Source organism: Trichoplusia ni, chromosome 14 (genome assembly GCF_003590095.1).
Source record: "Trichoplusia ni isolate ovarian cell line Hi5 chromosome 14, tn1, whole genome shotgun sequence".
NCBI lineage: Eukaryota > Metazoa > Arthropoda > Insecta > Lepidoptera > Noctuidae > Trichoplusia > Trichoplusia ni.
In genome coordinates this window covers 767,435-911,613 of record NC_039491.1, presented here as the reverse complement: position 1 = coordinate 911,613, position 144,179 = coordinate 767,435, and the positions used below count along the sequence as shown (strand labels likewise).

Here is a 144,179-nt window from a genome sequence, read left to right as displayed (position 1 = left end):
TAATATATATAAATCTCGTGGCGCAATGTTTGTCCTCAATGGACTCCTAAACCACTTAACCGATTATAATAAAATTCGCGCACCATGTGCAGTTCGATCCAACTTGAGAGATAGGATAGTTTAAATCTCAAGTTATAGTCACAATTTCTTCTAACCACGCGGACGAAGTCGCGGGCAACAGCTAGTATAATTTTATTATCCCAATTGAAAACTCAATTTACAATAACGTAGAATCATACTTCTTTATATGTATTTTCCTAACCTTAATTCTTTCATGACAGTGCACTGCTGCCGTCACAGCGGCAAGTAGCGATGATCAGCGAGATGATACACTCAGCGTCCTTGATCCACGATGACGTCATCGACCAGAGTGATTTCCGCCGCGGCAAGCCCTCCGTCAACGTGCTCTGGAATCACAAGAAGGTAAATAATACAGTTTTAGTTCAAATGCTGGCAACATTAACGATACAAAGAAATTAACCTTACTAAGGCCCGATACATACGACATATTTTCTATACAAAAGCTGTCAAAACGTCAAACATATTCGTTGAATAAAAGTTATCTGGCGATTGAAAAATCGGCCCTTAGTGTGATGTACTTGTCTATATATGATAAACCAGATTACCATGTGTTTTATCAATTTTATATTTTACTTAGTGTAGAACTAAAACTACTTACTTACTAACTACTAACTTGCGTTTTTCGTCCGCGTAAAAATGTGAAAAATTTGCATAAATATTTAACAATGTTGGCAAAACCAATGGAAAAACATCAAGGTGTTGCCAACTTTGAATCAATTTTGCATAAGTCCGTGTGTAAAGTGGCCTAGCTACTCTGTTTCTTAACTCTTAATAAGGTACCAACAAGAAACTCGCTTGATTTTCCCAGATTTATGTAGTACAATAGTGATAGTTCAGTTGAAATTTGTTAATCGATTTTATCTCACGAGAACTCGACACAGGGTACCTCTTATTCGAGTTGATTAAAGCCGATTAAAACGGGAAACGAAAAGCTTAGTTGGTTTAACAGATTGTTAATAAAAACTGTTATAATAAGTAGGTCTTTAAAATGAAAAGCAATCAGTGTAGGATTATGTATCATGTTGAGCAAAGCAACAGTTATTGACGGCAAAAACTAATTTGTGTGAAGGTATTGCGATATGTAATACAAATTGCTAAAAGAGCAATTGTTGCTTTTGCCAGCATATCACGATCGAACTTTAAAATCAGTTGGGAATGCGAATCTCGTTTGAATAGTATAAGCTATTGGGTTTTCCTTGAAGCGACATACCGTCTAGTTACCATGAGGCCGTGACTCTGAACCCTAAGCTTTCTGTTCACGTTTTCCGTAAGCGTTTGTATAAAACGATCGATATTTATCGATATATTATCCAATACAGATCACTAGCCTATTAAAATACCCGAGCTCCTGAAGCAACACACATATTATGTTGTTCCTCGTAACCGGCCTCGTAGAATACAAATGATGCGGTATTTATGGATGTGATCGTCCTATGACACTATTATAGTATGTTGTATGTAGATTGACGCCAATTCTCCCTATCTACGTGGGCGTACATTTGAATTAGGCTAATTAGTATACACAACGATTACCGCATCAATCATATTTCTGGTCGAGTAAACTATAACTCTATTAACATGTTTACATTTGTAATTGTTAAATTATATAGATATAAGAATTTACATTCATTTGTCGTATAAATTATACCTAAATACACTTGACCACAACTGGTTGGTTAAAATTAGTTTTGTTTGGTTAAACAGGTGAAGGAATCCATCCGTGACATACACGTGATTTTATTATCAGGAGAATATAATCGAATATTGATGGAAGCAAATTGAATTGTAGAGATTTTATTCAAACAGTTTTACGGAGATAAAATCGTACTTAATCATTTAGTGTCGCGTCCATCAGGAAATTCCAATCGTGATGTGAATACAATCAGTGATTAGTAAGATGATTATTTTAATGTTTTCGAGGCTCGCTGCATGTCAATACCGAGACATACAACCTTGTCAATATAATATACTGTTAATAGAATGATCAGTGTGTTAGTAGGTAGCCTATTGTTGGGATAAACCGATCCCCTGATTGTTATGTGCGCCGCGTCCCCGCGAGCACGATCCGAATGGAAAGTGCAAATGGGTTGTGTTCTAGGAGCGGCTTTGTCTTGACTGTCGTTATGCCTGTTGCTAGGCGCTGCCGAATATTAATCGATTACGTGCGTCACTATTATATTACTGCGCTCGAATTATTTTGAGCAAAAAACACCAACGTTTCTAACTGACTCTACATTCCTTATCGCATCGTCTTGATACAAATAGAGCTTTTTTGTTCGATCTGCGTTAGCAATATTACTATTCGCCTTTGTATGCTTCTTATTGTGTTTTGGGCGGCTGTCTGGTGTCGGCGTATCTAGGTTAAGATCACGATTCACGCCATCCATTACGTGTTCATTAAACTCTTACTAATACCACTCGCTCATACATAAATATATATATTTACAAGGTCAAGCTTTCAACGTATGTCTTAATTCTGTAAAATATTAATTTCGTAATCGTACATTATTTTAAGCTTTCGACTGTTTTACTGAACTAATAATAGTTTTAGAATTCACCAAACAGACGAAAAAAATCTTAGACGAGTGTTGACTTTAGCAATATTGGTTTAAGCCTTAAGTCGGCACACATTATTTACCCATTTGTTGCGCAAATATTGAACTACGTAGATACACGTTCGTCATATTCAATTTCGTTTTCATCGTCTGTAGAAAGCTGCGGGGTGACATACTTCGGATATATTAATTGATGAAATCATTAAAGGGTAGCGTATAACTGGAGCGTTACTTTCCTCTTTACAGACTGTTTGACTTGCTTTTGAATTAAAACAAATAAGTCCGAAAAAATAATCTTATAAAAACTTAATCATATTATCAAGTATCGCAAAAAAACTTAAGAGCAAACATACAATATTGATCTCAAATCGAGCATGTTTGTAGACAAACATTTTTATAATCTACAGATATATTTACACATGAAACCTGTTCGTAGTTGGCCTACATATTTCGATGTTATAGAACCTCGAGTGGTTCCAGGTTGTTGCCCTAAAGATGGAAATTAATTCAAACGGTGGGAAGTAGTCCGAGACTGTATCGCGACTATCGAGATAAAAACTTGCGACCGATGTACACCAGTCACCACAACTGGTATTTTCTTTCACTTTATGAATGGCCGAGAGGTACAAACTAGTTTACATTTATTGTATGTTTATCTTGATTTAGTTTATTACTTACACGTGTTTTAGTTTTATACCTATAAATGAATATGATAACAAATCAAATACACAAACAATTTGAAATGACTTGTTAAATACGTAAATTCTTGGACGCAAGTTAAACGAATCTCACATCGAATGATTCTTTTTTGTAATCTCGGCACCTGTTCAAGCGCAGTGGGTCGGAGGCGCGCGAGTCGCGACCCTCGGTGAAAGTACCTCGCGGCTACATCACACGACTCTATACCGGCTTCTTGGTCATGACTCGCGTCGTACCATATTTATCACACTACACAACAACTTGACTAATTTTAATCGAGTGTTTGTGGGCGGCTGACAGTAAAACTTTACGATTGTCTATAAATAAACAACAATAATTATTCACAGATAAAACAGGCAATATTAAGTTGCAGGTTTAAGCTTAATATTATTGTGAAGGACACAAAAGTATCGAGTTTTTGTCTATTTGCCAGATGAGTTTGAATGTTGTTCCACATTGATTGAGAGGCCACACAAGCCAGCGTTGAATGATGCTTGTAACACGATCATTGTGAAATATTTCCCTCTTTAAATGAATATATTTGTTATAGCTATTATGGCTGCTAGATTGGTCAAGGTAATTTTCGTAAGCATTGTCACAACAGTACTAATATTAGGATTGGTTCTCGACGTCATCCCAAACATTTTAAAAGGAATACAGATTGGTTGGGTTTTTAAGTTTCATAGTTATTCCATATACATAATTTACAAGAAGTAAAGTATGTGATCTGAATGGATATAATCGTAGAACAAAGAGTTTGAACAATTTAGTGAATGCCTTGAATCTCGTCGGTCTACGGTTACTGAATGTGTATATTGCATTGTACATGAGCGGTTATTACATCTACTTGTAAGCAGCGTGCGTTTGGCGTCGTCCTTCACGGACTAAATGCCTATCCTGCGATTACATCTTCCGGCGGCGTAATCTTCAGTGTGAAACGTTTTATGAATCGACAATGCATATCGCACGGTGTGTTCTTCATCTAATGGGCTGTCGATGGCGAGAATGTCCCATTAAACACGCCGCGTTGTGCAATTTAGGTCGGCACGACCTTTGCCTCTTATTCACTTTTTAATAGCCGATTTCATTATTTAGATTTATTATATTAATAACTAAATGATGGGATTAAAAATAATATGCTTTAATTATATTGAGAAATAAGGTTTTAAGAACCGAGTCATCAAACTATTAATAAAGTGGAATATTTATATTTTCCAAGGTGCGCATCATCGTTGCAGACAGTTTTAGGTCATTAAACCTGTGCGACTGTTTGTGTGCATAGATATTAGCGGATGTTGTCACAGTTCGCTAAGACTAGTCTGAGATCTGATAACCTGTATTTGAGTTATATAATTTAAACATCTCGATGTTAGCTTTGGCAGGTGCCGCCCGTGCCTACCATATATGTCCGTACATACAATTCGTGTAAACATTGTATGATGGTAACAGGGCGCGCCTGTTTGTATTTAATTCATTTACGACCATGTTGCTGTGCACGGATGTGGAATATTTACATTGCATTACGTGAACAAATTGACAGATAATTTGTTTAGTTTTGATAACGTCTTTGTGTCAATGAATCCGTATACGGATTTAGACGTATTATGTAACCGACAAAGCTTATGACAAAGGTCCTTATTCGGTCAACGACCGGTGCATTCCCGCTGCCTAACAAATATGTATGTATTCCTGTTCTATAAGAGAATGGTTATTGTATATTTGTTCGACAATAGGCAGGTCTTCAACAACGTCAGCGGCGAATTTCCGATTCCTATCGTATCTGCGACCATTGTTCAGAATATGTCGCGAACCTTATTGTTCACCTTGTCTGCTGTGCTAAGGAATGACGAGTTTAAATGCGGAGCGTACGCGCTCGGAATTTATGTAAAATATTTTTAATATTGCACATTCCAAAACGTCTGGCAGTATGTTAACATCCCACTGCGATGTTTATAAGTTACAGCATTCAGTAGGCGGATGCTTCTCTTGGGCAACAATCAAGCGAACGATCAAGCCACCTGTCCGATTTAATTATATTCAAATTCGTCGCTCGTGGTGACTGATCGACTATATAAAAGGCACGTCTCTTAGTCTTCAGTATTTAGATAATCTATGAGATTTTTTCTTGTCTGTATATTAGATATTTGTCCTGAGGTATCCATTTTGATGATGGTTTTTCATTTGAAATCACCTGGTGTTTAAGAAAAGCAGAAAATCGAAATTCACATTAAAGCTTTTAAATAAATATTCCGAATTTTAACCATCAAAACCTTGATCCAACAAAGGACTCGCTTGGACGCCGGTCGCTTTCACCGGTCCGGAGTTATTCGTATGAGGGGCGCGGGGGGCGGGGGCGGGTCCAGACATCTATCAACACCGCGGATGTGAGCTCGGATGAAAACCTTCCATTTACTTGATACTCTTTGCCACGAATACTTAAAAGCATCTGAACTTCAGGACATTTTAAATAATCTATCGATATTATTCTCTACAAACTGGTCGTTATTTTATATTTCAAAAACAAACTCCGCTGATGAAGTTTTCCATGTTAAGCGATCCTTTGTCTTTCGGTAATCGATAATCAAATGAATGTTAGTACGCATTACATTGTTATCTCAATTTTAATCAATGAACAAGGTTAACAGATTAATTATCGCGTGCAGTCTGCCTACTAATCTAACAAAGTTGTGGATTACGTAACTGCTGTCATTCCCGACAGTGCTTTATGAGGTGTTATAATTGACCACTTATTTATTGTATTCTACTAATCATTTGCACGTCTATCAGTTCTTGTACTTTTAAGTCAAACCTAGTAAGTGTACAATTTCAGAGTTCTTTGCCAACCAGCAAGTACAAAATTGTTATCTCTGGAAATGGGAACTGGCTTGTAACGATTCTCAGACGAAATTTGAGTCAGATTAGGCAATGCCTAATTGCGAGGTATTGTGAAGCCTGAAGCCTAGTTTATCTATTCAGTCTAGCAATCAGTGCCAAACTTGGAAGTGCGTTATCTAGCCGTGTCGAGAACAAAAGATGAATACGTTGCGCTACATTTTAGGCTTAGCAATTATCATTGTACTATAGAAATTGAAAAAAAAAAAATAACATCGCGACCATGTTTACTGTAATGAATATGTCCTATGGCTATGCTAGTGTCGCAAAACGCCAGCCAGCTGCACGGAACATATATAGTGCACAAGCGTGTGCGCGAGCACAGGTGCACTGTCTGTTCCCTTACTCTCATAGCTCGAATGGACGGCAACACGACACGACCGGAGACAAATCAGAAACAAGACCCTCGATTTTAACGTGCTTTCCGAACATTTAATATGTGAATTTTAGTCCTAAAATTGCACATTTTAAAATTGGATACGTGCTTTTAAATCGAACTGGAGAACTCTGTTTTCCCCTGAGATCTTACCACTAAGCTATCACAGCTTAAAATAATTATGATGTCTGCAAATGACGACCCATTGTCATTTAATTGTACATACGTACCAATTTAACTTATTAAGTGTTTAAAAAACATGGCGATTTTTAACGACCGACTGCTTTTGCCCCTTTTAGGTCACGCAATTTCAAACAGCCTATAATTTTTGCGGTGATTAATGAATTGATGTCGAACGCCTTTGTGTATTCAGGTATTTACTTAGTGCTACGTTTAAAAAATAGAAAAGAGGTTAATGGCAAACTTGACAATAAAAAGCACTAGAATCTTGGTGCAACACATTCCGAACTATACCGCGGTACGTGCCGCCGCGTCACGTGTGAAGATGTTTAGCGAATTGCATAAGAACTTTAAAAGAGTAACCTTTGGACTGTATAAGGCCGCGTTTTATTTGGATTTCTAGCGAGAGATCTGCTTTAAAACTCAATATAATAGCTTCATTTATGCCATTTTCAAGAGGAATATCGTTTAAATGGTTTGTTAAAATTCGTCCGAAAACGCAGTTTACTGTTTTTCGTAAAAAAAAAATCATGATTTGCAATAACAGCAATACTTTATATACATCACTGCGAAATGTACCTTTTTTGGCTGTTCTCAAAATTGCAAACTCCAAAATTATGAGTCTTATCAGTCAGTTTCTTTTTATTAATGTGACTTTTCCATCTTCTAAATCTTATCTCAATATATACTTTTTCCTTGTCTTCGTTTTAAAATGTTCGCTTGACTATTTCTCTATTAAACTAATTCAGAATTCATTCCTTAATGTCCATATATTGAATTATGCAGACGCTGTAACAAGGAAATACAAATAACAAAGAAGATATAAAAAAACACTTTAAAAAGAATAAAAGTTTTGTAATTTTTTACTCAAAAATTCAACTAAAAAGTCTTATCAATTTCAGTAGCATCTTTAAGGTCGTCTAGTTAGTAACATCTTGTTGCACGTGACTGTCCCAACCAGTGCGGCACGCCTTGGTCTGGAGGTCACTCGCGTCCCTTGTGCTAAGCGCTAATTATGATTCCCATGAGCTTCAATTTATTGTTTAATTGTTTTGATCGCTTAACATATCAAGGGTAAAATCAGCGATACAAGCGTATGTACCAAAGGGACAAGCTATTTGTTTGTAGGGATCACACCTCTTAAACGAACTTGAATTTCTTATTCACATTGAGTTCATGAAAAGTGCAGTGGGTCGACAAAAGTCGATATATAAAATATTGTCTAAAAATCCACGTAAAGTTCGGTTTCGTTACGTACATGTATGTTCGAACCTTAGATATGATAATTTCATGAAACCTGATGCTTTTGGGGTCAATTGATTAATTAGTAATTCAATGAACCATGTATTGTGCAAGATTATCATTATCAGCAATTGAAATTTGTAGATGAATCACAAGATTTTGCACTTATCAATAGGATATAGACGTTGGGGGTACTCTTATCAACAACATTTATATAGTATAATATATTTACGCCTTTGCGCGTAACAAGAATAATAAAATGAAAACGAAAATCGCGTATGTAAATCAGAACGAATATTAAGTATCATTTTATAGTGTAACGTTACGAAAATCTTGTAAATTGATTTACTATGAAAGCTCGTGAAGTTTAAAGGTAAAGTCTTAAAGCCAAAGGTTATGGAGGAGCTATAAAGCTACGGCCTTCGTACTCTACCGTGATACTATAGGTCATTCAACCCAAGCCGATTAAATCTTATAAGCCGCATCCCTATTTGATCTCGACTCGACTCCGTGAGTAACGTCCTGCTAGTTTTTGTATTCAAATTACTATCTCGGTAAGGTCAGCCCGCCGCGTAATGTATTTTTTATTCAACTTTAGATTCGTGTCAAGAAAGCCTATAATTTAATTTCGTAAGAAAATTGTTCCGTCATTTTTATGGTAAATGATGATAAAATCTTATTGATATAGCCAATGTGTCAAAATTAATTTATATTAAACGCGTTACTGATTCTGAATAAGTTAGTTACGAACATCGTATGCAAATGCGTTGATGTCTTTTCTACTGCGCACATTTGAAGACGTAAGCTGATTTCAAGAGTTACTTATGTTATTCACAATTTCGCGGTCAGACGCAGTCTAGACATCTCTGGTTCAATCTTTTAATATTTATGCATTTTAATGAATCTTTTATTTACATGATTGAGAAACTGAACTATTACTTTCTATCAGTTATCATCGTATGACCCAATGATCGGACGAAAGCAAAATTCGTCCAACACTTTCCTCAAGTGACCTACCGCGGTGTGTGTTAAAGAGTGTAAAGTAAAAACTGGTCTTGGTAACTGTACTTTGCGGGGAGCGGCGTGTGGGCGCGGGGGGATGTAGGTCGGACGCGCGACCACGCTGCAAGCCCGCGTCCGCTCCCGCGCCCCAACCACACTCGTGATTACACCTTAATACCGATATTTATACAAGATTGCAACAAACGCTTAGCCTTAGAACAGTACAATTGCCCAAACTTAATAAATAAACCGACGATTTCATTACGTAATTCAAAGTTTACATTTCTTATACTAAGGCGGGTATAGCTCGCTAGACCGAACAGCCTTGATGGCACTAAGTCAAGGTCGTAGCATTTACCCCTTCTTAGTGGACCCAGTTTGCTTATACTTTGGGTAATGATAATAAACTGCAGCTTTGTGAACTTATACTATTTTAATGAATAAGTTTAACGGAATGACGAATGAAACTGGTAAACGAAGGACGCTGCACCATATCTGAGATTTGTCGGAAGTAATTCAACATTACCTCAATCACGTTGTTTTTTTTTGTGGAATATGGAAATGAATGTTACAAGAATGTCATCTTCTTGGTAACAGTCGCGAAGCTTCAGACACTACACTGCAGTTGATTCATTATACGCAGGTTACACACTTGGTGATTATTGCAAAAACCGGATTTTGTCGTGTACACGTGTCCAGCAGGTATGTCGAAACGATGGCCCACTCGACGACCACTAATCGCCACTAGATGCCGACGGTTTCGAAACCACCGGACCTTCCACTCACTCGATACGAAATACCGATCAACTTTAATACGAACGTGTATCGATCTCATTGATCGCTAGCGGCAACAGATTTATCTAAATTGTAACTCATAAAACGTCAAGATTTTGTACCATAAAAACACATAACCAGGGTGGTAATTCTTACCAAATTCCTCATTTTTAATGAGAATTTGCCATATAATTATCAACAATCATTGCAAATTATAGTTTGAAATATTATTAACTTGGACACAAGGTACTATTATTATGATTATTAATTACTAATGTAGGCCATGTAAACCCGTAAACGTTAGTATTAAAGTGCGCTCAGCGCGACTTTTGGTGGGCGATCTCCGCGCGAGTGTCGCGACGAGGATGAGGGGGGAGTCAAGGCCGGCCGCGTGACATAGATCCCGCCACATTCACCTTCCGTCCGCCGCCAGCCGCCGTCGCCACCACCACCTGCCCACTGTCAAGGCCTCCTTGCGAAATGCAACCGACTGCATACATCTAGTTACACGAGATCCGCTTCGAGAGATAATGTTGCAATTATCCGACAGATTCCGATGATGGCCTTCGTTTACCGCCCAGGACAATTAATATCCTATAAGTAAAATATAAATTACCAAGTTGTATGATCCCCATGGCAGATACTTCCGTAATCAATGAGTATTGCTACGACTTGCATTTACCTTATTCGCCGCGGTTATTTCCCTCGGGTGATAAGTTGCCATACATGGGATGGGTTCAGTGCCGACGACCCGGAAATTTTTCGACATCAAGTAAATTACTTTTTAATTATTTGTCGCATCACTGAACCCGGAAAACTTACTCTGATCGGGGTAATCGACACGAAGATACCTTGAGAAGGGACTTTACACTTATTGCAGAACCTGAATGTGGCCGTGGAATGTCATGGTTTTAAATAGCTATGGATATTTCATAGCGTATCTTGGTCTTGAGGTCGTGGATCAAGAGCATGGGTGCAATGTTAAGTGTCGTCTCGGAGTTTAGTGATTCAGGCGAGGTGCGAACTTGCATTACAATGTATGGGTGTAAATGAATTACAGAATAGAAACTACAACACATTCGGAATTAAGTTGGCGTGAAATCGTAGAGATTTTTCTGGTAAATTATTCATGTGGCTCACGGTGGGCAGACTTTCAACGTGTTCTTGTGAAAGCCTTTCACTCTTATCATGGAACTTGCATATACGCTTGTACACACACATTGACAAATCTGAACGTTAAACATAATATTTAAAAACATGTTCTAAGGATTCTCAAAAGACATGTTGCTGGTGCTAAGATTGTAATCGTCAAATAATCTTTATAAATGCAGTTACAACAACTCTTAATAATAATATTTTCCTGTAATAAATGCAATGAAACATGGAACTAGTTCACGGATGTGAGTGTCATGACACATTGCACGCGTGTCGTCGGTGCAGTTACACCGGTCCGGTCCGCGCACGTAACGGATGCGTTTTTAGCCCGGTTAGTGTACAGAAAGTGTGCTAACGCGCACCGATTTGCGCAACCAAGCGCATACGATACGCGCGGCCAATCCCGCATGTAGTCCCGTTGCTTACGTGTTACGGAAAATCGTACTAATGAAGATTAAAAAACTTAAATTACTTACTAGTGTTAATGATAGCAAAATAATCACCCCAATCAACTGCAAGCAAGCCATACCATCGGCATTTTCAAGTACAGCTTTATAACTGTGCCGATACAAAGTATTAATCTAGACTCTATACTAATATATAAAGCTGAAGAGTTTGTTTGTTTGTTTGTTTGAACGCGCTAATCTCAGGAACTACTGGTCCAAATTGAAAAAATCTTTGTGTTGAATAGACCATTCATCGAGTAAGGCTTTAGGCTATAAACCATCACGCTGCGACTGATAGGAGCTAAGATACAATAGAAAATGTGCAGGGGGGGAAAAAACAGGGCAGGTATGAAACATAACTTATATCTTCTGCCCACGGGGAAGTCGCGGGCAACAACTAGTTAATTATATTATATTTGAAAAGATTGGATAAGGTTTATGTTCAGTTGCATAACAAGCTATCATAATAAATAATCAATAGGCATTATTAGGTACTATTTACAACTGGTACTAGGCCGAATTTTCACCTGTTACGTGCACAGATGCACACCCATAGAATGTTAGAAGAGAATTACGTAAAATCAAGGTGTGACACTCGATTGTGAAGCTGAGGCTGACGAGGGAGGGATGGGTACGTCACCTGCGAGCAAAGATACTGCAATCAATAACTAAATTTATATGTGGATATAGCAGGTGTTCCACTTGAACCACAAATGAACATAACAGTAAATGAATTTTAAAAAATCATAAAGGTGTCAGGAAACTTAACGATACTAGGAATTTGTTCTGTCTAAAGTTTAGCCATAAACACACCACACCGAGGTAAACTCTTATAACATTCTAATGCGCGAATATAGAAAAGCGTTCATGTTCAGACAACATCGCAATTGTAAGCTACTACACCAAAAATCACAGGAACTTTACTGTCGTGGACGTCGACTTAGCGAAGCTATCAAAACAAACAGCCGGTTTCTGCGAATCGAAATTAGACGAGACTTTGACCCTCGAGCATTTAGTAAGTCTTTGTAGGTATAAATCGCGTGAACGTAAACATCGATTGGATGCTATCGATATCTATGCTATCGATACTCCCCCATTTGAGGTTTTCTGTGAAACCGAACTATTATTTATTTATTTACCTATCTCCACCCATATATATAATACAATTTAATAATACCGGTATTAAGATGTCCTACTGCTAGGAACATAACTCTTCCGTGTAGGGAAAGTTTGAGCATTGATCACCACACTTGCTCCCTGCGGTCTGGAGACTTCAGCTTCGAATATTTCAATCTAAGTTTCCTGATGACAGCGATGAAATCTCATCAAGTAAACGATAATAATTGTTATATAGCCCCAATTAACAAATATTAGTGTGTCATCAGCTCCAAACCGGACTCGTCGCCGGATGCCTTCATTCATGCCACCTTATGGAAATACGAATCGCGTCATCGTCCGACCACTTTCACATTTTTTGATTTCCTCTACTTAGATGGCAGCGAGGTTTTTGCGCCGAATATCACTAGGTGGTCAAGGACATCGCTATCATTATATGTGAATGTGTAATGCCTTGCAAAGGTGAAGCTACAAGTGAGATTCGGAGTTTTTAAGATTTAACGCTCAAACTGTCTATGCTTAAATTCAACTACTCGTTAATATATGTATACCATTCCAAAATTTAATTACATTTAGCATTGGCCAATTATAGCGACCGACATTTTAGGGCTTATTTGACTCTATTAAAATAGCCCAGTCTAGACAATTACAACGAAAACAACTACTGCCTACTGTGTAATGTAAAGAATACTTACAACTTTACTTTTTAATTACCTACTCGCGTTTGATTGCATAAAACTCTTGTGATTTCTATCGTGACTAGCGGTTATACTAATTTTCAATCAGTCACGTAACTAGAACAGTAATTGTTAGAGTCTACTCTAAATTAATTTACTATTCAAAACTTGATACACTCTACCGTACAATACGTACGTACTTACAGTAAGCGTGGCAGTGTCCGGCTATGCATATGGCAGTGGTAGAGCATACGAAAATCAACCATACTGTATGGAATGAAAGTGCTGTCAATGTCAGTGTTGCCGATGATATGCGGCGACTGTAGGTACGGCGGTGCTCGTTGAACCCGGCTGGGCCGGCCCCGGCCCGGCCACTGGATGTAGGCTGACAAGTGTCCACTGCTTTAATGAGAGGCGGGCTGCGGTCCCAGCGCGGGCCGCGCGGTCCCGCTCGCCCACTGCCGGCGAAACGTCCGCGCCGCGCGACGCCATTAGTATGCGACCGAACACCGCATCACAACTTTCTCGACATTCTTGCCAACAACTGGAGAAATGAGCGCCATCGATACATTTATAGCAATCTATGTTATTTACCACGCTGATTTATTTTAATGTTTAACGATTCCAATTTCTTTGGACTAATATCCTTGTGTTATCGTCAAAACACAGTGCTAATCCATAAGGAAAATGAGTTACTAGTAAATTAGCATTATTTTCTTGACGGTTGTAAACTTGATATATTTTTTATGAACAATATAAATTAATTCCGTGAGGAGAAAGTTGGGTTTATACGAGATTATCAAAACAATTTTATTTAACTTTGTGTACAAACTGTCATGGAAGGTTTTACGGTCTTACCTGTACTTGTCACACAATCACATTTCTTCACATATGACATGTACTTTCCCCGCACGCTACTTAGGTGCACCTAGCGCGCATAGTACACTATCTAATAAACCAGTCTAACCAGACGTATGTTTGTTATTATTTAGCAACCTTCAAAACAGAAGTAGATAGAATATTTTGTGATTTGAAAACTTAAGTGAAAAGAATTTAAATTATTTAGCACTAGTAAATTGAATTTAATCCTTTGGAGATTGATGAAAAACTACATTTCTTTTTTAATGAAGTTGATCTGTTATGCACCTTTGAAATCGTTTGTGTCAAGGAACACATCTGGTCAAATTAACAAGCACAAGTGTCAATATCTAGTGTCACTTGTTTTGTTGTAGACTGTAATTAAATAGCACTAGCTGACACTTTCCCATGCACGCTATGACCCTAGTCACGCGAGTCGATGCTGGACGTAGATATAATAAGTATCCAATACAAACGCTAATTAAATCCGTATCTAGCTCAGATCTCTATATTATTTTTAAATATTGTTATGATATAATGATAAACCAACCTTGTCATTAGATTAGATATAATTTAATACGCATGGAAGTTAAAATTACGCTTACTTTTATATAAAATCAATATTATTACTTTAAAATCTTATAGCGCCGATTTCAAATGTTTGGGAAACTTTTTAGTTAAGAAGTACCTAATCAAGGAACGTTTCGGTTCAATAAATTTATATTCTATTAATACCTCTATAGATATAGATTTAGCTAAAACATATTTATGAAAATCGATATGGTTTCGATTCAGCTAGTCTAATATCTGTGATAACGAATGATGAGTGTGGCGAAGACTTATGATATTAAATTTTTGTAAAAACTTTATGACACGCCACATATCCGTCTCTTAGGAACTAGAAGATGTTCTATATTATACTGATGACTATCTGTTTCTTGTTTTCAGGTGGCGATGGCCGGCGACTTCATCCTCGCCGTGGCGTCGATGATGATAGCTCGCTTGCGCAGCGATGACGTCACACTCGTACTTAGCCAGGTACTATATGGTTATCACAACATTTAATCGTTCTTATAAGATGTCAAACTTTGATTCACATCTAATCTAAATACGCGAAATCATTGCTAAACCAATAATGATAGAACTTACGTTCTTAAGTCGCAAGAAAGCCCATTTTTGCCGCAATAATCTACAAACCGGACAATAAAACGTAGAAACGTAAACGTAAAAGCTTTTATCATTCAACGTATAATCTATAATACATGATACGTAGAGTTAGTTAACACATAAAAATTGTGAAGCGCTCACGAAACCAAAAATATAAAACTATTGTTAAACATTTTATGTTGCAATGAAAAAATATAAATGTGATGATTTATTACAACATTTAATAGCTGAATATACAATTATTTGATGACATACGATGAAATGCTCATCACAATATACATACATGTATGATTGCGTTTCATCATCACTAAGGCACTCATTGAGCGTCAACAGTAGTACAGCCGCGATCATTACTTTAATGTAACCTTTTCAATGTTCGTGAGCGCACGCCTGCTATTGGGGTCGAATGTTCGGCTAGAATATTCATTAAATCTATTCATCCTGTCGGCCTTCTTAAATGCGATACGGTGGAACTTCGAAATTGTTGTATTAGTTATGTTAAACAAGTATTTTTATAATAAAGTGTTCGGTTTGGTCTCCCGCAGTGAGCCAACGTTGGTTACCTATTCAATTTGTTTCTTGTCTGGATATTAGCCCGGCGGGGTGGTTTTTAGAACATTAATATTATCGATTCTGTTAACCTGAGCGCAGGCTTCATATTCTCAGTTGACCGGACTAGTAGAGCATGTTTACAGTAACCAGAGCTTGTCCTGCGCATGCGTTCACATATATAAAACTAGCTGTTGCTCGCGACTTTGTCCGCGTGGTTATGTAAATAGAATTTGGGATTTTTTAAATGGGATTGACTGTTTAAGAGATAATTTTCTTCCTGTATTCGTATTATATTTCACTACTACTCTGCTTCTATAACTTATATTGTGATGATATATTATATTTAGCCTTCCTAAATGTATGGGCTATCTAACACGCAATAATTTTTCAATCGTACTAGGTCGTATCGCTTTTGACAATAAGACCGTCATTGTACCCTAACATTGTATGTATTAAGAATCACTGCCGCAATTCCATGGTGGTCAATAAAAAATATTCTTATCTAATCTAGGATGACCTGAGACTAGCACCTTCAAACAAACTGACATACAAAAACTCTTTTGCTTTATAATGTATGTAGATTTTTATTTAATTAAAATCTATCAAATCGATCAATTTGATTACATAGTTTTATTTATAATTAAACGCTATAAGCAATCAGCATCAACATTATGAATTACGATCACATTTAGACGTATGATAGGTTTATTAGAAAGATATTTTGCAAACACTCAGTTACAACATACAAACGTGGCCTTAAAATATAAGATGATTCAAATAGCTGCTTAATTACTCGATAGATAAATAAACATCCAATATGTGCATCATTTAAGACACGAATGTGCAACTGACTGTAATAAGCAGAGGTGTTAATTAATAGCGTAAATATATATTAAGTCTTTGACTCTCGCACTAAGAAGTTTAAGCCTTGATTTCCGAGGGTTTCGGAATCGTTTAAGTCACATGCAAAGACACCCAGAGTCAGAACAAGCGTTAGTGGATCACACAAATGCTTGTTCTAAACATAGATGCATTCGTTTTGGCGTAGTGACCTCTACCAATCAGTACCCGTTCAGACATAGAGAGACAATTCAGACAGAGAAAATAGTCGTGGTAGCATTCCAGTTTTGGTCACGGATTTGTATGCACAAGGTTATGCAAGTGCAAGCAAGTGCCAGTGTGACTTATTTAAAGTTAGATGTACTTTTTAAAACTATTTCAAGTTATCTACTACTGACAAATGGTCGATGAAAAATGTTTTGTTGAAATTACAAATACTGGAATCTACAATCGACAACCTCCCATGAGTAAGCGTGGGTGATAAATGTCTTACTCCATTGACAATTGACAACAACAAGATGAACCTATTAGAATTGAAAAATATACTTCCCCTTAAGCCCTGCACAGCCCTAAATCAATTGCTACAACAGACAACGATTGATTTATACCTGACTTCACACATATTAGATATAGTTTAATAGCTATAATCGTGTTAATACGAAAATATAAATTAGAACGAAGGCTAACAGATTTATTGTAGAAATCGTGTTTGAATCTGCAATGATACATACATAAATAATATTCGCGTCGATTTCGGCAACTGCACGATAGATAGGGTATAATGAATTTTAAAAGTAAAGTAAGGTGTTTAATATTTTGACTATCTCATTGCTGTTTAGTACAGAGTTCATTCCTTATCATTGCCGTGACTTGCACGTTTGTAAAACCCTCCGAGATACAAGAATTAAATTCCTTTGTCCGGAAGCCGTTTTTTGACCAAAATAATAACTATGAAATATTAAATTATTTGGTCACAGTTCAGTATCGCGTCTATATCCAATAACTGTGAATACACACCCCTCCTATTATTTTACAAAGTCTCGTCTTGCATTGGTCCTCATTCTAACATGTATGATGATATTATATTATGGTGTTACTTTCCAGGTGGTGACAGACCTCGTACAGGGCGAGTTCATGCAACTGGGCAGCAAGGAGACAGAGAACGAGCGGTTCGCACATTACCTCACAAAGACTTACAGGAAGACGGCCTCTCTCATCGCCAACTCAGTCAAAGCGGTAATACTCTTATATTATTAGTATTTGTTGGTACGTGACGGTAATTGCGTCATTATGCTAAAACTATGAGGAAACAACGCGGAATGAATGACCGAACGAATGTCCGCCTCGTTTACAAGACTTATTATGACCTATACACACGTCGTCTATTATTTTAGTGAATTTATTAGCATTTACTTGAATAACTAATTATTATTTTTATGTAGCTCTGTTTTAACTGAGCTGACAAAACGTTTCATGCTTAATTAGGTTTAATAAAACTTGCTGCTGTTGTTATACTACGCCTAATGAAATGAATCAGTGTCAATATGTAATGATTATTTTAAGAGCGTGCGACTTTACTGCGAGACTGTACTTAAAATAATGTAATAACTAATAAAGTGCTCATTTTCTGATGTTAATTTGTATTTTTATGGTTACTAACTTACTGTTGACTTATGGCCATTCATTATAGTCTTATAATATTAACATTTGAAATATTCAATAGAAAAAAGAGACAGAGAAAAAACATTACTGATTAAAATAAGCTAATTTAAATTCAAGGAAATTTTAAAAAAGAAATTTCGTTCCTTAGGCTAAAATGTAATCATGGACTTGTAAATTGAACTTACCAGTTTAATACCCCTCTGTTTAAGAGTCAAAACATATTTCTGCAGTTTTTTTTTCAATTTAGTTATAATGCCAGTGTAAGTGTCCTTTACTTTTACATATGACATGTATACAATGGTTGTTAAACAAAATAAAAAAATAGGAATAAAATATGTTTAAGGAAACATAAACATGATATTATTTTGTCCACTAGGTGGCGCTGCTGAGCGGCGCGGACGAGAGCACGTGCGAGGTGGCCTTCCAGTACGGGCGCAACCTCGGGCTCAGCTTCCAGCTGGTGGACGACCTGCTGGACTTCGTGTCGTCCGCGCAGGCCATGGGCAAGCCCACCGCCGCCGACCTCAAGCTCGGCCTCGCCACCGCTCCCGTGCTCTTCGCATGCGAAAAGGTAAATGCTAATCCCTACTAATATTATAAATGCGAAAGTAGTAAGCTTTCACGTCTAAACCATTGAACTGATTTTAATGAAATTTGGTACAGAGATAGAGTTGACCTTGAGAAAGAACATAGGACAGTTTTTATCGCGGACTCTTGAAGAGTTCTCTTGGAAAAGCCATATAACCAACCTCGACGCGGGCGAAAAGCTAGTGTTCTTATAATTAAGAATATGTAATTAAACCACACGGTACTAAAGGTCAGAACGAAGCAATTTATTTGTAAGCTATCCTTTATGATTGCCTACATGTTTTGCAATCTAGGATTTGGGTCTTTCTCTTAAAACAGTATTATATTTTTTCTAGATAAAAATAATTATAAGCTAAAGACGCCCATAAAGAAAGTTATTCCTTCCAAAACTTGCAAAGACATTCAAGGCGAAAAATAATTTTAGTTGAAATAAAAATGTACTCTACTGAACTCACTTTGCAAAAACATTTAAATACACTATTCACCTTCCGACAGACCATTTTTGGCGTTAGATACATTTGGCAAACAAAAAAGTATTCGAAACCTTGACTTAAATTTCGCTAACCTACAAACAGAATACCTGAGATCAATTTTAACATACTTGGAATTCCTCAGAGCGTGATGTGGGTAGCTAGCAGTTACTAAATAGAACCGGTTGCCCTACCCCAACATACTCTCGCCGTAACGGGTTAACACTTGCGCAAATTTTTGCCCAACATATGTGGACATTGCTTATTTAATCTCTATTGCAAAAAAATAAACATCAATCGTTATCCGACTGCTGCAAATTTATATTTGTAATTTATGCGTTTTTATTAATCTAGTTTTGACTTAGTGACGACTTTTATTGCAAATTTAAGTCCAGTAAAACTGGATTTTATTCAGCAAGCTTTTACTCAATATTGTATTTTCACATTACTATCATGAGCGTTCTATAAAAGCCTAGGTAATTGACTGATCATGTTTAGAGATATGTTGAAGGTGGTACATTAAAGACTATGTTCCTATTAAGACACCTGTGCGCATCGATTTAAAAAGTGACTTAGCAATGACGGCACCTTTATAATATTTACAATTAATTAGCGGATTTAATATACTTTCGTTAATAGTAAAACTTTCTCTTTTTCAATAATTTTCATGTGTTTATTTGTTATTTCGCTGTTTAGAATGCATTGTTATATGAAGTAATGTGTGTGGTTCCCGGCAGTACCCCGAGCTGAACCCGATGATCATGCGGCGGTTCCAAGAGGCGGGCGACGTGCAGAAGGCGTACGAGCTGGTGCACCTGTCGCGCGGGCTGGAGCAGACGCGCTTCCTGGCGCGGCAGCACGGCGCGGAGGCGGCGCGCCTGGCGCAGCAGCTGGCGCGCTCGCCCTACCAGCGCGCGCTGCAGCTCACCACCGACCTCGTGCTCAACAGGATCAAGTAGGGCCGCTCGGGGCCCCGACGATATACAACATGGACGTTTTATTTTTAATGTGTGTTTGACGAGCTGCGCCCGCCCGCCGCCGCTCGACTTGTGACCGAATGAACTGCGAGTGAACGGATCGCGTGAGTGAACAGTGCGAGAGTGAACGACGGGAGTGATGTGAGCCGACACGGCGACATGTATCGTAGATATTATACGTCAAGCTATACCATGTGCCCTGATTATTATACATAATAAATTCCATTACATACAACTTAAACTACATTATGTAAATTGTTATTATATTATTGTAATCAGTCGAACTGATTGTCAAATAATTATATATTACATATTGTTAGTATATATATTCTATAGTATTTTTATATATTTGTTTTTCGTGTCCTTCACTTGTGTGACCTGATTTATTTTAAGATGATTTCTGTGAGTATTGTGAAGCAGTAGGTGCCGGAGTATCGACGAGGCTGCGACACCGCCAGCTCGTTACCAAATACTGTACATACATACATGTGTACTGTAATATAGATATACTGAACTGTTTGTATGTTTGTATCGTGCAATCTTGAAGTATGTGTAGAGATAGAAAGTACCTGTGTTTACTGCACAACATGCTATCGACGACCATCACAATATTGCTTACCCTATCGTTCTCATGAGTTGGTGTTCGTTCGTTTCTTACTGTATGTATTTTATGATGTGTAAATACTGAGAGTCATTGGATAAGTTACCCGTGTTTTATCTTCAAAACCAATTACCTCAATTTCTTTAGAGTACACGTTACATACTAGAGGTGTATGTTTTATTCTGACCTAGAGTTAAATTGTAAGTTTATGAGGCCACACCACATGTAACGGCAGAATGTTGACGTCGTTAGCAAATTATTAAAAATCTGTTAGCCAATTAGTACATATTACAATTGTAAATAATACTAACAATATTATATATTCAATGTAACAGATTATATTATAAAAGAAATATCAGAGTATCGAAAAGAAATGCACCATAAGCGCAGTATTCTTAATACTTTTTCTTGAAATTATTATATTTAACAAAATATTAGTCATTAATAAGGTAATATAGTGTAAGGCCGACACAAGGACTGACCCCATGAAGTAGACTCCGAGCAATGATCGAGACCGTTCATAATGAGTGAGGAATACCGAGCACTGGACCCGGTAGAGTGGTCGCAACTGATTCACCGTAGAATGACCGTAGAATGCGTTTCCTTTGTGCGTTCGAGCCGTCCGATTACCGATTAATAACCGCTTCGAGCCTATTGTTCGTGAATATCGTGTTAAGTGAGGTTCTCACGCAGCCTGCGCCCGGTGATTGTACTGCTCTCGATCAGGAACTGCCGCGACTACCGCGCTGCGTGCGATGTATCGTTATTGCGTATTGGAAACGCTCTGTAATGGACGAAATGATTTCATACCTTGGTCGTTGTGTCAGCCAATACAATTAGCGGAAAAGGAGGTGTATGTTTTTTTGTACATTAAAAATGTTAAAAAATGGGAGTCAATGAAGTTTATTTATATGTATGTAGACATACTTTTCATAGGTCATAATATGTTTGTAAATATTATTATTCTGTAAAATGGTAAATCATGAATAATTTTTAATATAAACATTAGTTACAAAGTATTGTTTTATTTTAATGTTTTACTGGTACAAAATACCTTTCATCATAAATAAACTTTGCATACATAAAATCTGGCAGTCAATCAAGCAACAGAACGCTCACTTCCTTATAAGCAAAAAACTAACCTATTTCCTACCCTATTGATATCGGTTATTTGGGTGAAGAACACCCTTTAACCTAATCAAAAATATAGGTCGGCATTGATCACGTCACGCAAGGACGCGCACAAATGATTACCGTGTTTGCGACCTTGAAGGAGCTCATAAAATGACAACATTTAGCAACGATTTATTTGTGACCCATTTCCGCACGCATGGAACCCTGCAAGTAATGTATATGAATGAATGCAATGGGAACCAGCGCTGCGTGTCTGCGGCAATCGATCGGCCCGCGCCCGGCACCGCCAGGACCAACCGAATGCCAACTGAAAAATGACATGAAAAATGTATACGACCTACTGCACTATACAACAATGTAGGCGAAATGCTTAAAGCCCTACAAGCTAAAATGAACCTTATTGTGTATCATTTAATCGGCAACTCACTTGGTTCTTCGAAAGTGAACTTTATCGCGTTTTAATTACATTGTAGCAGCACCTAATGGTTTGAACACGTGTTCCCGGTTCATAAGAATAGTTTTTCAAAGTAAACTATCATAATATGATACAGATATGTATCGGAATTTTATTGCTTTAGAATGTTTATGCGCCTGATGTCTCCGTATTTTATTACCTTCGCGAAAATATTTGCTCGGGTATTTTGTGAAGGAATGTTACCGACTCAATTTGTAATTTTATGTTAGAAAGATAACCTGTTATGCATTAGGGACTAGGGACCTGTGTTTTAGTAACTCACTTTGCTTCGTGGGTTTACTAGCCACTCAGAAAGGCGCTATGAAAAGTCTGAGAATTGGCGAGTTCCAAGAATACATTTTTTCGGTTCCATTTTTCACTACCCCTGATCATGTTTTAAAGCCACTGTGCTGACACTAAGCGCTAAGGTAACTGCAAAGCTACAGTTGAAGTTATAAAAACTTTGCCCACTAATGGTCTCTATCGGAACAAAGAACCAGTTCAATTTGTTTCACATATAGACATATATCGATGGAAAACATTTAAGCAGTATGACCTACTTACAGCCTATTTCTATACCCCTTTAGTCACAGTACACTTAATAACTACGATGATTTGCAAAACGCTGAAAGTAATATAAGCATCAGTAACATTCTAGGCGTTTAATAGTGGTAACGTGTACTTACAAACTTGAATTATTACTGATTTTGTGACATTTATCTAATGGACCAGTTCACGAATAGTATAACATAGACTGAAAATTAATTAACTGAGGCTAAAGACAGATATTGATTCGACAAAAAGAAAAAATAGAGTCAAAAGGCTGTACGGACACGAGTGAGACCCGCTAAATACGTACCATCCCTGCTTCCTAAATTATATTATAATATCTGAGGTAAGATAAGTTATCTCTGTACTTAGATAATGCCATAATTGTGGTATTCCTAGTTAAGTATACTTAAAATTGGAAGGAATATATTTATATTATTATAACGAGTATAAACTTCGAAAACATTAGAAACACGATCTCCGAAAAATGTTATGGAAAAGGCTTTTTAGTGGCTAGTGTCACTCATGGTTACGTATGGGAACGAAACCTTACCCATCAAAATTGGTTTAGATTGTGAACTTGTGACACTAACTTGAGTACTTACAATTTGATGATTGAGTAGTTTCATTGGTACCTGGTGTATAAAGTTAGATAATAAAGGAACGTTGCTGATAATTTATTTATTCATTCAATATGATTAGGCACAACCATTTGAGTCAACTTCTGGCAGATATATCTCTGTGTCTAGCCCAAATCAATAAACTGTCCAACTATAATTTCACTTGTATTTCCATAAAATAGGCTTAATTCTACAAGGTTACCGAAAATTCCTAAACAATAATTCATTTTTATGTCGTACAGGCCGTCCTAGTGTGCGAGTCACATGCGCACAGTATCTGAATTCACCTTCGTGTGTGTAAGTTTCAGTGTGTGAGTTTGCAAGTTATTTTTGCGCGAATTTGCGGAGGGCTTAACATTTGTAGGTCAGTACCTTTTCTGTTTCGTAGTAGTCCTGACCGTGTAATTGTAGTTAGTTTCAATTTTAGTTCCTTTTGTGTCTTTGAGATAAAACATAGTGTGCATTAGTGATTTAAGTGGGTAGGTAGCACTTGTGACAATTAATGATCAGCCTTTTTCACCCTTAATTAACTTCCGTAAAATGGGTTGAATAGAGGCTTTTTCGGGGTCGATAGAATCACAGTTTTGGACGAGGAAGGAGACAAAAATAAAATAATTATATGAAAATTAAGCATTAAATAAAGAAATTGTATCAAAACAGTTTTCATGGAAGCAAACGCGTGCAAACTTCAGAACAAAACACTGTCATTTCACCTCTTGAAACTCTATTCACCTCGTTTTACAGTGCGAAAATCTATCTGTTATTAATAACTAACATTAAACAGAATTTTTCAACGATGTGAATTATTTTTTAAATTTTGCTTTCTTTACTTAGCATATTCTTACACGAATAGCCAATAAAGATAAATAAACAATCAATGCGAAACAAACAAGGAAGTAAAAATAAAGACGATCAAACAAATTTTGCAGGCTTATTACAATAAACATCAATAACCAATATAATGTTTAAACAAAACGCAGTAAATAAAATGAAAACTCATATAAAATATTACCAAAAGGTATATAAGAAACGATGAAAATGAAGTGCTAAATGTAAAGGGCCACGAAAGCGCGCGTTTCAGTTGTTTCAGCCGAAAGTTTGCGAGTCGCGGGTCGCTTTCAGTGGTAGGCGGTAGCCTGTTTGCGTCATCCACATCAACAATGATCTCCTTCTCATTTTGTACCATTCTCCCAGCGTTTTTCCTCATAAGAATTTGTTTCATACTAAGTTACGTGAAGGCCTAATATCTCTGTTGGATAAAGTGAAACTATCGGCGAAATGTTTACTTTACCCTCACGGCCGTTGCGTAGGTAAGATATCTTTTTATGATATGTGGACAAAAGTCGCGGTTTCCTATAACCTGTTTTAATACAAACATGTGATGTAATGTATAATTTCTTGGAATTTAGTATGGAGAGAGTGAATTAGACAATTTTTATTGAATTGATTCGATTGTTTTACTGTTGTTTTATTGTTTAACTGAAATTATCTTGTTTGTGAAAAAAATGAAATATACATCTAACTAGAAATTTAAGTAAGCTTTTCGTTATATTTTTTATTTATATTTATGGTAGGTAGATAAGTCATAGTTTAGCGCAGACTTTAAATTTTTTGATAACCGCGGCTCAGGCTCTACCCTGCCTTCTCTGGTATTAGATACCGCACAATGCTTAGTTAATAATAACTGTTTTATTCTATGATTTTTGTATTCGAAGAAAATATTATAAATCAAATAGGGTGCAATAAAAAATGAATGCAAACAAGATTTTCATGACTTAACCTCATTTGGTGGAACCAAACAATAAAACCTAATGGATTTAAAGAATCAAATTATGTTTTAACTACATACAAAGTGTATTGAATACACAAATTATTTTTTAAACTTCATAGTTTACCGATATAGTACAATCGATATTTCGTGCAGTAGTTTTGATAGTACCATTGTTCTTACGGCTATGAACCATCAATATTTCAGTGGGTGTAATCGAGCCTTAGGCTTTCATAAATAACTAAACTTGAAGGTCGATAGACGTACTTATATCCAGTTAACTTATAGTATCATAGAATAATTGATTTCATTACGTTTAGTATCGTAACTACGCAAGGGTTTCAAATTGAACTTCTTAATAAGTGATGGTTAAATAATTATAATGGATTTGTGGTCTCTTGCTCCAGGAAAATGGTAAATTATTTATACTTCATAGTGGTTTTTATATGCATGTCTTTATCTCTAAATTGTGTAATTGAGTGTAATTTATAGAAAAGGCTAGACGGGTAAGATGAAGATGACTGAATGACTGCAGCCGTCTCCTATGTTATTTAGAATTGGGGCCCAGTAATCCTGAATTCCTTAATTTATCATGCTTGTTACCTCATCACGTTTTATAGGAAGAGGATGGGGTATACATAGTTTGCATCGCAACACACATGATATTGCTATGCAAACTATCTAGAAATACATGTAAAGGCTAAAGACGGTTTAATATTTAAAACCGCAAGTCATTTCAATAAAACAACAGCAGCAGACAAGGTTACCCATCAGACATATCAAGGAGAGCATTATTGTAATAATCGTCATTGTAGCTATTGTATATTTCTGCTATGTCACGTGGTCAGAGGTTAGCTTACATACATATTTGTTAAGCATGTGCTTGACCCTTTGTATGCAAGCATTTGTTAACACAAGCTTCGTTACAATCTGAAGTTTGAGTGTATTTGACTCGAAATTTAATTTTGAATATAGTGTTTGTCTTTGTCCGTTATTCTGATACGGTCTCTACAATGAGATGCAATAAGAAATTATGTAATATATGTATTTTTACTTGTATTCACAGGGTTCACCTACAGATAGTATCATCCCTATCACCATGCCATTTTTTTTAATTTCATTATTTGCATCCTCATCAAGTTGTACTTATCATTTGTTTAACTCTAGGAGATTGTGCGCTCCGACATCGGGGTCGTTGCGGCGTCGAGCACGGGAGCGGCGGCGGGCGGAGCAGACGAGGGCGGACGGCGAGAGGATCGCCAGAGAGCAACGCGAGAAGCGAGTGAAGGAGTACATCGAACAACAACTAAAGGTACCTACTATGAACCCTTATAAATGCCTAATAAATATACACAGCATTATCCTGAATCATTGCAACTAATTTGTGAAATAAAAAAGCGCCTCGCAGGGGATTCACAATCCTTGACATGCAACTTTCAAACGAGGTTTATTGATAAGATCAATTACATAAACAACAAAACTTTAGTCACATATCTTCCTTAAATATTAAACATACATCCAAAGTTTACATTTGTTGCCGAAGAGTTTTTGGTAATATTTCATAAGAATATTTTCCAAGTAAGAAGATAACGCTAACAATGATGACACTCGTGATTTATGAGCTTCCTCCCACGGCACTGATGCAACCGCAGGCGCGGCACAAGCCACCGTACTGTGCTATTATTAATAATTAATATTTGCATTTCAAATAATAACGATTAGAACATTATGAAAATATGAATAATCTTTGGGTAATCAATAGCTTGGGTCAGATCAAGGTCGGTCCCGACGTAAGATAAAACTCTATAATCGTCTTAATGAATAAATAATCACAGAGGGATTTGGAGATATTTATGCATTTAGGATATTTAGGTATATTACACCATGAATCTATTTGTGTCCTATTATGCTGTTTTATATACACACAAAATCAGCTTTATTACACAAGAATATAGAACCACTTTAGTAATACTTAACATTGGTGAAGGAAACAACATCTCTACAAGTAGGAAAATCAAGATTCAAAACCAGGTGAACATGTAGTTCAGTTCATTAAAGTGAAATAAGAAAAAATTTTTTATTAAAACCTATTTATTACACATATTTCACCACCAGGCACGTGAAGAGCTGGCGTCGTACGAGCCGTGGGGTCGCGCAGGCGGCGGCGCGCCCAACGAGCGAGGTATTCGCTTCACAAACCTCAGAGACAAGGGGATCTTTCCCGAAGACGAACTCAGGGTAAACACATTTAAACTTTCTTAATAAAATTAAGTAAAATATAGTACCTAGCTGATTATCTGCCTTTCGGGATAACCACATGAGAACCCTTGTGTTTTTGTAACGAATAGAAGACCATAATGCACTGCGAAACATGCTGTACGTGGAGATCCCGACGACTATTTGGAATCATACAAATGTGGTAAAAATCGAGACTGCTACTACTAGTCTAAACATAGACTACGCTAACCATGTAATAGGCATAAACATTCAACGTGCAAGTTTTTAAACAATTTCCATTCCTATATTCAACACGTCTTTTGTAGTTCTTAACGCACGCATGAATCTACCTGCAAAAGTTTTATATTTTATCTTATTCACGTAAAGATTGAAAACATAAGGTATTCTTTTATCCATCCTTATTACTGCAATAGCAACTCAATAAGGAATGATAGTTTTGCCTGTTACCACATGGTACGAGAAAATCACTGCCATGTTTACACGGGCATGATTTTTCCAGAGCGAAATTAAATTGTGGTACTTTACGTTATAATATAGTTGAAGCATTTATCTTGACTCTTTGTTGCTAAACTTTGCAAAATAGGTGCATGTCATTTCAAATCTTGATAGACATCAATCTCAACATGAAACTGAACCAAATAAGTCATTCAACAAACATACTGATTTTAAAATCTACAAGATATCGCAGGCGTGGCTACACCTTTAATCTGACGTAGCCTCATTAGTTTCAATATCGCTAAATATAAGGTACTTAATTCTTAAGTATAGAGTAGATATGAGATAGGTGCTATGGGGAATTGTTTAACACATTGACATGGTGACGCCTGCAGCGGTGAATTTCTATCATGGTCTGAGTGTTTCTCAACAACGAGCCTAACACCTACCTAAAAGCCTAACTAAAAGTAATATTATAATTGCAGTAATTACAGTTGTGGAAGCGTGACAGAGTACTACACGTTGTAGAGCAGTGTCTCTTTTTCGCAGCAGCAGTAAAATGCTTTAACTGGTCATGGAAGGCTCTCGGTAGACGCGTGTGTTCTTCATTTGTTTTTAAATTAAAAGAAGTGTTAAGTTATGCGTGAGACCCGTAGGTGGGCGTCAAAGGGTCAACAGTGATGTGCATAACTGTACATTATAGTAGTTTCTATTACTTATTTGTTTACTGCAATGCAATATGCATGTTATTAAAAGAAGAAACAATTCGAAAATAGTCGTTGTTTTAAAGGTACAAAAAATGTTCTAACGTAATCTCTTGTCCAAGGAAGCGCCCAAGATATTGCATATTTGAGAAAGAATACTGTACAACATTATAAACTTATTCCATGTTTTTAAAGCTCCGCAAATTCCTATCAAAAGTATGAGATGTTTTCGAATGAAAATTCTATTCAATTCACTCCTGAAAACAACGAGTATCAGGTTTTATCTAAACAAGCCGCTAACCGGAAACTTTGACCATCACTGACATAACGGTATACAATGATAATAAGATATGTGGCTTAATAAACAAGCCTATCTTTGTAATAATTATTATTTATCTTTTAACTATTGTGAGATCTGTATTTAAATATTACTAAACCCGAATCAAATCGCATATCTCACGCTAAAGTGTAAAGGTATAATTTATATTGTTTCTCATTAATCATTATCTGTTTCCCGTCGCATTTTTAATTATCTTTTTTGAATTATAACTCAAGTATCGAGTCGTATACTGTTGTATACTTGTTACATCACTAACAATACTCTTGATTGATTTGTAAACTTTATTGCAAATATTATTAAAGTTTAATATCAAATTTTCAATTTCAAATACGTGAAGTATTTGAAAACACTGCGTTTGTAGAAATAATATATACAGGGTTTTTGCTTATACAGATTTATTGCACAAGGTTCAAATTTCCATTTGGTTCTAGGTATAAATCTTGGAGAACCATAGCTAAATAATGAATAACCTTTTAATACCTTTACAATATTAAGAACTCAAAAGAGAGAAAGTTCAAACAGCACATACATGAAAAAACTTCACCGCAACATTCAAATCGCGTTTTTAAGTAATGATGGACCGTGTAAGCAATTTGTTTACCACAAAGTAACAAATATGGCTATTAATGATCAAATGGAAGCGCGTTTGATAAACTCACTGGCAATATAACCACGGGTCTGGTTATATTGACACCTCCATTGGATTACACATCACCAAAATATACAGCTACGACTCTACTATCATTTATATTTACTACACCATACATCGTTACTTAATCTCGGTAATAGTTCCTGTTATCTGGTTACTTACCTAATTAATGGTATATAAAAATAGTTGCATATGGCGATTGACCGACGGCAATAAATCTGTATAAGGTAAAGGGTCATTCATTACATGAGTGGATTTAAAGCGGCACGCTTACAACACAAAGATGGATAAAAAATGTGCGAATGACCGCATCTGCCGAATCAAGGATATGAAATTTGTTGACACACATTAAGGTATTTTGCTGTCTCGTCATCAGAAGTTTCCTCACTTAAAAACTCGTCCGTGTTCCTTTTAATGTAATTGCCATAATTACATGATACAATTTTATTGCAAAACTCCCCGGCTGGTACCTAAATGTTATGGGACCAAGAATGTAAATTTAGTGCGCCCATGAGTTCCATCGGTTTTCTATATGGAAATTTAATCGATTACCTTTGTCATGACAGCGTGATCAACTCTAATTGTTATGGACCTTTTGTTCATGTTATTAAATCCGTAGGTCAAAATCTGCATAGCATATGCATACATATTATAACCATGCGATTTTTGACAGTTATCTGAATCCACGTATTTGAACGATATACGGCACTTAACACAATGGATAGAATACTGTGCACATGATGCTTAGTCGTTTTTAGGATTTTTAACTTTCTACATGATCTTTTATCTAGCTTTTTACTATTGTCCAGGGTGTATCGATATTCGAAGCGTGTCGTCGTTGGAACTCTTCGCCGCATCGCCGCCGGCGTCAAACCCCGGTTAAGTTGCGTGAAGATCCGCAAATATGCTACTCTGAGCCGCTGCGAAAGAGCGTCGATAACGACATACGATACAAACAAATGCCGCATGAAAAACAGACATACAAGAAAATATTAGGTAAAAAGATCAAGAACCTTAAAATTACTACTAATACGGTAAAGGAAACCGGCATACCTAAACAAACTATAAGACAATGGCACAGGCCTTATGGTCTTGACATCTGTTTATCAACCATACGATAAGAAGAATATTAGTACCATCCCAATATCTTTCTAGAAATGATAGAATTTTGCCAAAGAACTTTCTCCGAAATTTTATGGATCTAGACTGGTCTATGTCTCGTTTTTAGTGCTTCGCTGCGTTGATCAGAGACTTTATTATCATAATTTATGTTTTTGACTAAATTTATGAATAACATTTTATGCAATTTGAAGCACACTGATTTATTATCTTTCTTTGCAGTATATTCGTAGACTTCAATTTCTTAAAAGATTAGATGTGTTCTTTCATTATTTTTTAATTGTATCCCTTGTGGTTTACACGACCTTATAGGTTCTATCCTATTCTCTTTGCTTGATTATGTTAATAAAGACGACTTATTCACTTATAAAAATAACATTTGCAGATGACATGGTAACAAACAAGAAGAAAGCCATAAGAGAAGAAAAGAGACAAAATTTGGAGTACGAACGGAAAATGGTAAAATCAATGCATTTATACAATTCGTGATGCTAAAGATTAAAGATATTATTGCTTTTTACAGAACGCAATGGAAGGCCCGTGGGGTAAGCCAGGGCCTGGTGGTACAATATGGAGGAATCCCCGTAACATTGGACTAAATTTCTCAAAGTCTATGGTCTGTATCAATTTTACACTATAGATCCAGCATACAATTACGTACCAAGTTTTTACAAAGGGATTTTGTTGGGTTGTTTCCAGGGTTGGACAGACAATGAAATTTTCACAAAACTACATGGGGATGACCGACGAGAGAGAGGGTCTTCGCTTACTTTACCTAAAGTACAGGGAGAGGATGATGCTAGAGAAATACCGCAAAACAAAGAAAACATTAAACCAACAAGAGTAGAAAAGCTACCAGATATCAATTACGTTAGTAGTCCACAGAGGAGGTCTCCAGAACGAAGACGATACAGCATAGAAGTTAAAATTAAAAAAGAAGGTAGTTTCTACAATGGAGAAGTAAGACGCAGCCCTAAAAAGACTAGATTTGTTAAACGATTATCTAACGGAGATAAAGTTACGAAACTGATACTTGATGATAGTTTTGATAGAGAAGAGGCTTTGCATGAAGCTGAAAAGAAGCCGACGCCTGAAACGGCTATATTGCACGTGACAGGTGGGGTCGAACTCGTACCACTTCTAGCGAGAAGGCGTCGTGTTGGCGCTCGCACTCTGCCTTCCAGTGACGTCACTAGACCTCCTGATCAATCGTGCCAGTATGTATTCATAACTTTAAACCTACTACTACAACTTATGATGGATCACAAATGTCATAAACATCGTCCATAATTATCCATCTAACATTTCTCTTCTCTCTCTTTGCAATTTAGTTCCTTAATAACACGCATAGGTAGGTACTGCGAGTCACCGTATATTTCTACATAATTCTGGATAAAATACAAGGTTAAAGAAAACGACAAATTTCAATCGATTGGTTTCGGTTATCTTGGCATCTATACATGTTGCGTTTATAGATTTTCTTTAAACCGTAAGGTAATAAGCCTGAGGCGCAAAACGTTGCGTGACACGTCTCAACCGAATCGTAAATTTATTCGCGAATAAAATGTCAGCGGATGTCGCAACGTTTTTTCGTTAAATCATATTGTAAGATTGAATTATGAATTGCGTTTCGAATTTTCGCTGACTGTATGATAAATTTAATAAATTGCTTAGTTTGTTTTGCTGGATGTATTGTATCAGACAGAAACTTAACAGCCTTTCCCTGGTCTTGCTTTGTGGTTGTAAAGAGCAGTATTCACGGTTTTATCGTTTACTTGCTATAGATCGAAATCCATCCAATTCGTTTGGGACTCAATTGCTTTTATTTCAAATGGTTACCTAGTATTGCCGGAATAATGGAATGTCATAGTCATGATATTAAAGGAACCTTCAAGTGCAAATTGACTTCAAATAAGAAATAATGTTGTATACGAAGTGGCGGTGTAAACACAAACACCTATTTAAAGTTTACCTAATAAATATTTACGAATACTTTTACGTCGCGATGATTCGAGTTACATATCTAACGGTGGGCAATGTTTGGTCACCAATCCGGTAAGGTAAGGTTGCATCATGGCTTTCTATCGGTCGGGGTCCATACGACACACCGAGATTAACGGCTTTCATTAGCTCGTCGATGCGTGCATCAAGACGCCGAGTTGTCGATAATGTTTGTTGACACTCCGCGATGAATATCAATAGCCGCTGCATTCAGATAAATGGTAAAATATTTCTCGTATTTAAACCGTGACCTTCTCACAATGGGCCTTTAGCGATACTAATCTTTAATATTGATTACGGAGTTTGTTGTTGTGGCGTACTTAATCTCTGACTGATGTTGATACTATCACAAAGGACTTGTAATTGTTGCTGTCACTGGTGACTTGACTAATTTCGGTCATGAACTTACGTATACAATGTTACATAAAAGCATTGTTCATCATTTTCAGATGGAGGGAAATGGTTAACCAGGACCACTTAAGGGAATTAAAACACCAAATGCATGTGAAGTGCATTCAAAAAGAGGTTAGATATTAATTCCATAGAGTAGCATTAAATTAAATACAGCAGAGTAAAGGTTCTCTTATATCCAGTTGCTCATTAATACGACATAATATGAGAGATGTAAACAAAATCTTGACCCACAAATAACAGAGACAATCAATTACTCAAGAAATTATGAAAACAAAAAATGTCTTTAATGATAACATTTACTTTTGTAAGAATATGGTGAACATGTTATATTACTCGTTGCAGGAGAAGCGACTGAACTCAGCCGAGAGCGTGAGACGTCACCACGAGACGTGGGAGTCGCTGTGGGGCAGACAGGGGCACGGTGCCCCACTGCGAGGCAAATACGCTAGGAACAACCTCGCCCAGCTGCTCTACGTAGCCCCCGTGACCAATGCTCAGTAGAAATGTGTTGAAAATTGAATCATGAATCCTATCAATAAAATGCGTCAAATCTGAGCTGGATGTTAAATAGTGAAGCAGTCAAGGCCTGGGTCGAAGAGCTGACTATACAGAGATCGGTTCAATGATCTAGACCTTTACGTATGTGAATGTTTCATGCCTACTTAGTATGAAACTCGCATTTGAAATCAAAACTGTATAGTTTGAACCCGATCTTTGTTACTGTTTTATGAGCTCTTGAAGCCAAATGCCATCATAGTGAAACAGTGATGACAATAGCGTCGTCTCGCTTTCACAAAGACAAGAGTTCTCAGTCACAATTTTAAAACAAATAGTAGTTTTTTGCTAAAATAAAAACATAGTTGGAACTGATGTAATAAACCAACCTAATAATAAACCAGCATGGGATATTCAAATATTAGTGCCAACCATTTTAATAAAAAAATAGAACATAACTGTATGTAGTAAGTTAAACAGTATTAACATGTTAATATAGACACTTGGGAAAGTTAGCATATGAAATTCCTTGATTGAATTTACGCCTTGTTCATACATGCAAAGCACTTTATGACTTTTCTGGTATTACCCCTTTGGACTTATCTACCTACAACTATTTTTTTCAGTATTATAATATGCAAGCTATAGAGAAGATAAGTATGTAGTCAGCACTATACGGTTTAAGAATGTCTTTTCATTTCTTGTAAAAAGTAAAATAGTAAGATAAAAATGTTTAAAGCTACCATTTGTGAAAGACCTTATTTGCCTTTCCAATCAGAGATTAATTCAAATAATAATATGTTTCTTAAAACAACATAACAAGTAAGGCAACATGACTTTAAAACTTGTGTAAACTAATAGCACTAAGAAAATAAATATTGAAACCGCATATTTTAATTAAAGTAGTCCTTAGGAAACTACTATTACACAAATACCGCCTTTTCATTTCTGAATGAACCTTGAAAGCACTGTGAAAGGATGGATGACAGTTTAGAACAAATAAAAGTATTAGAAATTGAGGAATTGTTTTGTTTTTCAAGCCCTGTTTATAAATATTTAAATGCACAAATTCTGTTACCCTATTATTAGCTTCTACGATAAATTCGGTAAGCTTTGATTCCAAAATATCTACAAACTAAAGGTTATTAATGCGGGCTTTAATTAAGCTCAATCCCTCTAACCAAGTGAGATTCATAAAATCGTTAAGGTCAATAGAATAATAGAAGTATGGAGATGATAAGTCAGTGACGTGACTTATCGATTGTTAAAATGTCACTTGCCAGAGCTAAAATTCTTATAATTATTACGTTTTTAATACATACTTCTTTAAAAAATCTTGTATGATAAACAGCCAGAACTTTTCCTCAAAACATTCTTATCTCATGAGAAACATCTAAAGTAAAACCAATAACTATCCTAATTCACGATCACTAGATTTGTCGCCAACTACCCACCGATAAAGTAAGATTTACTGATCATTATCGCTATGTAAATTACTATTAAACAAATTAATAGCCCTAGATACTGACCACGAAGCATTTTAATGAAACTATCACCGATTTAACATATGAATGCGAGTCATTTCCTATGTTGATTTATTGTAAACATTAGTGTTACGGCTTAGTTCTCATAGTAAATTATCGTGTGTAATCGTCTTCGTCTTTAGCTCTGGGTATAAACCCTGTGTTCACGCCATTCTACTTTAATTTTGCGATGATTTAAATGTCGATAAACCAAGAACGTTTATGAATGGATAAGGGCTAGTGCATGTGATACAAGTACAAAAAAATGAATTTATTTCTCACAAAACGTTCTATAACGGTTACATCTAGAATAAGAATAAGAATAATTTATGGCTTTTAAGAAAAATACGAAAAAAAAATACGTTTTTAATAAATATAGTCTATATTAGTAAATAGTATATATTAGTAATTTTAAAATTACGGAATTGGACACGAAAGCCCGGGACAAAACTCATAACCAATTATTTTTCATACCTAAGTGTTCTAACCTGTTCAACGTAGGTAAGTACAGAGGTGCATAGATCTTTTAATTTATAGCAAAAAATCTTAAAAGCTGTGAATGATTTCTTTCCATGCAATTTTTCTAACATTAACATTAATACATTTTTAACATTTTAGTGCAAGCGTTGCAGAAATTTCCCGTATCATAACTTCGAATAAAATTGTATACCGAGAGTTCGTTTACAACAGCGTTTTATTGCTGTTTTATAAACTAACATGTTAATGTTCATCTGAAGTTTAGATGTTAGTTTCACACAAGCAAAATTCATATTTTCTCAATGAACTCAAAACTGACATATTTATAAAAAAGGTATTCTAAGCGATATTTATTGGGGAACGTTACCTATTAAACTGTTAATTTATTGTTTATTACTATCAGTATATGTTTTGGTAATTTTATTAATATAATAAAGTTTACGAGCGGCTTTACATAAGGTAAATTTATAATGTTTAGATAATTTTTGTTCTTTATTACTTGGGTAATCTCGTTGGAAATTTATTATTTCATGATTAAGGGCCAAAGTACCTATTAAAAATGTTTGGAGGAATTATTTTGTATTGTTTAAGAAACAAAAATATTTTGGATATTATCCAAACATGAAATGAACTAGAAAAATCCATAACTTTTTGCATATGTCATAACATACAACTATTATGCACTTTACGTCCGTTGACTTACAAAACCAAATGAATTTTGAAAACCAGTTTGCTAATTGCCCATTAGGTTTAGATCGGCGTCAGCAACACTTCTCGAAACTAAATCGTAAAAGCAACTCTATGACTGCACGGATCATTAAAAATGTTTTACCAATCCAGTTCTTCTTGACGTTATAAAACCTAACAAAAGGAGCTATTAACCCACATAAGGAAACCAAAAGACCATCTCTGATACGGGAAAAACAAGAAAGCAGAATATATATCTTTTAGTACCGACTTCCGACTCTGAACATAAGGGAACTTACCACCACTTTCTTTGAAACAAAACTGTTGTTGTTGTGGAAGCAGGACAGCGCATTACATGGCGTTAAGCGTCATCTCTTTTAAACAACGGCGACTCTGTTACTTTAAGTCGTTAAAACATGGTGAAATTTCCCGATGTTACAACTCGGTAGCCAGTTCAAAGGGTGCATTCGGTAACCGAATTAATCTAATTCTCAGACGTTTCGTATTCAATCTACTAGGTATGTAGGTAAATTACTACATAGTTTATTGTTAATAACACGTCTTCGGTGTATTCACGCATAATTTGAACAAGTAGGTAAAATTACATAGCAGTGAATTGTTATGATAAGTGGCAGTTAAGAGGTTAAGTAACATGACTTGAGTGTAGTGACGAGATGGTGGATTGTTGATCCAAATGTTATACAATACATACCGAAAATGTATCGTGAATGGCTTCCCGAGCCCTTTGACTACTATTTTCTTTTAAGATTACCTACGTGTTTTTAATAGATACAGGGGTGCGTTGAACATATAATCCCACTAATATTAAAAAATCGAAAGTTTGTGAGTGTGTATGTTTGTTACTTCTTCACGTCAAAACTGATCAACCGATTTTAATGAAATTTGGTATAGAGTAAGCGGACACACTGGATTAACACATAGGCTACGATTTATTACGAGAAAATATATTATTTCTGAAGTCGCGGGTAACAGCTAGTTTCTCATAATAATCAGGTAGGTACAGCAAACAATATCGTCGTATTTAAAGAATAAATTCAGGATCAATAGTACAAGTTTGTCAACGCTACAATATAGATTTGCTTACTAACGCTGAGATTGGCAACAGTCACAGACCGTGCTAAATGTATAGAGCTTAACAAAAGCTCATAAATTTCGTTAAGGCCATCGTCAATCGTCATATTGAACATCTGTTAATTAAATGAAGCAATAGAGTGTGGCCACATGGCAAGGTTCCGTGACATATAGACAGACTATGGTAATATCTAAGGATAATTTATTCAGAATATATGGAAACAACTCTGACATGCGTGTCTTAGCGAAAAGAAATGTCAATGTATCGGGGTATAGCTGAATAAATGGATTTCAATCCAAAGAATGGACTGATGTAAGCCAGGACTGTTATAACGATCAGAGGAAAAAGGGGAGTCTTTTGCCCTGCAATAGGGACGATTTTTATAATCCGGTGAAGTAGGCTGCACATTTCGTTACTTTGCTTTAATAGGATATGCTATGGCGATAGGCAATAGTCTATTATTATTAACACGATCGATTGACTTTAGAACTTGATGTGTCAACAACTGTCCTGTAATCTCTAGACAGAGCGTCTGGCGTGGGCTCGCTCGTTACGGAGAAATCAGTTAAGTAAACAAGCAATGTACACATATATGTAAATGATCCGGAGAAAGCCTCGTACTATGACGAAATTACAATATAACTGAAAACATGTCATAATATGTACAAATGACCGACAGACAAAGGTTGACACTCTTTTGAAGGATGATTTCATTCATAAAAATATTGATTTCCATCTCCATTGTTGGCGCACTCTTACTGTACACAACTATACAACCGAATATATTGAAGCAGCAAGTGCTTTGCATAATATAAATATTATCGAGGAGATGACTCGTTCCTTCGGTATTTTTTGTACCGTGTACTCATGGAAAGTTGAAATGTATGCTCGGTATCATGTTTTAATTTATTTATCTTGCAAAATCGTCATATTTAAAAGAAACTACCTACGTGTTGTTTAGCATGGTCTAAGATGTGCAAAATAAAAGACAGTTCAAATTGGCATTTACAAAAAATCTCGATCCAAACGACATGCCCTTAAAATATAGAGGCATTATATTGTTTATATTATAAGTAGGCATTTCTCCATTTTTTAAGTTCAGTGACATTTAATTAATTTAAGGGGTTACCTATTTTTCATTGTTGTGTAATTAACTCGTTTGTGAAATAAATGTCAATTTTTGAATGTCAAAACTCAAAGAATTTGTAACTGGGTGCAAATGTTGCAAACCTCCTTATTATGGTCACGGTCGTTGGGCTCTGTAAGCGGTCGAGCTACATGAAGATTACTGGCAATTTTATACCAGGAGATTGACCCCGCAGGAACTTTTTAATGTTGATACTGTAAATGCATTCCAATTTATAATTGTAGTATCTGAAGAGGCTTTTGCTTCCTTCGCTATCATAAAGGTTAAATTACCAAAGCAGCAGTAAACATATCTCCTCTGGCTCTTGCTATTTGGGTTAATTATGTTCCTCCAATGCTTTTATATGAGAACTACCCATCTCAATCTCCTACCGGGATTTTGCCGTAACGTAAATTCAACTCAACATAAAAAATCACCCGGATTTTTCATGCAGGTAAAGGTCTCAACGTTCTCAACGCTACAAATCAGCAAAGGTTCGTTTATTTTTGGACATCACATAAATCATTTATGACGTCCCTATTGTTAGGTTCGTGAGTAACCAAATATTTCTATCTGAAATTTGTCAATCGTTGATTGGTACCGCACTAATGAAAGTGACGAAATATTATCGTCAAATCAACTCTCTCTAAGTTTCTACTCAAGACAAATATACTTTATTAGCTTTGTTAACGAGTAAAAAACTCTTAATGAATCACCATCATATAACGTAACACTAGTTAAAATATTAATATAAGTTTCTTCATCGTGGCTTACTGGTTACAAGCATCTCATGACCATAGTACCTATGGCATAACATTTTACAATGGGCATATTTGAGTAGAGAAAATACTGGCAAAAATGTAAGGTTTTTTGTTTTTTTAAGTGCTTCATTATGCTCAGTTTTACACCAAAACGGCCCTGGAATATTTATGAATTCTATTGCGTTTTCGTATACATAGTTCGTCAGCAGACAGTGAACTACTCTGCCTTACTATGTCTTGCGTTTCAAGATGCATTGAAATAGAAAACCCCTCAGATTGACATAGGTATTACTTTTGAAGTTTACTTCGACTCTTTCCTATTATCACTTACAAAACATACTTAAAACACAAAGAAATATCACAATAACACTAAAGCCTATTAACAGCTTTTTTTTAAATCAAAAGCATGTTTCGTTTGGATACCCATTGTTGCATTGACTACAGAGAAAGATAAGTAAGTGAGTATCTTGTAACTAGCCCGTTAAATGGTGTTATGTGGACGGACATTCATTCACAGATCATTATGAAAGGTCACGCAACAGTTTTTGATTGATCTATGCCTCTACTTCAGTTTAATTGCTTGGTTCTGTATTAACATTATTTTTGGACGTCATCATTAGTCAAGATCGTGTCAAGTGGTGAGGATGAGTAGAATGAACTTGATGTGAATTTTTAATTGAGATATTGTTATTTGTTTATAAATAATAGTGAAATATATACTTTTAATAATTAAGCTAAAGTGTGTTTAGTTGGATAAAAAGCCGCAAGTGCGAAACGATTGTCCCTTTATCGAGGAAGATATAAGCTGTATTAAACCGTCGGCATAAAAAAGGTCTCACCTACATTAACGTATGTCAATTAAAGTAAATAATGATATCCGTTTATTCTTTGTACTTAGTGCATATAAATCGTCCCTAGTATCAAGTTATGTTATCCATTAATTCGAAAAATAAAGACTTAATGGCCGTGTTAGATAGAAGATTTAAGATAATGGCTAATTTAGTGTAAATAATAGCGACCTCTTGGTATTAAAGATCAGGAAGAAATTAGCCGGTATTGGGTCGATGAGCTTGTTCAATAATGTTCAACTCGATTCAACCTTTAAAGTATCTAGCTTATAGTTTAATCAAGGGGTGCCTTTAGTCTCTACTGTAAGAGATAATTTATCACTTTTATAAGTATAGAATTCTATTAGTCGCCTGTACTGCTTTATCCATATTATATTAAAAGTACAAAGAAGAAGACTGACAAGATACAATAGGCAGTTATTTATCGTGACAGCTAAAATTATTTGATAATTTTCTTAATTAAACACGCCTCAAACTTATGCAACTAACATTTCCTTACAAAAATTAATGGATGCCTATTATTAACTTCGTTTTGTAAAAAAAATAAAAAGGCAGATTTCGCCATTCCTATAAATTATGTCACCACACTTCGGACCGGTTGTCGGCGAGTCTGAGAGAGGTAAACAGGACCAGGTGATACCGGAATCATTTCCGAGTTCATCTTAGTAAAATGTAATCCTTTCGAACCGCTAGATGGCTAGAACTTTCAAACAAATGTTGTATCGCGTAAAGATCCGCTCTCGCCGCTCCTATGTTTGTGGGCCCGGTTTAAGGTTACGGAAAAGAAAGTCCATACATCGCGGCCCGACAGAGGCACCGCCGCGCCGCAACGGTCTCTGCGCTTTGACCCCGCTGACAACTTTACCATTTTAATGCCACAATTATTGATCAAAATTAAATCACCGCCAATGTGTCAGAAACTATTAATACAATAAAGTAGTCGAATGCATTTTAATTGGTTAATAATCTATTAATGTTGCGCTTTTACTCCAGAGAAAGCTTGGACTGTTTTTGACGCTACAATGCATCTTCAACATTTCTAGTTTTTGTGACACTGAAAAAATATTTTATTTAAACCATTTATTTTTCATTTTTAACTAATTTATGATAACTGACTTAGAAACCCTTCTCTAGATATAAATCAAGCGAAAGCGAAATGGTAAATGCCACAAGGCGATAAGAATGAAAGAAAATGTCAAAGGTCATAGAAAACATTCACAACACACAGTTATAGGAGCAAATATCAAAACCGCTTGTTATTAAATACTTACTTATTCATGTTTACCAGAAGCCTATATTTCCAACTGAACCAAAACAACTAGTTTCCCATGCGACATCTGTCAGTTTCACACTCATTTTATTCACATTAGTCATAGGTCTTTAGCACATTGTCGCCAGTAAGTAACACGAGACCATTAAGCTGGTTACATCGGCGTGCCAAATTCTCTTCAAGCTTGTTGTACACGCTACGTTTTTTTGCGCTTGAAGTTAACAAGTTGTAATGCATAATTATTAAGTTACTGTTAATGTTTATAAGCTGTTAGTACACGGAAGAAGGGACTTAAGGATATTTACCATATAATTATATTGGTATAGGTCGCTTATTGCTGACATAAATGATAATTTGTGATATTCTCTTCTAGGGGTTATCTAATCAAGATACGCTAAGCTATTTTGTAAATTAAGTTACCTTTATCATGATTGCAGTACAGAAGCTTCCTTATACAGGGAATCACTGATATTGGTTGAGTTGTACCCAAAATTAGGAAACCATTTTACATGTATCTGGGTTTGCAAAAATATATTATAATATCTACAACGTAACAGCGGCTTGTCACTTTGTTGTTTAACAAAAACAAACGATAATAAATGAATGCTAATTAATCATCCTAGAAATACTACACCTATTTCTTATCTGATATTTTGACGTAACTTTTCCTTTCTAGGTAATCTGTGATCGGATGAAAAACCTGCCATTACTATACTATGAGCATTATAACACATGTTGTTGCTGTGGGAGCGAGATAGTGAGCGACACTGCGTAGCGGCATCTTGTTTACACCTCATTGGCAATTCTGCTTGACTGTCTTATAGTAGGCACGCATAACTAGCTACTAGATAACTAGTAATTTCCCAAGAAAGTCACAAGAAGTTAGCGGGGGTATTAGGTCACTATGTTGTTCGTAGGCGGGCGCGAACTTATCATTACTCGAACATTGTTTTAATATTCATAGTGTTACCAAACGTGGCTTGTAGCTTCAGGCTATTTTCGTCTAATATTATATTATAGATAATACTATGTAAAATATGGCGCAAAGTAATTTTTAGCCTTTAATGTGCTGGTTACTATAATTAATATGATGTATTCTTATTTTGACATGCCATACATGTATTTTATCACACCTACATTTTAGACAGTGTCATAGAGTATTATTTAGAGCTTATGGTCGCAATTTTGCAAATCACTTTTCTACGTAATATAATGGTTAATAGGTATATCTTTATAAATATACCATTACTATTAGTCGATTTTGGCTACGAGGACCAAAACGTTAATTAAGTAACATACAATTAGCACTTCGGGATCTTGTCATTAATGTGCCCTAAGATGACAAGAATAGCCAATCTTGTTAGATTAATAACCACTGACTGACATCACATTCAGTATAAGCATAATTTTAATTAAGTTAAGAAAAGTGCAGATCCCAAAGCGGTAATGAAATGCACTACATCGAGAATTTTAGGATCAAAGCACAAATTCGAAAACCTACACAAAGGTCGAAGGTTCGAAACACCGCTCCCAATAACATTTTTAAACGTTTTAGTACAAAGTAATATTCAGTTTTATTAAAACGGTGATTAAAAACATCGTAAGGAAATAAGCGAATCTAAGAAAATTTACTAAGGGTGTACTAAGCCACGCCAGAGTGGCTTAAACTCCGACACTAGGCCGTAAAGCAACCACACGAAATAAAGAACATTGAATCCTCATATACATAAAATGTACACAGCAGCTGTAAGTAAACATTATTAACTAAATTGCTCAACCACAATGCTTAGATCTTATCCGAAACCAATAGCAATGCACCCGTCTTTAAAGAACAAAATCTTAAACAATTAATCTTGTATATACATAACACTATGACTACTTAAATGTTGAAATTCAATTACAAGTAATAAACAAGTTATTTAACTTGACCTAATAACAAGTAAGTTTACAAACATCTTGACCGTTGATCCGACAAACCGATGCTCCGAGTGAGTATACAATAATTGTTATAATGAACAGTTGACAACATCCTCGCGGCATCGAATGTCATATTATATACGTTGGAGGAAGCTGTGGAATCCGACATTTTTTTACCTGACTGGGCGTAGTCGAATATACCGACAGAAAAAAAGTATTTCCGAGAAGATCTAGATGGTATAAAACTATGTTGTAGGATCAAAATACATAAAGCAACATGTAATAGTTACAAGCACAATTTCTAAAGATCTAGTGTAGATCTGACTTTCATGAAATTTAATTCATTAACAAGTTATCTTATTCACATTAATTGTTTAATTTTTTTTTGCTTGAGTAGCAATCTATATGCTGTTTTTTTTTTAATGTACGAGAATAAGCAGCAGCAGCTGATTTTTTTTTACTGAAGTCAAAAAGCATGTGTGTTTTCTTACAAGAAAGATTTTACAAAATTTAGTATTATTGTTAGCCAGCTTTATAAAACCAAACCAATACATAACAACATGGAATAGTTAAATGACTATCTATGCTGTTCAAATTGCCAAACATAGACACAAAATATCGACCAACTTAATCAATAGACATAACAAGAGCATGATGTAACTATCATTCTATGCAAATATTAAAAATGTATTGTTTTGCTTCGCCTAGACAAAACACAATCTGGCTGAATACAGCACCTGCCCTCGACACGGCGGCGCGTCGTACGGCCGGTGGTTGATGGACGGCGCAGGCGCAGCGGGCCACTGAGCGCGGTATTCTCACGCATGCGCAGTATTCACTGTTACCGGGACCGAAGCACACGTGCGCGACAACCACCTGCGTCGACTCGACGTTGACATACGTTGCTGTTTAGTGCTACAAGTGATCTACGAGCCGGCAAGATGCGCCCAGTGAGTACAGTGACACCAGTTCATATTTTAAGTGTTACTTATTTCGGAGTTCTACAGGGTACCTTTATTCCTAGTATGACGAGCTTCAGATTTTTAAGAACTATAACTTATCGGGTTCGATGATAATTGATTGGGAATTAAGTATCAGCCAATTTAAGTTAAGTACATACTTGGACGACTTCTGAATAAAAATTTAGAGTATACATAATATGAATTGACCAATAGGGTTAATAACAGCTGAAAACTTACAACATTCTCATGCGAACCATGAGTTTTGAATCAACTTTATAGTTTACTATAAAACGCATTCGACATTACGATACGCTAACTTATTAAATGCGAAATGATCCGAGCAGTAACATCTGCAACCTTTAACCCTCTAGATTTCCACAGCGGCTTAATGAATTATGTAATTACACGCAACGAACTGCTGACAATGCTTTATAAGATAAAAGCAATAAAACATTGTACAATCGAGTTCAATAATTTTATTATTATATTCAGAAAAGTTCAAAGAAAATGCACAAGACGAGGGTCTATTAAATTTTTCAGAATTTAGACAAACGTGATCGCATTCAGAAATGCTTTTATTTCTCTAAACTTTAAACCTAAATTTACAGACTAAAAAATGTACCGGCCAAAATGAGAACCTCCTTTTTGAAGTCGAAAAAAACCTCTACGTTCATAATTAGGGCAACTTTTTCACAAAAAGACTTTGGGCACGTATTCTGCCTACCTGTCTCTATATTCTAACCTTTCACCATAATTCACAACTCGATTCTTAACATCCGATTATGAAAAAAAGATATAAATCTACATCCGCGTTCTACATTTCTTAAGATGTTCGTCTGTCATGTAAAACATTGGAACCCTGTGCACGGACACTTCAATGTATGTCTATTTTAATGCGGACGTTCATATGCGTAACTAGCAACGTAAATATTCATGCGAGGGCAATCTCCTCGCACGTAACGTAACAATAGGTCAGTCGTCTTAAAATGGGCATGACATGGTGTATAATGTATTAATCTTAATGACAATTAGTGTTGGATGATATGCTATGTCGGAAATTATGGGGCGTCATGCAATACACATTTATGAGGTGTGTGTAATCTTTTCGTAGCGTGTCGTTTTTATTCTGCCATGGACTTCTCATCAAGCACTGTAAACCTGAATAAATAACTGCATCGATAGCCGAGTGGTATATGTTACCTGTATGTACGTAAATCCAAAGACATTCAAAGCAGTAGTTGTGTATTAAACACAAATATTTGTGATAATTAATTGCTTAGTGCAGGGCTCGTTTTAAGAAGATTTGGATTCAAACCTCAAGTTTCTTAAAATTTACAAACGTTGATAGTATTTGTAACAAATTGTAATAGTATGGATAAAGGCTGTGTAAATATTTATATCGTTTTCCAGTAGACGTATCAATTTCTTCACTTCGCCACAACATATCGTGTTTATAGTATACATAGATATGCCTACAAAACATTCTCATAACATTTGTAAAATAGAACAAGAAACCATGTTTATAGAAAAGACGAGCGAATGGATGTTGAACATACAACATATAGGATAACATACACCTGAGCTTATTTTAAACCATCTCCATCTTTGGAATGTTCTTATATCTTAGCTTCAATACATCTCCTTAAACAGACTGTCAAAAGGTCAGTCGCTTATTTAAATATAATATTTAAACAATAAATTCATCAATGCGCTTTCGAATGACGTAACTGGTGCGTGCTTGTGCGGTGTTTTACATTATCTGAGAGAACGATGGCTATTAAGGATTCATCATACGTTGTGCTGACGACATATGTTACGACAGACCCCGTTATCGGTGAAATTTTGAATCATTTCACATCATTTCCAGTTTCTTCGTCTAGACTGAGCGGGTGGGCCACGCGTTGTTTATTATCCACTTTCCTTTCTTCGTTCTAAGTATAGTTTGATGTAGCGTTGATGATCGAAAAGCTAAATTTTGTTGTTTACTCATGTAAATCTATCAGCTAGTAAAACAGTTCTCGAGAAATGGAGATATTTAGATTTATACAAACAAAGTAATCGGAAATGAAACACGATGTTCATCATTTGAATTAAGTAATTTAAAGTAAATACGTCGAATCTTCATTACACCAAGAAATGAAACCCTCCTTAATGCTCTATTTCTGAATCAATGTACAGATGGTTTACAAGGGCCCCGATTCTGCTATTTACAACGGTTGATGAATGACTAGCAGTGGGATTTTGAAACTATCCTTGTTCTCTTATGCGTTTTGCCAACTCAATAATTGGAAATTCATTCCATTGGCCATGAGTGTTCTACCCCGTACTTAATTTCCAATTATTGTGTTACAAAAATGCTAACAATAATACGAACAGTGCCAATTTAATCCATTTGCCATTAATTCATCGGCCATTGTTAATAGCAGATTCGAGGCCCAGATGGGTTACGAATGGCGCAACCCAAGCTCAGTTAGACTTCAGTTTTAGGCCGACATGTCGACTAAACTTGACAGGTTGTCATACTCTATTCAAAATCATTTAGGTTAATGTTAGGCCTAAACATAAATCATAGTTATTTCACTAACCACCGTAACTAGAACATTTAAATGGATTCTACTACATTTACTTAGTATCTGTCTTTGGTCTGTCGGTTAAAGTAATTAGTAGAAGATAAACAATATGGACACAAGGCTTTTTGCAAATGTTATGCAAACTTTTACATCATTGAAATTCATTTGTTAGCTTACGGCCTACTTTAAAATATCCTTTTTATAATTTTTAACAGGTAATCGCCTACTTGCATATTACATATCCTAGCTTCAACTTATAATGCTACCAATCCCACTAAATATCGAATAAAACATTCTGGATAATATAGATACTTGTATTTAATATAAAATGTAAACGAAGTATTTTTTTGCATACATCTAGTAGAATAATTACGTAGTCACAATTGCTATAGGCAAAAGTTTGCGAGTAATTATGTTTCTTTGTATGCTTGTTACTTCTTAAAGTTCACACTGCCATGTGATCATACAATTTTTCTAGTGTTTTATGGCGATAGCTGAAATCCTGGATTAATATAGGTACATTTTATACACACATCACTATGTGGTATAAGCATGTATAAACTATTATTATAATATGCAAATACAACGCCAACGCAGTAGAGGTATCCACGAATAAACCACCTGTTTCTCGTAAAATATAACACTACCGAGTTTATTACCATTTTAATAGATTCATAGAAAATGTAACACAATTTTAAAATCGTAATAAATTAATTTAAATATTTAACACGCAGTCAAGCGTTTATGATATCAATTCCAAATCAAGAAATTTCTATAAGAAATATTTAAATTAATTCAGTAATTATATAATGTAGTTGATTTGATTCGTTTCATTTATTAGCAACAAGTAAATTAATTAGTATGTCCGTCTCGTCTAAATCAAAATGTCATTGCACGGCTTTTTATGAAAACAATTGTGTGTACAATAACAATGAACAATGTTTTGTAGTCATCGTCGTCTTAACATAAGGATGGCCATAGCTTATATACTAGATAATACTGTGCTTCTATCTGTGATCTTGTTAACAAAAAAGATCTGTGATCTTGTTAAAGGATTAGGTGTAAAAGTAGAATGAAATTCAACGAGATCAACTAAAATTGAAAACTTGAATACTCTACCTACTGAAAATTGGCCGCTTTTAAAACAGTTATGTATTTTCTTGCAAATGAAAATGGCCAGTGTCTCGCACTCCCGATCGTATTGATTTTATGATGCTAACGTAAAAAAAAACAAGTTTTTTTTTTTATAAAAAATAATATCTTTTTACTACCTCTATAATATAAAAGGCTATATGAGAATAGCATTGTGGAATGCAATAAACGTATTGAGTATTGAGAATATGTCAGATGTAGGCTGGATTGGTCGTTTCATAATTTATTTCTTGTTTGTATGGTAAAAGGCCCATGAAAATTCTTTCATAGTACGCCATTCCATTATTTTAATGCGATTAAGTGAACCAAGATTCGAGTGATAAGCCCAATCTTCGTAATAAACCATTCCGTTGTTTGACCGTGGGACAGTGAAAGCTAATAGATGCAAAACTAAACAATATTTCACATTACCAAGCATTCTTGATAGTTGTTCATAATTTCTAAATTTCGTGTTAGTTACAAGATTCTTCTAATTAGTCATTGTGGTGTGGTGGTGATTTTCTGTGTTGGATAACAGCTTATTATCCAAGTTATAATTACTTTCAAGCGTTTCTTTGACCTCTTGTGTAGTAATTAATGTTACTGAGTTGTTAAGTTTTCTTCTACAACAACAGAATATTTACGGTTTGTTAATGAAAAATAGTCGCTTTGAATAGTGTTTTATTAATTCAGTTTATTTGACACTATGTCAAGGTTATTGTGGAATTAAAGATAATTTATTAATATTATGTCGATCATGTGACATGGTTTCTGAACTTTAACATAGATTTTGCAAACAAGATGCGACCCAAAGGTTTACCTAATCATTAGCTATACCTAATCAAAGCCTACTGAGGACACGTTACATAATTTGTTATAATTAAAATAGGCAAGAATGTAGTGTTTTTCAAAACAAAACAGAAGTCAGTATAATCTGGAGGTATAAATATTTAAATATGTTAATTACTTCAACCTATCCCTAATTTATGTCAAAAGCTATCACTTGTTAAAATTGTATGCTAAAACCACATTATGCCAGAAATGTGTGAATAACAGAAATGTGTTCGTGCAAAAGATGTGACAAAAAAACATCTGTAAAACTCATATTGGAAGCCTATATCTACGACATAGATAAATAAATCACGAATACACGATGATTGACATTGGTACTTCTTTTGGAACAGAGTAGCAATCAGGTCGCATATGTTGATTGATAACAGACAAACAGACGATACAAATCAAACTTCTTTGTATTTTGATCGATGGTGTATTGTTTGGTACATTCCTTACTGTCTCCCTTGCTTACGACATTTGACCTTTCATAGACCGACAGAGTAATTTCGTTTCATCTGCTTCAGGCAAAGCTTTCGTTCGATATCCAGATCGATTTCTATAAACATTGTGTAAGAGTAAATTATGTAATGTTACACTTAGCCATCATTTAAATTGGAATAACTTACATGTGGATTGTGGGCGTATTTGTTAAAGTTGAAATTAAAGATTCAATACTATGCTTGTTATTTCGCGCCTCCTAATTGTAATGGTTTCGTTACTGTTGTGTTTAAATGTATTGAATAAATGACATCACCTCTCGATAGCTATGAGGAAGTGAAAGATGTGATCTCTTTGGCTTAGATAATGCTAAGACAGTGATAGATTTCATGACATCATACCACTTGAGATGTCAAGCACGCGTCGAAGCATCGTGGACAGAAAGTTTAAGCTCTTCATTAGATTACGCTCTAAAATGTACAGGTAATAATTGACTGTTAAGATTAGGTTTTCTACAACTGTCAATAAATATATAATAGCTAGAAAGACAATAACTATGTAACTTATGAAGCAACATTGAAGCAAAGAAAAATTTAAGTTACCTGCAAATTTACGATTTGCAAGCATCAGAAACTATTTTAGCATTGCGAATCGAACAATTAGTACAGTTAAGAGTTAAATAGATATTGCAAATAACTCAATTAATGTAAGCAAAAACTATCAACATCCGTGATGTTTTTGACATAACTACAATAGACTGACAGACTGTATGACGGTATAACACCTTAAGTAATTAAAACGCTGATAGCTTAGTAGAAAGCTCAGTAAGTGATCACTCAAATAACATTAATGCTTTAATCAACGTGTCACAAAGAACAAGCGGCAAATAAGTTACGAAACGGTTTTATTGAAGACGAGTTAATAACTCATTTTATAGTTGCGGTCTTAAGACCAAGGTGTAAGTACTGTAACGTTTGTTAAGCACCTATAAAAAGAAAGATAGCTTTCTATCTTTGCAAAGGTTTATTATTATCTTTTCACCTCTAGGTCATAACTGTGAACCTGACCATGTGTGTCCTGAAATATAGCGGCAGAATTAATGCACAAAGCAAGATTTTTACGTCAGCTTCCAACTAATCGCACTTACTTTTTCGACCTGACTATTTTGTCACAGTGGTAGTCAATGTCCAAATATAACATTGGGCAGTTTGGTCTCAGATACACATTAAAACAAAAGCGATTGTTGGTTGCTTATCAAACATAATCAACATTTGCTTGCATTGAAAATACCATTTAAGCACATATTTTTTTATTATACATTGAAATAGCTCACGGTGTAATATAGACAACATTCTCACGTTAATCTTAATGCTTCGTTGACTTTATTGTAAATCGGGATTAATTAGGCCTTTATTAAGACAATGAGGTTGACGTACAAAATATTGCACATCGCGGCTACGGTGTACGGGTGTAAACAATTCTAGGACACAAAACAATGATCATTCATAACTAGGTCTTATTTAATGAGGTGTGGCAACTTTAGTATCGGTTACAACTGGTAGATTGTACTACACAGTTTTTGAAATAACTGTAATACATTTCTCACGGTGTTAGACAACAGAAATATTTCATATACTATGTAGTGTGGAATGCTGTTCATTGATGACTGGATTACACAGTGCAGATTTGTAAGCATCGCGAATGGCGGCTGCCAAGAAAGCTTTCGTTTTCTCCAGTGAGGTTAACGAACAACTTTGTATTACGAATTATGTAATTGATATAAGTGATGATATCGAAAAAAAGCGATGTCATTATTCAATAATGTTAATGAATTGTTCGATGATATTTTTATAACTACAGCAGCTCGTGGCTAAGCTATAACTGCGTAAGTGATTCGATCACAGGTTAAGCTATGCTTGACGCGGTTGGTCCGTAGATGGGTGACCATCTTTGTCATAACGAGTTCCTCCGTGTTTCGGAAGGCACGTTAAATTGTGGGTCCCGGCTGTTATTCCTACATCTTTGACAGTCGTTACAGGTAGTCAGAAGCTTGAAAAAGTCTGACAGCCAGTCTAACCAAGGGGTATCGTGTTGCCCAGGTAACTGGGTTGAGGAGGTCAGATAGGCAGTCGCTCCTTGTAAAACACTGGTACTTAGCTGAAACCGGTTGGACTGGTAGCCGACCCCAACATAGTTGGGAAAAGGCTAGGCCAATGAATGATTTTTATAACTGCAGTTAAAATGAGTAGCACGGAACTAACAAAATGAGCTTTGATTGCCTTACGTTCTCTCATGAATAGGTATAGACCGTTCATAAGTAGGCATAAAGTTTAAAATCCTAGTACCCATGCCGTACGGTTAGTCAAGTGGAAAAGTAAAGATCACGGCGTATGATCGACTAGGCGCGACGTGTCACGGTTTTGATGCCTGCGTAAAAGAATTAGTGTAATCCACGAATTCTTGTTCTGCGACTTAAAAAAAATACATGTACGTATCTACCTATAAACGTGATATAAATGAATATGATTATCGCCGTCAGTAACGATACCTATCTACATATTATCTAATTGAGCGTCTGAGTCGACAATTACGTATTTAAGTTATGAAATCCGTAAGTTGATTCCTTACTATTCAAATATCCTGCGCAATCAACACACATTTCTATTTAAATACTTCTCTGAATTAATCTGTAAAACAGCGATTACGAGTAGTAGGAAGCTGACGTAAAAATCTTGCTTTGCGCATTTATAAGGCGGCAACTTACCAGACATTTTAATCTATCTCTCGAAAGACCTGCAATCTCTGTTACGTATTTACTTAAATATTCATAATTGATTGTAACCGTAACACTTATTCTATTTTTATATTATCGACATGTCACTTTCGTAGTAGTTACAATAATATAGCAGACCGATTTAGTCCGTCAGTAGTACTCCACATAAGGCTAGTTGGCAACACCCACGTTTTTCAAATATGGAACCTTTTTGATCTCATTAGTAACTCCATCAATGGTACAATTATTTTGAACTGTGATCTGAATGGTTGTTGCCGTTATGAAAGCGAAATGATCCAATCCACAGTTACAGCAATTTTACTTTAAAAGCTCACAGTACCAACACTGAATCCAAGCCGTCACTAAGTTATCCTCGATAAGTTATCCACTAAGATCAGATACATCAGTTAAGTTAACCATGTTACGGGTTATGAGGTTAATCATTATAAAGCAGTATGAATCACATCAATTCGATCGTAAAACCTTGATACTGTATTGGTTTTAACGGGCTTCTGATGATCACTTTCCATTTCATTTACATTTCTTAAGTAAGCTATAACTACCGTGAGAATCAATTAGTGGGTCGGTATTGTAAGATATTAACTAGGAAAAGCTTTTAAGCCTCGTAACTGAATAGCACATTAAGGTTCTTAAAAAAGATCATGTTAATAATGAAGGTTGCAGTAAAAAAATTACACTTTACGCAAAAATATCACAATGGATTTAGCCCTTTCGTAGATGGTAAGCATCAAACAAGCACGTGCTAACACATAATAAAATAAATTTATGCAACGCTTTTGTTCGCGTAGGTACGCGTTTCTTTTAGGAAATTATTCGAAAAGGAAAAGTTCTGAGCGTATCTAAATGTTTTTGTATATCGTGAGATGACCCGGTCTGACAAATCGATGAAACAAACGCAACAATAATTGTTTCAGATTACATGGCAAGTAATTACAATTAAGATCTGTTGTTGTTTACAGATTGTGATAGGAGTGTTACACAATGAGTCCGAAATAAATTTTGCTTCGGTATCGGTATTAAAAAATAAATATAAGCTAGAAGATTTTAGTTAGTTTAGCTTTGATTGATACTTATAAGGTGAGTAATTTCAATTCAATTCAAACAAAGATGGAGAATTCAAGCACTAAAACAGCTATATAGTTGTTTTGGCAAATTGGAATAAAAAATTCCAGGCTGAAATAATAACATATAGTGTTTACAAGGCAACCCTACGTAATTAGCAGAAGTTTAGACTAGTTTTACATGTTAGAAGCTCGCCGGTACCAGGGCCAGATCTAGGGGCCCAGGGGAACCTAGGCCTCGAGGCAACAAAGGAGCCGGGGCCTCCTTGGTTCAAGTTATTTTTCATTCAGTGAAAAATTTGACGAACTTTTTTTTTAGATGCATAGTGTCAATAATGTGGTCTTCTACCGTGTTTTTATATTTCTTTTTATTTCATCGGGAGTACTGGGCCCCTAGTCATAGTGGGTCCCTAGGCGCTGGCCTAAAGTGCCTTATTGATAATACGGCAGTGGCCGGCACCCATAATCCCTCAGTAATAACCAGCGTCCGGTTTGCAACAAAAACCGTTCATTTAAATAGGTGTAGAGTACTTAGTTAGCGTTTAGCGTAATGACCCTTCGGTATTAGCGAAGCATCTAATTTTCTCAGCAATGTATGCGAATAGTCTACAAACTACACAAGGCGCAATTTGCGCAAATTCTGCGCGTTGGGATGACGTAAACTTTCACCAGCACCTAATGGCGTAAGTTTGTCACCGACAACATGCGCGTTTTAAAAGAAAGTCGGCAGATGAACGTTTTATTTTCCTTTTATGTCTGAATGCACTATATGTAAAATATGTGTATCATGTAGATCAATTTAAAATTAAAATCGAGAATTTTAATAAAACCCGAACTACTTGCAAAACTCTAAGGATATCCACAGATCCAAGGATATTTCGTATTCTAATGATACAAAACCTGTACCTATTCCCTAATAAAATTATGAACAAATAAAAAGACGAACTTTAATTATGTAATCATTAATCTAGTGACCTATTGGTAGATTCTGGAAGTTTTAGAAAATTGCTATGGGTCAGAGAGGTTGAAGGGCCAATGTTCTAGTTTAGTTACCTATTAGAAAAATATTTATTATCTCTTAATTGGGTCACACTGATGATTATTGGCTATACTAAATATTGACGAATGAATATTCAAAGAAATAAATAAGTTTCCCTTAAACACCCACGAGGTGATTAGAAACTTACGCAATGTTTTAGTAGCAAATCGTTTATTTTTAATTAAAATCAACATTGAATTTATTAATTCAAACCTACTTTTAGCCACGAACTTCACAACTCAAGAATTAATTTGAACATAACATCCAAAGATTGCGTCTACCATGTGAAACTACATAATGACAGGTTTCTAACTAACATTTGTTACTATGTTACGGTTTTATAGCAATTTTGTACATTTTATTGACTCGACTTCCTTATTTTGCAATGTGGATATGTTCTGTTTGTTTTAAAACATGCAAGACAGGACATAACATTTGCAATTTGATTATGTCCGCTAGGCCAGGTTACATTCTAAATGGCATAGTTTTAATTACTCGATTTATGTCTCTCAGATGCTAATTTATACATTAATTACATTAAACACTTTTAGCATTACCACACATATTAAATTAACACAATGTTTATAATAACCGTTTTTTTTGGTCTATGTGGTTTTTATATAAATAAAATGTTTGTGACAAAAAGGTCTTTAAAATTAGTCATGGTAATAAATAAAAATGAAGAGAAAACATTTACAGAATAGAAGAAAACAACACATGACATGGGAATACAAGCGACAATAGTTTATTTCAAATAAACGATTTAAACTTTAAATACCGGTAACAATTAACGCTATCCAAAGCATAAAATGTAGGAAGTATAATTGCTCCGGTACATCTCGCTTATTCTGCGTGGAGAATCAGCGTGTAGAAGTTCTCAGCCCATATTTCCCAGTGACTACACAAACCACTGGTTTCGTGTGACTGACGGATGAATATCAACATTTGGAAATCGAGTCATCTCTATCAGTGCAGTGCTGCATGCATCGAGTCACGGTGCGAGAGCGCCGGCGCACGATCTCAGCTCGATGCAGCCTGTATTCAAACCTTGTTGAGAAAACAAAAGACGCCGCATCGTCCAACTGCCTGAACGTGAGCCACACACAAACGACCGCTTTCTTACAAACTTAAGCTAATGTTAAAACTCACAATACCCTAGCGGCTAAACGGTTTTCTCACTACAAAACCTATTGAATTTTATTCCGCAATCGCAATGAACTTAGAACCGTTCCTGAACTTGTATAATTATTTTTGTAAGAAATATATTTGCACGTAACGACGCCTCAGGCGCCTATTAACATTATTATTATTTATGTAAATTTACCATAAGTTACGGCAAAAGAGAAACCCATCTCAAGTTGATGGCTTGCCTCCCGTCATGACATGCATTGTTACTTCAAACTATTAATGACTATAAACTTAACTTCTTACCTTTTACCTTTTATGAAAATGAATAAATAATTGATAGGTTTTAATTGGACATTAATTTGTTATTCAAGCATGGTTAAGTTAGCGGCACAATGTTTATTTTATAACACTTAATTTGAAAGATATAAATACTTTTTATAAAAAAATACCTAACGCAAAAGCTCCGACAAGACAACACACAGAATATGAATTTACTAAGAGACACCTATTGCAATAACGAACGCCCTGGGTTATGGGAGCCACAGGGTTTTCAACCAAACAGTTAATTTTCTACAACTCGGAGGGCATTTATGACTGAACGTAAATATTTCAAATACTTTTAACGTGCTCAAAGAAAGTACTAGTTTGAGTAACATTTATGAGCACTGCAAAATATAAATGGTGTGAATGATTTGTTCTAAATGTATTGTAATATAACAAGGAAAGCCAACTCTATCTGGTGTGGTCAGAGTGACGATAGAGTGAATACTTGTGGTCTACCACACAGCTGTAAATTTTGTAATCATTATTGCGAGCTCCTTACTGGTTCTCGAGTTCCATACTTATTAAAATTGGTACATAAGTTACGTTAGAAATATCTTTAAAAACAATAGTTATGATATCTTAAAGTTCTGAGATTTTAATAGCATCCACAATAGAATCGAAACACATCGAACATATTTATTTATGTCTAGCAGTTGGAAATTATGCCATTTAGTCTTATTCTATCTTGTAAGTCATTTTATGGTGGTCATTCCATAGCTCTATTAAGTTACATTATGAAGAAAATTCCCATGAATTCTGTCATGAGACGATATTTTGTTAACTACAACAGGGAGTGGCTATTATAGCTCACAGTAATAAGTTATTGCCAAACCACACTAACACATAGAAAACTGTTTTATTACAGGCCATAAAACTTTGAAAGTAGGCGTAAATGAGAGAATATTTGTTCTCTACATAGTTCCTTCCTCGAATGCTTTAAAGTAAAATTTCTAATAGGTACGTTTTGTGCAAACAATGGCACACGTAACATATGTCTGGGTTTGAACGCAAGACACGCGCTTCTAACGTTAGAAGATATTTTAAAATCACTCCGGTGACGTATGGTTAATGCATAACCTGTGTCGAAGTTTAGTGTCTGGTTCTGGTGTTAAGTCTTTATGGAAATGTTTGTCTTCGCTTCAGAGTTGCCAATAATATTTTTTGTTAAAATAAGGTATAATAAATAAGGCACGTTTCTGAAATTTCACTGTCTCGTTTGTAAACTTATCTGATACTTCAAGGAGTGTCGTTGATCATGGGTGTGTTTACGACTATGGAAACTCGAATAAGAACATTAGACTTTAAAGAAATGTTTGCTTGTTTTAAAAAGGAGACGAGCCTGGACCAAAATACTGTAGATGCTTTTCTGCATCGTACAAAAACTTTTGTTGATTAATAGCTTTTGAATAAAGCCTTGTGCCCTTCGAGACAGTAATGGAATGATGATGATAAATGACATAACACACGGCATGTAATTGTTAATATCATTTTTGAAGTTCAATTTCAAAACATAATATTAAAAAGTAATAAATAGATATTACATTTTGCGTGTTGCAATACCATACTTTATTATCTTGTCTATATTTCTGAAATAGGTATACGACTTTCCCCAACACAACGCATAAATAACAAAAATCGATGTGATTTTACAAAACAATCCATTATCTATAATTCGCAACTTTCGCCTCAAAAGATTATGAATAGCATAACCGATTAACATAATCACATTTACAACGAAAGACAGTAGCGTACAATTTGCAAAATTAGTATAAAGGAATTGTTTCTGAACAATAGATATGTACGCATTGCACGATGAGAAATCAACGTGCATTACAGCAATAAAGAATAATTGTTCTTGTTTCGGAAATAATAGCATTAGCCGGGTGTCACGCAGTGCTCGCGGCGGTCACTGATCTTATGATAATTATCAGGGCAATTCAAACTTCGGCCGTGTTGTTCTCTTGCACAATCCCTCGACGCCTCCAGAGTAATTGGCTGCAGCCGCAGGTAGTTTCCGTGTAATCGATAACTGTAATATACGAATATGATACTAATACTGCTATTGTGTGCGTGGGTTGTTCGTATTGTTCGTATACTGCACTATCATCGCGTAATCATGATGTAAGGAATGTAAGTTTTTTGTCTACCCAGTAAACTTTGATATACAAAGATCTATACAATTTCGTGTCTTAGACATAAACTATAGAATACTGAAACATCACCTTGACCGACCGAAAGCTGCCTTTTGTAAATAATTATTAGATATGTTTATAATTACTTGTCAACAAAAATGATGTAACCATCAAGACAGATTTGCATTAACGTCATCATAATAATATGCTAATGAAACATTAATAAAACCCTACCAATTACCTAGAAAATGGGACGCAAAAATTAATTTAATGAACTCTTACATAAACATTAATTAAAATCTCCAAAACATCCAGTAGCGAACAAACTGACCTCGATATACGTAGATACGTTCAATGCATAATAAAGACATAATGTGAAGCATCACAGCTAACTCAAAGACTTGTAACTAATGATTAGTGTCAATTACATTGTGTAAAGGAAATCTAGTCAGCGCCATTCAAAAGCTCAACAATCACAATGTATACAGGCTCGATGAGATGAACACGTTGTCAATAGATAATAATCGATACGTGCACGACTAAATCCTTTGATGTAACAAGTAATATTTGCCAACCATAGAAAGCGAAATATCATATTTGTTGACAATAGCGCCTTATATAATTACATTGCATTGTGCTTACACATTTGTTGACTTGTCTTGTATACCGTAGGTGCAGTCAATGTGTACACCTATTTCTGGAACTTAGAACCGGCTTTGATGTGTCAGTTCCCACAGTAACGTAGGTGCCATGTAGGAGGAAATCGACAAAAACAAACGACACTCGGGGACCGGTCACTCACTCGTGATCATTCAACATATTTATTTATGTTTTTTCTAGGAATGTCAGTGACCTCGACGATACATAACATTGACTTTGTAATGCACAATTGTGTTGTTGCTACATCGTTCATCGTTACTCATTACTTATTTGTAAAAAGATAATAAATATTTCAGATGTGAAAGAGGTTTGGTAGAAACGAGGAATTGAAATAAAAAACTGTTACTGTGACGAAACGAAATATTAAGGTAGGAAAATGCGACAAGTACTGGTTGGATTGGCGGGTCTCGAATGGGTAGGAGGGTTAGCGGGTACCTTAACACTCGGCATAAAGGTTTCACCTATTCGACTTAAGGTACATGTTTATGTAATGTACATATTTGCTTGTTAACAATATTGCATAACAGCATATTTTACGCGTATGCGGAAAAAACTAGGCAAACAATTTATTTGTAACCAAAAAGAAAGTAAGCAATATTTTGAATTGAATGATGTATGTTTTGTGAAATTATTTATTGATCTCTGTTGATGCTGTTATTACACACATTTCATATGTGATACGTGACAGTAACAAGAGAAATGCGTTGGGGACGTTGTTTTGACATAAGTGTTCACGATTCACGCTCGACCTTTGATACCAACTAACTGAGATCGCTTAACATTGCTTCAGGCAAAACTTTACTAAGAACGAAACGTAATTGTTAAAAGGAGCATCAATCATTTTCGCGAAATCATATAGTAAGGTGTATGACATAATAGCATAAGTAGGTACTTCCTTTATTGCCTTCTCTTGAAGACATTCAAGATCTATGAATGTTAATTTTTAGTTGTAATCTCGAAAACTTGTATGGTAGACATTTTTAAAATCGAACTGTTGAAAATCTTTAGTACAGACTTTCTTTGTATGTAAATTATTGTTTGGGTCAACATATAACAAAAAGGAAGTGTTCCTTTTGCCACACTTCCTCGGCATTTTACGAAAGCAAAGTATATCACAAGAAAATTAAACAGAAAACAAATCTTGTTGATCTCTACAATAAATCTTTAGTTTTACATTCATTTACCATACATGGAACCCTTAATTAATGCATCAGCATAGTATATCACTAAAACAATCATCATTATACATACATTAGGTAATTGTTAGTCGCGGACACATGTGCGTGAGAAGCAGATCTTATTCTAAATGGCTTCCGACACCATTCCCATCCGGATTGTTTCAAGACAATTAAGATATTGTCGTCGCCGTACTAATTTAATAATGTCAAACATCGCAGAGGAAGTACTTTATAAAGTTTATGATATAATAAAACATACATAAAATACTCTACTGGATAACGCTGCTCCTATTATGTTTTATTCTAGCAATATATTCTTACGGGTTGCATTTTTTTTTTACATCCAGGCTAAGTGTCTTTTTTGTGTCATTTATGAGTATGTTCCATTAAACCCTCGTACAACTGAAGGTTCTTACAGCCGTTGGTCATTACAATTCACTTACTTTGGAGAACTGTGTTACCCATTTAGTATGTGGAGGTCAGATAGGTCTGGTCGCTCCCTGTAAAATACGGTATTTAGTTAATTCCGATCAGACCAGACACGACATGACCCCAACATACCCTAGCGCAATAATTTGGACTAATTCTGGGCTTCAGTCTTTTTATTCCGGAATGGAAATCAGCAAATGACTCCTCCCGCTTTGGGTAAAGCGATGGGGAGTCAGACTTTTGCTTACTACATCCTTCAGGCTTGGGTTACAACCCAACCTTCTTCCTTCCTCTGTGGTTCGTCTTTCACCTTACAAATACCTATGCGTGACCCATCAAAATAAAGATTTTGTTTAGCGCATTATAAAAATCCAAAACCATAAATCACTTTCTAAACTACTACTATTATGATGTCATTGAGTCTGGGAATATCCGAAAATATTTTAATGCTTAACTAGCTAAGCGAATTTGGTATAATGACATTATGCAAGTTAGGCTATCTATAAATCTTTGACTAACTAAGGTAGATAACGTTTTCATGTAGGAGTTTTGCAACTTGGATTTCACTGAGTTTTTGCAATTAGACTCATTATGTTCTTTTAAAGACGTACAATTATCTTTTTTACGGATGTGAAATTACATGTATTTTAATATGAAGTTATGCTTGTATTCACAGTTCACGCAACTCTTCCTATTGATTAGATAAATGTAAGATGTGTTAAGCTTACGCGCAAAGTGCGTGTCGCCGGGTCACAGGATTATGTCACCATCGTGCGCACGCGTGGGTGTGACGTACGTTATTGATTTTGACATTCGACGAGAAACATCTCTCGGTGAAAGCGCGATATGATTAACGCATAAGTTTTGCAACTAACCAGTTTCCACCGATATCCCAATAATTAGTTTTTATTGTGTTTGTACAAAATATATTTTTTTCGGTACAATACGGATGGTAAAGTAAAATCATACACATTATTAAAACAGAAACTAATTGAACACGAGTTCGAAAGTTTAATAGACTTGTATCGGTAATTTTAGGAAGGATGCTTAGTTAAATAAAATATGTTAGGTTATGAGTAAGCTCTGTAAGCGTTTCACACTCAGACTGCACTAGAATACCAAGTGCAAGTGATCAATATCTTAACCTTTGTTTGAAAGTTCAAACTTTCTATAGACTAGACTGAAGTCAGCAGCGGGCTATCTAGAGCCTCGTAGGGTCATAGGTTAATAACAGGGAGGAGACTGAAATAATATACTGCCTTGTCCAAAGTTATTTTGAATGGATTTTTTGTGCGTTTTTAGTACTTATTGTAAACAGTATAATAATATAAACATAACAATGATTGATCCTTTATTATGTTACTTTCAAACCTAATATCAATCTGTGTAGCAAAAAGATAATGTACTCATATAGATACATGTACTATGTAACGCGATATTTATTAACAAACTTAAAGCAACTTTCTTCAAGATATTACTGGAAATTTCTTGCTACGGTATGGTAATTAATTTTTTACTTATTTCCCAAACATTACATATTACATCATGATAAAACGTTTACGGTAGTCTCCTACCGTGCCATACTAGGCAAATAAATGTAGATTGCAGTTAAATCGAATACAATAGAGCCCTATACACTACGATCTCTCATGACCCTTTTCGTAACCCGTAAGCGATAGAGATCTTCTAAGGAAGCTTGCAAAAATATATTCAACTGTTTCGTAACCGTGATGAATGTTCGACGTAAAAATGAATTAATATAAATTGGCGGATGCACTTCATAGAATTTGCCGAATTCTCACACGGTTACATAAATTAAAATGAAATTATTTTTGGATTACAAGTCAAAAATAGAAAATTACTTTTTTATCGTATATAGATATTCTATTTTTATAAGTTGTTATAATAACTTCCGTTGGTAACATGCATAATGACACTGTAGGCCTACATCTCGCATTGCGGTCTGTTTCCGTATGGAACAAAATTTTATTAATGTTGACTACCTAGAATTTAAGTCAAATAAATATTAAGGAGTTAATAGCACCGGAATCAAAATTCCAAAGCATGTCATAAATAAATCATTTAATGTATAATATTCATAAAACCTTAATTGAATCGTCTTTCTTTTTAAAATAGCAAATATGTAATCAATGTAAAAGTTTACAAAACCCGTATAAAAATATTTAAAAAACAAAAGATCAACGGTGACCATAAAACCTTGCACATTCGCATTCTGTAATTAAAATGCTTCATAATTTTAATAGATTCATCATTTCATATTCATTTGCTAGACATTTTTGCTTTATTAAATATACTATGTCATTTATATTTTAAAGGGCAAGTGTCAAATCAACACCGTGACAGCTAACACGAACACTTGACCAATAGAAAAAAATACAATGAGATTAATTATAATATATGATGCCGATTCTTGATTAATGAAGTGTGGATAAGATCCTATGTTTGGATATTACACGGGTCACGCCCGAGACATTTAGATATTGTTTGGAACGACATTCATAGAATAAAGACTAAAGAATATTTACGAAACATCTTAATTATCGTCGTAAAATTTTTTCAACATTAATATCCGAAACTAATTTGACCCCGTGGCGTATAACATCTTATAATAATGAAGCGTATGTATGTATCGAATTACTATTCATGTCGTAGGCTTAACTAAAAAGCTGAAATAAATCTCACCTTCTTCGAAAAAGTCAGTGTGTGCAATAATTTTACAGCTGTCTCAGAATTTATTAACAAAATAAAAAGGCTAAACGAAATTGCACTTCTATTATTATTGATTTACACAAGTGCAATATTGTGAATTGCCTTACACGTTTCAAATTAAAAATAAATGCTCATAAACATAAGTCTTAGGTAATATAAATTGTATTATAGTAACATAAATACTCAATTACTTTACTTGGTTAATATCAGAAGATACTATGAAGTTGTGTAATCGATCCACAAGAAAACAGCTATTGTTCCACATCACACGAACAATGTAACCAAATGCGAATGAGTAAAAACATTCGACATGATGGAAATGTGGAAGTATAAATCGCTATCGTAATCACGTATTGAACTCGCAAGGAGACCGGAGACTGTCTATTAACGTAGTGTACATGAGTATTATAGTCAACAGATTTTTAATGGCAATGAAAGTCAGCTAAAATTGTCTTCTCTCTTTTCCAGACGTTGGCGTTGATCTTCATCTGCCTCTTCTCAGCATGCATAGCTGAAGAGACTACTACCGACGGGTACAATGACAAGTATAACACTATTGAGCCGAAACCATCAGTTAGACTGGATCCATACATAAGGAAAGCCTTACTTAAAGCTCTAAGTGAACTTGAGGAAAGTGATAACTCAACAACGGGGACTGACTCTACTGACGGCACTACGAGTTTCGATTCGGATTCGTTTACTACAGGCGAAGACATTCCTGAGGCTCAAACTGATAAGGAAGGAATACAGATCCATTCCTTCATAGTCAATGGACAATCAGCGTTTGCGAATAACACGAATACACCAGCTTTCGTTGACAGCAATATTTCTATTTTGAGCACTACAATAGGAAATGTCGAAAGTCAAGTAACTGCTACGCTTCCAACATCAGCACCATTCCCTGAATTATTCCAAACTAAAGAGACTACAACAAATATTCAACAAACAAGAAGCATACCAAGCGCTTCCAAGACTAGCACAGATAACAGCGCCTCTGTAAAGAAGCCTACCTTTAAACCTCTACTTTCTACAACCACAACGACAACGACGACTACCACTACGACTACAACACCTAAACCAACGCACAATGACGATGGAGAGAATATTGAAGAAGTAGATAAACGGGACGTGCAAGTTTACCAGGCTCCGCTTGTTGCAGCATTTACGGTTCATCAAGATTCTCAAGGATTACCCAAACAAGTTATACCTCTTTACCAACAACATAACTCCCAAAACTTTGCTAAACAAATGACTGGAGTAAACTTGGCATCTGGAGTATTGCAATCTCAGTCACTTGGACAAATAATTCCAAGTGTAACTTTGAATCAAATACCCCAGTCAGATTTCATTAATCAGCAGTTAGTCTTACAGAAACAGCTGGAAGAAAAACAAAGGATACTTGAAGAACAACTTCGTCTCTTGCAACTTCAACAAAGGCAGCAAGAAGAATTGTTGCGAAAACAACAATATCTTTTACAACAGAAAGACGCACAACGACAGGTTCTTCTTTCAAATTCTCAAAAGTTCCAAGCGCAAGGTTCCGTAAACAATTTCCAGGTACAGAAAAATATTCCACAAAACCAATTCCTCAATCATAACGCACCTCAACGCCCCAATCACGGACAAGTATCGATTCAGCCAAGCGTTCCTATTGAAACAAGTAGCCCAGTAACAAGTCAACAGCAATTACCTAACCGCGAGGCTGTAGATTTTCTTATTCACTTACACAGCCAGCAGCCCGATCAGTTTCCCTTACAAGAAAATCATTTGCCGCAAGGAATAAGTAACTTCCTCCAACCCAATCCCTCGCAAAACTTCCACCAAGGAATTAACTTCAACCAAGTAAGAGCTGTTGCAGACCAATTCGGACAACAAAAACAAAATCACCGTGTGTTCCGTCACGACAGCGGTGTCGGCAACTTTGGCATAAATCAGAACTACAATGCTTTCAATACATTTCCCGTTCCCCTTCACTCAAACCGCTTTTTTCCAGTAAATGCTCAGAATCAATATAATGTAGATGCTGAACTGAAACAACTGCTAGTACAAAATGGGCTGAATGGCAGAAATCAAGAAGACTTAAACATTGTTTCCAAAGTTTTATCTCTGAATCATGGAGTATCATTAAATAACAATATTTCGAACCGATTACCTTTCGACAGCCGAAGACATGTACGACCGCTTATATAAGTTTACTTGTAATTAGTTACGATGATTAGAGAAAACACTTATCGATTGGTTAATTCATAGAGATTTAATTTCAAATCTGACGAATTAGTATTTAGATTTATTTTAAGGAAAAGTATTGTTAAGTATTAACAAACGAACAGCGGTATCACTGTACTTTCAAAAGGAATTTTAAAGCTGTTTACGAATCTACAAAACGTGCATATAGAATATCAAAATAACCAAAGAAATGTTCAAAAATCTATTCTTACAAAATGCAACACGCCACTGTTCGTCTTATACAAAATTTTACGATAATTGTAGATTAAAAATTATTTATTTTATTTTAATCTTTAGAAACTGCCATAAGTAGTATAAATAAGACAACGATCTTAAGAGGGTAATGCTGCTTGCCTAAGATGAGTTATTTAGAGATGGCACCAGATATGGCTATGACAGTAAAGCGCTAATAAAAAGAGGCTTAACTATTATTAGTGCCATCATTAAATAATGAACCTGACCATCGCTTAATGTAAAATAGCTGCCTCATTAAATGTTAACTTTTACGACAAGCCACATTCCAACACCCAATTTAGTTTAACATGCAATTAATAAAATGCAAACCTATACGTTGTATTTAACTAATGTTATGTTTCAATTATATTACCAACAATATAAAAATATTTTTAGGAGAATAAGAAGCTCTTATTTATTAAACACTGTTTTAAAATTTAGCGAACTAGCGTATGATTTGAGACGGGAATAGCATTTCAGCCTTAGTAAGTTTCGTTTTAAAATTATCTACACAAAATTTGCATTTTACGAGATACTATCTGTGAACGATAATTTGAAGAATACCAGCTCACTTTGATTGCTATAGTTCTTATAGTAATAATTGAAAGTGTTTTCATAATTTACATCTTAATGAGGGCTTTTTTTCTTTTTACAAACGCTTTGTAAAATTAAGCTACCTGGGTAGCTGGAACGGAATTGAGGTGAAAGTGGTAAAGAAGACAAATTCGTATATACGTATTGATAAATAGACAGTAGATGACTATACCAGTTACGCAATATGTTTAAATACCATAAAAATAATGCATACTAACCCCACAAGCACTTAAAATGTTATTTACGTGTTAAGTAGGTACTCTTAAGTTTAGATTAAGGAATAAAGTACGGACTGAAGGCTAACTAAGTTTAAGCTGACTAACAACTGAGCTTTTAAATAAATACCAGTACATAAAGCCAGACAAATGGAACATCGTGAAATAATAAATTATCACAATTTACTGGCGTAGGTACAAATTAGCGCTGTCGTACTTTAGTTGGTAGAGCTAATTTCGTTCAGGTTAGTGTGAATGGGATAGAATGAAAGGATCATTATGAACTTGGTCAGATTGGATTGGTCAGTAAGGTCAGATTTGTTTCGAACAATGACATTATGTTAATTATTAAAATTGTTTAGTGAATACCATGTTCTTTTTTAAATAAGGATTTTCGTGGGTACCATTTTTTTGACAAAAATATTTAACTCAAAGAAAGCATTTTGTGTATGTGAATGTGTTAATTTTTAATGTATTTACTGTAGTATTGTGCTTTATGTCATTCTGTTAATAAAACCTTATGGAGTCATACATTCTAGTAAGTACCTCTTGTATACAATGTGTAAATATATTATTTTACATTATATTAAGAATGAGTTTTATTTTAAACCACATTTTTACATAAATACTATATTCTGGGTAGGTAATTTAGTTCCAGACCGAAAGAACTAAACGAATATTATGAGACTACGGTATTTATCTGGGTCAGCCATCTCTTTTATAGGTTCTTAAGTAAAAACCGGTATGATACCTACACATTACATACTATATCTAGTTATTTTGAAATTTGATGACCAGAGTAGGTAGAAGAAAATACTATCTGAATTGAGGATCATCTAATTTTTGAAGTCGGTTATAAAAATAGGACAATCAATTACTCGTTACCTAGTCTATAGTCTATACCTATAGACCGCATTATAATTTCAGGTAATGACGTTTCCCAGCCAAAGAATGATAATTCTGAAGAATTAAAATAACTCATGGCTAATAATGATTATTTAATATAATTTAAACAAATAAAGACATACCCACTGTACAGCATCGACGATAAAACAAACTTTTGCAAATGTCTTTTTAACAGGCACCACCAACACAACGGTAACATTTCAAAATGTTTTACGTTAGTACATAATATGGCAGGATAGGCAAACAAAATCTATGAATAATTTATTAGACAATCACCCTGAATTTAGTTATGATAACTATTATTAATTGCAACGGTACTTGAATTCCTAACATGAATTTTATCGTAGTTTATCTATTTAACGAAACACGAATTAAGTCTACATATAGACTATAGAGTTAACCTATTATAAATTAAAACTTGAAACTTACATGAGTAAATGCGAAATTCTAAACAAGCAAATTACGACGCATTTGTTTTTGTGAAAAGTAAAACAAAAATAAAATAATTTATTTCCCGCCATGATATATGTAATTCTCTATCCTACCAAAGACAAAACGAGACAAGCCACAAGGGGGTATAATAATTATTATAACGGCCGTTTTCAATAACGTATCTAAGCTTATGGATAGATTGCTATCTCCGATCGACAGTAATCTGTAATCTAGGTAATCTATCCGTTGTGTTTCGTTTCCTAATCAAACATAGGCATCGGCCCTACATAGATTTAGCTAAGCGGCTCTATCTCATATCTGTCTTTAATGTCTCCTCTACACGTAGGCAAATGCATCCGCAGATGGCATCGGCGGACGCGTCCGCCGAAGTGTAGAGGGGGTGATTTGCTCGTCTGTGGTAGAAATTGCTATCCGCCGGTATGTTATTGAAATAAGGAGAAAGGGATAGATAATAATATACCTATCGTTAGTAGCAGGAATGTTTTTGTGTCTCTTTTTTGTTATTATTATAATATGAAAGAAGATAATTATACCTTTAATAATAATCAATCAAATTAATAGATATCTTTTTATATTCAATTGTTATCGAGTTAATTTCAATGTTTTATACACGCCATCTATATCCGTTTATGGTCGCTATTTTCGGAATATAATCTGTCGACCAGTGTTGTTAACTGCTAATGTGTAAACAATATTTTGGTCGTGAAATAAAATCAGAATTTAAGTTTTAACAGTTATTGTTTAATGTAAAGTAAAGTATTTGATGTTATATGTTAGTATATATTAAAGCCGTGGAAATAAAGCTCCAATATATTAAAAACTAGCATAATAAAGTTATGGTTATTATGGATACTGCTGAGGGTGTTGGTAGCCTAGAAGATCAAGCACTAAAAAGGAAGGAACGTTTAAAAAACCTTAAACGTAAAAATACGACCAGTGAAAACACTCCTAGTGACACACCGAGTCAAATCGTACCACTGCCCAAGTAAGTATTGGTAATTCATTTTGAGGTTATAAAAACTGTTTCGTAAACACATACGACTTGAACTGTTAACACTCTAACAGGTTGTTTTCTATTACGTATATAGGTACTATGGACTGGGGTTTTATGATAAAATAGTCAGGTAACATTCTAAAATCTGAAAGACCTGTAACCATTTTCGTCATTATCATAACAAACTTTAACTTTTACCTAAAAAAGCAGTTCACGTTTACTGATAATTTCGACATATGCTATTCCAGGCCTAAGTTCAGAAGTTACAAGCCCCAGGATGAGACCCTTCAAGAAGCTAAAATAGAAGATGCTGTCCCAGCCGCTGTTGAAGCTGAAGTCAAAGATTTATTAGAGGCTGGCAAAGAAAAGGTATGTAGTAGCTTGTGGCTGTAAAGAGTGTTTCTTGTGAGATGACGGCCGATAGGAAGGTATGGAAGAAGATAACATGTTGCGCCAACCCCAAATAAAATAATTGGGATAAGGGCAGGGGAATGATGATGAATGATGACAGCAAAACTGAAAAAACATAGTGTGCTAACATTGACATATTTTGCTATGTAGTTAAAACTGTGACCTATATTTCATTATAGATAATAAAGTTATTGTGATTTTTTTTATTAAAGAACATGATAATTAGATGGCCCTGTTTATAAAAGCTGATCTAATTATTCTGTACAAAAAAAAAATATCAATATTAGCTTTATGTAAAGGCAATGATACAACTGAGTTGTTCCATCTCTTATTACAATACTTATATAATAATATAATACTTACAGATAGTGTTACAAGATCTGGACATATCAAGTTTAGCTCCACGGAAACCAGACTGGGATCTCAAGAGAGATGTCGCCAAGAAATTAGAAAAGTTAGAAAGGAGAACACAAAAAGCAATAGCCGAATTAATATGGGAGAGATTGAAACAAGGTAATGAAGATAATCTAGGAGCAATCGTAACAATGACACAGAGCAAACTGGTTGAGGAGGACTAAAGGCCGATGGTATTCAAATGTAATTTATTCATAAGTTCTATGTAAGTAAAGCATTTTTTTAGGAGAACAGATTTTTTTTATTATCACATAGATAATTCCTAACTTAGTAATGATTGCTTCTCTTCTGATATGTCTGAATACGTAATAGTTCACATTGGCATGTGTTGACGAGTTTTTAGCATATTGGTATTTGAGACTACGTACAAAATGTATCACTCGGATTTCTCCGAAAATACTTGCATGACTAGCATTTTTGGATTTCTGTCAGTCGTTTATTTTGTTATAGACATCCATATCTCTTATATATGGAGAATATTTGGGAAAAATTGTTGCTTTTGAAAAATGTACAATGCAAAAGACCGTACAACTTCAAGGGGTACCATAACACAGAATATAAAATGGTAGTGACGCCATGTCGTAGCCATACTAGTCTCAGAAATGCAAGACACTATGTTTGTTGTTTGGGAGCCAAAAGGATTTTATTCTATACTTTTTTTTTGTTTATTAGCATTGCATAGAGGCAAGTGATGTTTCTTCAAACTCTCATCAAATGGATTATCATCCCTTACATTTAAAGTTCTTTTAGTTTAGTTTAATACTCATATTATGACTTTGGTTTGATTCTCCGGTTCTGTTAGGGATAATAATATATTGAACAAGCTATAAATATAGGTGGATTATCTTTATCAGGATAAAAAAATAGGGTAAATGAGTTTTGTAAGTGAAATTTATTGCACAGATTTTTTATTTCACATTAGTAATTAGTATAATATCACAGAATACAATTAAATAGTGAACATATTTATATTCTTCCTTTGTTACAAACAAAATTTACCTATTTCAGTCATTGCAATACATTTATGACATATTTTAACTAAATTCATAATATATAGCAAGTTAATAAATTTAATTTTACTTAACAAGTAACTCATAGTTGAAGATATCATTGTGTTCTGTAACCAAGTAAACAAAATGTAGTAAATGAGATTTGTCGCATTAGTTATCAAAAATAAAATTTTATGATATGCCGGCCGAAAGGAGGCACAGGCTCCTAGTTTAAAAAAAAATTGTTGCAGAATTGTCAAATCCTGACAGTGTATTTACACGGCCTAAAGCTTCGTCTTTCTTCCATAACGGTAATAATGTTTTACAGTAAAGGTTTTGCCTTAAGGGTTCATAATCGTGATTACCTTTATATGAAGTGGATGTCTAGAATTTAAAATAATTATCTGTTGTGTCTTTGAGTGTGAGAGATTTACGAGTACAGCCATTATAGTTTTCTTCTTACTTAATAAATCTAATATAAAGTTATACAAGAAAAAATATAATTATTATTTTGTTAATAGGTTTGTAGTAAGATGAATAATGATATTACATTATTATGTCCTAGCTCAAAAATAAGTTACAAAATCAACATGATAACAGCAGATTAAATAAACGATTGAGTCTTTATACTATACATATAATCATTTACGTTAATTCTGTAACCAGTAAGTAGCTTTTAATGATAAAATTTTGGGATTAACAACACAAAAAATTATAATATTCTAACACCATATTATAGTGTGGCAACTAAGCACATAGTAGGCCAATAAAATTTGTGTTACGTAATTAGGTACTTATATTAAACTAAAATATTGCCTACAAGTATTGTCAACTACTAGCTATTTTGCTTTATAAATATATCTTTTAAAGTCATCATACACGTACATTCATCAAATATTAAATATTCAATTAGTTGAGACAGGATATCTTTTGTAATATACTAACCCAGATATTAAGTTACCTAACTTCGGGTTACTAGCATGTTGAGAGTTTGAGATGTTGCTTTTTAGATACTTGGATACACAACTGATACAATAATATCCTTTCTTTTACAGTTTCAAATATACATACAATGTCTAAGATCCTAAATTACTAACAAAAGTGTAAGTCTAGGTTAAAGCGGTAATAGATTATCACAAGTTAATAGATAACGCATAAATAACACTAAGAGCACTTAAAGTAGAAGGAACTAGTGATGTGCCGCTGCTGCGACCCTTTTTTCTTCTTGATGGTCGGACTGTCGTGGTGTCTTCGTGATCCTCGATTTCATTGTAAACGTAGTAGTTATTGTCTATGTTGTAGAAGACAACTCTGTCCCCGATTGGCTGGATCGGCCTGAAGTTGTGAGTAATCTTCCCGTGCGCCGATCTTATTTCTCTGAATGCTTCGATCTGGAATTAGAGAAGTGACTTATATTGTCGTTGTATATTCATAACGTAGGTACCTACATCATCCTACTGATATAATAACCGCGAAGGTTGTTTATAGAGATGTATGGATATTTGTAGCTCTTTGAAGTAAAAACCACTGATTTAGACGAAACTTGGCACACAGATAGTTTATAACACAAAGGATAGTTATTATCACGATTTTTATTTTCCCGTGTAATCGTTCTTGATTTGTAACGGGCGGGCCCGGGGGCGATAGCTAGTTAATCATCCTTACAGAGGAGGCGTTATCTACTGGATATAATAATTATGTCCAAATCCGTCCAAGCCAAGTTAAAAGATCCTGGGCGTTAGTGTGAGACCATACATAAATTCATACCGCTTTCCCTATTTCCCCAGCTTGAATCATGGAAGAGGAACACAGAGTTCAGATTGTCCCTTAAGTACACAAAAAACTGTTTATTCAATATAAAAATTCATTACCTGTTCATGAGTAAGCCTAATCGGTTGTTCGAAGTCGAGCCAGATAACGACTTCGGAGCAGGGCGGCGTGGTGAGTGAGCCTCGGTACGTGAAGTACCGCTTCAGGTCGTACGGCAAGATGTTGAGGAAGGAGAACGGGTGGCTCATCACGACACTAGTGTGGGGTTCCGTCACGTTCTGCAGAGCCAGGGTTATGTCGTCGTAGGCTGGGTGCTGGTGGCGATCGAGCTGGAAAGAGACAGAGAGGATTAAGTATCTCCGTTTTTGAGCAATAGATATCCTTCATCTTCTAATGTAATGTTATTATTGAAGTTAGATATTATATATATGTTTTGCGCTGCAATAAAGTTCGAAAGGTGACTAAGTCGGTGGTACGTGTATGTGTTGGGAATTCCCTCTCTTCTAGCGATGTTTAAAATCTCCAAAGCTTTACGCTTTATAGTGTAATAAGTAATGTGCGAATAATTATTATTGCAGTTTTATTGTAAATACATAATTATGCGCCTAAAGTAAATTCATTGCTGAATGTTAACTATCCTCTCAACAAAATTGAGACGTAAAACGAAGTCGGATTTGCCGGACACCCCCAATTAGATTTTTCGACATTGACAATATTTTAATTTGAGTTTCATGCAGCATTGCATCCATACTTAGTCTATAAATGTACAATTTTCATGTGATAAATAGGTAGGTATAGGTACCTATAAGATAGAAATACATAGGTATGCATAAAGTTCTAATCACCTGTCGGATTGCTGCATCGATCAAATTTATTACGTTGCACGTGGATACGATAATTGCGACATATACTATTTTAAGACACATGAAGTGCATTTATACATTTTACAAAGACATGGTGTTATATTAAAATTAGGAGTGGAATGTTTCGAGAGAAGAAATTCTGCTATCTGTTAATCTGTTTGTATAACACCACCGCTGTGCCATTGCAATCAGAAATATCTTTAAAATGTTTATCGTAACAGGTTCTAGTTATCAAATTCCGGATGGTGCATGGATAGCTGAGTGGTACCACGCCAAAATATGCACAATGTGTCGCAGGTTCGATATCCGCGTATGACAAATAGTGTTATTTACCGCGATACATGGATTAGGTAGGCCAAAAAATAAAGGAACTTCGAAATGGTTTATTTTTGTTGTTGTTTAATGCTGTAATGAAACTGCTTTACTGTATGTTTCTGGTTTTAGAGAGTATAAGCAAATTATTTTTTATGAGCCCTATAGGTACTACAGAGAACCAAGATCCCCGACTGAAAATAGGTAGGTAATAGGAGTTGAGGAAGATAGACGTCGCTCTATGCTGTTCACTGTCTTGCTTCCATCACTGCTATAATCGCCCAGTAGTACCTATAGACAAATTTGTATTATGCGTAGACTCACCTCGTAGAAAAAGGCAAGGACTGTCAATCCGTCAGAATGTTTGACAGCCTCCGTGGGCGACTTGTACTCTTCTTTGTAAAACACCATGTGTAACTCCATTGGGAAACTGCAATTGAAAGAAATAAAATGAGTTTATAGCTACCGTGATTATGAGTTAACTTAAGTTATACAAAAGATTTCGCGTGCCTCTTAATTGGCGGAACGATGTCAAACTCCCAATTGAACTTGCGTCTCTAGAAAGGAGCGTCCCTGCCTGGGATCGCGGTAGTTTGCATCGTTTTCCCATGGTCCCTAGTATAAGGGAAGGTTGAAGCACTCCGGTGTTTTATACCTCTCCGCCCTAGCCAGGGTGAAGAAGTCCATGAGAATTTCCAAGAGTAAAAAAACACATAAGACGTATTCTATACGTAAGCGCTTATGAGACTTAAATGTTTTGCGTTTGTTTGCGCAATATCAGCGTCTAACGCTCTTCTTTAGATTTAGGCCCTAATAAGGTACCTTCTAATGCAGCTACTGCATAGCAGTAAAAAGATGTACGTCGTTAAGCACCGACTAGATATTTCCTTAAGGTACACATAATTACAATTTCTTGTACCATTATCGTTGATGTAACTTCGAATACTTGAGTAGGTACTTAAGTGCGCAAGCGCAGTTCTTAGGAAAAAACGATTCTTTTTTATCACTTCTATGGGCTATTTTGCGTTTTGTTAAATTGCCTTTGAAGTAAAATTACATCACAGCACTTAAATCAAAACTTGTATTTTAGTTAATAATCTCACCTTCTATGATTGATTTTGTCTTCGGATCCGAAGGTATCATTGTCACCCCAATGGAAGTGCATCTGACTGAAGATGTAGTCACTGTCCAGTGGGCCTCCTCTGACACGCGGATGTGGTTCGTTCTTCACCTCGATCAAAACTGTAGAATAAAGAAATACTATGTTAATAAAACAAGCAGGCAAAACTCTATTACCTATGTTATGACATTTTGCCAACTATTTGATAGTACGGCCTGTACGGCCAATATAACTTGGCGCTTCGGAAATAAGATAAAGGTTTGTAAGAGTGACAGCAAAGTTAACGAGCGAGATATGTGAAACAGAGGCATGCAATATTTTGTAGCTCTTTTCCAATGTGTCAAGTTACATCAGCTGCACTACACGTAGCATACGATACAAGTTGTCCAAATCCCATACAGGTTAAAATACTTATACCTATTCAGTTTTTGCAAACATATATGTAGGTATAGGTGTACAATAATAATCCTTGTTATGGAATGATATCACATGGTAATTAGACGTGACCACAAATACCACAATGCTAACTTCCGTTAACTGTCTTACAATTTACATGCCTGAGAATATGACTGAAAATGGAAATAACTGAATCAAGAACGAATATATCTAGCAGTCTCATGCAAGAGCGTCAATTTTATGTTCGCACTGGAATATTTCAAACCTGGATGACAGTTACCTAAATAAGTTAAGGAGACCATTTTTAGGGGTCAAAACGGGACCTTGTTTTTTTTAGGTTAATTAAAAGATAGTCAATAAAATAATCCGTAGAATCACTATAAATAGTACCAGATACACTGCACAGACTTTCAGACAGACATTGGAGGCAAAATGGGCTATTTTTAGATTTGTCAAGATTGATGAGAAATAATGCATCGGATAAAAAGTATATTTTCTAATCAAGCCATGATTATTGATGAACTAATTTAACTAGTAGCTTATAAAGGGCTTGAAAGTCTGACAACCAGTCTAACCAAGGGGTACCGTATTGCCCAGGTAACTGGGTTGAGGATGTCAGATAAGCAGTCGCTCCTTGTAAAACACTGAGGCTGAATCCTTTAAGACTGGAAGCCGACCCCAACATTGTTGAGAAAAGGCTAGGCCGACGACAATATATATAAATCGGGACAATTCTGTGTTCGGAGAAACCAGAAATAATAATAAGGGATAGACCCGTTTAAATCGGGACGTCTGGTGCAGTTAAACTAAGGACGACTGTGTGCTACGCGACGTTTTTGATTAAAGGTTGTGCTTAATACTTATGTTCTCAGTAAGAGTTCTTTCAATTCTTACTTAGTTACTTAGAACACAAGTGTTAAATTCTTCTAGTAAACCGTGGTATATACATTCCAGCATAGTCTGAACCTTTCTGAATGGGTCAATGCTTACACTAACAGTATTCCGTACCTACAAACACTTCACAAGTTGAAGAAACACAAGAAAAAGTTAAATAAACAGTGCCACATCGTCCATGGAGTATGACGATGTTGATTTTGTTTTTTATTTAAAAGAAACCTACTTGAAGAGTTAACATAATATTGTGACGCCTAAACGTTTAGAATGAAAGAAAATGTTATGCGTATTTAAATAAACATTGAACTCCTTGCAAATTGTACTAAAGTATCGTATCAAGTGGCATAAAGACTAAAAAGAGACGAATTATTCAACAGAATTATGTTGGTACCTATTTTGTTGGAAGATTATTTGACAATCATCATTCAGTACTCTGTAAAACTTATTCTTTTACGACTCAAACTAAAAAAATAAATCTGTCCCTCACAATTACAGATTAAGCAATGTTTGTTAAAGTCATAATTTGTTATATGAATTCGTATGTTGATCATCCAACCGATTTAATTTTCTTTAGCCTAATTCTACGGAACCCTTTGTGTCGCGAGTCCGGCTTGCATTTAAACGGTTTTTTTTTTAAATGACATTGGATACCCACGCATATGACACTTAATTCAAAGATGTAGTTACTTTAACAGTAGGTACACAAGGACTATTGGTTCTCAAGTTAACACTTAGTTCTTTAATGATTTTCACTTCGCTGTCTTGCCCTTGACCCCCTTTTGCAATATGAACCGTTACTGTGTTATCAATCTTATTTTTACGCCAATTTGCTAACCAATGAAAAACTTAATAAAAAAATATAGTTAACCTGCCATGAAATCTAAAGAAACGAAGTGAAATGGACTGGTATTGATTTTACAGTTTAGTGGCTAAGTGGTTTATTTTAACTCACTAGAAGAAAAAACCGTCGGACAATGTTGCCTCAATTTTAACCGCATTTTTATTCTGAAGTAAACAAACAGTTAAGTAAGATTTGCACTTTATATCTTAAAACTCATTTTTATTTGACAGTGGAATTTGATCCAACAATATGCCCCATCTGGGCTCCTCATTCTATAGATCTCTAGATAAAGTCCTCTTTAAATGACAAAGCTATAATACAGAATGGTATCACCACAAAATTAATCTAGATTCGATATTAGTCACGATTGCATCCTGCAGTATTGTTGGATACCATCAGCAACATAAGTAGATGACCACAATGATATTTACAAGAAATTAACAAAAAACATAGCAAGAAGTTACTATACGGGATCAGCTAACGAACAGATATCGACTGAAAAAAAATGCCAAACTCATTCTACATTTAGAGTATTAATGTCAGTTTGCAAATCTCTCGTGATTTTTGTTCCTAACCGTACCTATGTTCACGGATGACTACCATCCACCGGTCTAAGTAATGACAAACCTGTATGTCCATTGTTGGTGACGTGCACGTTGTCGATGGAGTCATCGAAGCCGACCAGCACCAGCTCGGGCAAGGTCACCTGCTTGACGCGCAGCACGTTGATATTGATGGGGCTCTGGTGCTTGCCTGCACACTCCCGGTAGCGCTCGCCCCAGTACATCGGACCTGGGATTTAAAGGATATTATTAACATTTCTGGATCAATAGATTGTCTTGGTACTTCCAAGACAGAATCGTTTTCATGATTCCCATGGTAGTACTCGTTAGGTTCCTTCTAAATTCTGGCTTGAAGACATTGCAATGATGGACGCTTTGGCGCTCATGGTGATATAAAAACTGTTATTAAAAATGGCCTGGTCAGGCTATACAGGAAAACTTGAAACGATTCGAGATAGACCTTGGTACCTCCCAGGAGTTAGACACCATAAGCTAGAGAGATTTTTTTCTTTTAGTTTTTTGTGGGTTTAGACTTTAAAGTTCAGCAGTTACGCGAATGGGTAGCAAGGCTATTAAGTACTATTAAGTTCCTAAATAGTGTAGAAGTTGGTACCAGGCTGTAACAGCCTAAAAAAGATATCTTAGTCGGAAAGAAACGAGATTCCCAATGACTGGAACTTTGTCTTTAAATTTGCGGATAGAGAGGGCCTTGAAAATAGGTTTTTCTGTGTAATAGCCCTAATAAAGGCTTTACGCATCATCGTTGATTCAATTTATTAAAGCCTAACACTTCTTTAAGCATTCTCTAATCATCAGTTATTAATTGTTGCTATTTATGGCAACCTACTATTAAAGTAATTTATAAACTTCTAAACACTGAATCGGTATGTACTTTTTCAGGCAGGTACTTTTAAATCAGTTATACTAATTTGCATAAACACTTCAACAAGAGTTTTTTTATGTTATCTCACAGAAACAATTCTATTCTAAATATACATATCCAATTATAAATATCTAAATCCGTTAGATCTAGCGTACAATTGCCCCATAATTGTTACCTTATTACATAACCTTGCCCATTTGCATTCGATTCGCGAATAAGACAATTTAAATTTTAGTACCTACGCCAGAAAAAGACCAATTCGATTTGTAATTATCTTCAATTTTCTTGAACACATATTTTTGTCATGGACATCGCTGAATGAAAATTGAGCATTACTAAGGAATCTTGTTCAAAGGGTCTATTTTTCTGCAGAGTTGCGGATGGGATAGTTTGAAATCCTGAGTTAAAAAGACATACGACCGAAATCATTTTCGGGGTTTTGTAATGTAGTACCATAATAATACCTCTCCGTGTTTAAACAATTTGCTTTATTTTCGTGCTATACACCTAAGTGAGGAAGCTTAATGTTACTTCTGCCTTAGTAATCATCCCAATACCTAAATTAAATAGTTATTATTTAATTCAAGCAACTTTGTATCGAAAGCAATCTAAAATAATAACGATATTTAAGAAGATAAACAATTGTAGCGAGATCACAAAAGATTACATAAATTGGTGCTTGATTTGATGCATGTATCAATTTTTTAATCTATGAAGTTTATTGTAATAAGTATTTGATGCCTTACCAATATTTCCATCATAGCCGAATTCCTCGCCATGTGTGACTTCTGTAAAAAACAAAAAAAAAACACATGAAATTAACGTGCTTTATTAACATTAATTTTCAAATCATTTTTGCATATTAAAGCTTAGATTTAACCAAAATTACTTAAATAAACAACAGTTTCAATACATCCAATTTTCAGTAACGCAGTTATTTAAATCATTTGATTTGATTTACAATTTTATCGTATTGTAACGGTTGAACTGCTTGAAACGTATTTTTATTCAGCCTTTGTCCCCAACAACGGAACATTGTCATTACCGGAGTATTATCAAATGGTCCACGGGTTTCCTGAATAAACACCTATACATACATAGTTTACTCGACCTAACTGAGGCCCTACCACCAACGATTAAAGTAAAAATGGAGAATGGTAAAGAGAAATGGAGCTCTATGCCTTGTAGAGCGATGTCCCGCTCACACATCTGCAATAATATAACTTGTGGAGTGGTACTCTGATTCTTGTCATAATGGCGAACACATAACCACTTCCGAACGCAATTAACTGTACGCTGTAGGTAATAAAACATGAAAGCCAAGATCGTCAACATTCATGAATAAATAAATTTTGCATTGCTAAAGATGAACGGATTTCCGGATTTCACGCATATAATAACAACTGCCCAGGGGACCTAGAGACTAGGAATAGTTAATTGTTTTGTAATCGTATCGTTACCTTTTTTATAAAAAGTGTGATGAAGCAAAATGGAGAGTATTTCAACGATTTTTTTAAATATGATGTTATATAAGTTGACTTAAAATCTTACTTTGATAATATTTAAGGTTTGTAAGGGTTATGTGTAATAAACGAGCTATACAAGTTGGTTGTTACTGGTAGACCAGGTAATACTTACGATTAAATTCCTCGAAATACGTAACAAACAACAAAGAAGTTTAGTCACCTGGATGTATCAACTACAATACGTTTGCCCTTGTTAAAGTTTTCTTGGTGGAACTGGAACAACCCCATTGACACCGATTAACTAATAGTTTGAAACGATTAAAGCCTTAATTGGTTTGGTAGTAAACTGTTTCGCTTCGGGCCTTTGGGGGACGTGACCATTATTATCAGATAGTATGGAAATAAACTTTAGCTTAGCTATTTCGCGGTTTCACGAATACTGGTCAATCCAAAAAAATGGTAAAATTATTGGATATTTACTTATAACTTCTGTAATCAACTTTATTCTGTATTATCTTAATAAAATGTAGTTTTGAGAATTTAAAAAACGGGCTTATTTTCTAAAATTATTTATAGATCGTAACATGTAACAATCAACCACACACTAGAACATTCTCGGAACTATTCCACATCTATTTTCGAATTAGACCTGTCTGTCGAGTCTCGAGTGCGACATTTTCCGCTTTGCAACTAAACTAATCAGTCTTTTTCCTACTCAGGTTCCGCGTTATATTGTCCGAGTGACATATGAGTGTAATGATGCTATACCATCTTCAGGTAATGAATTCAGCGTGTGTTAAACATGCCTTGTGTCGGAAGTCAGACCATTAAGGAGATGTGTTCTTGTAGATTGCACTTTGATATCATCTTTAAATGAGCAATATTTTAACTTGAGAAATCGTAGTCTAGATTCAGATTACAGATAGAGGAAAACCGGAAAGAATATGGCTACAGCCAAATACTATGTGAAACTTCTAATGTAATAACAATGAGTAATCAAGTCGGATCCCGTCTTGGGCGTCTTGAGTACTTCTTTGTCGTGTGTCTACATTTTGTCATCTATTTTGAAACAGAAGTGAGACTCAATGAGGTTATGTCAAGACATAAAATGTATATTAAGGATGTTGTTACACTTATTCAACTAAAGTTACCAAAGATCTCGCCTTGAGGAGAGGTACTATGTCTTCTCATTCACCTTGTGCAGGTGGCACAAGGTGAATTAATCTTTTTTTATGCAACTTTTTCGGCCAACGATGTACCGAGAGACCGAGGGCCAAACACAATAGGAAAACTTTATACTTCTAAACCTTTAAAAGATCTATGGCTGATAAGTTTTAACTGGCCAATGTAATCTTGTAATTTGACATTGTACTCATACTGTTATGTAATCAGCTGGATAACATCCGAAACTGGTTTGGTTCGTGAAATGGTAAAATATTTAGGCAGTGTGAGAATTGACCATTTGTATACAACCTTATTTCTTGATCCTTGGTTTGACCAAAGAAGATCTGCTTAGTAGGGATTCTGTATTATCAGCGTCGATGGCTGTTAATCGAGTGTAGTTTCAATTCGTTCCACTACACGAATGAGCGCTAGTGGCGGGACTAACTGACTCGCTCTCAATTCGATTGAAACTCTAAGTAAAGATTCCTCAGATTCTTTCAACAAGCCCATAGAACCCCAGATTTAATCGATAATGAATTCACGGTTACTTAACATTAAGGTTCCGTAAATTACAAACTGATACGCAAATAAAAACTGTCGCAAGTGACGCGTGTCGCTCATTGATAATAATAACGAGACAATAATAGCTTAGCGACCTTTCATTGCCGACAATACAGACCGAGTATTATGTACGAGTACGAGCGAGTTTCAACCGCATTCTAACTCAGTGAAAGTTCCTATGGTGGTATCCCAGGTTCAAGAAATAAGGTTGTATACAAATGGTCAATTGACACACTGCCTAAATGTTTTTTTGAAAGTGTCAAATATACATACAATGACAATGTTGTTTATTATTTGCACCGTGTCCGATTCAAAGGATGTACGTTGTCGTGAATGAACATAAAAGGCGATTGTCTTAGTGTATGAGTGCTGTGACGCGAGCTACGGTGTGAAACGTTACGTCCGATTTAGCATTGTTTTGATACTTTAATTCGCATAGAAATACGAAGGTCCAAGAACGGTATTAAGTTGCATGAAAAGAAAATCCATTTGTTCTATTGTTTGCTGAGGTCGCATAGTTTTTGTTTGCCTTGGTTTCAATCAAGTTTAGGAGTTGTTTAGTTGGGGTTCCTAAAAAATGAAGTAGTTGGTAAAGGTCAGGTCACTAACCTCTATATCTGACTTAAGGTTTAAGTAAGGACTATCACAGCTACGTGGGTTAAGCCACGTGTCCCAGAGGAAAGAAACAGGATCGACTTGATAACCTTTGATATGGAAAACAATAAGCACTTGTTAATTCCAATTTAATTATAAGGTATTAATAATAATTGTAGCTGATGGATTAATTAACGATAAAGTGTCATTAAACGTTGTTTATATCAGTGGAATAATAACTCTCCTTTATAATAAATGGAGTCTTGTCTTATTCACAAATGCATAATAATACAAAACCAACCTCTTTGGCTCTTACAACAACAATTTTCTTTCTTTTAATGTAAACTACACTTAAAAATACTGGCTGATTCAATTATAACACGAAAAAATAAAAATATTTTTAAATTTTCTAGAATGGAACACGATTCTCTCATTTAAACAATTGACTGCTTGACAGTAAAACAAACTTATAGGAAGCTTAAAGTGGTTTATAAGTGAAGTGTTTGACCATTGGGTACTCAGCTACGCGTTCGTTACCTCTTTGTGTAGTTTTTGTTGCCTTTGTATAGGACACAGATTTTTTACTTGATTATTGACACGATCATTCATTGTGAGACAAAAGGCATGCTCGATATAGCACTGTCACGCAGATTTGGGTGCGGCAAGACTTCGCAAAAGGTGGTAAGTATTTTAAAAGTAAATTATCAACATGAAAATAAGTGTTGTTTTTGAGTCCTTAAAAAAAGGACTGTGTTCCATTTCAATAGGTATATCTCAGTAGTGTAATATTCAACGAAATTAAAAAGATCACACAAAACCGGGTTAAGGAGTCCTACTTGTTAACACGTTTTTTTTCCATAACACAATAATATACAAACAGTTATTTGACTTTTTATTTCCAAGCCAAGATGCTCCAGATATGAACCTAAAAGAATTCGTATTCAAGGTATTCTTCACAGAATACAATAACTTAAGGAATTTCGTAGAAAGTAAATTTTGTCTTAGATCTGATTTATCAGAGCCTTTTTAGTAAGTATAACACATACAAACTTCTTTAAGCTGGTTTCTCAAATGCAGATCATATGATCATCATCTAAGGAGTACTCGTAATAGTAAATTTTGTGGTCATTCATGTCACGGTGGTGAATGCTGTGTCAATTGATTAAACAATACAATTAATTAAAAAGCCTTCCTGTCTGTTGCCTGAACATGCTTTTTTGTTAAGTATTAAATATTGTAGTAAGTAGTTTAACAGCCAAAATTTCTTAAAAAAAGATAAATAGTTGGAAGGGAAAGAGGTTGCGCTACTTCTACCAAGCGAAGACAAAAAATATATACACATTAAATTTAACAAATATATACCAATAATTTACTATCTAATAATAAGGTACATTCTAAGGTAGCCGGCTAACAAAGTAGTTACGAGAACAATCATTTGTTCAGTAATTTAGTTTATTTGTGCCCAAGACGAGCCGCAAAGGTAAAGAGAATTACTGTCTATAATACACTACCAGAAAATGTATAAAGGGGGGCTACACTGGTTTGTGAACGCGATCAGTTGAAGGTGATTTTGATGCTTAGGTTGAATATAAGGTCTACCACCACTGCTTAAAGTAATATTGTCGCAGTATGGAAGATAGACAACGTTTTACACATCGTAGAGCGGCAAGGTCTCTTCTACCTACAACTAAAACTTTTATATTAAAAGATGCTATAAAGCTTAGGTTTGCGCGAATGTTAGACATTGAAATGAAACTACTTTTACGGATTTCATCGCGGTTTAATGTTTGATTTTAGTTCCCGACGTTTCGATTTGATAAAGCTAAATAATAAAATAGAATCTCGCAATCTTTGTGTCACGCTCACGGGTGTTCTACAAACATTCAAATTATATGCACAGAGACACCCAGACTCAACACGAGTATTGCGAAAAATGTATAGAATTTTTATACATAGAAAATTTCATAAAAAAGTCATTTCAAAGTTCGCATATTATAATGTGGTGACGCCGGCCCTAACAATCAATCGTTCCAACGCTGTCATGAATTAAATAGCATTCCTTGGTCACAGCGAATGTCACGCGACATACCATGTATCAATGTTATTTATGTATTTATAACAGCAATTTTCCATTATCTGTTTCGAATTATCGTGAGCGTAATTTTGCGGTCATAAAGTAAGGTTGTTTGCAGCTATTAAAGGCATGGTTTTACAATTATGTGTGTTAAAGTTTGGAGGGTTGAGCCATATTACACGCTTGTGTAAAAAGGGGCGTTTTAATAGGAACTTAATTAAATAATTGTAGACAGCATACTAGAATACACGTAACTTTGTTTTAAGAGGTAAACAATGGAGGTACTTACGTAATAACCTAAAAATTGAATTAAGGCGCTCAATAAAAAAATAATCTTTGAATTTGATTTATAGTGTACGAAATTTTTAATTGGCTTGGTAACAATAATTTCCATATTTTTATGATTAGTGCAAATTAGTTCCCACTTCGGATAGATACAACACATAAAATTTACATTAAATTGTCAATATCCCAAGTCAAATACATAGCATCTGTATCACAATGCAAAAAAAATCTACGTTGACTTCAGAGTTGTGACATAAAATCTCTCCTAGCCAAATCTCAATCAAGGTTGACTTGTTACTAGTCGTCGAGTTGTTACACTTAATTGATTCCGAATCGTCTTGATAAATACTTGGCGTTCACTCTACCGCAGTGTCGTTGGGTTGCCTCACAATAATTGGCGTTCCCTATTTCTGCATTCTTGGGGTTGCACTATCCATTGGTCGTCTAGCCGTGGCATGATTCTGCGCTGTCGGCGCTGTTGCCAGCTCTCCTACTGGCATGACTCTGATCATGACTTTGATCTTGGCATCTGTGAGTGCAATGATCTTTTTGTTAATTCCTGATGAAATGTTTAGAGACTAGATTAATGCTGCTTTGATTAGGATTATGAAAGGAGAGCACAAATTGTTTGAGCAATATTGCTCGAACATATTTTGTGTGAATACAATTGAAGTGAATGGTGAAACGCTCTTAGGAACCTAAACTTTAAAGTTTAGGTATCTTTGTTATTTTTTAGAGAAATGCAAACATACTTGGGTAGCATTTTGAATTATTTACAATTGACAGACTAAAACTGTTTATACTTTATATACTAGTTACATAAGACGAAAAAAAATAATTACTTAATGTACCTATACGGTTTTCGGCAATTGACGTAATTTCATAAAGAAATAAATTATTAAGCCTCAAAAAACTATAACTTTTTGTGCCTTAATTATAATTTACCTTACCGCGTAATTACATTAACAATTGATACAGGCAATTAAAATGTTTGCAAAAAGCTTTATATTTCTTCAGAATAATTAAATTCGTTGAGGCTTTTTTCATGAGATTTTATTCTTGATCTTTCTAGGGAAGTTTAAGACAGGAAAGACGATTCTTTTACTTGTAATAGAAAATAAAAGTAAAAGTTTTGTGTCGTGTCTCACGACTCGATTACATTAAAAGTGTCGATTATCTCCGCTCGTGAAGATGGTCGTTGTAGCTCCGCAAGCGATGCAAGTCGTGATAAACTACCAGCCAGTATTGCTCTACACTTATGTTCAAGTCTTTGTGTACCTCGTATGGTCCTCGAAAATGTTAGAGAATTGAAAATATGTTGTTTTGTAACGTTTATGTTACGAATACTCCTATGACAACGTAGTTTTCGTAGCGCTCGGTCATTTTACTTGAACTCTCGCCATTATATTACGGAAACGTCAGCGTTAATTCAACATTTTCAAAACAAACACTCTTATAAAACAATAACAGTGGTTTACTTTGAAAGCGACAATAACTAATAATTACACTACATCTTAAGTCAATTATGCTTCCGACACTTTGATATTTAATTGATTGTAATCTCTCGGCAGCTGTTTATTTTATGCTAAAGAACTTTTTCATTATAATGTAAAGGCTCGTTTATAACTAGCGAGAAAACCGTGTAAGTTGCGATACATTGCCGGTAATGATACTACACTTTATGGACCAGAGCAGCGCGGCGCCGCAATGTATTAATCCTCGCATTATATTTCTCACATAAGTGAGCCTTAGTTAATTGACGGGAGAAGTCAGGTTCACCTAGTTACGACCTCTTTGCTAATAACTTCGCCATAATTACCATGAAGTGAGAGGTCTTGTCATTACTATAAGCAAAATTGTAGTCTCTGTGGAACGAGACTACGCTACATGCAGTATAGAGCGACGTCTTGCTTTCACAATGGAGAATTAAAAACTAGTGGCAAGTTACTTTTATAAATACCAACAAGAATTTTAAGGAATAATATTTGTACAAAATCTAAGAATTATAGCCTCATGAATATTATTATTAATCTAATCACGTAGATTATTACAAAATATAAATGCAATTTTCTCCTAGAGTCACTGAATATATTTTATACTTAGAAAAACAAAAGCATGCACATCAACTACCTTATTATGCTCACTATGGGGTCTATTACCGAAATTCCCAGATAATTTGGAGAGTTCCATTCCCAGGTATCTCCTATACATTAAGTAGTTCACCCGTGCGACTGGAGCGCAATGACCCTACATTTTCGGTTACAGCAGTGCATACAAATGATAGCAATAGTTAAAGTGGTTAAAGGGATTGTGGTCAGGCACGTATTACGGTTCTACACGTATTTTATTAATAGATGATGCTGAGCTTTAAATTATGGATTTTTCTTTGTCTTGAATAGTAGCATGAAACTTCGAGACACAATAAAAAAATACAAATCGACTACACTTATACATAATATGCCATATATAATTTCAGTTGTGAAAGCGTGACACGGGGAAGAGCGTCGGCTCTTTTCCACAACGTCAATGACATATCTTAAAGAGTTTGAATCAGGACCTCTGCCCGTATCGCGGTAGTTTGCGTCGCGTTCCCGTATCTCAGGTACAAGGAAAGGAAGAGTGAAGCACTCCGGTGGTTATAGCCGGTAAGAGTTGGGCACACCTCTCCGCCTTCCCCAGGGTAAAGAACGTCCATGAAGGTTTCACCGGGTAAAAAAGGGCCTGTACCCGTCGAACTGAGTGACGTTTTTACAATCGTTAACGTCGATAGAAAACGCTCAAATGTATGGAATCGACAGGTCTAAGTCACGAGATTAATACAAATGTCAATTTCATACATTGCAGGTTTTTCTATTGACGTGAAGTATTGTTAAAATGTCACTTGGCTAAACGGGCAGGGTCTTCCTTGATAAAAGAGTTTGATAACACATTGTCATTTGGCATTTGTTTTCTCGTTCATCAATTGCTTGTACAATAAATAATTTAATTGGGATAATTAATTATGTAATTGTTGGCAACAGATAGGCGGTAATGTTCCTACAAATACTACCTACTACTCATCTCTATACAATGTTTGTAGAGCTCTATTATTATCACTGGTTATATTATAATCTATACTCTATACTAATATATAAAGCTGAACATGTTTTTGTGTTTGAACGCGCTAATCTCAGGAACTACTGGTCCAAATTGAAAAATTCTTTTTGTGTTGAATAGACCATTCATCGAGGAAGGCTTTAGGCTATAAACCATCACGCTGCGACTAATAGGAGCGAAGATACAATTGAAAATGTGAAAAAAACAGGGCAGGTATAAATCATAACTTATTCTTCTACCCACGGGGACGAAGTCGCGGGCAACAGCTAGTATTATCATATTGTGAAAGACGAAAGGAAGAAAAGATTTATCTCTGAATCACCCCATTCAGTAAAATTTGTCATCAAAATTCCATGATTAACGTTATCAATGGCTCTACATAAGATAGCTACATAGATACCGAGTACTTGCAAATTTCTTCGTAAAATCAATTGTGTGACGTCACAGTACACTAGTCCAAACACTTGTGACACCTGTCTCATGATTCATAACTCCAGCGAAAGACAGCAGTCAACAACTCATTCCCATATACCCTCTCAGCTTTACAAACTTAGCTTTTATGTCTCTATAAACAAGGTATAAAATTATCTGACAACAACTGCACATTCGAATCGCATAAACATTGGGAAGTAAACGAACACACTGCATCAGAAACAATTGAATGCTGTTTTACTGTGTGATAATATCATCCGTCATTTGTGGAATATAAAATGTACAAAGATGTTGTATTATACTTGTATTGTTATACATAATAATTATTTTATAACAATGTGAATATCTATGCTTGTTGGGGTCTGCTGTGATAAAAACTTAAGCGTTTTCAATAAACTTGGCGTATTATGTACAATCTTAAGTTAGAAAGACAGTTAGAAAGTTGGTAGTGATGTTAGATACAAGGAATTAAGTCAGGATCATAGCGAAAAAAGCTCTAACTCTCACGTAACAATTAATAAATAAACTATTAAAAGCTATGTAGCAACTACTTCAGCGTCGAGTTTCCAAAAAAACAATAAAAATTTGAAAGAAACCTTGCAAAGGATTCATACTTGAATATATTCAATACCTGCCTGTCGTAATAAAATTCACACATAAGTCACAATTAAAATACGAAGAAGTGGAAAAATAAAACCTTTTCATAGAAGTCTCTGTATAAATACTGTTATTTAGATGTCAACCGTCAATGCGTCAACGAAGCTATAAGTAAAAATCATATTGACAAGAAAATCAATACACAAACATCTTTGTTGTGGTATAACGACGTTTTTGTCACAAAATATCCGTGCATTTGCTTAAAATAACCTGAATAATATTGACTTGTAAAGTTTATTAAAGCCCTTAACCTGAACATTTTTTTTATAGCAGTTGTGTAAAAGAGATGATGCATTAGACTGTAGTGCGCTATCCCTATTCCACAGTTTTGTTTTACTTTAAGCCTTAGTAGACCCGCTGGTAGCTGTTGAATGTTATCATAATTATAATTGTAACATATCTCGTAAACTTGTGCTTACAATACCAGGACATTAAACTACATCGATACTTTAAAACCTATTGTGTTGCCATAATATTTAATTTTACGACTACTAATATTGTTGGTTAATAATTTGATTGATACGACTGACATAATTCGATGACGCATGTACATATTACGTAAGCAGAACATTTTATGTCACCTTAAATGCATTGTTGACCTTGTAGTATTAATTGTACTCCGAAATATATAGTCGTATGAAGTCTTGTAAATCAAACAATATTGTTTATTTGAATATAACAAACGTAAATGTTTAATCTGTAATTACTCTTGGTCCGAATCCAACCGACATAAATTCTTTTTATGGTCGATGCATTTAGCCGTGCAGCGCCAAATTTAATTATAACATTTACATTTCGAATGATGCGTTTCGACATTTGAAACAAATTAATTTATGACTTCAGTAGGTTCTGAATTTGAACTGGACATAAAAAAGTTGTAAAAAGTTTACCAATACCAAAGAGTTTTAGTTCTTACTTTTGCCGCCCACTGTTTTGAAAATAAAAATGGAGAACAAAAAAAACAATTAGTTTTAAATATTTAAGTACCACAATGATTTTTATGCGTCAAACTCTTTCAAGTATTAAAATACAAATTTACAGTAATTCACACGGCAAATAACATTAATAAAGAGATCTCGACGTTACATTGTTTTTCGACAATATTAAGAGACTGAATAGGAATTATAAGCGAACAGTTTATAAAATATATTTTGCAAGATTGCAATTTCACCCACACTGTGCCAAATTTGAAGGATTGAAGTTATGACAAGTAAGTTAAAAATGACGACGTCTAGGGGCCTGCCTGCTCCTTTTCAAGTACCTAAGCTGGTTGCAGTTTCGAAATAGATGAGACTACAATAGACGTTGTAAAGCGGCATCTCTTTTCCCCAAATGCTAGAATTATGTTGTGGTAATAGGTCCACTGAATTCTGTCACAAACTTGAATCATAATTTATGACAATGATCATGAATTTAGGTAATTGCTATGATTTAGTAATTACGCCATAATTTTCACATAATTATGTGTATCCACTGCCGCTATTTTATTGTATAATTTATACGATTGACACGAAACAAAAAATATTTATTCACCCATGAATTAAGTTATCATAGCATTGTCACAAATAATTATCTCTAATACATGTTGTTTCAGTAAATTAAACAATTATTATTTTTGTAATAAGACTACCTTCCTGTATAAAATTATATAAAAATAAGTTAGTATGAAGTAACATTACGTATGTTATATTAAATTAATTGACAGATAGTTTAAAATAAATGTCAGCAATCCGCGTATATTATAAATACGACTGTGAGTGTCTTCTAACTCTCTCTAACTGACTTTTATCTAACTCCGTTAAAAGAGGACTATGTTTTTGTGGCTCTAACCGACAACCCAAGCCGCGATCATCAGCTAGTTTAGTAAGATTTTCCTCTAAATCACTGTATCATAGATATAAGTTTATAGATACTAGTATAACAGACCATATTTTTTTTCCTATTTAGCAAAAAACATCCATTTTGCCCTTAAATATAGAGCCAAATGCTAACACGAAACCCGCTGCCATCACAGTCATTTCAGCCACGCTATCCTTTTATAATACACATTGAGTAACTTATGACCATAACTATAAATGTCTGATTTAAATATTCAGAACATTGTGTACGCGACAAGAGGTCAGATCCAAAAGTTGAAATCTGTGAAACCGAACCAAGGTTATTATCAGTTTCTCTACGGATATCCAATAACACTTAATTCATTCAAAAACATATTACTAAAATTTACTTTTGCCGAAGTGGAAGCGAAACAAATCACTATACGGGGCGTAGCGGCATCTCATTTGTACAGAAAAATAAAAGGAGAGTAATATTTTTGCAGCTATCATTGAGATTTAGCCGGGAAAAGTAGTAAGCAACATTTGGAATGCGCCTAAATTTGGAGCTCTCGCTGTCAGAAATCAAGATAAAAGGTTTGAAAGCTAAAGAGGGAGGCGTTAACCCAGATTTTGGAACACACAGGCTTCAATAAAAAAATGTATATGATGTTGGAGATCTAAAATAGCAGTTAAGATTACCATTTCCATTGCAGAAATGTAAGTATAAATAAATGTACTCGATGACTGCTGAATGACCCTAAATCTAAATAAAGATATACCTTTTTTTAACAGTGATTTCTGACCAAGAAGAGTGAGTTGACAATCAAGAAGAAATCTGCAAAAAGGAGGTTTCAATTGAAACAAGCAGTTAGAATCTTAATTCAGATTGCTAATTGCCAGACTAAGTACTAAGTATTGTAGAGTTGTCCTCAATAAACTGTTACAAATTGCAGTTTGTTGCCAATTTCAAATGTATGAAATTATGATAATTTGCCTGGATGCGTTTAGTAAACATTCGTAAAGTAAACGCATGCACAAAATTATAATCTTCATTACCAACACTAACTATAATAATATGTTGCTAAGCGCCGTCTGCATTTGATATGGACACAAGGAATACATTGTATTAAGATCAAGTACATATATTAGTGGATAATATTGTGATTTCACAAGTTACTTAAAAATAACACTTTCCCTCCAAAATATCATTCTGACGGCCACGGCGGCGTGTGAGCCTAAACATATTTTTTATTTTCCGATTATCGTTTTTCCTATGTCGTAAATGCAGATCTTGGCATTGACAAAATAATAATTTTCACGATTAAGCTAAAATCTACAAAAAATAATTTAATTTACCATCAAATACTTAACTGTATATTTCTAAAAAAACGTTTAATATTTATATTATAGGAGACCTCGATTCAAGTAGGTATAACACTAAAAATAATGCCTAATAGATATCTTAAATGTGTTTTAATTAGTAAAGTTTCTATCTACTATAACATTATGATCTCAACGTTACTTTGTTTCATAAACATAACAGAGTGCCAGACCTAGAATTAGATATCGTCTATTTGTGTATAATTGACATAAACCGCATTAAAAAAAATATTCATACGAACATTGCCTACTCTGTATCAAATACTTACTCTCAAATTATGCAAGTATAATGTAATCATTTAGCCCATTAAGCAATTATACCTCTTTACTGCATTACTGCATAATTACAAGGTGAAAGGTTGGAAAGGTTGTAGCTTACTATAGAATAACTTTATGTGGTGCATAATAACAGTTGAACAGCATACTGCAACAGTCTGGACGTTTAAGAAATATTTCTTTTTTAAAGTCAGCAGTTTTCTCCAATAAATCTCTAGACGGGACTAGGAATTTGCCCAGCATTGGGACATTTATATTATTATCTTATTTTATAAAAGCAAAGATCTGAAATCCAGATAGATGATTAGATTGGCTCAAATAATTTGTAAAGAGAAGACCTTGGCTCAGTTGAAGAAGTTGGTTAGTTCTTTGCTCGCCTCAGAAGCAGCATTTAAATATAACCCCGTCAATAGACAATGCTCAATGGAAATATCATTTTGTATCGATAAGTCACCTACCTGGCTTTGACTTGTCACCTCTACAAATTCCAGCTTTTTTATCCTTTTGGCAGGACGGGCAATTTCTTGGAAAAAATATTGTCAATTCAATATATTAATAGGTCAATTTTCTTCAAGTTTTTACATAATATTTTAACGAAATTCCATTTAATTAAAAAAAATATAATTAAGCTAGTGCAGTAAATTGTTAAGACTGCAATTAATTATTGTTCACGCTTCGTTTAACTATTGCGTTTAGAAACCTAGGTACAGCGTTACCGAACCAATTGTTAAAGTGGCTTCGTCGCTTTAATACATTCATTACTCACTTCTGATTGTTACACATGTATCCGATAAGATAATGAATGTTAATTACCATAGCGCTATAGTAGTGCCAGTTGGTAATATTGAAATTATGAACACCGCAGGAACACCCCCACCAATAGGATAGAGAAGAAAAAAAAAGGGATGTGTTTCGTGACCAAGTCCTTATATTCATATTTTTTAAATTAAGTTTCTTTTGTTATATTTGTACACACACATTTCAGATCTGTCTAATCCTTTGTGTATTTGATGTAACGGCAGAATTTATAGTAGCCTTATAAAACAGTTGAATACAATTTAAACATTCCAAAAAAGAAGGTAATAGGGAATAGTTTCTTCGATTCATGTTCAATAGAGAATTCGGGCTCTTTAATATCGTATGCTATCTACCTAAATAACATAGGGAGTTGGATTTAAAAATGCAAGATTTTAAGATTCAAGAATTTTTCTTAATTAATGAATGTCTCTATGCCTGAAAAAAAGAAAACACAATTTCACAAAAAAAGCAAATTGTTCCATGCGGGTTCTGGCCTTTGACTAACATTATCACCAATTGTTTCTACATAAACTTTCATTTATTTCAGTAACTGCACATTAGAAGTTATAACAAACATTCCTTGGCTACTTATCGTATGTAAATATGCACGTATGTACTTACATACATACGTTTTTACATTGTAATAGCCTTTGTTCTGAGTACTGTATGTGATGAATGCACTTGGCTATTATATAGCAACTATGCTTTAATTGTTTTCGTTAGAGTTTTATTTCCATTGTATTTTCTTGTTATGGTTTTAATATACACCCAGTTATGCAATATAGGTTATATTGCATAAGTTTTTTGTAAACTAGATTAAAGAGTGCCTAGTGACATTATAAAATGTTCTCTACATATAGAATAACTTCATATATTTTTTCTGTTTATAATTATATTTAGGAGTCGTGCAACAGGAGTCATTTATTTAGCATACGGAAAGTGTCTAAAAGTCGTCAACCTGAATCAAAACTTTTATATCTTTGAGTGAAACTTAAATCCTATTTATTTCACGTGTTGGGTGTCCTTATATTACTTAGCCGTCATACTCTAAACCTAAGTTATAGAAAAAACACTGCCCAGTCGGATCCAATCAATAACCATGACATACTTGTTATAGGTCTAAAAAAAACTGGATCTTTTGTTTGGGTTACTGGTATTTACTCCTATATATGCTATAGGTTAGTATAGGTAGGATATACACAATGGGGAGCACTCGTAAGTCATTTTTTGTTACACTTTTTGCTGTTGATACTTTTAGAATGTTATAGGAACAACATTAGTATTAACTTGTTATTTATTTATCAGTTTAAAAGTACACTTCGACATAATAAATGCGGACAACATCACATACATTGTTCTGAACCCAAAGTAAGTTGCTAAAGCACTTGTGTTATGGAATTCAGATACAACGAAGGTACCACAAACACCCAGACCCGGGAAAATGAAGATATGTGAATTTTTTTGACTCGACCGGGGATCGAACCCGGGACCTCAGAGCTAGCCACACCTTGAAAGCGGTGCGTACGCCACTCGACCACGGAGGTCGTCGACATGACTTCTGTATATTATCAGTGTTTAATAATATAAGGAATACAATTTGACTGTTTAACACAATGTAAAGTATTTCCGGGAATACTACATATTTACTTTTAGATACAAGAAATACATATTATTTTTCTACATGCATTTGTTTTTAGCATTTAATTCTATTTTTCTCTCTTCATCGCTTCTTTTTCGATGCTCAGTTTATGTATTAAGAAACAATTTACCAATGTGTAAATTGCAATTTGTATTCATTTTGAAATAATTGTTACGCTTATTAAAAACGAGCAAGGTCACCTTAACGGTAGTGTTTAAATTCCTACTGTAGTCAAATACAGTCCGGTTTTTATTAGATAATACTTTTTGCCACTGACCAAAACTTGACTTTTCAGGATGAGAAATCGTTTAAAACTTCGACTCTGCCAGGGGAAATACAAATTTAGTGGCTAGTTCAATATCAGAATTAACAAGCTGACAGTTTAACTGTGATGATGACTGAGCATATCTAAACCCCAATAAGTTTAGTTGGGTAATCCCAATAAATCCACGTGAGTAATGAAATAATCATTAAATGGCTCACAATGTTATTGCAATAGCTCTACATTTTTAATTATTGTTCTACACTCACCAGAAAATAATTTTTAACACTACTGTATCGACAAACTTTGGCCACAGCGCTTCCTTCTTGATCAAAAGATAGAAGGAAACGCTTTACAAAAATGAAAACAACTTTTACGTCAAATACACATAGTCTTTACATTAGTAACCATTTAACTTGAAAGTCTTCCTAAATACCTACAAACATACTAAAATTCATTTTCTTTCTGCTGCCAATGCCATGCGGTCACCGTACAATGAATTGCGTCCGAAAATCAACTAGGCCACGACCATTTTAAACAAATAAAATAATATAAAAAACACATTAAGTTTCCTATAGAACCTTGTAATAAGTCATGCGATATTCATGCCACGTGTTAAACACAATGTGACTCTACATTAGCATATTTATTCGTGTATCCGTCATGATTTATATCCAATAAATATTAAAATTAGTACTAATATCGCTTACGTAAATTGTGGTGTTAATGTTTATTAACATAGTCATCAATATTTGTCGGGTATTATTAAATTTAATCTCTTTGTGGCCTAACCATGTTTTGGACAGGACAAAATATGACTGTCCGACCAATGAGTTTTAAAAACACTTTTTAATCAAGCTTAACCATTAATATAATTAAATACGTATGATTTAGCATCAATTGCTAAAGTTCTGTTTTTAGATGTTATATTGGTGTTATTAGGATTATTTCACAGAAAAACATCACCCTTAAATTTTTAATCCAGAACCTTAACATAATGTTTCAATGCTCGACGCTTTTATATAAAATGCATTTGTGTAACGTGATAGGCTATTGTCCTCAAACCTTAAAAAAATACGCATGTGGCCAACATAAAACCTCTTTAGAAGCCAATCAACAACTGTAGAAAAGAAACTTTTTAACAGAAAAAGGTTTTAATTGAATGACTCTACCGCGAAGTCTACATTCGTAGATCTTGACTTGGAAATCTAATAAGAAATTCTTCCTGTTATCTGTTTATCATGCTACCACGAAGCGATTTAGATCATATGATATAATGTAATTATTTTCAGAAAAAAATAGAACTTCAAGAACTAAAATATTACACGAAACGTGCCTTTATATAATTATGTATATAGAATACCTACGGGTTACGGGCTACAGTAAAATCCAGCATACCAATACAACTTTATGCGTATACATACATAGCCCTATATGAAGTATATACGTACTACATATATTATGTACATTTCATACCTATAACAGACTTAATAACTTGGTCGTGATCCCTGTCTACACAATTAACAGCAACAAGTTCACACACCATACAGTAGGTAGATACAAATTAAAAATATAACTACTATAAAGGCTTTATAGGTAAATAGCATGCGATTGTAATGACTATGTCATAACGTATTAACGATATCTAACGACACGTCTTTAACACTATAACGAGATATCTAGCTGTGCATGGCGCTCATGCGTTTAACCTCGCGATGTCTGGTGGCTTTACCAAAATTTTCGCCTTATAAACTATGGTTCATTTAAAAGTATGAAACTACGCACGAACAACATTTTTTTTTACAAAGTTATTTTTGCTGTCTCCAAAGTTTGCATGACGTCATAAGTCAGGTCTGCAGGTATTACCAACGGGTTTTATTTGTGGAAGCGTGACAGTGCGATACACGTTGTAGAGCGGTATCTCTTTCACAAATGCAGTAATATGTTATCTATAACAAGGTAGGCGATTGTAGTTTCAAGAACTGTCTTGTATTTAATTATTTATCAAGTATTCGCATTCATATGACATACAGCCTATAAAATTATTAGGTATCTGTGGCAGTTTACGGTTAAACATGACTGTTCTGAATTAGTGATGTAATAAATGTAGGTTCTTCGATCTAATGTAGGGGAATTTATTGTTTTTGATTTACCGATATCGATTGTTCGGATAAATACCTAGTATACATAAGAATGCATGGTAGAAGTAAGAAAATGCATTATTTTTTATTATTTGCTTGCAGACAAAATCTTATCATTTTTTTATTCTTGATTAATTTTAAGTACTTACCTGCCTAATATAATTGATTAGAATTGTTTGCTTATGAATTAATGTAAAAACTATGGCCCAAAGAATCGGTCCCAACAAATTAGTGCACAACTGTCTGCATTTCAATAAAAAACGTAGCAAAACACTTGACGGCACGTATGCGGTCAAACATTCACAAAGTAGCGAGCAAGCCTTATTCAAAGACTCAGTTTTTTCCAGTATCCGGCTGGATACCGGCATTGCCTTCGATTTAAATAAAAAAAAACTTGTGTAGGTACAGTCAACGGCAATAGTCCATGAGCACTATCAGATTACGACACTTGTTAACAGAACTATTCATTATATTATAAGCTTGTTGTGCCCAAGACTCCGTCCGCGTTGTCGCGATGTAACCTGACTTTTGACAGCATGTGTCTGATATTTGAAAATCGAATGAACCATTTCTTGGACTGGAAGGATGATGGAAAGATTTTAAGTCATATTTTTGTCAGAGGTTTTGTTTACATTTATGGCCTTTGGAAAATATTAAATGTACCAATATCGCTTTTTTACTTATACGGTATGGATTGAAGAACACTGGGAATAGTACACAAAAAAAATCTACCGTTAACTTGGCGAAAACAAATACCGTAGAAAAAGAAATTGCTGAACATTTAAAGTCGTTTTAAATCTGATTCTTTATTCTCTGACTATACTCCAAGCACGTACACTAAATACTTCATTTTTTTTCAATATTACCATATTTTTTATTACGTCAGAGAGGTCAATGACACGTGACACAAAATTTATACTGTTTTAGGTTATATTTTCAATTAATTTCAAAGTTATAATTACTGTAGAGATTCTATTTAATATTCTTGCTGATAATTACAGCCTTATTCAATCAGAACACATATTATCGTCTATTTAGGTGTGAGGTGTTTTAATAGGCGGTTATGGTAATTAGAAGTTTTTTATTTGGACATTTTAAGGGGCCGACAAATCAGGCTATATTTTTGGTATGAAAATAGAATTGAATTAAAATTTGTAGAGCAAGGACTTTTTATACTTTCATCGAATAATTAGTTAGGTCTTAAATATTGTAATGATGGGATATAGAATAGTGGAGGTGGTATTCAGGCAAAAATAAGGAACAAATATATGTCTGATTTAAATAAGTTTTTTTTGGAACTTACTCCACTATGCATTTAAATTCCCGCCCACGAATCTTTATTCTGAATGAATGTTCAAATCCATGACACAATGATTAAACTACTTCGTGAGGGATTCGCTTAAAAACAATACAAACAATGTTTAATTGACAGCCACGGTCAATAAGTGAATCAGAGAGCGATCGAGTAGGTTTGGCGACATTGCATTTTGCAAGGCGCCAATGTAAAGTCGCTTCCATCTTTTTTCTATGAGCCATGATTTTAACCATTTGATCTTTGTGTGTGAAACCTAAGACAGTGTATAGAGCTAGGGTTTACGATAGGTTTTGTGAAAGTAGAACGAACTAGACTTTCGCTTTATTGTTATAAATAGCTATAAGCGTCAGTAGTAAAATCCATGAAGAAGCATATTCTTGAATAATATCACTTTACATTCTTGTATTCGACTTTCATACTAATACTGCCTCTTTTACTATGTAAACTAAACTCCGTATGGAGGAGGCTTGGCCAAAAGTATGAAGAACTTTGACGCATTGCTTGTACATGTACCAACACCTTAACGAGGATGACGTATCAGAAAGGTATATAATACGTTTGATCAAACAGAGTCACATTAGTGACACTATCGGCTTCCTCCCCAAAGAAGGACTTCTCCGAATCAGAATCAGAATATTTTTATTTGTAAAACATAGGATATTTACAAACAGGTGTTAGGAGGTATTATTTGTGCGCCTCCGCCTCACATCTATAAAAAAAGTAAAAAGGTCCCCATAAAAGACGACATACTTTTCGGTGAAAACCGATGTATGCTAAATATAATAAATGGTGGTTATGAATAGGTGGCATCTATAAATAATATACAATTGTTTTCCCGAATATTTTGTTAATGGGAATTCTACATTGACTGACCGGGAAAACATATTACGCATGTCCTATTATGATACGTCTATTAATAACTAGATGAGTAAAAACTGTCCGATATTTTTTAACAATAGGTAACCTGTCCAATAATCTAGCAAAGATTATAAGATAACTCGTAGGAACATACTTGAGCCCCAGAAACCCAAGAATACTGAAGGTACACTAAATTAAGAAGTTTTCAATTAGATACTCAACTGATTTTATTTCATACATCAAAGTATGAGCATTTTATAGTTATATTTGGAAACAATATCATCTTTTCATTGACTTTTCGATTTTTCTTGTAAGAGGTACCTTATCTGTTAGTTGTATAGGATAGGCCTCCAATCAAGTCGAGATTAACGGAATGGGGAGCGCACTTATATTCTTTTTAGTATAAAATGTCCTGGACAAGCCGTCGTGACAAAAATTCGCCTGGAGGACATAACGAATTGACACTGAGGACGGGGGAAGAACGAATACAAATAAAATTTTCAACAAAAATAGAACAACATTCCATATTCTACACAAGGAAAATATAAAAAGTACAGTTATTAAGCAATTGAAATAGTTAGGTGCGGAATAATCCGTCGTGAGATAATGATTGTTTTTGTATTTTCAAAGCGGGGTAATTCAGTGTTTCAGGCTTAGATATATTATGGTACAGAGAAGAATTATTTAAGTATCATATTCTAGGTACATAATTAGGACTTAATGTAACATAACCTATGACAATTGAATAACCTCTGAACTCATGAACAAGTTTGTGTTTTATTATGTTAAACACATATCTTGTAATAGTTTGTAAATTCATGGTTAAATTTTCTATTAAACAAGGTTTTCAGAAACAACAGCCTCAAAAATTAACTCTTCCCCTTTTATTTAACATTATTTGGATACTTATAATATAACTACTTATTCATTTCATATCTACACTTCTTTTCACGCGCAATACGCGGGGTCCTACATTCTTTTCCTCAGTTTTGGCCTCAACGCATTCCACTGTTTTTAAACACCAACCCTAACCGAAAGTCTTCAAGTCTACTATTCATTGTGATTTTTCACACTAATGTTATAAATGCCAAATTACCTACATTTGTGGATATATGTGGGTATATCTGTGACCTCTTCAAGCAAAAACGGGTGGCCCTTATTCGATACCTTGGTCTAACACATCTAAGGCACTCATATCCAAGTTCATGAAAGGAGTTTGGAGGGTAATGTTTTTGCAGTTGTGACCGACATCCAAGTGGGCAAAGCCGCGTGCTACGACTAGTATTTCATAATTATCAAAGCATTTACCCGTAGCTTCTAACAACAGGCTTTGCATATGTAGCTTTTGCACACTCCTTGATTTATCGAACCAGCGACTTTTGTATACAAATCCAAACATGGAATTGTAAGGCCACCACCACCAATTTGCATAACATTTTAAATTTATTCCAGAATTACATAACAACTAATATCGATCTAACATTATGTATGCGTGATTCGAGTATAAATTTCGTTTTGCATAGCGTTATTCAGAATTTGCGTGCGTTTGGAGACCTGTCGATCGCGTTTCGTTTGCGAATAACAATAAAATCTTAATATTTGGGGCATTGTAGTCTATAAATAGTTTACTGTCGGTTTTACTGCTTAAACGTTTGATAATTTTTACGATTGCAGTAATTAATTTTGCAGTCGTAACGGTACTTTAAGCAAGTTGTTTTACCTAGGTTACAACTAATAGGTATTCAATGATGTAGCGGGTTACTCGCGTATATTTATGGGGATTGCCCGGATAGTTTCGGACCCGACCGGAGTGCTTGCCTTTTATCAATCAATCAAAAATGGTGCCTTAAGACAAAACCATGTGGTATTCCATTTATTGCGTTCTTACTGCTTTCTCAAGACCTATAAAGAATTATAACACACATAGCCCGGAAAGAAGGCATGTCTTTGTTTGGTTAAGCCGTTGACATGTAAGACCTGAACTATTCTATCGCAATCTATCAGAGACCACGAGCAATCTTATAATTTCCTGGCGAATCTCTGCACAATCTCCACGTGACTGCCTCACGTGCCAACGAATCAGAATATTCATTCGATTAAATGTCACATACAATGAATAATCCGTCAACAAATTCAAGTTTTATACATTTACGCAATAGTTCCACTTGAGACCTTTAATAGTCTTAATTATGGATATATCGGTGTTACGTAATCCAGGCGTATCTCGTACTCGTTGAAGACTAGAAGTGACAGATACTAGCCAATTTGTGTCAGATCTGTATCCAATACATGCTAACACAGTTTGCTTAACTTTTCATTAAGTTATATAAGAGATTTATTGGATTAGAAAGAGATTAAGATAGAAATGGTGCATTACGATTTTTGCTATAACTTTACAATTTTTTTTTTCTTTTGAATGAGAAATCATCAAATGACTAATTCTGCTTTGGGTTGAGAGGAAGGCAGTGTCAGACTTCTACTGACTAAAATCCACGTTCCTTCCTCTGCCCACTGTGTAGCGGGGTCACGGCACGCCTTTCGGACAATCCCGCTGACCAGGCAGTATAACTTTACCTTAAAAAAATCCCAACTGTGGAAACGAGAGGCCGCTCTATAACACGTATTGCGCCTTCTTGCTTCCACAAGTCTTAAAAGTTAGTGGTTCAGTCCCCAAATACCAAGTTAAGTAGGTACTGATACCAAAATTGTTTTACAGAGTAAAAAGCTAATTCGATACACAGATTGGAATAAATCTAAAGAATGACAATAGAAAATGTGTTCAACCTTGATTTCAGTAATAATGCCAATTACTGTGTGATCAACTTTGTAGCTTATAGAGGATCGGATAGCCGACTGTTTGTAAAGACACGTTGTTTCTCATCACGTGGTATTGATATTGTTTCTTTGAAATCATTACTACTGCATGTTCATGTACTTTCTTTTTTGCTATTTAATGGCCTCATAGAGACCTATAAAATGACGTTACAGATCTGCCGGTCGTACAGAGTATGTTCGAGTAATAGAGCGTAGGTATCTGTCATAAAAGGAACAGGGAGTTTTTTGTCGGGGCAATTAAAACTCATTCGTACGCTCAACTCTCGTGGGGTGAAGTAGATGTTTTTTACTTCTTGATGGACAATATTTAACCTTTCTGTAATGGATATTTGCCTGTCACCTTTTTTCTAAAACGCCGTAAATATAGCGGAGGATACGTGCATATGTTTGAGATCGACGAAATTTACTTTTTTTAATAAAAACAAAACTTTTCATAATCTTTGGTTTTACTGATTGTCCCGGTCTCCAGACACCGATGTAATTATTAGATAAGTGGTAAGCCCATTTGCGGTTATGAGGAATGAGATTCCTTAATTTCCGTTTACAATAAAAACAAGTAACGATTGAATAAAATTCTCTGCTTCCAACTTTTTTAATCCTAAAGTTCAACGTCTGGAATGGTTTATTACTACGACATAGACATAAGTGTGTTCTAATGCATTATTCAATGAAGTGATCCACATTTTGGAGAGCTCAACAACCTGTCGCCTTGCACCGAAATTCATAAAGTAGGCGTCAGACAATGTAACCACAAAACTGTTATTTAAGGTTTATTGGCCGCATAGTGACGAGTTTTTATTAGAAATTCGTGACTGCAAAGCTGGGTTCTTAATGACTTGTAAATTTTTAACATGAGTTAAAGAACTTTAAAACGATATTTAATTACTAACAAAATTAAGATTTATTGCATTTTGCTTAAATCTAGACACTGGAGAAAAGAAATTCGATTGCACGGCTAGCTGAGTGGAAGCACCAAGCTAAACCCACTGTGCGTGATTGTCGCAGGTTCGATCAGATGATCGATAAAGATTTTCGTAATTCACGAATGTTTGTTCCGAGTTTGGGTGTCTTTGTACATGTTACTTAAATAATTGTAAAACTCAACACACAAGGACAGAACAATGAACATCCATCTATGGAAACATCCTTTTTGATTTTTTTATCACTGCAAATCAATTATAAATGTAAGTTAAACAAGAATTTCAGTTTAAGTAAAAGAAAACCTTTGCACACTAATAGTATTGTACTCGTACTACGTTTCTGCAGATTGTGTGCGCAATCGAAGTGACAATCTAAACTTCGAAGACAACTCAAACTAGTTTAGTACGTAACAAGCGTTAAATCAAAACGCATTGTCGTTTGTTTATATCCTGGATTTCATATCCGGACTTTCACTTGGTACCATTATTACCTGCAACCGTCGTCAGTTAGATAGAACCTATGTAGGTAGTCCTACGGTGAATACAGATAGGTAATATGCGAAAGTTTATACCTTTCCGTGTTAAGATTATATAAAAGTTATATAGATAATATTTGTCTTATACGCTTTCACAGGTGAAACATCCATGCTTTGATAAAACTCGGTTTTAATAACTATGTACTCCGAAAAGGAAACCATAACGGTAAACAATTAATTACATAAATAAGGGACTGATGTATTTAGCGCAATATTTGATGTGGTTGTCAATACACGCAAGGATTGATAAAGTTTCCTTTAAATATTTAAACAAATATGTTTTTTTGCAACCCCCATTGGTTATTTTTGCCTGCTGGGGTTCCTCGGCCTTTCAAAAGACTACTTTTTAAGCAAGGAGTTTTATCATATTTTTCGCAACATATTTGTCTCGGCGTTTTGTTGGTACTTTCGCTGCAAATAAGCAAGCGTTGCAAAATTACTTTCCATTTCTTATTAATTAACACACCGCATAGCCTTTGTTAAGTGATAGTAAACATTACGGTCATTATGAAATCCAAGATTTGTCGACCAAATATTAATAAAATGACGTCTTACTACTATTCTTTATTCTAGACTATAAAATTTCAAACGTGAAAGTTTGTAAACATAGGTAAGTATTTTGTTACTCTGTCAGGCTTTAAGAGTAAGAATTTTAATGAAATTGAAGTAAGTTAAGAAACATTCAGGGAACCAATTCTGCTATTTAAAATGGCCGATGAATGAATGATATTTGATCAAATTTGGCTTAAAATGACAATTTTCGTTTTCTCTTAAGCATTTTTCTACACAATAATTGCAAATTCAGTGTAGGACGCTAAACTCAAGATCAATACAATTGAGTTCCAATTATTGTATTGGCAAAATGCTTAAGAGAATAGGAATAATTTTAAATTTAATTCAATTGCAATTCATTTATCGGACATTGTAAAATAGCAGAATCGGGGCCCTGTATTAGCAGATAAGCCATTTTCGGGTAAATACTCGGGGCTTTACTAGTACATTATATTATAGTCTAATATTAACAAATGCTGTTAAAGTTCGGTAACTGTAGTTGAGTGGATTGAAGCGTGGTTTTCATTAAAACTTTTCGTCATGTTCTATACAAATTATTGTCATTGTGGAAATCAAATTGAGTATGACGGGATAACATTTTGTTGGCTTCGTGTTGTTATTTTGTGTGAATATAATTCTGTTCTAACTAGTAGTTTTTGGATTATAAGGTTTATGTCATAAATACGTATAACGCGTTGAATTGTTACAGGAAAATACATTTAATTATGAATTACCTACTTATCTATAGATCAAAATTATGTAGCACATTATAGATTAAAATTATGACTCACTAGCTAGAGAACTCTTCAAAAGTCCGGGATAAAAACTATCCTATGTTCTTTCTTAAGTTCAACTCTATCTCTGTACCAAATTTCATTAAAATCAGTTCAGTGGTTCAGACGTGAAAGTGTAACAGGCAGACAGACAGGCAGAGTTACTTTCGCATTTTTAATATTAGTAGGGATGTCTTGCTAAGTATTAGAATCTAATTCTAGTTTAGATTCATCTCTCAGTTTTTATACTGTCTCTTTCATTTGAAGCAATAACAAAAACTAGTAATCTATTTGCGAATACGTCTGCTGATTTTTCATAACAAACCATGTTATTGACAAAACATAAAAATATATATTCGTGGATCAAACAAATATTTCCCAAATTGTCATAGTGTGCGAATTGGATCGTCAGTTGATATTATTTTTTCTACTTTTTTATACATTCACTTTTTTGCTTGTTTGTCGTTCCAGTTGGATTTTTCTTACTGAATTTTGAGGTACTTCCCGAGACGATAGCAGGGTGAAATTTTCAGGGAAGCATCAATGTAACTTACAACTATAAAAACGGCTGGACCGATTTTGATAAAATTTGAATAGAATGACTTTTAATAACGTGAGTATTTCGATATTTTAAATCTATTCATTTTTAAGTCTAGACATGGGTGTTTCATATAGTTAGAAGCTAGTTCCTATGTATTTACATATACTGATAAGAAGTTCGTAATGTTTATTTTGTAACAGGACTTCCTCATGACGTATAAGGCTACGTAATTAAGTTCAAAATACGTCATTGAGTCAATTCGTTGACGTATTCTCAGATTTTTTTAATTTGCCACATATATTATTGTAATTAATTTTAAATATAAGCCTTTGTTAATGATGCTGAAAAAATCTACTGGTCTTTATTGACTCTACTTAATCTTTTCGTAAAAACTAGTCGGTTTCCGTTTTTGCCTGATTAAAGCAAGCCCTGCACAGCATGTCCTGTTCGGGATTTAATTAATATTACAGATTTATATATAGTATTTTCCGGAGTGCTTCGTTTTCTTCTACTACATTTTTTTTATCAAAGAAAAAGCTCATATATTTAAAAAACGTAACTTCTGAAGTTTCTTAGTCGTTCTTCTCCTTAAGAATGGCATATTGGACCAGCACACATAGAAAAACTCCTACTCGATATAAAAACTTTTTGATTTGTACGTGCACCATAAGTATAATACCGTGATAAGCATTTTAAACTAGTTTCTTTTTAACAAATAGGAGAATATGAGCCACTCTTCTAAATCCGGCTATCTTTTTGCCTCACACCTGTACCGGCAAGTACTTAACCCATGAATCATTTTATACTTATGGCAATGTATTTTATACTCATTATAATTGATTCTTGGTACTAAGTATATTATTTATATTGGTTTAGATTTATAATGATAGAAGTGACACATCGTAAAGTGAATTACCGGTATGAAAAGCCAGTAAATTCTGTCTAGGATAATATTATTCCGACGTTGTGGATTGACAACGCTTAATTGGTAGGTTTTTTATGTAAGTTTTTGGTGTCCGGCGCAAATTAATATACTACTTATATTATACCCGATATACGTAATTGTCCTGCACACATTTTAGAGCGATTAGGATATTAACGAAGTATGTATTTTTTGTAAATCATACCTATGCACGACGCAATCAAACACATACAAATCGGTCCAAACATTTAGGAGTTCCATGACATAAACACGAAGAGTCGAGTGAAATGTATAATGAAGGCAATGCAAATAATTCGTAAGGTTGAGATAACGGGTAGTAGTATCTTAAAAAAATTTGGAATTGATTAAACCTACGTATTTTGACAATACTTTTACTTTTTTGAAACTCCATGCTAGGATTTCGTATTTCTTATTATGACTTTAAAACATATAATAAATTATAAAATTATAATGTTCTTTAGAAAATTGAAAGAAACATGTCATTTTTCTGGAATGACTGGCTAGCAAAATAGGCTGGACACAATCATTCCTACAATCACGTAAACACAGCCAATCTTTGTGTAACTAATTTATGATTGTTGACAAATCGGAACACCTGGTAACAAGCGCATTGCATATGCACGGAAATGAGAAATGAAAACAGTTGGGCATTGTGAACCTACGGATCGGCGTTTGTAAGCCGGTCTGTGATACTGCCTCAGTCAGCCATTATGGAATAATTTGAATATGGAATAATTGTCACATCGTCAAAAAACACTGCGGTTATGAAATATTAGCTGCGGGAAAAATTTCAAATACGCAGAAAATAAAATCGAACTCTACAATTTCAAACGTAGAAAATTACATCCTCCAATTTAATATTTAAAAAGACGCTTATAATTAAAACAACCACAACTAAATAACATAATCAACAATTGTTAAAAAAGACAATTAATAACTACAAAAAATGCAATAAATTGCACTAAATACATTACACATACAGTCATTACCAAATACCTTTATTTCATAAGTGCACTATCTACTTATAAACGTTATAAGTACGTGTGTGTATATGATTCAGGTTTAGCACGTTCCACCTCCGTGTTCTATTATCTATGGTTTACCGGTATTTAATTGGGGACAAATCGTTCCAGGAAAGGACATGCGTCAATAATTATTATTCAGGAGCATCAATAAAACAGGAAAAGGTCTACCCAAGAATTGCCTTGCAAGAGAAAGTTTAAAGCAACGAAAAATATTTTATCTTATTTAAAGCAAGTGATTCGTAAGGCAAAACTTATTTAGAGCGTACAAGGCCGTAGATCATAGTATTATGCCGTTGCCGGCATTTTGGTGAATGAAAAGTAAGTTTAAAAAATGGGTTTATAAATTTGAAAAAGGAATAAAAAAAATTAAAGACATGGTGCTTAAGTAGTTGAGAAATTGAATAAAAACTTTTTGCAAGGGGTCTTAAAGCTCTACAGTTTTTTTTAAATCATGTTAATAATAAAGTCATGCCCTAAAAACTTCTAAATAAAAATCTCGTCAAATTGTGATATCGAGTTTGATTAACAAATTATTTATCGACGGACACCTTGCGGTTATATCTATTGAACTTTTTATTTATTCTGACAATACTTACTAAGAATTATATCAATGGCAAGTTAATTTACATTTCATTAGAATATAAAATCGATTAACACTCCATAAAATTTAATTCCAAATATCCACCACTTAAAAATATGCATTTCTTAAAAAAAGGGGATGGATAAATAAAAAAAACATACCTTGAAAAACTGCAAACACGAACAACGAAGCTACCACAAACTGCATTTTATCACTTAAACAAAACACTGTTATTATTAAAACTTTAGCTGTTAATTTTATTTGAATAGTTCATGTTATTGTGTTGGTTGTTTACAAATAAATGCGCGGTGATAATGCGTGGACGTCGGCGGCGTGCGCGGCACTGCGGCAGACAACTGCGCGCCGCCACCGTTTTCCCTCGCTTATAAATTCCCCTGCCTACAATGAAAGCACGACAGGTGCTTTCTGAGTAAAATTTTCCGAAGTCAGGTGAAAATAAATCTAGTATATAGAATCGTGTCCTTGAAATATTTTTAGGTCAATAAAGGTTTTTAAATCATTATTATGATAGATTTTTCCGGGAGCTTAGAGAGGAGCTTAGGAATTTTGTCATGTTGGCAGACACTTAACAAATTTTGCAAACTATGAGATACGCTAAGCTGCAACTGCTCAAGTGGATCGATCACCGGTTAAGCTAAGCTAGACACGGTCGGTCCATGGATGGGTAACCATAACGAATTCCTCAAATTGTGAGTCCTGGCTGTTAATGTTACATCTTTGACCGTTGTTACGGGTAGCCATTTAGTAATAGCTAAAAGGTCTGAAGGTAACTAAAGGGTATCGCGATTCCCAGATAACTACGAGTAGGTTGAGGAGGTCGGATCAAGGCAATCGCTCCTTGTAAAACAGTGGTATTTAGCTGAATCCGGATAGACTGGAAGCCGACTCCAATTTAGTTGGGAAAAGGCCATGATGATGAACAGTTATCTATAAATCTGCAAAAACAAGTTAATCTTAAAATTAAACATTTCACTTTTTATCATCAATTGACAAAGGCACTTAATGTGAACATGTGAAAACAGCGTTGTCCCGAATTCCGTAAGGAAATCAAATCCGCAACAAAAACCGCTTACACCTTTCTACTCAACAAATCTACAAATGAAATAAAACATAAATAGCCAAAAGCGATCTTCATGAGAATATCTAACCTAATAGAGTTTTAGAGTTCCGTACCCAAGAAGTAAAAACGGATCCAGCCATCAGGCTGATGAAGAGCGATAGCTTGTCACTTAACATTTTCAGAGATACATGCTCTACGCTGCATTTTAACTAGTTATACAAAAAAAAAGATAAAGGATAAGCAATGAATCTTCAATTTGACGACGTTTGTCATTTATGCGGCACCATAAACAATTTTACATGTAAATTTCTTACCTATAACAAGAATTTATTGCGTTCACGGTTATAATTACTAAGAAATGTAGTTACTAATGTATGTCAAAGTTCAAACAGCTTGATAATAATACAATTTAGAAGGTCAATCCAGTGCTTTTGCGTTAACACTAATGGCAGCAATAAACTACCTACACGTTAGAAATCTAAGCTCTACTTTACATTAAAACTCTCATTAAAATAGGAAAACAAGCATAAAAAGAATCTATGATTTCACGTCATCTCAATTTTTCCCTTAGTCAAAAAATCTTAGTTTATTTTGAAATTCATAACTGGCTCGGAATGGATAAGAAAGATTGAGAGCAGTGTATTATAGCGCAACTATGGGGAGGCCTATGTTCTGCAGTGGATCGCAATAGGGTGAGTGGTATGCCTGACATACTCGTAAGTATACAAGGAAGTGCAAACCCCGTGCTTAAGAAACCACCAATCAATGGTATCTATGTTACGTGTTTGAGTAATTGTTACGCCTCCATACTCAAACGACGGGACCAATTTCTATAAAATAAAGGTAGCTGTCAGTAGCTGACACAACTAACATATAGGTTATAGCAACTTGTAAACATCCTACCAACCAATATGGTGGCCTTAGCATTGTTTCATCCGCAATACGACTGGGTGTCTGATCTCATAATATCAGAAAATTCAGTGTGAGAGCCTCTCAGACATTAACTGTACCAATTGTACGTTGACTGTGGGAAGTGGATTACTATGGTGTTATGATGGTACAACTGTACACAACATAGGATATCTCGCCTTATTCATTCATTTCATCTACGTTAGCGATGCAATATTATAACAAACAGGTAGGTAATATTTTTTAAACCTAACCTCCATACCTAATATATTTTTCGCAAAGTTGTAACTTATAACTTGTTTTATATATTTAATAATATATAATTAAGTTCGATTCACTTGCCTGCTACAGCGTCAGTTCGTGATTAACGGCCCAGGTTGGGTTTTAGCTAAGTGTGAGTAAAACGTTGTCAAATAAATATATCTACGAACTGCTAATTGGAGGCTGGAACTAATAATGATTATTATGATAATATCTTAATTATATTGTCGTTTTACATATCCTTAGTAAAGCACGCACGATATCCTTTTTACTTAGAAGCTTAATTACTAAAGGTAGAGACTTGCGTTTCTTTCCGACTTAAACTTGGAAAACTTTCTGAACTCGATCACGATTTTTCCTACGATCTTTTTACTAAGTAGTTTCACAAATTAACATTTTTAGAAGATTTTCCGTGACGTGAAATCACGGTATGACGGGTAATATTAAATAACTGATTCACGAAGTTCAAAAATATTTTAGTCTGATCTGCATCGATCGTGAAGATATTATTTGTTTACGGAGAATCCATAAGTTGCATCAGATCGACGAGTCGCTTATTGTACATAAAAAACTCATCGATACTTACAGAGATAACAATCTATATAATTCGATAATTATATTTGGAGTAACAAAACAGACATCAGGGTAAGATCTTTGATTCACTGTCTGCGGTTTTTTTAAACAGATTAATAATTAATTGGTATTTAGTATCTATGCAAGTTTTAGCGTCACTGTTGCTAATTGTTAATAAAATATAATGAATCACTTTAAATAATTGAATATTATAATCAGTGATCAGGATAATAGTAACTAATTAGTATCTTATTAATCTACTAGCTGTTACCTGCGACTCCGTCCACGTTCAGTTTAAAGCGACCGGTGATTCCCAATAAATTGTAGCCTTGACCAATAAAATCTCAAGTCCCCCATTACTCCACCTAAAATACCTAACCTGACAGCACTATGCATGTATTAAATTATTTAAAAAAATGTTGAGGAAACTGTCAAAATCGTAATCCATTCCAATAGGTTTCTCGTAATCTTTGACCCCCATTATCCCCCTCTGAAACCTTTTTTCCAGCTTAAAACAGTAATCTATGTCTTTTTTCAGACTAGACTATCTGTGTACCTACCTTTGTAGGGTGTATCTTGGTACAGACGATATTGAATAAAAATTGCATTTTGAATTTATTCAAATCTCATAAATACCTTTTTTTTTACATGAACGTGTTAACTAGTCATTGGATACATGAACTGGGCTGATTTTGTAAGACGACTTAAAAATCACCGTGTATAGGTATATGGGATACGTAGTACCTGCGTAGGCCGACTGTGGTTGTATACTACACGGGGTATTATTTTTTTAACTTAGGTCAAACTTTAAAGATATTATCTATTCTTTACAACAGACTAGAATACGATAAGGATCTGAACATTATCGTTTCAGACCAACGAATCTGATTAACTTCATTATCCATTGGTATTCTTGTAATTTCCTACTCAGATGTTTGTCGATTTCTTTCATAAGCAACGCACCTATTTAATACCTACTTGTAAAAATAATCACGATAAAAGCTATTAATCAGCAAGAGTGGGACATTCTCTCTACATGGCAATATTAGCACTTCTGGTCAATTACTTACATTTATCTTATAAACTCATCTGTAGATTTAAATCTGTACATTCACTAAAAGTAAGTCCGTTAAGAATCTTTTGATACAAACCTTTTCTTAGTAATTTCTAAATCACATGTATAGTGTCAATGTTCGCACGCCAGCATTTTGGAGGATTGAAACATCGCCAACATAAGGACCCAATCGGACCTGTAGATTTATGTAGATCCCAAAACAGGCAAGGTTTTCAGGAAAAGACATGTTTTTTGGGATTTTCTTCGTTCTTTCGGCCGCGGCCGCACGCTTTATTACTCCTTTGATGTAAATGGACCGCCGCGCGCCGCCAAGCCCTGATAAGAAGCTAAACGGTGCGCGTGAGTGACTCACTTCCGCTACCTGCCACTGAACGGTATAATGTATATCAGATTCCCAAGATCCGGTTTGTTTGTTTATACAGAACCCACATTAAGGATTTATATGTAAGGTGAGTGAGATTGACAAGATTAAATAAAATTCACTTGGTAATTGGACTTCACACATTTATTGTATTTTTGTCTAATAAAAATACTATATCATATAACTATCATAAAGAGAATATCTACAGCAATTGACAGTCTTGCTGGTTGTACACACTCGCCAGAGCACAACATAATAACTCCTGTAATGCATTTCGTGCACTCGGCAGGACATTATCTTCTCTAACAACATTATTTTATACCTTAATTTACAGCCCTATCGCGTCTATTTTAAAGTTTCGAAGAATAAAAACTGCACATTTTGCCAAATTAACACCATTGAATGGATTATATAATCATGTATTGCACTATTGAGTGAAGAAGGATAGAGAACATTGAATGGGTTTACAGATATAGCAGATACAATTTTTTTTCCCATCGATGATAGGAACAAACCTAACATGCTGTTTCTTGATTAAAATATCTGGAAAGTCTGCTACATTTTAGAAATTGCCACATATTATTTTGTAGTAAACCTCATTGGTCATTGGATCAAATTTACAACATGTGCATCAGTTTTCGTTTATCACCACAAGTGGTCAGACATGTTAATATAACAGTTTACAATTAGTTATTGTACAAATACATCAATAAAGTTTATACTTATTATGATTGTTAAGGATTGCATCGTTTGCAGAGTTTGTGAATTAAATTTAAAATGTGTATAATGTACAAGAGACCGGATTTATTATATTTAGGCACATTAACGTTCATTTCGAATCATCTTCGATCTAAATTAACATTTTAAATTGTAAATTCATTAAGCTCTACAACATACATGACATCGTGTTTACCATATTAGTATATTTATCATACTTTATACATTTGTTTTCTTTTAGATACATTACAGTGTCATATTCCTTATAGACTTCAACTTAAGCATAATGGAACACTATCAAATATAAACTCGAGACAAAATTATAATATAAGATAATTAATTATTATTATTATACATTTTAATCATTTTTGAACGCGACATGACCCAGTCTCGGGAGATTAAATTAATTACAGATCGTCTGTCAAAGATTGCATGCACGTCGAAAATTAACTCAAATGGGCTACTTATCCTACGATGTTATTATGTACACAATGTACTATAATAATTGGCTAAATGATAATAAAAACTCATTTGTAACATTCACCTTTAATAGAAAATTAACATTTAAAATAAATTATCAAAGCAAATAGTCCAATAAATATGTACGAGTTGTGAATGATAAGCGTTACTTTATATACTTCGTTATTAGGTCGTTGAAAAAATCATAGCCATCGAATGATAATTACTTACATACATATAAAATGTACACAATTGCACCGCCGACAGAGCCGGGCGCGTCCGCGAGCGACGCTCGCACTGGACGCGCGGATTTCGTTCTCTCTAATAGAATATTCATATATTTAAAATAATCTGTGTACTTCTTTTTATTTCTATAACTTGTCTTACAACTCTAAGAATGCGAAACAATCTACAGTCCTAAACACGGCATACATAGTATGTACAATCGTAACTATATACACAAATATAACATGGCAAAGGTGTCGAACGAGAACTAGTGTTGCCATGTAGTGAACACGCAACGCGTTTCACATTTATTATCATCTCATTGTTTTAACATTGCACCCATGTAGCTTGATTCATCCAATTAACCGGAAAAAGTGCAGCTCAACTATGGTACATGGCGTAAGTCTAGACAAAATAGAATTGCCAATCAACCGAGTTAATTTGTTGGTAGGTCAGACAATAATACACTGCGTATACAGAGAATTCGATCTTCGAGTTATATCTTAAAGCGTATTTAGAATATAATCTTCCATCCATCCTCGTTTAACAAGAATAGATTGCTATTATGGCCTGAACATCTTGGCGCCATTAGTATACTAGTTGCGTGATCATTTGGCAAGTGAATCAAGTTATACAGCTAAACATTATATAAACAACATTAGGTAGCACCCTAAGCGTTACTAACATATAAGATGAGCTCTAATGCATGCGGTACTGCGGCACACCTGGCTGACAATTGGTAACTAACAATATTCTTATTGTCCATACAAACGGAGCTTACTACACTCCACAAAGCAATCAACATTACAAATACATCGACAGTTTTTATAGTTTTGTATCATTCATCTGTTGACGCTGAAGGAACACTAAACATAGGAAATAAATTAGCAACAATATTATTACTGCAACTGAAACAAAGAAGCCCCGATGGCGATATAATGAAAAAATGTTTGTACTCGTGATTTCTGTACGTAAAAAAATAAGCAATATTTATATACTATATGCACTAATTATATTATGTACATAATGATGCAGCGCGATAGCCGCAAACAATTAAAGGTGAATGACTCACAAACAGCAAAAGTAACGTTACCGAATCTGTCTACTCAACCTCGCGGTATAAATATATATTGTGCGTATTTGATACAGAATACAATAGTGAACTAAGTGCCTAGAGTTTAGGTAACCTGCACAATGGTGACTCGATGAATTTGGTTGATATGTTCGTAAATCGTTAAGTGACATGATGCAAGAACTGTGTGAAGCCCGTCGAGCGTCGCTCGTAACACAAACTATGGAAAATAGTCTTACGCGTCAACTACTGTCACTAACTATACACCATGTCACAAAAATATTTCATTTACACTGTTGTATATTTATACAATCATAAATATATTCATTTGTACATTACACGTGTGATTTTAGAATATTTACAAATAAACACAACATTCAACCTTCACCTCTATTCACAATCTTTTATAAACTACACTTATTAAATTAAAATGATCAGGGCTGTAAAACCTAGAAATTAAAAACTAACCGCACTGGCAATAAACAACGATCGTAGAATCATCCGTAATACACGATGGAATAATAGGATCGTCGTTTGTTAACAGCGCATTTACTTGAACAAAATTTTAACAGAATAATTTTATCGAATCTTTGAGGTGAACAAAGAAAGAGTTTTGATATTTGTTCTCGTAAGCTTGATATGAAATCGTAGGCGGAGAGAATATGGTATAAAACATAATGTTTATATTAAAGTTGTGTAAAGAAGAATATCTTTCGATAGTTATAAATTAACGTGACAATGTGATCATCATCACGGTTAACGCATTATTATAATACGTTAAGTAGTTCGAATGGTTAAAATCCAGGATACAGTAAAAGGCAATAGCCAAATTAAATAGACCGCCTCAACATTAAAAAACAAGTCGGATTGAGCTTCAAAAGCTAGGAACAACTAACATCTTTTTTCATGGGCAGAAGATTTGCAATCCATGGAAGCCAGATTGAAAAGATTATAAAATATTTGTATCTGTTGAGATGGATGCATATTTCGATGGGTCACTGTGACCTGGCAAAGATCAAAACGACTTAATAAATAAGACTTGACCAAACAAGAATATTGTCTTAGGCCTGTCGATAAAATAACTTCACAGAGAATTGAGTTACTGCACTCAAAAAATCTAGGGATACCCAATAGTCACAAGAACTAAATTAAGTAAAGTAATATTGGTGACTGTTATGTAAACGAATGAAAATATTCACGAGTGGACATTAGATTAACATTGTATGTATATTGAAATCGTAAAATACTTAAGTTACTCAACTAATCTTTACTTCACCTCAACGACACAACTGTATGTAGCGTCCAGTACTAATCATCATCGTAAATAATTTATAACACATAATATGTCCTCATAAAGATATCTATCTAGCCATTTGGTATATGAATACTGCCCTGAACAATATCTGCAGATTGATTTGTATTTAGAACCACCGTAAACAAATAAGTTTTATTGTATTTTTACATGCAAAAGAACCAAAATATGCTTACTCAACTACTACTCACGTAAAAATTAATCAATCACACAATAATGCTATTGTAAAGGTCATTAAAATGTCTGTATTATAAGTTGAGAAAGGCATAAGACAAATCCGTATTGATCGTTTTGCAAAATAATTAGTTTTACGGTTGATCTAATTCCAAATCATTAAATCTAACAGTAAAATGCAGATCAATCAAACTATTACATCTAAACATCGGAAATACTTCCTAAGGTATAATATTGCAAATTGTTGAAGGAAAATATTTTACTCTACCATGCAAATAATTCGTTCCAAGAATAGTTCTTTTGTTTTACAAATTTTAAGCGATTCTGTTTGGTCAGTTATTAAACATTGCAAGTGCATCGCAAGTCTCATATTCCATGAAAGTAATCAATTTATAAATACATACTAATAAAGGATGTGCAGTTTTGGTGCCTATTATCAACAGCTGAGATGCATCTAATATTTATACATCGCTACATTAATGAACGAACACCAGAAGGAGATGAGTGAAGAGCTTACGTTTAGTAATGACAACATGCGCTAGTTACATTTAGGAATACTTCTATTTAAGCTGTATTTCTAATCGTCGAAATACGATCAATCATCTCACAGTGAATCCTTGATACAGGTAAATGTTATCTATTCAGTCGTAATTCCTATCATATAACATATATCTCATTTTTGTTGGTATTACACACCAAATCCATACAAGTTTCCTTTTAATAAATCTATAAAATATTAATTTATACTTACTATGAGCGAATAAAAAAATCTTTCAATGGACGCCAGATTCTTAGTTACTGGCTGCGGATCGTCGTACGTACATCAAAGTTTTTATTATTACTCAACAACGTCCTGGTCTAGGCGAGCCCGCGTCAAAAGCGGGTTTACTAGGAGACCCCGCTCCAATATAACATTCAATGCTAATTCTATCAACACACTAGTCAACCGACTCATTTCGTTTATGGCGTCGCGTTATACGATCGCAAACATTCAACAATCGCATCCATGCTCATACCATGCAAATCAATTAATCGTAAAAGAATAGGAATACCTATTCAGTTCCTTTTAGCAATCGAGGGACCCCCAGACACGCCACCTTGCTTCGGACGGCCGAATAAAATGAAATAGGAAGCGCCATCGCAACTTCAGGCGTAGGAAAAAAATCCTATCTTCAAATAATAAATTAATACTCGCACTCTAAAGATCGAATGAGAAATTATAGCGGGCTACACGGAGAGTTGCCGGGCCCCGCCACCCGCGGACAGCGGGGTGCGGGAGCGGCGGGCGGCGGCGGCGGCGGCGGCGCGCGCTCACAGCTTGCGCGGGCGCGTGAGGCGGCGCTTCTTGCGCTCGGGCGTGTGCGCGGCGGGGCCCGCGTCGCACGAGGCGCGGAGGCGCGCGGCGGGGCTGGCGGCGCTCGCGGACGCCTCGCTGCCGCTCTTGCTGCTCTCCTTGAGCTCGGGCTTGCCGGCCGCCGCGGCCTTGGGCTCGGGCTTGGTCTTGGGTTCGGCCTTGCTCTCGGGCTTGGCCTTGGGCTCGGCCTTGGTGTCGGGCTTGGGCTTGGCGTCGGGCTTGAGTTCGGTGCGCGGCAGCTCTGTGGCGCAGTCGGCGGGCGCGCTGGGCGCGACCAACACCTCGGCGTCGCCTCCTCCCACCTCACACTCAGCCGATTCTGAACTCGAGCCGGCCGCCCACTGGAATCAAACCATTTCAATGTAAATTGTAGCTTACACCACGCCAAAAAATCAATAATCCAATGATGTATACAGTAAAATGTTGGTTATATATATGTTCATGTATACCTGTGCCAGCGAGGGCGCGGGCGACAGCCTGAGCGCGGCGCCACACTCCGCGCAGAGCGGCGGCACGGCGGGCGAGCGCGAGCGCCAGTACTGCAGCTCTGTCTTGCACTTATTTAACTCCTGCATAAGGAAAAAAAATTATGAATTAGAAGTTTCAAATGAAGATAAATTATAGACTCCTTGCCATTGATAGATGAATAAACGCTTATCATTTGATGAAGAATAAATGACTAGAAATATAATAATGTCAAAAGATTTGCTTCTAATATTAAAAACTCATGTATCCTATTCCACATCCATAAACTAAAAATAGTTACCCTGCCAGGGACAGACATTCACTTAAAACTTACTCAACTTAACGGATGACTATGGTTACTAGTCACAATAACCTTACTTGTGAGTTGTGGTATTGAAGACGTCGCATGATGCATGTGTCGCTAGCTTAATACCCTCGGCAATAGGATGGTCTTGATAACTTCTTGAAATCTTGCAATGTGCCGAATTCTTAAGAAACGCCTGGGAAATGCCTGATGTTGGTTCGTGACTAAAATTTGTTGTTTGCTAGTAGATCTTATTACATTATTGATTGCTGTTGCCTGTCCGCCATTTCTTGGTCGACGGGATAGTAAGAATAGATACGCAGTTACACGAAGTCGCCTTTTGGATCGCAATTATTCGAAAGTGCGATAATTTTCAATGATCAACAATACTTTAATTGGGCTATGAGACAGGTGTTGATGATCACAAACCGACTGTCGCGGATTGGCACAGTTATGACTATGCGACACCTAACCCAAGGCCTATGAAATGAGTTTTCTACACAAATGTATCTAAATACACTACAACTAATTTCCAAACTACTTTTTCACCTGCAGCAAAGTTTGAAACTTGCGGCTGGTCTCTTCATTCTTCTTATCATAATCATCGAGACGGTTCGCGTATTCCAACGTCTGCTTCTGCTGCTCGGCAATCTGTTTTTGTTGTTCAGCTATTTGTTTCTGTTGGAGAGCGGTCTTGCGTTTGCAACCGCGAAGATCGCTACGTAACGCCGACAGCTGGTCGTTGTATCTAAAACGTGATTCAATTTACATTTTAGTGTGTATTTGTTAAGGCGAAGGCACAATGTAAAAGAATAAGTAACATTGATCATTCGTATAAACAAAAAATGTGTGCAATAAATTCCTTACTTCTTCATCCCCTGCTTTATGCGGTGTATCCGTTTCCTGAGCACCATGTTGCTCTGCGGCGGCGGCGGCGAGGGCGGCAAGCTCTCCTCCATGTACATGTTGAGCGTGGACACGCGCCGGTCCGACACGCTGGCGCCCACCGGCTGCGACGAAGACGACTCGAAGCCGCTGGGCGGCGGCGAGTCCAGGCAGATGTACGATTTACTGCTCTCGCCGGCTTCAAATGATAAGGATATGAGTTTCATTAGTTTAGTGAGTAAAGATTGATTTGTACGCAAGAAACATCGGTTTAATGCAGTCTGTTCTACATGTGGCGATTACATAGGGATAAGATTCTACCAAGTTGGTGGGTATAAAGATGAAACCTTTTTGTAATTGATGTATAGGTTTTTAATACACATTCATTCACAAAATTGAGACCTATTTAGATGATATCGAAAGGAAATCACTTAAATATAAACATAAAATATAAATTAATACTCACGTGAAAATGCCGTAGTGATATCAAAGAAATCAGTACCAAAATACGTAATTTCAGGTAGGTTAGGTTCAATATGCTCTTTGAAGTATTCCATGGCCATAGTCGTCAAATCAAAAAGTTCATCAGTCACTTTGTAAGGTCTTGCCAATTTCGTTGTGGTTTTTAAGTATGACAGAATACTGTATACTTCATCTAATATCTATAAAAGATAGGCAATATAAAATAAATGTCATATTTGAAATTTTTTTGGCACTATCGCAATATTTATCTGAGTAGAGGATCGATTTGATTGACGCCAGCAAGAAAACATGAAAATCATTGGAATTTATTCTAATAGTAGAGTATTAGGAGCAAATATTTGGAGACTTGTTAGCATTTGAGTCATGATCTGTTTATTATTAACAAATAACTGAAATGCAATATTTACGTAGATCTATTTACTTAGTAGAAATGATAAAGAGTTCATCAAATATGTTTGGTTCTTTGTTTTGCCTATGTGCAATACGTGGAATCTATAATAAATGGGATGAAATGTACATATTTTCGTAAACCACGCCCAAATTAATATCGCTTCGTTATTTTTGTGTATCATCGGATTTATCCACAAGGATAAATTTATAACAAGCTCTGCATTGAAATTAGAACATGGGCCCAGCGCACAAAGGGCCCTAAAGCTAAATATAAACGGGTTGGTAATTGAAGACTATTATGGCTTCGTATCGTTGTAGGAATACAGAAACCATTTACACGTGGAAGGTATATAAGGTTAGCCAGTCAAGGCTTTATAACAGACCATCTCGACTTTCAAATAAGTAGAAGGCTTTCTAAATAATTTATGTATGGCTAAAACTTGTGGGATTCGAATGGAAATATAGCTTAATGTTTATGTCTGGAATGTTACTCTAGTAACTTTTTTCTTGCAGTTCAGATACAACGATGTATAAACGTGGGAAAAGCATAGGTGACGCTTTTGGGTTCAAAAGTGGTCCAGGTTCGGTATGTTGCTTATTATTGTTCTGCAGATAAAATGGCCTCAGGTGCTGGCAACGACTTGTTCGTACAAAGGTTGCAATGTAGAACAGTTTACGTTATCGCTATCATAACAGTTCATGCTCATTCATCATTCTCAAGTAAGTCATGTATTTAGTCCATACATACTTGTTAAATCGGTATTTTAGAAGCAACACGTACATTTTAAACGCTTACTATAACTAAAATGATCTAAAATATAAACCATCTACGCATACATTTTATAGTATGAAATGTACTCAGTATTAATTATTATCCGATTAACATGATTGTGTTGATATTGCATGTTTGTGTCGCACTTAATTATCACAATAGACAAGGTGACTGAGTACTCCACCCGCGCAAGTAGTTTTAGTTGTTATTTTGCTACAAACATAATTAGAAGTACCTTAAAGGCTGTTAAGCATGTTTACGTTACTAGAAAATTATAAATATTTGATATCACTGATGGAATCAGTAGTATTCACTTATTATTACAGACAGTTGATTAATATCAACTTGAAGAAGAATCGTTTCTTTTTAATAAATTGATTTCGTTAACCGTAAATTTGATTAAAACATGTCTCAGTAGGATATACATATTCTGCTAAGCCTTAACGGTATTTTGAAATAATCATCCATTCAAACTAAGAGTAAAAATTTGCTTCTACCAGATTTGTCAAAAAAGTACCTAAAACTCATAACCCGAACACGAATTGAACTTTTTTCAAAACAAGTTCCAGTATTTTCGTAGATAAGTGATGCCCTATCAATACTTATCGCGGTTATATCCCCGGTCGTGGCAAAACATTTTCCCTATACTTAATGGAAATCGCATATGGGTATGGATTTTTGGTTAGTAATGTTAATATTGCGTAAAACTTAAACATACGTAGGTATGTCATAACCAAACTTTATACGCCGCGATTAATGTAGCCTGTAACTTAACAAATCCTACTGATATGTATGGATGTATGGACGTATGGATGTTTGTTCCTCTTACAGGCAAAAACCACTGAGTAAAACTTGGTATACAGATAGTTTGTAACCAGGAATAACATTGGATAGTTTTTCGAGAGGGATCATTTTTGATTTGTAGTGGGCAGGCCCGCTGGCAACAGCTAGACAACTTTAAACGGAATGCCATTGATTCGGGAGAAAAGAAGACGATCTACGACTTCAACTGCTAGTAAACGTTCTTCGTTAAACAACACCGATACAAATGGAATTCCTTTCAAAGGCAGACAAGAACCTGAACCGAAGTCCACAGGTATTTTGACCAGTAACCGTTTTCCCTAAAATAATTTAAAAGCGTACCTGATATAGGGGCACAATAGCTATTGGAATCGCTCAGGACCATTACCTGCAATACCCGAGGGAGAACGCAAAACGGACATTAAGGTTGTTATGGAGTACGACAAACTTATGTGAGCGTATATATAGAGCAACTCACCTTCAGTTAAGATTTTGGCAGAATAAAATTGAAATTTGCAATATAAGATGGTATCTATCTGCTATCTACTACACTATCTGTTACAATTTTACTACTTACAAAGACAGTTTTGATAAAATCTGTAGAATGATTATTTACGCATTAACCATCTTGCATGCGGACAAAGCCTAAGGCGAGGCGTGTATGCCTTTAAAACCAGAAGCATTTTTCTGTAAAGGTAGCGGTTTATTATTGGTACTTGTCTATTTAAAATACAATTCGGACCATGAAGTATAGGCATATCGATTCCAAAGGTTTCCTATTAACGGTTCTTTTTATGTAAATGACGATTTGAAACCGTGAACTTTTGTCATTTCAATATTATTCTATTCGTATATTCATATTTATTTTTAAAGATCTTGTTCTTGCCTTAACTTCTGTGTACATTTGTATTTATTTATGTAGACTGCCAAATCTGCATTTATTATGCAAAAATAAAAAATACGTGTTGATTTTACATTATTCTGTCATACGTGTTGATTTAGGAGAATCAGTTGTTTTAAGCGAGTTATCTATTCGTTCTACGTTACATTCACTGTAGAACGTAGCATAAACTACTAGTAAATTCTACTTAGTATTAGGAAGCTAATCGGAAAGTTAAGCTATCAAAAAAAATACGGGTGTGGTTGTTATCGCGCAGCCTTAAAGGTTGTGCGTGAAATGCGGTATGCCCGGTGTCAACTTCAGGTCATTCACACATCACACAACATAGTCGTAACGTGTGCGATATCACATTCCTATGATCATACCGAAAAACTGACGTTACAGCGCTATGCACTGCTTATACACGGTGTGAATAACAATAATATAATCTGTCGAGATAAAAAGATGATATTAAAGTTACACTGATAAGAATTTAAGTACTATTCTATCGTATTTGGTGTTTCTTGATACTATTGGAACGTCGATCTCTTGCAACTGAATCCATTTTAATTAAATACTCCTTTTAGATCGACAGCAATTATGGAACGTATGCTAAGAATGTATCCACGTATGCTACACTTACAAATACTAAATAGGAACAAAGCCTATTAATTTTAATATAACCGAGAACGTAAACAAAAAATAATAAGTATATTCTCATTCATTACGTAATTATTGCATAAAAAATATTGCTGTCATCGTTCTATAAAACCGCTGACGCGCTAGTTTTTTTAAACATAAGATAGAATATTTTATACAGCCCAGGATGAGACAGTGTAACATTTTGATCATAACACTATCTCACTTCGTCAAATAAATTTCATCATATTTTCTCAAAATAAATATATTTTTGAACGACTTGAAAAAAAAGCTTCACTCATACACGTAAATGAACCTATTTTAAGTTCAGAAGAATTACGAAGCTTTTTTGCAATGACTAGCACCTGTATTCTATTGCCAAGATATTACGAATAACTCTAAAATCTAACGTAAAGAGAAGGCAGTTTCGAATAACGTCTAAATGCATACAACGCCAAGGGACTCCGATTTTTAAAATTAGACGTTTTTGTAAAATGCACTGTCTATTTATAATCCCTTTTATTTAGTATGGTGACGGCGCCGCGGCGGCAGATTTTAACTACGTATCATACGACACGTTTTGAAGGAATATCGATCGAAGCATTCGTTATTGATGAAGAAAGGAAAGACATGCAAATCGGAAATAGTATCAGAACAGTAATAACGTCATGTATTTGTAAACAGGATGGAATAAAAAATGATCGCTTGCTATTATTTACGAACAATACGGTTAAACACAAATCCCATAATACTACGTATGATCAAAGGTAACATGAACCTCTAGAAACCTCAAATTGTAAACTACTCTTTTTTCGAAATCACGAAGCCTGACGGCATGACTGACGGATTCCGATCGGCCACGATTTGTTTAAGTATGAATGACTTAGCGAAACAGTCGACACGTTTTTTCTTTTAACAGTTATGGAAATCTAAAACCGAATTATGATCTGCCGATGCAATGGTAGCGGTATTAAACGACCTTAATGACTAACCTTAAATATCCATTTAACGCTATAAAGAGTAATAAGGGCCGTGAAAGATTGGAGATCAAAATAGACGGTAGATGTGGTAAGGAGAGCTCTTAAAAGATGTTCACTTTTTAAGAAAGGCATATTTTTTACATGACTGAAGCCGAAAATCCCAATTAAAACAACGATTGCCAGTAATCATAATATTAAAGGTAAAACGCGTTTGTTCGGAGGCAAATGCTACAGTGATGCAAGAAATAGTAATAGAAATTGCACAGTTTGTAACCTCTTGTGAAAAAGGACGCGACTAACCACAGCCGCGTGACTTTGGTTACAACGAAACACGCTTTTTAGTTAAACCTGTCGAGCTGTCGTGGTTATGTGTTTAAAAACCTTACGTTGCCCAATTGCTCAACAACAGTTGGTTTGTTCCTCTTCTTGTTTAAATAAAACTAGCCTTTGTAAGTCCCACAGCTGAGCAAAAGCCTCTTCCCATACAGAGAAAGATTGAGCACTGATCATAAATCAATCAGTAAGCTGGTTGATTACTAAGTACTTGATTTTCGATAAACATCCTGATAATTAATAAGCACTAATACATACTGATATAATCTCCCTACTTGGATAATCAATCATTGCAAAGCAAGTGTCATTAAAAAGAGGTTATAGTAAAAATCAAGTCATTAAAAACTAGACAAATGGTTTACGTAACCAAAAATAATGAACACAAACTTTGTGTTCTAATTGTCTCAATTAAATGCTTACTAATGCTAGACTTTTGTACCTTGGACTGTTGCTGAGAAAAATTGTTATAGCAGCACATACATAATTAATTCATATGCAAATAATTGTAATATTCCAAAGATGCTATGATGAACACAAAGCTAGCTTTAAATACAAGTACTGTCCACAAAAAGCTTAGGAACTGTGGGGCAAAGGCCTCACAACCATTAAATCTGAAATTTTAAAATTAAGTTAATTTGTTATATTATAAAAAGAATGCTTACCTCTCCAGGGAAGAAACAGCAATGTTTCCTCTCAATGTGCTTCCCAAATGTCATTTGTAGGAGACTCAGTCTCATGTGTAAGGTCTCAATGATATCCGATTCACATGCCAATGGGTGACTCCTACGAGCAGACTCTCTACGAGGCATCTTGGCTTTTATTGATTGAAATCTATGTAACATTTGATTTTGTAACCGTTGAAATGTAGAATTTAATATACTACTACATACTGAATTGAACTGCCGGTTGACCTGAAAAAAGAATTTGGTGTTAGATGGATGAAGTTCAATTTAACATATTAAATATTGCAACCAATGAATGCTGGTTTCATAAGAAAACAATTGGCAGAAAAGTAATGCATACCCAGTATAAAGTCTGAACCATTTTAATAATATGTTATGGTTTGCATTACTTGATTTATGAGTGATCAAAACAGGAAAATAACCATGAAATCAAAGTGATTCAAAGTACAAGTGTCTTAACTGACTGAGGTTTGTAAAAAATCTATTAACTTCTAGAATTTTTGCTTAGAAACCAATTTATTACTTGAAAATTTCACCACTTTTGTTTTAAACCTCATAACAATTCAAGGAATTTAAAATTTATATTTATTTAAAGAAGGCAGGTACAGATCTGATTAATTTAACATGACTATATTGATTATGTATCACTCATTGAAAAAACATGACCTGTGATGCTACTAAAACTCTGAAAATTGGATTTTTTATAAAAACTCTTAGTACTGAGGACAGTAAATTCAATAATAATTGTAATATTGAAGGTATTCTACTTCATTTCATGCAAAAATAACTTGTAATAAGCCAATGATTATTAAAAATGCAACTGCATACTAAAATATTAACCATTCTGAGATGTGAAACACTTTTGAAGCCCAAATAGCATATAATCTTCTCAATAACTTCCACAGGCAGATCTAGTAAGTTAGTGGTGTAGGTCTTAGGAGCGGGCAATATTGAAGTGCACTTGGAGGTACTGGCGTGCGGCGAGGAGCCTCCCGGCATCAAGGCGCTGGAGTGACGAGTGACGCGGGACACCGCCACGGGCTCCGCATGCGAAGGACCCGCACCATCGCTGCCTCCATTGCCACTTCCGACGCTGCTCATTTGCCTCGTCGACACCATTTTCCACCAGTTTAGACTTCACTTAGATATTTCTGAAAACTAAACTAGTCTATGGAGTCACTCACATAAAATTCGAAAATAAGCATTTTATACTCGATTATTGAATCCGGGAGAATTATAGATACAAAGGCAAAGAAATAAAGACCTAAATGGCAATAATTTTATTGAAAACCGTTCATTTTCTTCATACAACAAAAATAAATTACTCCAAAGCACCACCGAGTAAATTCTAAAATGGTGGCCATGGATGACTAGATCGGTACCTAATCGCTGGGAAATTAAGTTGGATTTCGTAACATTGCTTGTTTAAACTATTATAGTATATTAAACAATTCACCCACTGAAGAATTCATGCACATCTTTTGTTAATTAAATAGTGATTTTCTTGAAAACAAATTTATAATTGTACGCAGTAGTCACAAATGCGCTACGCTTTCACAAAAAATATGCTTTTTTTTAGTTGGGATTTGTTATTTTTAAAATATTGCTACTGACTTCGACACAGCGCCTTTTAGGTTTGACCCAATCGAAAATGGAGATTGAATTGTCGTTGGACTAACGACATAAAAATGTGAGTGATTTGGTATATTCTCAAAAAATATTAAATTTTACTACATAAATATATAACTCATTGGCCAAAGCGAACTTTATCTAGTGTAGTGTAAATATACTAAGTCTATTATTCATCACATTGTTAAGGAAATAAAAAAAGAAGTAAGAATTATTTTAGTCCGTATTCCGCCCGAAACGGTTCACATTATAATGTTACAATACGTTTCACACTTTGGTTAGGAAGTAATTAATTTTATTGATAAAACATGCTAATGACAAAACTTTTTGTTTAAATCCATCGCTCAGCAATTATTTTTTTGATCAATACTTTGATATTTTGCCACAATTCGATATATTTTTTTAGTTTTTAATTTTAATGCGAGGACAGTTGTGTATTGGATTAAGTTCTGGTAAACAAATCTAAAAAGTAAAGCTTATTTTTCAACACTTTTATTCAATTTTAGACACTTTTAACCGGATGCAAAATAGAAGAGGTTTTCAATTCGTCTCTATTTTACTTTGTACTGGGTATTTTGATGATTTCTTTCGTTTGTATGAACTATAATAATTTTCAGACAAATCTTATTTAATTATTGTATGCCTAAATAGACTGATAGTACTGGATTATTAATATTTAACACCTGTAACCTACTCAATCAACACAATAAAGATGCTTTGACTTTGACTTTGATTTTATCTCACAAAAAATCGTCATGGATTCTTGGACTCAAGAAATAAGCAGAAAATAAAATGTCACATCTGGCAACTCTGAGTTTGATTATGCCAGTCGTGAAAAATTAAGTGATGTTTGTAGTGCGTAATTATTTACAAGTCGTTCTTGAGATTTGTTGCAGATTACAAACTCCAAATGCTGTGACATAATGGCAATTTCGCATTTCTTGTTTACATTGTTAACCTTATAGTATATATATTTCATCCCGAATGTACCATTAACGAAGATTTCACATTGACTAGATTTTAATTTTACTAACCTTTGCATTCAGATTGTTCTATTTTAAATATTCAATAAAATGTATCCAAGATGCGGAAGTAACGGCTCAATTCAAAACATTCATCAAACACCTTCATCGTCAAACCAGAATACAGGTAAATAAATACTTTTGGGAGCATATTGTTTTGTTGGTGTCTTACATGTCAAAATACAACAACATGTTTCTTGTATTTTTCTGATGCACTTCATTAAATAGCTAATTGCGAAGAGTATTACAAAGTATGCAGTGTCAGTTCATCACATAATAAATGATATCAATTTAGTTTATTTACTTTCCTTTTTACAGTAGATGCTTCATTGTGTGTACAATTAATTAAATGTATTTAGTATCTTTAAATAGTAACAACTGTAATGAGAACCAATCTGTAAGATGTGAAAATTTAATAGGTTTGAATGTATCAATGTAGAGTAATATCATCAATATTGGGACTGTATGGGAATTAATTAAAAAAAATATATGTTTATAAGTAACATACTCATGTATAGATTTTAACATTGCAGAAGATGAAGATGACAGCGGAGACAACAAGCCCTCAGCACTTAGTTTTAAGGAGAGAAGACGTGAAGCACACACTCAGGTATATTCTTTTTGAAAACACTTAATACTGAAATATGTTATATTTCATGTCATCAACAAGAATCTAGTGAATAAGAGATCCTCTAATGCCTCTTATTCTCTGATTGCCAAAGGTTAAAAGGTTGGTAGATACTTTCTTGTTTCTTTGTATTATTTTCTTTATTTGATTTAAGTACTTATCATTGCCTCAGCACATTCACCCGTATAGTAAAACCTAGTGTTTGACAATAAAACATACTTATGCAATGTTTAATGCAAGAGACAATTGACTTTTGGATTTATCAGTTGTTGGCTGTGATATTTACACCTTTTTCTACCAAAATCAAAATTTGTTAAGCTTTCACTTTCTTAGATATGTGATCTTGACATACAAATAGGTTTTTCTTTAATCTGTTTTTTGTCTAACTGTAGAGTTATTAATCTATCTAGCCATTATTTTGCTCTTTTTAAACCTATTATCAACCCTTATCAATAGTTTATTACTAATTTTAGGCCCTTTTTATCTTTTAAAGCATGTATTTTTGTTCTATAGTTTATATACATTTGTTGCTGGCGACTTTCCTAAATCAAGAAGAACCTAATAACTAATTATTTAATGTTTTACAAAACCATGTTACATATACCCAGCCAATATGTCCAATACCTCAATTTATACTGTTATTTTAGTGTTGTTGAAATTAATGACTTTCCAACAGTTCCTTGCTCTAATAACACAGTAATTAAAATGTTTATTAGTTAAGTGAATAAGTAATAAAGTGATTTGACCTTGTTTACTATTAAATGCTTAATATTGTAAACAGGGCATAATGTTTGCGAATTACGTTTGTAATTGGGAATCGAAGTCGACGGCGCCATCGTAATCAAATAGGCTAAAGCTGGCGAATTTTGTGTGTGTGTGTTGCTCTGTGTCTGATAAGACGTTTTACATGACTGTGTTGAAACTAATGCTGTTTGGAATTCAAGTTTGTAAGTATGATAAGATGACAAGAGTGAAGGTCTAGTGAAGGAAAAAGTACATAATCGCAACTCAATTGACGCCCATAAAGCCAGATAGACCGATCCAATATATAGAACATATGCGACGCTTCATGGCGCGAGGTCTTAATTGATGTATGGAGACGGAAATGCAACTGTTGTATACAATATGTGCGTTTTTAATAGTGGTTTGATAATGATGGCAGGATTGTTTTAAATCAAGTTTCATGCCGACAATGCAAAAAGTCACAAAATATGTAATCAAAAATTTATAAGAATCTTTTATTTTCGATATTAATGACTTGAGCACATAAAAATCCCATGAACCTACCACTTTCTTGAATAAAACTGTTTGTCAAGGTCCTTCTTTACCTAGTGGTAGGGCGTATGTAACTTAACTCGCATACGTTGTAATTTTAAGATGTATTGCAACAGAGACATATTTTCAGATATATTTTGGTCCCCACAGGTGCCCCCTGCGGGTTTTCTAACCTTAGTGAACTTAGGTAACGTAGTTCTCTTTTATCTTTGTTTTGACTGGAGGCTTGTCTTGCTAATAATTCTGCTGTAGCGTCCAATCAAAGCATGAGCTTAGGCCGACTGCATAGAAACTAAAAAATAAGTTACTATCGTGTTTTAGTTCTCGAGAGTTCGTGTTTGCGTTATGCCCTCGACGAGATCTTTTGCAACATGTTATTATATCCTGGCTCTGTTACTGTGTCTGAGTTTTTTAATCGCCTAAGGTTTTGTTATTCTTCCAAACAACCTATGGTAAAAACGAAGATCGAATAGGTAGATGCTGTAGGACTGAATGCAATGGTAAAGTAGCTAGATAACAGGAGTAAACGATTTTGGTTTACTAAAGTATTTAATATCAAAACTAAAAAGATCTTTGTGTATATTTCACTACGAACAAAGTGCACTGTGTTGTTTTTTTGCATTTTCGATGATTCACTAAGCTTGCAAATAGACTTATAATAATTCAGCCATCATCATTACTCAGCTACATAATATTTATTTGCTCACGGCTATCACGTTGTGATCAGGCCTATATTGAATGAAAATTATCAGAAATATTTATATTTTTACGATAAAGATAGTATAACAATCCTTTTTACTTATCCTCTGATAATTATTAAGTCATAAAAAATCTTTAGAATAATGTAATGTGTTAAACGTTCAGCAAATTCTCTCGAGGCAGGTTTCAATAATAGTCTCTCTTTATCTCAACTAACAGATATGATAAGAATACTATCAGAATATGATGAGAATAGTCTTGTTTTATCGACTTTTAATACAAATCATTTGGTCAGAGATAAATGTATCATAAGAAATCGTAATACCAGCCTAGTATACATGTAAAATGCAATAAAAGTATTGAGCTCATATTATGAGTCAGTGCCACTGCTATGCACAGGTTATTTTTCACTCAAGCTCACTGCTTGTTGGCGATTTCTGATTCCAAAATTTGGATTGCGGTTTCATCCAATTCTTTACCGCGGTTTCTTAGAATATTTAAAAAAAGTCTGAACCTATAGACAGAACCGCAAGACTATATTTAGATTCTTCCTCCTTCTCGATGCCTCATGGCTGAGGGTCCTGAATGTGTGAGGTCGTGTTTTCCACCAAAGCTCTTCATGCAATATGTATGTAAAGAAATAAAGCAGGAAGTCTTTCTATTACAAGGCCGGATTAATGAGCAAACAAATCTAAGTTATAAAATTAGTCAAAAAATTTAAACCTTCATTAAACCACGATAAAACATGTTTTTAAAGCCTTGAAAGGAGATTGAACATAATAAATTAACAGTCTCAAATAAAACCAGGTTAATCGGAAATTTTGTTGCGATAAGGCGATGACTGAGCTTAATTACTGTCACTGATACATTCTCTCTCAGTATGTTAAATTATGTCTTAAATAGGGTATGTTATCTTCGAAAACGGGACTGAAAAAGTCGATATTTAAAAAAAAATGCAATAAAAAAATAGAGAAGTATATGTACATAGACTAGATGTAATTTGTGGACACAGTTGCTGGAACATATCAATAAAAAAAAACAAACACTTATTCTCATTCCTCATTTTTTATTAAATCTCGCTTATTATTAAACTTACATTAGCTTCTATTTCATAAATATTGAGAACAGTAAAACAAGTAACATTGATCCATCGAACATTTTGTAATCAAGGCTGATTAGATATTGGCGCGCTTTAGAACGCATTTGGGTTTCCACATTGGGAACAAATCCAAAGTTCTTGTTTATATGAATGCTAGCTGTCTCCTGCGGACCTGCCCGCTAAAAATCGTAAATGACCCTACGGGAACATAAAGCTGGGATAGAAACTATCCTGTGTTAATCTTGGTTATAAACTACCTGTGTACCAAGTTTCTTCTAAATCCGTTCAGTGGTTTTTGCGAGAAGGAGGAACAAAGATTCATAAATTTGTATGGATGTATGGAATAAACCTTCGCATTTGTAATATTAGTAGGAAGTAGGATGTAGCAGAAACAAACCGCCAATATGTCTCACGTCGCAGGTACAACTATAAAGTTTAAAAAAAGTTCATAACGTTTTAAAAGCTTTCATTTACTCTCTATAACATTTAAAACATAGTTAAGTTCAGTAATAAAATATTTGAAGTAATGAATATGGTATATTTTTGACTAGCTTTGCTAAGCTTCTGGGATAATATTCAACAATTTAATACTAATTAAACTAATGATCGTTTGTTTTAATTCCAGGCCGAGCAGAAAAGACGAGATGCCATAAAGAAGGGGTACGATTCCCTCCAGGAGTTGGTCCCGACCTGCCAACAGACCGACGCGTCAGGTTACAAGCCAAGTAAAGCTGCGGTGAGTTGACACCCTTATCATTTATGCCAGGGGTTATCAACATTTTGTCATAACCTTGCCACCGATCAATACTCAATATAGACAGCGTTGAGCTGTTTATGTAATAACTGCATAACTGTTTTGATTTCATTATCATTGATTTTTGTTCTGTAGTGTCATTTCTTAATATGCAATAAGCAGACACTGTTAGATGTTCGCTTAGACGTATTTTTGACTATACTAAGAGAACAAATTTTGCATTATTACTGCTCTAAATGAGCAGTATGACATGTAGACGGACCTGGATAGCAGAGTATTGTACACAATCGCATTTTATTTGTAGCATAAAAATGATTTCTTTCTTAAAAATGCGAAACTCGATGGGTGCTTATCTTTTAAGTTTTAACAAGGCTACACGTGTACATGTATGCGTAAATGTTGCTTAGAAACGCATTTAGCAAAAGCTTGTCAAAAAAAAATTGTTTGGCAAGTAAATGATATACCAATGATTATAGGAGGTTATTATTATTTAAAGTACAATTTAAGAATAGAGTTCAAAAATCCATATAAAACAGTAATCAATACTCAAGATAACGGCTTACTATCGTTTTAGTCGAGCAGAATCACTAGGAGTAGATAAATTCCGCGTTATGTTGCCTCACCGATATACTTCGATATGAAGGCCAATGACACCTCTTCACCTATCACGCTGTCACAACGTGTTACTAGTAATACGCTATCGTGAATATTCAAGGGTTGAATTATAAATAATTCTAATGAACTAGAAGAATTATATTACTTCTTATATTCTGCAACAATATTTTTTGCCAATACGGGAAACGGCCTGTGTTCAGCAGTGGGATGTATAACGCTGTTATTATTTCGCGATTGCACTTACCAAGAGACTAAGCGATAAGAATTTGGCTTACTTAAAAGTAGAACTTTTAGTTTTGAGATATGTGGCGGCCCTCAACATCCGTGCAGTCAAACACATTTCAGTCATTATCTAAAACAGGAATATAGGCTGGCCTTTACTTGATACAATCACGAATATTTTACCTCTACTTTATCTAGTTTATGTCGTTAGTAACTACTACTACTGTTTCAGATAGCAATTTAGATTAAGTCTTCACTTCTTTGTTTCACCAAAGCCTTTTTCCCACAAATATTTACCGTTTCATCATATAAAACATTCGTTCTTAATTCCAGGTTCTTCAAAAGTCAATCGACTACATCCAATACCTGCTGCAGCAGCGTCGCCGGCAAGAAGAAGAGCGCAACGCCCTCCGCAAGGACGTGGTGGCGCTGCGCATCATGCAGGCCAACTACGAGCAGATCGTGAAGGCGCAGCACTCCGTGCCCGGACACAGCGAGCAGAGGCTCACCGATCAGGACAAGTTCTTAGTGGTACGTGTATGACAATCGCTATAACGACTCCGATCCTTAAGGCCTACCACCGCGTCTTTAAGTAAAATGACTGCAGACCTTCTACAACTTGTAGTACGTAGTCACGCTTCCACAACTGCAATGATAGTTTTTAAGACGGACAATATTTACCAATTTTGCTTATTTTTTTAGATCTAGGACATTTTTGCTCTAGATGCCACTAAGATTGGAAGCCGACCCTACCATAGTTTGGAAAAGGCTAGGCTGATGATGACGCCACTAAGATAATACGATTTTTATGTGATTTCTTATTTAGATTAAGCTCAAGACAATTTAACGCCGTCATGTAGGGAAATTGACGGAATTCTCAATAATCCTATAAACATATGTATCACCAGTAGAAATAAGGACAGACAGGCAATACAGTTTTTTAACATTCGAGAATTTTTAGAAATTAATAAGAATTTAAAATTTTAGTTTTATGTAGAGTATATTGACTATTTTTTTCTTTCTCAGTTCCAGGGTATAATGGACAAGCTATTCGAGTCTTTCGAGGGTGTGCCAACGAATAACTTTGCGGAGTTCTCAGCGGGCGTGTTCAACTGGCTGGAGGAGTACTGCAAGCCGCAGTCGTTGAGGACCATGGTCCACGGCGTTCTGCGAGAACAGAGTTATACACCCTAACGTACATGTTTGTTGAACATTTATATCAGCTTTGTGAAGTCTCCATAACTCGTCTTTACTAGGGCTCATATTATGTATTGTAAAAATGTTTAGGTACAAGCTAAAGCAATGAAACGATGTCTTTATTTCGGTTGATATATTTATACGTCTGAATGAAATATGAAATACGTCTTGTACTTTAATACTCGTCTACTTTTACTGCCTATTCTGATAGAAATATAAAGTTTACCCATGCAAATGAGATGGGAGGCTGTTTCAACTAATTTAGTTCTTATTTTATTGTGCCCTAGTCGATTCGAGATGTTGGAGATAAAAAGACGGCCTTAATCAAATCCTTCCTAAGTGTCATAATAATATTTACAACAGGTTTCGTCCACTTATCACAATGGTGAGCTTACAATCAATATTAAAGTCCTATAAATATTTTTAATGCTAAGAGAATTATGAATGTTGAGGTATCCTACCTATTATTGTTATTGTTGAGTATAAGAAATATTTAGATTCATGAAGAAACATATTCAATCAAATTATGATTATATAAATATTTTTATTGAACATTTTGTATTTATGTATAGCGATCTTATTATAAAGTAAATCTATTTAATATTTATGATTATGGATAAAATTACAGTCAAGCGATATGTGTTTATAAGTTGGTCTATGTCGAATGCAACCGAAACGATTATGTAAAAGAACATTGATAGGTATATAAGTTTCATGGGAAATTGGAGAAGGAAAAGGAATTGAAATATATACATTAATTCAATTAGTGTAGTAAATCGTTATGTTCGTACAATACGTTGATAGTTAATACTAGTAAATGTAGTATATAAGATGTTCTTTAAAAGGTTTCATTTGGTGTAGTCCAGCTTTTAAAGCTATGTGATAAAATGGAGTTCGCCTTAAACGAATTTATATCAGTCAGTGACGTTAGTGCCTTCTATAGTATGCCTTCTTCCTTTAAAATAAATGAGGTTTTGTTAATAAATGACGTTTTATTTCACGTGTTTGTTATACTTGTATTTAATCTCCAAAACGTATTTCCTTATTGAAGTAGGTAATGTTTGAGCTATTGCAAGGCCCTATCTATAAGTGTTTATAAGTGACAATGACTTAGTAAATATATATTGCACCCAATGTTGATTCCTTTTGTTAAGATCAGCAGGCCTCCCAATCATTGAATATTAAATATTCAAAGAAAAAAGTCAATTATGTTCCGCTTCGTGCCTAAATTTTTTTTTTATTATTTTACGCAGAAAACTAATAAAATAATAAAAAAATATTTATGATAAACCCAGTATTTAATACTTACCCATCTTGGATATGCGCTGGTTTCTTGGATACTGTATAATCAACCTTTTTAAATAAAATAAAACCACGATCACATTCGGGTAAAATTGTTTTAGAAAAAAAGTTATTTACAAGTTACTGCAATCACACATTATACTACTTATTACATTATAGTAGGTATTCTTATCCTCGCAAATTGCTAATGAGCATTAATCTTATATTTAAAATTCGCGTTGTATAATTATATATTCACATAAAAGAATATGGGGATTCTGAGTCTGCTTGTGACCACGGCCGGTGTAATCTGGTCGAAACGTCGGGCAAATCAAGGTCGTTAGTCCTCGTACGAGCATTAATCTTGTCTCATTTTGGAGTATGTTACATCACCCTGATGTAAAGAGCAGCATGAAAAAGGCTGGCAATAAGAACTTGTTATTTACGATACCAATATGGCGGCCACGTGCATAAGCAATTTGCAAGGATAGTAGTAATATATATTCCGCTACAAAACACAATTTATTCATTATTTTGACAGTCTAATATACAATTAGATACAAACTTGGGCTGTTATCAGCTTAAGCTATGCGTCTGGCCAACTTAATTTAGAACTTTGTGTCAACCCTTTTTCGGTAAAGTTTTTAATCAACCCATGTTTGGATAAATAGTAAATCGCTGAAATAAGGTATGTATATGGTCTAAGTAAGAGCCTGTGGAGAGAGCGCGAGACCTACGTTATTTTATAAAAGCTGAAAGTTTGTCAGCGTATGCTACAACATAGTACCTTGCACGGTGCACCTTTAGTACCGTTTATCTGCCAAAGCCACCATGACCCAAACTCCATAATCGACCATTGTTCTTACCTATGTTGGGAGCATCTGCTGACAAAGTTTCAGCCTTTATAAAGTAACGTAGTTCTGGCGTCCAGGGGCTCTTACTCTTTTAGTAAAGCCTGCGCTTTATTAATGGTTACAAGGTGGTTATAAGTACCTACTTTATTGGTCAGTTCAAAGTTATTTAAATGGGATCTGATTGGTATAAAAATAAAGTATATAAATGATTGTCAAACACAGGAACAAATGCCATGGCAGGCAAACTCAGAAACAGTGTAATGTCTAATACCTACGGATTTTTTTATTCTTTTCCGTCACTTGCAGTAGTTGATGCCAGCTACTCTGGTAGGGGCAGTTAATTCCTTTTTTTATGTTGCATATAAATACCTATTTGGTCTGTAAACATACTCAGATAGTTTTCACAATACATTTTCAATCTCCCTAGCTAGAAAAGATTATATTCATTGGCTTTATATTACAGTTACCTACTTCCACAAAACATTTTCCCAACATTCTTAGCTAAACTCTCACAATTTAATTAAAAAACATTTCTTCTAGCCGCCGGTCGTTGGTTTAATAGTATGAATAATAGTAGTAAGTTACGTCTAAAACAATGATTTAAGTTCAACGTAAACATATCAAACAACTGATGATTTGCAATGACGGTTACAAAACCTAAATCAGTCTTGAAATGTGTAATATATATAATTTACTTTACTGGATGGTTACTCATACGTAGATCTTATTAAACTGACTATTTTTATTTTTGCTTATATTCCTTTTTTAGACTTCAGATGATCTAAATAATATTTTTATAAATGGTATTCCCACTCATCCATTCACCTGACGTAGGATCTGTTTGCCAGTCATGAAATATATTTAGACAGAGATAAGATTTTAAACACCTTTAAGTTAGTGTACTAAGTTAACTAGGATCGAGTGGTTCCGACATCACTAGGCTAAACAAAAAGAGGGTTGTAAAAAAGGTCTTCCTCTGATTCGCCAGGACGTCATCTTGGAAGTTGTGGAAGGGAGACGGTGCTACACAGCGTAGAGCGGCATCTCTTTTCTTTTAGATGCCCTTAGTTTGGTTTCGAGTCACGGTTGTCTACACCCGTTCGCTTTCTGTCGGCTGTGACAGCAGCGTGACGTCACCCATCGGGTAGCTCTCCGTTCTTCTTGGATAGCCCACATTCTTCGCCCGCTCCCTCGGCGTACCGCAACATAGTCGCTTGAGGACGCACGCGTAGCACATTAACAGAGAAAACATGAGCAGGAGACCGATCACTACGGTCACCACTAGAAGTATTCTCAGCTCTCCATTGGAGTCCGCTACGCTTGAATTCCGACTCATCCTTGAAGATCACCGGAGCTTCATCTGTAACAATAGAATAACATTTTAATATTTTTCAACATTTCACTGTCCGATTCAGTCACATACATTTCTTAGAATAAAATCTTTACATATGTTTAAGAATCCGGGTAAATTTAAAATAGCTTCCGCACATAAAAAAAAACCTAGAAAGCTCAGCCAATTTTTAAAATATAACAATTTTTATTTCAAGAATTGGCTTTGTTTTATTTTAATTAATAATAGATAACGAGGGTTTTAATCGTCCTCATACTCATCTATACAGATATTAATCGGATGACAAATAGGAATTCCAATTTTCATGTGACCCAAACTGTTTAAGAATAATCGATTTTGTAAATAAGTATTAAAATGATGACATTGTTATACTAGGGATAGGGCAATGACAAAGAGTCCTACTTATTTTATTTAATCCTGGTACATCACTTAGTCCACTAAATAACAATACATATTTTTTATTAATTTCTCTACAGAAACAGAATATGATTATAATATGATTGAAAATAGCAAAACGTTCCTGAAAGTGACTTATGACTTGAATGTTTGTGAAAAACGGATAAGTCGAAACAAGGAATAAAATGTTTAATCCGTTTTCTAAAAATAAACATAAACCAGCAGTATCTCAGTTGGCTGCTAAAAATAAATTAATCTCTGTCAATGTCTCTTTGTAAAATGTTTACTTTTAAATACATCACAATTCACGTGAATTAATCAGTCTTGAAACACACTGATATTGACAGTTTGTTTCTTCAAACTGTACAAAACAAAATATTTTCGATATGTCTTGTGAACGATTGTACTTACAAATACCATTATTATACGGGCTCGAGATCAAAGTGGGATAACATTCCTAAAGAAAATACATACATATGTGTTTCTTGAGGCGGAATGGAAGATATCTCTTTACGCATGATTCGTTATTTGTGTATCTACGTTAAATATGTTTGTCCACATAACATTACCTGGAAGGAAATTTCATCATGTTAATTAACATACGTGTTTGCGTGCTATTTTGGAGAATTTGACAATTCTAAATATGTAAAATCAATATTTGTAAACGACTTCCGTTTTGTGAAATATTTTATTTATTATTCCTCTTAGTAAGTATATATTATACTATGAATTGTATTTAAATTATTACAGTTTAACTATATAGGTGTGATAGACTTATATACTAAATAAATATTACCTACACCTATACTGTCACGTAGACATATCTCTAGTGTTGATACGTATTGCATAATATTTTAGGAAAATCGTTTTTTTTTCATATGCAACTATGTAGCTTTTAAAAATTAAACCGATTGCTAATTGATTTCAGTTGACGTGACATCATAACGTATGTTTAGAAGTTTCATTTTTACATATTTGTACGACTTTTAATTTCAAGTGCAGTAATAGTTCAAGAAAGCAAGACGAAGAGAAGAAGTAATGGTTTTCATATCTTCCTCATTGCGAAGAATTTGCATTGAATTGCATCCAAGTAATTCAAGTTAATAGCCGATGGATATCAATTGAAATACATCGACAAGGGGGTGGGAAAGCTTCCCGAAGTTAGCCGAATAATACCGAACGGCAATGTACAACGTGCAACCAATGCACATTGAAGCCTGATATAGATTCGAGAGAAAACCTACGAGTAGCAATACATTGCCGGCGATGATATACAACCTTCGAAACCAAGGCTGCGCAATGCCGCACTGTATTGCAGCAGATATGATATGTCGAAGGCTTTTAATGTAGCATCAGGATTTCAGTTTTATTTAAAAAAACTCGGTTAGAATTTTATAAGATCCTTTTTGTAAATGTAGTTATTATTTTTATTATACTCCAGTATTTTTTTATAAATATTTTTATGAAAAACGAAAATATTGTTTTTTATAACTAATAAAAAATTGCGCCGTGTAGATCCAAGCTTTTAGTGTATTTTGAACCAAAAATCAATATTCTATGACTCCTGGTTAGGGAGAAAATAATGATTTTGTTTAAAGCTGTAGACTAGGGAAGCGTAGTTTCAGGTCGTCCTGTAACTACTCCCGTGGCGTAGCGGTCTGTGACGCAGGCTCAGGCTATTTTGCTTTGAGATCAAATCCCCCGCTATATTAATTGAATTCGAAAGTTTGTTAATAAAATGTGTTAACACAAACTGTACCATCACTCTCGAACAACCGAGAATAATACACAAACGCAAAAAAATTAACAAACTTCTCGAATTTTTGCTATATTTGCGTTGATTTTTTATAAATAGTATGCTATTTGAGATACATGTTTTAAAAAGTACCATTTAAACATAAATTATGGTTATTTTTGAAAAGCACCCAATTTAAAATAGAATCATTATATATAAAAAGAAACAGTCATTTAAATAAATAAAACAAAGATGGGTGTTTTCTAAACTACGTGTACCTATGTATGTATGTTGGATAAACAAAATACTGTTTCCCAATTTATGTAGTAATCAGTTTAGTAGAAATACGTTCAATAAGTCAATACAACACTCAGTGGTATAATACCAAAAAACTGGCGTAACATAAGAACAAATACTGAAAGCGAGCGATAAACCTAAGCAGCTACGTGTGGAGCGTAGCACGTAGCGGCATCGTAGATCTCGTAGCACTCCGGACATTTGCTACGTCAGAGCAAAACCCCGGTACGTGAGGTGTTAATTGTTTGAATAGTAAGTAAATTGAGTAAATCTAAAAAGTAAACGATTTGAATGTGTTAATTATAGGATTTAATTTGTGAAAATTAGCAACATTGACAAAGAACATACTCCGAGAATTTGATTGTACTACGAGTATCTAGTGTACATACATATATGTATTAAACATTAAGTATCTATTTTTTAGATGACTTAGAATTAAAAACAGTTAAATGTTGCTTGGAGGTTATGCTCAATTGTTTTTATAACATAAGCGACATCTATAAGACGGTGGCAATACATACCTACATCTAGAAGCTGGCTACTCTTTGTTATAAACGGATAGTTCCATGTGTACATCGACGAGCTACGAATTTCCGCATGCAGCTGTCTAGTCCCGTACATCCAAATGAAACGAATTTAGGTCTTCAAAATAACCCAACCACCGACTAAGATTTACGATTAAATATAAGAAGAGTTTATTTATTCATCTATATGTTTATACTTTTTTGTTTCTCATTTCAATTTTCAAAATTTCAAATTTCAATTCAAGTCAACTAAAATACAGTTTTTTTCACTAAAATCGAATCAAAGTTTTTTGCTTATTTACAATAGACTGAAAAATGAATGAATATATTCTTTATTGGAAAATCTTCGTAGAGTAGTGCTAACGAATAAAATTCTTTAAAATGTTCAGTTTCCCATATTAACAAAATAAAAATGGTAATCAGAATATTGCCATCGAAGATCACGTACGATGTAATTAATAGAAAAAAAGTATCCACGTCAGAGGCACACGAACAGTTGGGAAATTTCGTTAGCCCAGAGGAAAACCCAACATCCGAGTCGGACATATTTATCTACAAGAATATATAGAAATAAATTAAAAAATCAAACAAACCGCATGCGTACACCATATAAACAGTAAATATATACTTATGCAAATTAGTAATATTGATTTTCTTACGACACAATTATAGGATTTTCATTCTTACGTCATTGTTGTTCAAAATATGACTCAGAATGGTATCAAGACTTGAAGGAATAAATATTGTCTTAAATTTTTTACAGTATTTAGATTTTCTCAGAAAATTAGATGATGGTAGAGTCGGTGATGATTCCAAGATAATTAATTTAATTATATATTCAATAAAGATAATAGTTTTGTACGTCTATCCACGTTTATTAGTTACTTCGAAAGCAAATCTTAAAAAAAAAACATTAAGAATCCGCCGTCACGAAACTTACTGAAAAGTGTGATGAGTTTACATCCTTTCTAATTTTAATCTTACCAAAACAAAACCTTGGTACCTACATTTCCAGTACTTTTATATATTAGACTCTTTTATCAAATATGGTTAGTATAAATGAAATTGCCCTTCATACCGAGTAAGTCACGAGTTATTAGGTTGGCTAATGGTCGTCGCAATTGACCGTTTCCTTCGTACCTTTATACCTGCAGTCGTAAGGAGGTCGCTAAGTCTTCCATTTTATCTCGAACTAACTTATAATAAGTTATAAAAGTTTCTTAGAGCTTTAAGTTACTCGTACATTTTATGTGACCACTATAAATCTTGAAGATGGCAGAAAAGCAAAGTGAAGAAGGAGTGTCTACTTTTGCAAAAAGTTACGACAATTTAGTAAAATATATAACCTCCATTTGCTCACTTACGATGTTTTTTATACATTAACAACAATGAACGAAAAAACTAAAATTGCTATATTGAAAAGGGTAAATTATTGAGTTTCATGCTAGTATATCTCCTTAAGTGCGATAGTTTAGAACTGCATTAGAGTAATTTATGTGAATGTAAACACCTGAAAAAGCCTACTCCTACTACCTCTGGGTCAGCTGAAACACGTTAGTGCATAATAAAAATACTCGAGTCTAGATTTAAAATATGAATCACTTATCAAGCATCTATCGTTAAACAATTCCATCTCAAATAATTCAACGTAAGGACCGAGTGCGTTCTACAGCACTTGAAAAGCTTCTTTATAAAAAAACATCTGGAAGAGAGTGTTAAGATTATCTTGGCGTCTTTGTGAACGAGGTTTGTATGTTTGTGAAAACCCCGAAAACAGTAGGATTAAATTCCTTACTTATCGTCGTTTTTTTAAAGAGAAAAGAATATAAGGATAGTTAGGTAAAAGTATTTTTAAATACAAATTTAAGGTCTTGATCATTTGACTAAAATACTTCAGAAACTGTTAAGGAATTATATTGAACTGGGCTAAAAATTCTGGTATAAAACGCCTCTATCCGGCATTAGGCCAAGTAAAAATGTTTGTTAGATTTCTGTTAATTTGGTCTAAAAAGTTAGCTTAGTATGAAAGACAAACGCGTCTTGGTTCATAAGGATTCTACGTCTAACCAAGAATTCCTCGGGGGAGAAATCGGGTATTGCCATACGCTTACGGCCTTAACTCGAATCGTGATACAACGTCTTCCGCTTTTCGCCGACGCCACTCACATATACCTACTAATCTCGTTTGTCAACACAACACGACCTGACGTAACGCTTCAAAGTATATTACGCGTAAAATTGCAAAAGTGAACAATGGGAGCGTGTGAGAATGTATTCTACAAAGACATCAAACGGAGGGCGAATAAATACGATGAAGACCTTTGCTGAGAAGACCAACTAAAATATCTGTTCGAGGTGTCGGAACGAGACAGCGCTCTACATGACGTAGATCAGCGTCTCTTTTCCGCACTAACAAGTTTTTTATTTAAAAGAAGATGGTAGGTCCTCAGACATAAAACAGATATCAAAGGGCTTTTTATAAAGTAGTGGGTAGTGTGACAATGTAGCAGACTTTTATACACCGGATTAGGTGAGAAATAATCGTATAAAAGATTTAGAAGTTTATGGAATCATAACCTTATTTATTACATTGCATTATTCTTTTACTTGGCTAGAGTTTGAAATAAAAATCTTTTCCTTTTTATTATGGTTATTTGAGGCATAGGAGACTTTTCAGTTCTTTGTATTAAAGTATCTTATGGTCACATACAATGTATGGTTTTCTGACGTTAGGCTTGAACTAAGGTCCTGAATATTGTTTGTAGATGAGGGTTCCCTTGACACTTGGGTTCACATACTTAAGTAAACCCTAAATGGATTAACACTACTGACGATGATAAAGTGCTTTTAATTATTATGTGTATAAACTAATACTTTGCATAAAACACATGTTTTTTGTAGGTATATTATATATGTGTAAAGGAAAAACAAAAAATATTCTACTAAATATACTTCCCATAAATATTTATATATTTAAGGATATATAAAAGAAGGAGTTTTACACCTGAACGAATCTTATATACACCTATCTATAAATAATTTTGCTTGCATTGTGTTAGGCGAGGCTCACAAACACTGCCTGACTTACTTGCACTTGGTAAACATACTGAAAACAACATGTAATGGCTGGCATGTTTGCGCTGCTTAATTATTCACGTGTTCTTCTTCTAGAGCTTCCTCTTGAAGCAGAACTGTTGTTCACAAAGCAAGATGATGTACCTGCTTTGCGTGTCTGTAATAGTCACAGTCCTTCTGTAGAAGCTCATATTACATTATATTTAAATGTTAGTAAATTCCTTAAAAATATTACTTCATCTCATCGCGTCGTTACAGTAAAGTGCGTACTACATCAAAACGGTAATTTCGCCTAATGCTACTAATAAATTACTTTCCATGAAAAGATAGTATGTCCTAAACTTATTATTTATTACATAATAAGAACTGATGTCTAAATAATATACTTAGAAGCTTCTCAGAAAGACACTCTCTATAAATCTTGGATGAAGTACATCCATCAATTTCCTGTGTTTTATGATCAGAGCACTAAAGAAAGGAGGTCAGCTTATGACGTTATTACATAAAGCCTCTTTCCTTATGAAAGAAGAACTTTTATAAGCGTTAATGAGGAGATTCTAAATTGATTTTAGTACTATTTTGTAGTTGACATTAAATTAACATGGGTGAGTCTACTTTGGTGTGGGATTGTCGTTTCTCAGAATTTACTGCTGGATTTGAAATAGGTCGCCTGTGAAATAGGGCTTCGAATTTGGTCGAAGAATTAGAACAGCTTTATTGGATTGCTTGATCAGTTTTCAAAAGGCGTGCGTATTAGGCCTGGCAAAGTTTCAATAGAGCTTGTGAAATAAGACACGA

At 34.7% G+C, this 144,179-nt stretch overlaps 7 protein-coding genes across 8 annotated transcripts in view; 5 read left to right on the top strand and 2 right to left on the bottom strand.

Moving 5' to 3' along the window:
* LOC113500428 (decaprenyl-diphosphate synthase subunit 1) overlaps positions 1 to 21,926 on the top strand; it is a 46,025-nt gene extending 24,099 nt beyond the window's left edge. The window contains exons 4-8 of the mRNA XM_026881219.1: positions 282 to 423; positions 15,002 to 15,091; positions 17,717 to 17,848; positions 18,651 to 18,845; positions 20,070 to 21,926. Coding sequence (XP_026737020.1) covers positions 282 to 423; positions 15,002 to 15,091; positions 17,717 to 17,848; positions 18,651 to 18,845; positions 20,070 to 20,291 — 781 coding nt within the window. The 3' untranslated portion in view covers positions 20,292 to 21,926. The remainder of the gene's footprint in view (positions 1 to 281; positions 424 to 15,001; positions 15,092 to 17,716; positions 17,849 to 18,650; positions 18,846 to 20,069) is intronic.
* Positions 21,927 to 25,869: 3,943 nt separating this feature from the next.
* On the top strand, positions 25,870 to 34,166 carry LOC113500789. The gene is made up of 8 exons (XM_026881688.1): positions 25,870 to 26,747; positions 27,551 to 27,673; positions 30,611 to 30,797; positions 31,306 to 31,379; positions 31,444 to 31,536; positions 31,620 to 32,137; positions 33,371 to 33,446; positions 33,678 to 34,166. The coding sequence occupies exons 1-8, from the start codon at positions 26,478 to 26,480 to the stop codon at positions 33,834 to 33,836; spliced, it is 1,500 nt and encodes a 499-aa protein (XP_026737489.1). The 5' UTR covers positions 25,870 to 26,477; the 3' UTR covers positions 33,837 to 34,166.
* A 10,141-nt stretch (positions 34,167 to 44,307) lies between these two features.
* On the top strand, positions 44,308 to 66,522 carry LOC113500576 (transcription factor SPT20 homolog). The gene is made up of 2 exons (XM_026881426.1): positions 44,308 to 44,482; positions 63,411 to 66,522. Exons 1-2 carry the CDS (start codon positions 44,474 to 44,476, stop codon positions 65,130 to 65,132), a joined length of 1,731 nt encoding a protein of 576 aa, XP_026737227.1. The 5' UTR covers positions 44,308 to 44,473; the 3' UTR covers positions 65,133 to 66,522.
* Positions 66,523 to 68,234: 1,712 nt separating this feature from the next.
* Positions 68,235 to 69,620, top strand: LOC113500480 (coiled-coil domain-containing protein 12). Its single transcript, XM_026881300.1, has 3 exons — positions 68,235 to 68,555; positions 68,813 to 68,933; positions 69,341 to 69,620. The coding sequence occupies exons 1-3, from the start codon at positions 68,407 to 68,409 to the stop codon at positions 69,551 to 69,553; spliced, it is 483 nt and encodes a 160-aa protein (XP_026737101.1). The 5' UTR covers positions 68,235 to 68,406; the 3' UTR covers positions 69,554 to 69,620.
* Positions 69,621 to 71,220: 1,600 nt separating this feature from the next.
* On the bottom strand, positions 71,221 to 107,923 carry LOC113500479 (putative carbonic anhydrase 3). The gene is made up of 7 exons (XM_026881299.1): positions 107,702 to 107,923; positions 78,767 to 78,808; positions 77,202 to 77,366; positions 74,427 to 74,565; positions 73,648 to 73,753; positions 72,250 to 72,477; positions 71,221 to 71,769 (listed from the first exon to the last, which is right to left on the bottom strand). Exons 1-7 carry the CDS (start codon positions 107,745 to 107,747, stop codon positions 71,512 to 71,514), a joined length of 984 nt encoding a protein of 327 aa, XP_026737100.1. The 5' UTR covers positions 107,748 to 107,923; the 3' UTR covers positions 71,221 to 71,511.
* Positions 107,924 to 117,064: 9,141 nt separating this feature from the next.
* Positions 117,065 to 126,336, bottom strand: LOC113500415 (F-box only protein 28). 2 transcript variants are annotated; one of them, XM_026881182.1, is made up of 8 exons: positions 126,189 to 126,336; positions 125,569 to 125,886; positions 124,708 to 124,956; positions 119,234 to 119,429; positions 118,750 to 118,966; positions 118,432 to 118,630; positions 117,563 to 117,682; positions 117,065 to 117,454 (listed from the first exon to the last, which is right to left on the bottom strand). In XM_026881182.1, exons 2-8 carry the CDS (start codon positions 125,845 to 125,847, stop codon positions 117,071 to 117,073), a joined length of 1,644 nt encoding a protein of 547 aa, XP_026736983.1. In that variant the 5' UTR covers positions 125,848 to 125,886; positions 126,189 to 126,336; the 3' UTR covers positions 117,065 to 117,070. The 2 variants fall into 2 exon arrangements, with proteins under 2 accessions (XP_026736983.1, XP_026736984.1); XM_026881183.1 differs by having other exon boundaries at positions 126,111 to 126,197.
* Positions 126,337 to 127,175: 839 nt separating this feature from the next.
* On the top strand, positions 127,176 to 134,853 carry LOC113500524 (max-like protein X). The gene is made up of 5 exons (XM_026881353.1): positions 127,176 to 127,506; positions 127,913 to 127,989; positions 131,706 to 131,816; positions 133,005 to 133,202; positions 133,698 to 134,853. Exons 1-5 carry the CDS (start codon positions 127,431 to 127,433, stop codon positions 133,863 to 133,865), a joined length of 630 nt encoding a protein of 209 aa, XP_026737154.1. The 5' UTR covers positions 127,176 to 127,430; the 3' UTR covers positions 133,866 to 134,853.
* Positions 134,854 to 144,179: the final 9,326 nt, after the last annotated feature.

Bases quoted from the DNA above. Each gene is read 5' to 3' on its own strand.
- LOC113500479 (XM_026881299.1), bottom strand. From the start codon at position 107,747: ATGCAGTTTGTGGTAGCTTCGTTGTTCGTGTTTGCAGTTTTTCAAG. The intron at 74,566-77,201 runs GTTTGTCATTAC...TTTATTCTACAG, and splicing joins CACCAACAATGGACATACAG to TTTTGATCGAGGTGAAGAAC. The intron at 72,478-73,647 runs GTGAGTCTACGC...GTCTCTTTCCAG, and splicing joins TCCTTGCCTTTTTCTACGAG to CTCGATCGCCACCAGCACCC.
- LOC113500480 (XM_026881300.1), top strand. From the start codon at position 68,407: ATGGTTATTATGGATACTGCTGAGGGTGTTGGTAGCCTAGAAGATCAA. The intron at 68,556-68,812 runs GTAAGTATTGGT...ATGCTATTCCAG, and splicing joins CAAATCGTACCACTGCCCAA to GCCTAAGTTCAGAAGTTACA. The intron at 68,934-69,340 runs GTATGTAGTAGC...TAATACTTACAG, and splicing joins TAGAGGCTGGCAAAGAAAAG to ATAGTGTTACAAGATCTGGA.
- LOC113500415 (XM_026881182.1), bottom strand. From the start codon at position 125,847: ATGGTGTCGACGAGGCAAATGAGCAGCGTCGGAAGTGGCAATGGAGGC. The intron at 118,631-118,749 runs GTAAGGAATTTA...ATCACGTTTTAG, and splicing joins ATAAAGCAGGGGATGAAGAA to ATACAACGACCAGCTGTCGG. The intron at 117,683-118,431 runs GTGAAAAAGTAG...TTCCTTATGCAG, and splicing joins AGTTTCAAACTTTGCTGCAG to GAGTTAAATAAGTGCAAGAC.
- LOC113500524 (XM_026881353.1), top strand. From the start codon at position 127,431: ATGTATCCAAGATGCGGAAGTAACGGCTCAATTCAAAACATTCATCAA. The intron at 127,990-131,705 runs GTATATTCTTTT...TTTTAATTCCAG, and splicing joins GACGTGAAGCACACACTCAG to GCCGAGCAGAAAAGACGAGA. The intron at 131,817-133,004 runs GTGAGTTGACAC...TCTTAATTCCAG, and splicing joins ACAAGCCAAGTAAAGCTGCG to GTTCTTCAAAAGTCAATCGA.
- LOC113500789 (XM_026881688.1), top strand. From the start codon at position 26,478: ATGTATTTTTACTTGTATTCACAGGGTTCACCTACAGATAGTATCATC. The intron at 26,748-27,550 runs GTACCTACTATG...TTTCACCACCAG, and splicing joins ACATCGAACAACAACTAAAG to GCACGTGAAGAGCTGGCGTC. The intron at 27,674-30,610 runs GTAAACACATTT...ACTATTGTCCAG, and splicing joins TTCCCGAAGACGAACTCAGG to GGTGTATCGATATTCGAAGC.